The sequence below is a fragment of the Periplaneta americana genome, chromosome 11, assembly GCF_040183065.1.
Source record: "Periplaneta americana isolate PAMFEO1 chromosome 11, P.americana_PAMFEO1_priV1, whole genome shotgun sequence".
NCBI classification, from domain to species: Eukaryota; Metazoa; Arthropoda; class Insecta; order Blattodea; family Blattidae; genus Periplaneta; species Periplaneta americana.
In genome coordinates this window covers 78,581,535-78,720,290 of record NC_091127.1, presented here as the reverse complement: position 1 = coordinate 78,720,290, position 138,756 = coordinate 78,581,535, and the positions used below count along the sequence as shown (strand labels likewise).

Below are 138,756 nucleotides of genomic sequence, written 5' to 3'. Positions count from 1 at the left end.
GATAGATAGATAGATAGATAGATAGATAGATAGATAGATAGATAGATAGATAGATAGATAGATAGATAGATAGATAGATAGATTAAGGAATGGACAGACGGACGAAAGGACGGACAAGAAGTAATGAGTCAAATTTGAAAAAAGTAATAGATAACTGTAGTAAATAAACAGTAAATGAATGAACAAGGATTATAATAAATTTATCTAACGAGAGAACAGTAAACTAGAAAATAAGTTCTGACGCAAAAATGAAATGCCAGCAATTATAAATAAATCACTGATTAACTTTACAACTTCTTTACTGTGTTAACTTGTTTAGGACAATGGCTTTGGACAATGAAGGATAACACTTCGAAACTAGTCAGCCAAGTAATTCCTAAAAAGTTAACACAGTAAAGAAGTTGTAAAGTTAATGAGTGATTATAGAAGTATTCAAAGTGTGTAATATTGATTAGAGTTGTGATGATGGTACGTAAATCGCTCCGAGTGATCGGTCGATCACCCAGTTAATATGTCACTTAAACTGTTCAAGAATATTTTTGAAAGTGAATGAGTAAGGGAAACAGGGGAAAAAATAAAATAGAGAAAATGTGAATCTGTCAATACATTTCTATAAATCGATTAAATATCAGATACCTAAAGGCACCTAACACTTTCTGTGATGACAGAATCATGCCAAACTTAGTAAAACAAAATAAAATCACAAGATGATGTTGCTCCGGTTAGATTACTTCATCGACGTAGTCAGGATGGAACCCACGGCAGACGCTGCAGTGAGAAAGAACGTTGGCCCATGTCCTCGGCTATTGTCCACGTGGTGAACTGCGCAATACAGTACAGCATCGCATAAGAAATGAAATTGCAGCCGCTCTGTCTGGTAAGAATTACGAAGTTTTTGAAGAAGTGCATTGTCTTGCTACTGATGGGAGCGCGCGGAGAGCCGATATAACCGCCCCAAGGGAACCCAATGGAAAAGAGATCTTAGGACCGTCCAAAAAGAGGTGGACCGAGAATGACTCACGGAGACCGTAACAAGCCAAGGACTTTATACATGTTCGAATGATGATGACGATGCTAATATAATAATAATAATAATAATAATAATAATAATAATAATAATAATAATAATAATAATAATAATAATAATAATAACAGTAATAATAATAGTAATATAATGAAATGTAATAATAATAATAATAATAATAATAATAATGATAACAATAATAATAATAACAATGATAACAGTAATAATAATAGTAAAATAATGCAAATGTAATAATAATAATAATAATAATAATATTAATAAAAGTAAAAATAATAAAAATGACAATAATAATAATAATAATAATAATAATAATAATAATAATAATAATCTTCAGAGGGCTCGTGAGTCCCGATTCCATCTGAAAGTTAAGGCGAAGATAAAAATGAAATACTAATTTCTTCAGCCTGAGATCAAACCCGGAACCTAGATTGAGAAGGGCCAGAGATCGTTTCTGAATTGGCAAGCACATTGTTGCAAAACACGCGCAAGTTACGAACGTCCAACCTTCATTTCTGGTTTTGTTTGTGCTTGCATAACAATCGTACACTTTTGTCATACTTATTCTCCTCAGTTTGCAACATTTCCACGTGCTTTTGCTTTTTTTTTCGATGTGAACTTGTTTCTTAAGAAAACTATATTGCACGAGCTGTTTGTGCGAATATAGCAATTGTTCATTAAATTGTTCTATATAACCTTTATTTGTACATTGTTCAGTTGTAATTCCTGTAGTCCACACCTGTGGAGTAACGGTTAGCGTGTCTAACCGCGAAACCAGGTAGCCCGGGTTCGAATACTAGTTGGGGAAAGTTACCTGATTGAGTTTTTTCCGGGGTTTTCCCTCAACTCATGAACAAATGCTGAGTAACTTTCGGTGCTTGATCCCGGACTCATTTCACAGGCATTACCATCTTCATTTCATTCAGACGCTAAATAACCTGAGATGTTGATGCAACATCGTAAAATAACCCCAAAAAATTGTTGTAATATCCAAGCTGTTGTGGCGGGCAAGGTCGCAGTTAGGGGTTTTCTCGGTGTTCTCCTGTTTTTTTTTCCCATATTAGACATTTACACAGTGGCGGTGCGTCAATAAGAGCACAAGAGCACGTGAACACCTTGTTTCCATTAATGCACGACTAGTTTTATTATTTAATACGGTATTGACGCAGTGGGGATGTATAATATCAGAATCGAGTGTTTTAAACTTCCCGCATCTTACATAAACTTCTTATGTAAACTTGGCAACATCCGTTCACGTACAAGCCGTGCTCTTTTCAAGAAGATTACAGGAATTTTACGCATGCGCGGGAGAAAATTGTCTTTCGCTGGCTGCTTATGACTCGTCAAGAGCACAAAGCGTTAGGTGAAGAGTGAATCTATCCTACAGATGTCAGGTGCATCGATGCCTATCGTTCACGTGTTATATCTCGAGGAGGAAATTAATAGTTTATATTTTAGACTGTAGGTGTCAGCATCTCACCGTCGGAACGTTTACTTTGTGTGGGTGTGTGTACAGTGCTGCTACAAGAGTGTAGTTTGTGAATTACTATACTTCAGTGTCACGAGCTGCAGAGTTTGGCTTTCAAACACGTGCTGGCTGAATGTGGTGGTGGTAAGAATTTAAGTATCCGTATGGTAGTGTATAATATTTAACAATAATATTTACTAGCATGTATTTATAGTAATGAATCTATGCGAATGGGATTATAGTACTGGTATAGGCTATAGTGTATCAGTGTGTTGTGAATCAAAATATGTTACTGAACACACGCTTTTGTAAATAACGGAATTGTGGTATGTATTAATTTTTAACAAACGTAAACAATGAACTCTGTTCAAGTAATTTTGAACAGTAAAGAACTGGGTAAACTGGCTTACCAGGAAAAATTGGAAATAAAAAGACTGGGTATTATTATTATTATTATTATTATTATTATTATTATTATTATTATTATTGTTATTATTATACTATATGTTGTTTTGAATTTATATACGGTTTTTTCGATAGTGAAACATTGGAATCATGACATTTCATATTAGGCTAAACGTACGATTTCAAATTCTCTTCGATTCCGGAACAGAAAATTGTGAACACACATAATATTTTATCACGAGCCGCCACTGCATCTACATCATTCCGTCACCATTTCGTCGTCATTCAAAAGCATTCCTCGATCGCCGGCTGGCGACGCACAGAGGGGGCTGACCTAGGGACAAGGGGGGGGGGGTTGCCTGCTCGAAACCTGAGTAGGTACGCAACAAACCTTAGTGTAGTCAGTCGGTGTGGGTTTGAGAATGCGCCTGGCCTGAGTGTTAGCGCAATCATTCATAAGTCCGTGAAACATTTTAAAAATTCATAACTACTAAACTACACAACGGATAACACAAATTATTTTACACTAAAATAAAGAGAAACTCTCCAAGTTTTGTTACATACCTCACAGATGCTCAATGTGTCCACCTTTTCCTAATACGGCATACATCCATGCGGTAATCCATCTTACCCCATACACGCTCCAGCATATCATGGTTGACCAGAGCCATGGCAGTTGTAATCCGGTGGCGAAGTTCCTGGAGATCAGCGGTGAGCGGAGGCACTTAGACAATATCCTTCACAAACCCCCACAAGAAGAAGTCACACGGAGTTAAATCCGGTGATCGTGGTGGCAACTTCATTAACGTCATCTTCTCGTCCTGTGCTTCCGATCCATCTCTGTGGCAAATTTTGATTAAGATACTCTCGTACGTTGTTGTGATAGTGATGGGGAAATCCAGCTTCCTGAGAGATGTAATCATTACTGTCTTCATGCAGCTGAGGCATCAGCCAATTTTGTAACATGTCCAAGTAAATCATCCCAGTGACAGTGGGCTCTACAAAAAAATGGCTCATACACCTTCTCTTTCGAAATCACACAGACGACATTCGCCTTAGGTGAGTCTCGCACATGCTCTATGACTGCGCAGGAAATTTCTGTTCCGATTCACTTTTCCGGAGAGATGAAAAGTTGCTTCGTCGCGATGAGTAAGTAAGAGAAACCGTCTACTTCAAATCTTTGACGAGATCCTTGCATTTTCCAACATACAAAACGATTGCTCACGTTTAATAAACGTCATTTTGCCATTATTGATAACTACTGCCACCTAGCGATAAATCATAGCAACTAAGAGCGGGCTTTTCTTATTAAAAAGAACTTGGAAAGTTTCTCTCTCTATCGGCATGTCAACTACCATGATATGTTGCGTAGGCTACTTTATTTGCTATTAAACTTTAAAATGTTTCACGGACTTACGAATAACCCCGTATTTAAAACCCTAGCATGACGTAAAAATTCTTTTGTACACTATGCTACTAGGTTAAGATAAATATTATTTAATTGTATTAATTCCGTGTCCGTGCAGTCTTGTATTTGTTTGTCATTATTATTATTATTATTATTATTATTATTATTATTATTATTATTGCGTTTAGTTAGAGGGATATATAGCCCTCTTGTCTACCGGCTGTAATAGTCTCTGTACAGAGCGAGGACATGTCTCATAATTCTTAAAAATGCATCCCATATTCTGCTGCCATCAGAGATTAATTTACAACGGTAAACATTTCAAACTAGAAGCGATGACCTCTAGCCTGACACTTAGCTGTCTAACTACTGTACAAGGAAGCAAACTTGTTGGCTATGATCCCATACTTAATCCTTTTAGCATCTATAGGAGTGACGAGCGTTGATTACCTTTACTGATTCAAAGTAAGCCAGTATAATTAAATCGCACAAGTTCATCGTTGTGTAATTCATTTTCATACTACATTATCATTTCTTCATTGTCTATAACTTTCCCTAGTAAAGACCTAGTTTTTCGAGTAAAAAGAGTCCACACCTGTGGAGTAACGGTTAGCGCGTCTGGCCGCGAAACCAGGTGGCCCGGGTTCGATTCCTGGTTGAGATTTTTTCCAGGGCTTTCCCTCAACCCAATATTAGCAAATGCTGGGTAACTTTCAGTGCACGACCCCGGACTCATTTCACCGGCATTATCACCTTCATCTCATTCAGACGCTAAATAACCTAAGATGTTGATAGAGCGTCGTAAAATAACCTATATCTCTCTCTCGAGTGAAAAGAAAAAACGACTTTTTCTAAAAGTATTGTACTTGAAAATTACTCAGAAATATTCTTGCAGGATTCAAAATATTTCGTTTTCCAAATCGCGAAATACCAATTTTCAGAAAATAGACACTCTGTGGCAAAAAAATGGTATTTACTCATATAATTTATAACCTAAGATGGAAGGAGAGCTGGGAGAGCAATTTGTACGAGGTAGTCAATTGGATTGCTGCGAACAATCGGCGAAAGATACCTAGAGAAAAATAAATAAGTTTGTGTATTATTTGTGGACCTGAGAAAGGTTTATGACAGAGTGAATTTGAATAAACTGATGGAGATCCTGGAGAAAATTGGTGTGGATTGGAAAGAGAGGAGGCTATTAAAGTAATATTTATGTGAAAAAAAGAAACGAGTTAAAGTCAGAATAGGAGAAAAATGTCACAAGGAAGTGAAATAGGGAGATGAGTACGACAAGACTGTTGGAGAATTTAGTGAAGAATTGTTTTCAGAACATGGGAGGACTAATTATTATAGGAGGAAGAATAGTAAAGTGCGTAATATTTAGTAATGTTATGATGATGTTACTGTTAGTGACTGGTAAATCCGACCCTAGAACTTGGAGAAGTTAGGGGTGAAACTTGCTCCCCACCCACCACACTCTTCAGTAGCGAGAGTCTGTCAGTCAGTTTATGGTTGTCAGGTGGTCAGGTGGTCAGGTCTTGCCTGCCTTTGTGTTGTACGTATTGAAAACATTTGGTCTGGCGATCTTTCGCTTTCGCGTTCTGTAATATATTACTAGCTCTTTAGTTTAGTTTTTGTTATAACAATTTAGTTTAGTTAGTGTGTTCTTCTTTATAATTGTTTCAAGTTTTTAGTTATAATAAATGTCGTCTTGGACTTACTCATTCGGTGTTAACATCCGACTCCAATGCCAAGCCTGATTTGATAATTCGTGATGATGACGCATAATGAACTTCTTCGTTACTTTAGCCCTTTGTCCATTTCTTAATGATTCGAGGGAGTCTCGCTATCCTTCGGCAGGTCTTCATACACATCTTCTTTCTTTATCTTGTTTTATCTCCGCCTTAACCGACTCAACAAGCCAACGAGATGAAGGGGATGACATATCTCAGGACCAACAGTAGTATCTCTCACAATACAGGACCATCGTGGAGACGTTACAGGACAAGTGCAAGACCTACCGAGTCCTGTGGCATAGAGATAAATTTCACCCACGTCAGGAATGGAACCACGGACTGCCTAGCTGGGAAGCACACGCTGTCGTAACTACGGATCGTACACTTCTTTATTGTGAACATTTATTGCTAGCTATTTTCACAACGCGACTTCTTAAAAGTATTATTTTATTCTAATTTTACAGCAAAGTGCTGACTGGCACTTTCTCTTAATTTGCAGTTAGCTTATCGAAACAATTTTGAAATTACTGATGAGTGTGATTAACTCGCAATTTATTATAGAAGTATGTTAATTCATTTACAGCTGTTGAAAGGATTGCGACTGGATTGGCATATCGTTTTCCCGTTACTAATTAAACTACATCATAGCGAACTAGTATTTACTATTTAGCTGTAGTTATAGTCATTTTCAGAATACTCTCAGATCGCTTTAATGTGAATTTGCTATTTGATATATTACATTTAGGACACCGCAGTCCAAGTTTCCAATAATGTTTTAATTACCATCCGTCACGAATGTTTGATGAAATAGTTAATTTCGGCGAACTAATGTACGTAGTAATTTACCAAGGGTCTTAGAAATATTTCAAATTTATTTCCCTTCTGATCTTGTTGTCAGAAATATGCAATGTGAATTCGTCGGTTCTTGCAATATGTCATTTCGGTTAATGTTTGAATTTCGGCATTTCTCGTGTGATTTAACAAGTGTATCCAACCGTTCGTATAGGGCTGTATTTTTAAACAGCGCCTTTTTTTTTTTGTAACAGAAAATAACCAAGTAATATGTAATAGTAAATAAAATATTTGAACAGGTTAATGTGTTCAGTTAATGGAATGTCTGTTATCAAATACAGCTAAAACGGTTTCTGAGGCTAATATAATTGAAGCAACACCATTATGATTCACCGGTGAGAAAAATGTTTTCTTTATCAATAGTAGCGGTAGCAGGGCAGTCCCTTCTCTACCCCCTACCTCTATTTGTCACGTGTTTGTTGACAGCGTGCGGACTGTTAGAAATGGAGTGGGTGAAATTCGTTACAGGGCCGGATTTACCAGTCACCAACAATAGCAGAAGAGGAGACAATAGAAAGGGAAAGGGATACACCGCTGTGGAGTAATGATTAGCTCGTCTGGCTATAAAACGAGCGGGCCCGGGTTCAAATCCTGGTTGGGACAAATTACCTGGTTCAGGTTTTTCCCGAGGTTTTCCCTCAACCAATCGAAGCAGAATTGCCAGGTAATTTTCGGCGCTGGACTTCGGACTCTTTTCGCCATCATTAATTTACATATCATTACGGTGCGGCGTGCTGTACTTGTACAAGAGCGCGGCCGTTCGTCTAACCAAACATTCACAAGAATAGGAGTGGTAAGCACAATAACCCTCAGGCTGCAGTTTAAGCCTTCGGCTCCCTCCTCAGTACAAAAAAAGGATATGCTACTGGAGCTAAATGACAGCTGTGAGCAATGTGGGATGAAGGTAAAATAATGCAAACAATATGAAGACAATGGTTATCGAAAGGAAAATAAAGAAGATAAACGTGCGAATTCGAAATGAGGCAGTAGAACAAATAGTTTCAAGTACCGTCAACGCGGGTTACTTTGACCCTTAAGGTGTAACTTGAACCCAGAAGAAAAAAATGTTTTCGTCGATGTAAAATAACAGTTTGGTGTCGAAAGTTGTGGTCTTTTTTCTCTGCAAACTTTCATTTGTACAAATATTTTCACCTAAGTTACTCCAATGGTAAGTAAACATTTTTTCTTCTGGGTTCAAGTAACACCTTAAGGCAGAGATGAGACGATATTAGCTCCCAATCATGGTAGAAGAGCTCGACCTTGATCACGAGCGCATAGCGCATCCACTGCGTAGCGTCGTAACGTAGACAACAGGGATGTACAATGCACATGCAGTGAATAAAGGCAGCAATTATTACAATAACTTGCGTTACTAAATTTATGGCTGTGTAATAGGGCTAATTACTAAGATATTTAATATACACCTACGTATATAAATAAATCGCAAAGGGAAGTTTTTTAGGAACAAAAAGAGAAATAGGAAAAGTTATTTGTATGTAAACCATTTTATTGTTAAAATCAATTATTTATTATGTAAATACTTCACTTCATTGGTTAGGAGAAACTAATAGGGTCTACCTGCTCGACGTGTGTGATCTCTAAGCACTTTTGAGTATTTGTTGAAAAAATAATAATGGCAATATTGATTGAAATAGAGTATATTGATTGTGTGATTGTGAAAATGTAGTCCTTACTCTCCAGTCGTGATTATGTAATGAATTTTCTTAGAGTGATTTGTGAGATGCACGTAACACGTACAAACAAATTGATTAAATTAAGATATTGAGAGCCGTCGTAATTTTTGGGGTCAATCATTTAAGGGGATATGTATGACTTTTAAAACTTCCACAATTTCGGCCAAAATTTGTGAAATTTAAACTATATAAACAGATCTATAATAATATCATCTGTACAAAATTTGGTGCAATTAGGTCTAATAGTTTTGAAATTATATTTTAAAGTATATTTTATATTGACGTTACTAAAAAAGCTTCTTGCATCAAAGTTTTCAAAATGTTTAGTTCATATTTGCTCAAAATCCTGAAAATAGTTATTGGAATAAAAGTGAATTAGCATTTTGAGCTTAGTAATAGTATAAGTTAAAGTGCAATCAAAGATAAAATATTATTTCTAAATGAAAGAAACACGTAGTCTAATGAAAGTAAATATCCAGAAACAAGCAACAAATAAAACATCAACAATACATTTAAAATAAAGAAATAAAAGGAATCTAGATACAATATACTGACCCAAATGTAAATTAATTTACCTTCCATGTCAATTCCAAAATGAATTTATTTCTCTCTTCTCCTGAATAATGCCTATATATTTTTTTTCATGTTGCGTCTCATAATGCCGTTTTATGTTGCTTTTTTTGCAAATAATATTTTTTTACACAACAAACATAAATATTGCATAAATATTGTATCTTCCACTCTTCCTTGAAAGCTTTAAGCGCTTCCGTTCCGTCATGATGCGCTGTGTTCTAAGATATGTACATCCTTTAGCAATGTTTACAGGTAAAAGAGCTCCGCGCGAGCGCAGCGGGCATAAAACAGCTCTCGCTCGCAATTATTAATCACCATCGCAAGACTGCCTTAAGGGTCCAAGTAGCCCGCGTTGACGGTACTTGAAGTGTATTATAAGTAGTAACATGAGATACTGCCAAGACGTTAAAAGGAGGATAGCAATGGAAAAGGAAACATCAAATAGAAAAAAGGGGCATTTTGGTACCTTTGGAAATAGAAGTAAGGAAGAGATTATTCAAGTGCTTCATATGGAGTGGGATAGAAACATGGCCATTACAACGAAGTGAAGAGAAATGTCTGAGAGCATTTTAAATGTGGATATGGAGAAGAAAAGAGAGTTTGAAATAAAACTGTACTGAAAAGAATGACTGAAGAAAGAATAATTACTGAAAGTGATCAGGAAGAGAAAAATAAATTGACTAGGTCACCTGCTGGAAGAAATTGTTTACTGAAGGATGCACTGGAAGGCATGGTAAACGGTAAAAAATTCGGGGCAGAAGAAAATATCAGATGATAAACAACATTGAGATATGTTATTTCAAGGAGCAAGGCGGATTCGCAATAGGCATTTTATTTCTCCGTCGGCGTCGCCTACGTGACAAAGCAGCGAAAGAAGAAGGAGTGTGGGAAACAATCTAAAATTTCTAGATTTTTCTCCAAAAAAGATTATTAATTAAAAATACTCGTATGTCTAGAATAAATTTATGTATGATAAGTTACAGACAGTTTTCAAATAAAGGTTAGTGATGTTATTCATTAATTTATCGGAACCAACATATCAATAAAAACACCTCCGATGCCGTTGAAGTAACCCAGCAAGGGACCTTAGGAATTACTATCAGCAGGAACCAATACAAAAAACGAGATGTTATTTCTTCCCGCCTTCTTTTCCGTGCGGGCTTGGGGCAGGCAATGGCGAAAATGAAGTACCATAGTTATTAATTTAGAGCCCGGATGTTTAGGCATTTATTTTGGTTAAAATAGGCAGGCATATAGGCACTAAATATAGTAAAAATAGGCAGTGAAATAGGCATTTATTATTCATGGAAACAGACAAAAAAATAAATAAATACTTAATAAACTATCCTATACGGTACTCACTTTCCTTGGTTACATGTTACAACAAGATGCTTTTTTTAAGTTGTCAACTGTCATAGTGAGCCGCCTGTCAGAGAGAACGTTTTTCATGGTGGAAAAAGATTTTCTACTGAAGTGATTAGAGCAAACTTAAAACAACTTATTTCAGAAGGACTGTCTCTACTTTCTTTCAGAGATCGGGAAAACCGACTGTGTATTGTCTCAAAAAGAGGGGTGTGAGAAGGGATTAGAGACTTCAAAGTACGCGTGACTTGTGCGTGCAAGCCACAACAGTAACGAACGGGACCTGGAGACTTGCTTGTAATACTTCCCTCATCCTCTTTCTTTCGCTGGTAAACCCCGAAGTGACCTGAGCACTGAGGGTTATACTGTCCAAACATCTTTGTTAAGTGACATAAAAGATTGAATCGGTAGGGGAGAAAAGTTTACGACTTCTTGGAAACATATGTATTGCTGGAGAATAAGATCCTCAGCAAGGATTTGTGTGAGCTGAATATATATTTTTAATTTGTACAACCATTATTTTTGTTTTTTTTATATAATTTATGTGCGGTTTATTTTAAATGCATTTAAAAAATATAAAATGTACAATAACGACGTAAAAAGGCTAAAAAAAGGCATTCAACCTTAAAATAGGCAACGGGAGCTAAAATAGGCAAAAAAGACAAAATACAAATTGGGTCTATCGTCCCCAAATGTGTGGAAACGTGTTTATCTTTAATAGGTCTTTCATACATACTCTCAGTTTTAAAAAAGCATTTTGCCTAACACCCGGGCTCTAGTTATTATTCTTTTCTTACATATCCATCCGATAAAATTGAATTTTAGTAAAGAACAGTTGGTAAATGCCAGAACTAAAATTGTCACTACTCATGCTTTGCCTGGATCATATTAGGAATTCTATGCAATTTATAGGCATTTTAGACAAAGCTGATAAAACACAGTAATATATAGACCTATATATATATAATGTTTTATTTAACCATGCTCGAAACTGCCGAGGTTATATCAGCGTCGGTATGCCGGAATTTTGTCACGCAGGAATTCTTTTACATGCCAGTAAATCTATTGGCATGAGCCCGTCACATTTAAGCCGGGATCGAACCCGCAACCTCGGACACAGAAGGCCTGCTCCACCCAGGCCGACAGTAATATATATAATATTACATATATATTATATATACCACCTATGAAATATTATTTATTATATATTATTATTATTATTATTATTATTATTATTATTATTATTATTATTATTATTATTATTATATATATGTAACATTTCATAGTCACAGAAGGAGCGTTTCGATTCCTAGAAGTGTAAAGTAAAATTTTCCATTTTGAGTCCTAGCTAACTTTTTCTTTTTTTTTTTAACAGTATTGGAACTTTTTATTTCTTTCACGAAAATATTGTAAACAGATGAAATACCAGTCTCAGGAAATGAAAATACAATGCTGCTGGGTAAAAGTTAAAAATGTACAGTTACTAATTTTAACTGCAGCCGCGAAATGAAACATACTGAAATTTTATTTTATTCCTCTGGCGTTACATATTACTAGCTATATACACACCCTTGAAGAAATAAACTGAATGACAATGTTCAAGTCTCATTCGACATAAGTTAAAACTGTACTATTTTAATTATCTTTATTAAACACAATGTGTACAACTTTTTATCTTCCTAGCCATTTCTATTTATTTTGGAGAAATAGCTCGTGACAACACAATAGTGAAGAGTGATTGTGGAGAGTTAATAAAATGATGATAATGGAGAGGAGATAGAAAGTACGAGAAAACCCTTAGCACTTACTTCGTCCATTACAAATTCCACCTAGACTCTAACGGGGTTCAAACCAGGGTCGTAAAGACTGCTCATAAATATGTAAAACCCGATTGTATTACTATTCTAATTGCTAAACACACGATACCGCCATTCTGGTTGGATGATCGTCCACCTCTGCTTCGGCATGTGGACGGCTGGTCGGTCTTGGCCCTTCAAAGGGCTGTAGCGCCATGGATTTACTTACTTTACTTTACCTATATTCCATCCACGCAATGCATCTTTCTCGTCGCCGTGAAAGACAGAGTAGCTAACTACTCAGATAGACTACATGTGAATGTACTGTACTATTGTCAAGTAATAAATTTCGCATACTGCTTCATTGCGACATATGTATTATTATTATTATTATTATTATTATTATTATTATCGTCGTCATCATCATCATCATTATCATTATCCGTTTCTTGTGAAGCTAACATATAAACGCAATAATATAAGAAGTAATGAGAAATAAAAGAATGATATAAAAGTTCGAATTGTTCTCCAGCAATAGAGAAAATTGCATAAACATGTTTCTGTCCTGTGACTAAAATTGTGAAAATGTGAGAGAGAAAAATATTATGCAGGGTCCTGGCTCTTTGTCCCCATCTTTATCGGAGTCTTCATAATTGAAATAACTTATTTAAATGATTTTTTGTTTATAGTTTTCATCTTTATTGCTGTTATTGTTAAGAATTTATTTACTGTAGTTTTTTCAATGAATAATCATATTGAACGTTTCTTCCAGCAATTACAAATAAATGTATGTTGATACTATTATTTTTTGCAAAAAAGTAACTTCATCCTCGACATATTACACAATTGAGATCTTTCTCTCTCCATTTGTAAGCTCATAGTGTTTTTAACTTTCGTAATTTTCTGTATTTTTCAGAATGAGAGAAATACATATGTCTGCCGCTATGGCTTTATGGATACCGCGTGCGTTTTCCAAATCAAACGGTCCGTGCTGACCACATCATCAGAAAAGCCCGGAAAATAAAGGAGTCCAGTATTGGTCCATAGGTATAGACCTACTCTTCCTTACAGCTCATTGGCTTAAGTCTATATAAAAGGCGGAAATACTCGTTGACCCTGTTGACCCTCTATAGGGCTTTAATTTAATTTGTATTATTTTCATCAGTGTTTGTATTTTTTGTACTTATGTGTGCTATCTGGTAGGATGGAAGAGAAGGTCTTATGGCCTTAATCCTGTCAGATTAAATAAATAAAATAAATAAATACTCCGTAAGACAAAGAAAGAAATAAGGAAAGAGAAAAATACATAGAAAATTGAAGCATTAGTCTGTATTGAGAATGTACAGTCACGAATCCTGTTATACTTAATGTGAAGAAGACTAAATACAAGGGTTAAAAGTCGCTTTCTCCATACTTGTACACATATGCAGAATGGATTGGCCGTCGTGGCACAACAGAATGGCCACCCAGATCATGCGACCTGACACCATGTAATTCTTCGCTGAGGGGTATCCTGAAAAGTGATGTTATAGCTCAGAAACCGCAGGATTTGTAGGCTATCAGTAGCGACAGGTGATCGAGGAATCATTCTTGAAAATCGATGAAAGTCGTGAGTTACGTTCTGCCATCTGTAAATCAGTGCCTAAACGTTGTGAACTGTGTATCGAGAAACAGGGCCTCCATTTTTAATAAGGTAAGGAATGTGTAATCAAATGTAAATTGAATGTGCAGTAATTGAATATAAGGAAGTGTTTGGGGAAAGCGACTTTTCGCCCACTCTATATATACACAAAACTGTACAGAATTTTTGCACGTAGTTTTACTGTACTAGACGAACCATATTGTCGCGATACTAATTCTGCATATCAGGTTCGATATCGTGATAGTAGAGAAGATAAGATGAAAGATGATGCGACTGGTGCTTTAATGATTAGTAAAAGAGATTCGATAAAACCTGCGTTTTATGTTTCTCTCGGAATGGCAATACTAAGTTCTATAGCTATCAAGCTGAAATGGCATTTCAACAGCCCAAGGATACTTTCCTGACATAAATACAGGCATTTGGTTCTGACGAGTTTCAACATGCTGTTGTAAAGGTATATAGTACCTTTAAAAAAATTAAAAATTAAGAAATAACACAGTAAGTAGCGTGAATAATGCAATTTATTGGAATATCTTCATTTTTTGAAAATTACACATTTCAAGTGATCCCCTTGGTATCTTATAACCTGTTGTAATCTTACACGAAAATTGTTCATGACACTTTGCAGTAAACTTGGGGTTTCATTGATTTCTTGCATTTCAGCCTGTATTCTGTTCTTCAGATCCTGGATAGAGTGTGGTCTGGTTTCAAACACTATATACCGACTAAACATGGTCCCACATCACTTCATTCCTTGAAGAAGATGGCAGAGTTAGCCGTTGAAAGCTTGGAAGCAAATCTCCAACTTACCTGGCTGAGAACCCGAGAAGATTTATTTATTTATTTATTTATTTATTTATTTATTTATTTATTTATTTATTTATTTATTTATTTATTTATTTATTTATTTATTTATTTATTTGTTTGTTTGTTTGTTTGTTTGTTTGTTTGTTTGTTTGTTTGTTTGTTTATTTATTTATTTAGCTGGAGTGCGTTAAAATGTTGAATGACAGCATTGACATCCGGTCATATAGGCCTAGCTATCACTCACTTGTCAACGTACAATTTATTTATCGTCCTATTACTAGTAAAACCAGTTAAGACCAGTAATGCAAGTTTTATAAAAACAGGAATTAAAACTTTATTAATGCACGAAAAATCATAATAAATTCTTCGAATAAAGTAATTGGTTTGTTGCCTGCATGCAACATTTCGGACTCATTTCAATTTAGTAGAATACAGAGCACGGAAAGACAAGTCGGGGACTGTACTTTACTTATTTTACACAAAAAGTGGATTTAATCGGCTTTACTAGTAATAGGACGATGTATACATAGGTATAGCTTCTTACGTTATATGCACACATACATTTTAAAATTTATTTTACATGTCTTTTAACTTATTTATTTCCTTCATTCATTTTTCTCTTACTTTCTAAAGGTAGGCCTATGTTCCTAAGAATTTTATTAGCTGTTCATTTATAAATTCTTGATAGCGTATTGTATACCTGCTGCCGCGAGAATGAATGTTATTGCAACCGAGCGCAACTAGAACGTCATGACCGCACTGGTAGAAAAGGTGGATGGGGTAAGAAGGTGTAAAAGGCAGTCGCTCTTAGGAGCTATAGTTCTGCAGGTCTGCTGTATACAGTCCTTAACATGCTAATGGAAAGAAAATATTTGAAATATTTCATTTTATTGCTTTAACAATTGACCTATAACTTTAGATCACTGTTGCTTGTGAATTCAGAATTCATAAAAATGAATTTTATTCCTCACAAGACTGCGAGAGTTAGTATTAATTCTCAGCTAAGTTGGAACTTACAATCATGAAATAAGTTTCATAACTCGTGTTTTCTTTGTCCTAATTTTAAGTGTGATAAAAGTATCTTATAAAGTGAAACATACCTCGAAATACTGTGTAAATCACAATTTTTGTTAGCCTACGTTTGTGGTTAATTCACTTTGAAAGCACACATTTGAATTTTACTACATTAGTTAAAAGAGTTTACGAGTGTTCTTTTTATTTCAGAATAGATAAGGACAGGAACTGGGCCCCTGAAATCTGTTGTGCTCCATGTAATTCTATTAGCCTAACTGGTTGACTAAAAGAATCCCGTCATAAGTCTTTTCCAGTTCCAATGATATGCTGGGAACCTAAGGATCATTCAGCAGATTCTTAATTTCTAGGAACCACAGATCAGAAGATACAGATAACTTACCAGCGAGCTGATTCAGGACTATAACGTGATGGGGTGTCATGTATCTCTCAAAATAACTTCTTGGATTTTCATCTATTTTTTCTTTTCTCAAAACCTTCTAGTACTGAGAGACGAACATGGGGAGCGTTTTCATCAGGATTTTTCTGAAATGGAAAGGCGCTATCAGGAAAAATGCAGCCCAAATATTTTGTCAGACTACTGCTTGAAACTCAAAAGAAATGTTTCTCTAGCGAAGTATAGCCTAAAATCTATTTCACACACATTTTAGGTAAATAAATATGATTTTAGGTAAAATGTTACAAGGTGACAATAAGTACATTTCATATAATTACTCAAAAATCCTGGGTGAGAGAAAAATTCTGAAAACAGATCTGAAATCAGCACGAAAAATGCTGTAAGAATCATCCATTCTTTATCTTTTAACAAAAAATATGTTTAATTTTGTTGACCAGTGATTTGTATATTCTATAACCCTCTCAAAAATAGTTCCTCATCCAAAGAAAGTTCATAATATTAATACGCAGATGCTAGAGCAGTGCGCACACAATACGAAGACAGTCGAACATATACACGCTAGCAGATATCATCGCATCACAGTAATTATAAACACGGCGTATAACATAAAATCTTGTAAAATTTACTGCTATAATATACATACAGGCGTCAGAATTGAGTATATGGGGGTATTCACGATACTACCGTTCAATTTACATCGTCATCTTATCTTCTCACGAGAGCATTAATACGTGATTAAGTTGAAATGTCTACGGTTGGACTTGACATTTAGTAATACGATGGATTCTTAATGCTTTTACAAATATGACTTCAATAGTCACAGCTTATGGTACCGGTACATTTAAATAATCTTGCTCCCATCACAGCAGCATTTAATCATTTTTAACACATGTTAATAATTAATGCTCATTGACATTTCAATGCAATGTTACATTACACATAGGCAAGTCACTTTTAATATATAATTGAGGATATGATGGCAACAAGCCACTCTTAAGTTTATCTGCGAATTCGCGATTGTATAATACACATTTTCACAAGTACAATAATGTTAATATTTTATATTTAATACTGTTATGTAACTTATTGCCTGATGATGTTCTAGGAGGGCACCTATAAATAAATTTAGAGCAAATGTTATGAAATATAACTTGTTTTTTTATGTTTATTGCATGGTAAGTTATGAAGACTGATATTTAAAGTTTGATTTAGTATATACAGAGTGTAATGGGTATAAGTGCCGTCCTTTTCACAGTCGTCGGGGACGATCTACAAGATCAAAAAAATGTCCGTACAACATAAAGTCAAAACATGATAGTTCTCCCAGAAAAAATATTTTTCTTATTTTATTTGCGTTATACTGCTTATGTCGTTAGTAAAATTACGAGAACAATTACATCAGTAGGTATATCTAGCAAAGAGTTAATATTAGTTTAAATAAATATTTGTATGTTATATTACGTTTTCGTGAAATTAAATAAAAATGCATGCTTAAATTTGTTAATATTCTGGCGTGAGAGACGTGACAACGTGTTCAGCAGGCAGTACTCTGCACAGACATAAGTACGAGTCAGCTGAGTTCAAGCTGTCTGTCCATAGGTATACTGCCGAGCGGAGGACAGTTCAGTACAGGGTATTTAAAAAACAACTTACAATGTCATTTACTGTTAGGAATTTATGTCCTTAATTTATGGAGAAAGTTGTCGTAATTCAAGTGAGGCAAGTAGATGTACCATCAGATTTTTCCACAATGAAGGTTACCTAATCGGCGAACTTTTGTAGCCGTTTCTCAATGATTATTAGAAATAGGATTCTCTTACCTCGTTTCTAAAATCACACAAACAGACATTTCTTTAAAAATGATACTGCTTTATGGAAGCGGGAGATTGCAAGAAGCATCCCCCTGTCTGCTTATAGGTATATTTTCAATTCCAGTCATTGATAACAATAATTTATCTTCCACACTGCATTTTTCTAGAAATGAGTTTGTCAACATGTGTATATTCAGACATAATTACATATTATTTATTATTATTATTATTATTATTATTATTATTATTATTATTATTATTATTATTATTATTATTATTACTCCTTACTTCACAACTCATTTTTAGAATTTCAATTTTTCAGTCTTTACACATCTTTTTTGCGATATAGAGAGATGATTAGGCTCCGTATTCCTACTACCTATAAACTGGAATGAAGTTATCTGATTCGAGATATATGTGACGTCACAGCGCAGGTACAGGTACGTTCGTATACAAAATAGTTACGCATCCTCTGCCCTCTTCCTCTAGAAAGTTAAACCGGGACGCAGTCATAGTAATCTTATCGATCACTTCTCTTACTAGTCGTATTATTTAAATAAATGCATCTTTGTGGCTGATTGAAGTATCATTGCAGAGGTAAAATGCCTTAGGTAAGACGCTCAAGCGTGTAATATTGCAGGGCATAGTTGAAGATATTTGAAGTAATATTTTCATTGTCAATATAGGCGACATTACATATAAATTGTGTAAAATAAACGTAAAAGTGACAAAAACAATGCACTGAAAGACATTGCAATACCAAAAGGCACAGGAAGTGTATTGAACGTAATCCAAAAGAATCAGTACCATCACAATCTGAAAATTATGAAGATATTACACGTTTAGCATGGATTTGTGTAGCCTTCCATGATGTTCAGTGCCAACATCCCAATTAATAAATTAAATAATTTACATTTTAGGGAATTTCTAGAAAAGTACATAGAGAATTAGTCGGTTTTCAGTGATAAGCGACATACATTATCCTAATAAAACACGAAAAAGTATCGGATAATAGGAATATCTCGTACTACATCATGCACTAATAACGTCATGTGCTATTGAAATAATTTCTTGCAATGTAAAATAATTTCGCATATGTTCAAGTTCCGTAGCTTACGAATGCACGTTATTCACTGCAAAGATCACGACGAAAATGAACATCACGGCTCAAACATGTGTTCACTAATAGACTATAGCTTCAGAATGTCGCGAATTCTGTACTCCACGAACACACAGCGGCGACCTGTTTGTTTATATTATCCGTTGCATTACCTGTGTTCGGCGTACTATATACCCGATGTGTCTTTAACTTCAGTCTTTAGGTAGCTGGAATACGGAGCCTAGAGATGAGTATTACACATTGATAACAGAGAATCAATTTTGAATGATATTTTAAATTATAATTAATATACATATGTTTAAGAAAAATAAAGAAGGTAAACGTGCAAATTCAAAATGAGACAGGAGAAAGAAAAAGTGAACAGCCTCAAATATTTGAAGTACGTATACTATAAGCAGTATCTTAACATGAGCTGCTGCCAGGATGTCTAAAAGAGGATAGCAATGACAAAGGAAGCTTTTAATATGAAAAGGAGCATCTTCTGCGGACCTCTAAAAAAGAACTAACGAAGAGACTAGTGAAGTGCTTCGTATGGAGTGTGACATTGGGGCAGAAATGTGGACATTACTACGAAGTTAAGAGAAAAGACTAGAAACATTTGAAATTTTGATATGGCGAAGAATGGAACGTGTGAAATAGACAGAATATGAAATGTAGCTGTGCTAGGAAGAGTGGGTGAAGCAAGAATAATGCTGAAACTGATCAGGAAGAGAAAAACAAATTGGCTGGATCACTGGCTAAGAAAGTGCCTACTGAATGCACTGGAGGGAAGTTCGAGTCAGAAGAAGATATCAGATGATAGCATTATATATATCTTAATGCTGTATCTCTCGCTCTCTCTCTCTCTCTCTCTCTATATATATATATATATATATATATATATATGGATCATATGCAGAGATTGAGAAGAACGCGGAAAATACGGAAGATTGGAGAATGCTGAGTTTGAGTTAAAGACCTGTTTCTTGGGCAGAAAACTATGAATGAATACCTCTGTCTGCAAGCTATTTTTCAAATTCATATTTTATGTCTTACTTTGAGGAATAACTTATGAAGTCATCATCCTTCTTATTTTTTTTAATATTTAACTATCTTATGCACACATAGTTTTTCAACATTGGATAGAGAAAAAGAGAGATTAAGCTTTCACCCCCTCTCGAAGAAGAACAACAACTCGTACACTATACTGAATATTACAACATAGATAACTACGTCTTTGATTACAACAGTCATCGTCAACGAATAATACTCACAAAATAACGGCAGCCGTGGTAATGAAAAACAAATTTAAATTCAAACCAATTTATCTTGTATATAGAGAAGTTTCCATTCCGTTTTGTTTTCTGCTCGTCTATGAGCTTGTGCGGCACAAATCGGGAGAAGATCTTCCGCTTACCGAAATCATCGCGGACGATGGTGTCCTTGCTAATGTCCAATTCCTCCGCAATCAATCTTAGAGTCAGTCGCCGATATTGTGCCAGCATTTGTCGCACTTTCTCGATCATTTCTGGGGTTCTGCTTGTCGATGGCCGACCTGAACGTGGCTCATCCTCAATTGTTTTCTTCCCTTCACGGAAGCGTTTAAACCATTCGTAAACACATTTTCTGCTCACGGCTTCCCTCCCGTACACCTGCACCAACATTCCATGTGTCTCCGTTGCAGTCTTCCCCAATTTGTAGCAGAACTTGATGTTTACACATTGCTCCATTGCGCTGTGACACTTCCTCTCACACTGACTACGTTCAACTGGTCGCAGTCTGTTTACACTGCCAGTCACATGCATATGCATTGCATGCTGTGTATCGATTCTCCCGAAGTCTCTGAAGAACCATGTGCATGCGCAAGCACATGCGCCAAGTTGCCGTTCAGATATGACACCATTCACCGAACTTTTTAGACACGCCACGTACATACACACATACATACATGCATACATACATACATACATACATACATACATACATACATACATACATACATACATACATACTTACATACATACATACATATTCAATGCAATAAAGTCTAAAGTGCTAGTTATTACCAGGAAGAAAAGACATAACGAGGTCATAAACATCTACATTAACAACAAACCAATAGACCAAGTTAATGAATTAAAGTATCTTGGAGTGTATCTAGACAGATTGTTCAAATTCAACAAGCACACGACAAAGCAATCGCATTAATACATATGCTCTCAAAATCGGCAAAGCTTAGCTGGGGCCTAGGACATAAAGCTCTATATACAATATACAAAGGAGCTATAGAACCAATCCTGACATATGGAGCACCGGTGTGGGAGGAAGCCCTACGACAGTCCATAAACGTTAGCAAAGTCCAACGCATCCAAAGGTTATGTAATATTAAAATCATCAAAGCATATAGAACCATTTCATTTGATGCGTCCTGCATTGTAGCCGGCATCCAACCCATCAACATCACAATAGATGGTAATATTCAACTAGAAAAGCAACGCACGGAGCGAGAGATTATACACACCCCTAGAACCAGTAAATTGGAACCATCCTGCACAAGATAAGTCTATCATAGGAACTCAGGACAACACAACCTACGCAATAGAAATCTACACAGATGGGAGCAAGACAGAAGACAAAGTAGGAGCAGCTGCAGCAATATTCCAAAAAGAGGAACTCATCTGCCAGTTGAAGTACAGATTACATGCAAGATGCTCTAACAATCAGGCCGAGCAAGTTGCGATCTTGAAAGCACTACAGGAACTACAGAGAATGGAGAAGATACCGGATGAAGAGCGAGTGGCAGCTGTGTATACTGACAGCAACATCACAATATCCTTGCTGAAGAGAAACACAAAGCACAACACACTAATAGCTCACATTCATAATACTCTTTCTGCACTACAACAGAGAAACTGGACAATCCATTTTGGCTGGGTTAAGGCCCATGCTGGCTTGTATGGAAACGAACTCGCTGACAGACTGGCAAAAGCAGCATCCACGAGAGGTGAAGTAATATGCAAGAAAATCCCAAAATCGACAATCAAATCAGAAATATCACGATTAGGACTTCAGAAATGGCAAGAATGTTGGAATAATACCACAAAAGGAGCGCTGAGCAAAGCATTTTTCCCTTCCGTCATGGACAGATTAAAAACAAAACTCCCGGTAACGCCGGAATTCACTGCCATTGTGACAGGTCACGGGAAAAAATTCATATTTACACCGCTTCCATCTCAAAGATGATCCAGCCTGCACATGCCACAGAGGACAACAAACGGTGAACCACCAAATCTACGAATGTCCCAATATGACAAATGAAAGAACCATCCTCATGAAAGAGATATCACAAAATGGAGGAACCTGGCAAGTCACTAATCAGCAATTAACATCCAGACACCTACGAGCATTTCGGAAATACAGTATATTCAATCCATGAACATCTAGAACAAACCATCACACCATCACTAAATAACTCGGCACATAATAACTCTCCAAAAAACAGAACAATAAAATAATAAGTATTCCAAAACAATTGTATTCTATAAATAGCGTCACAAACGTATGTATTTATTATATGATCCCAATTGTAAATATCAAATTGTACATTTTGTAATGGTTGCATGGAATGTTGCTACTGTAACGGGGCATGCAGATGTATTCTCAATAAAATAAAAATAAAAAATACATACATACATACATACATACATACATACATACATACATACATACATACATACATACATACATACATACATACCTGGGGAGTAACGGTTAGCGCGTCTGGCCGCGAAACCAGGTGGCTCGGGTTTGTTTCCCTGTCGGGCAAGTTACCTGATTGAGGTTTATTCCGGGGCTTTCCCTCAACCCAATATGAGCAAATGCTGGGTAACTTTCGGTTCTGGGCCCCGGATTCATTTCACCTGCATTATTACCTTCATCTCATTCAGACGCTAAATAACCTAAGATGTTGATAAAGCGTCGTAAAATAACCTAATAAAATAAATAAATAAATAAATAAATATGTAGCCTAAATACATACAATATAGCCTATATGCCAATGAATCGTTTAGTTATTTTTGTTGTTTATCAGTTTAGTGAAAGGTTTGGGCCTACATTCCGTTACAATGAAGTAAATAGATAGTTAAAAATGTATTTCCGACAGCAACAAGAAATTAATTTGAATAATACAAAATGTACTCCCAGCAGAGCGTAGTTTTTCTGGATTTCGACAATAGGTTGAGAGGGAGATAAATGGTTATTATTACACTCCACCTGCCTCAAAACTATACCATTTGTCACCAGAATCTGAACTCGGTGTCTGCTATATGAAAGGCTGAGGCGTGAATGATGCAGAAAGCGCTCGAGGATGGAATTAACTTCCCTTTGTTTGAAAGGAACTATACATCAACGCTAATGCATATTTCCTATACAACCTTATCGAAGTCAGAATAATCGGTGTAAGGAACTGAAGACCTGTGCAATTTTATTAGCCAATTTAAGCAGACATTAAAAACATTGCAAGGTTATTGTAATCGTAAATGGAAACGAAACAAGACTTTGCATTTTGTAACCCTTCTTTGTCAGTTGTAGAACATATAATATCTTTGATCTTGGAACCTAATTAAACGGGGAGAAATAACTTGATTGTAAAGTTGTACTACTTGTTTCGAAGTCGTGTAGTACAGTATGTGTTCACGCATATTGCTATGGGCTATTTCATCTGCAGCTTCACATCAAGCCATAAAAATGTAAGTAACAACCGCGATCACTAGATTTTATTTAGATCTTTATCAAAGCAGTCACATCAGTTCCTTATTGATTTTTCAATGTCTGTCATATGAAGTCACATCTGGAATAATAAAATCTGACTTTCTCAGTATGCAAGACGATAGGTCTTTGTGCAAAGACTAAAGAGTCTGATCATTAGGCCTGAGAAATATATCGTCATTGTTCCTGCAATAACTCCTATGTGCAAAATATACAATTTTTCAGTAGGAGGAAAAAACACATTTATTCATCCTATGGCAGCCGTACATAGGGGATTGTGAATTCTTACATTTTCGAAAGAAAAATATATAAATACATATAGGAGATTTTATCATTTGCTGGATCACTATTTAAGGTATTTAATAGAGCAAAAAGCTGAAAACCGATAAATGTATCACATAGGAATTATTGCAGGAATAACAACGATATGCCGTTATACTACCAGTGCGCTTCGTGCGCCTCTAACTTTGGTACGTCTCAGAGTTGGGGTGAGTTAACGCAGTGTGTTTCGTTGGTTTGAACTCATGCTTATCATCACGGTAAGTTAGTCCTCAGCATTTGGGTGGTTGAAAGCCACTCCTTTGACTTCGAAACACAACTATCTGCTAAAGAAAAATTTAAGGACATTATTTTCTTTGTTAAAGAAAAATTGCACTATTGTAAATACATTTTATTTTCTGTCTATAGAAAATACACCTAATATAACATTGACAAGTATCAGCCTTATTATTTCACTATGTTAATATGATAGTATATTACGTTTTTGTTTTACATAATTTTTCATTTCATATATTGTTGCAGTGAATAACAGTGTGTGTGTTTTTTTAATATAATTACAGCATGCACCATTACTTAAGTAATACTACATGCTTTCACTTTCTATGTAGTACAAATATATATATATATATACACACACACACACACACACACAATATTTACAATTTGTTAATCTTAATTTACTTAAAATGTCTATGTATGTATGTATGTATGTATGTATGTATGTATGTATGTATGTATGTATGTATGTATGTATGTATGTATGTATGTATGTATGTATTTTTTTAATTAACTCAACCTGCATGCTCCATTACTATGGAGTAATATTACATGCAAAGATATTATCTTGGTATACATGCTATGTTCACTAAATATTACAGTTACTTTCTTACAAGATGATGGATATACAAATTATTCTTTTCATTGCAACTTGTTAAAATCTATACTATTTGCAAATTTAATGAAGTTTGTGGTATATTCTGAGATCAGTTTATTTTTGTTGACTGGCCAATTTTCTAACCGTAGAACTATTGCTTTCAAAGTTTCTCTTTCCTGCTCTATTAATTTACAGTCATATATAAGGTGATCCACTGATTGGTCTGCTGTATTACAAGTGCACATAAGATTGTCTATGATTTTATACTTGTGTAAATATGATTTTATATTACCGTGACCTGTTATCAAGGTTGTACAATTAGGAGAGATATTAATTTTGAGTTTTAGTCTCTGGACTACATTTGGAAGAAAAGATTTTGTAATTGTACCTTTCGTCGTTTGGTCCCATTCTCTTTGCCAAGTCACTACACTATTTTCACTCATTTCACTTAACACTACACATTTCTCCCTGCTGGTTGCTGCCTCCTTCGCCAGTCGATCTGCAATCTCGTTTCCGTGATGCCCTACGTGTGCCTTGATCCATCTAAATTCTATGTTCCATCCCTGCAGCTCCATCTCCTTCGTCTTTTTCCTTATTTCTTCAATCAAGTTAGTGTGAATTTTTCTGTTCTTCAGCGACTGTAAAGCTATCCGGCTATCAGTGTGTATTGTAACTGTTCTTTGTCCATTTGATTACTGTAAGTGTTGTAGTGCTTTCAATATCGCTAGCTGTTCTGCCTGATTGTTTGTGCATTTGCTGTTTAACTTGTACTTCATCTGGGCTATAAGATTACTGCTGGTGAATATTGCTATACCCGATCCTGTGCCTTCTGTACTCTTACTACCGTCTGTATATACCTGTAGTTGATGCTGGCTGTCTTTTTCATCATCTACAACTTTGACGAAGTCCGCTGGGTGAGACCAGAACTTCACTTCTGTTTCTCTATCTATCAAGTTACCTTTCTCTCTTATGTACTCGTAGTGTTTTGAGAATTCCTCTATTTTAATATTAATTGGTGTTAGACCTGTTACCAAGCATAGTGCTTCATTTGAAACTGTTCGATGTATGTATGTATGTATGTATGTATGTATGTATGTATGTATGTAGCCTATGTATGCATGTATGTATGTATGTGTGTGTGTGTATGGTCCTTATGTTGTATCACACATTTTTAACACTGTAGTAGTCACACATTTCTAAACTCACTTTTAGTTGCTGTTTTATCACACATTTTTGTTTTACACTATATTAGTTGCTGTTTTGTCACAAGTTTATAGATTTTATAAATTGATTAAACACTTTAGGTAACTGTTCACAAGCTGCTGGCAAGTCACTGGCCAATCTGCTCCGTTCATCCTGATGTCTCTTATGAGCGATGTCCTCTGCTGTGTGGTGTCTGCATATTCATAAATAAGATGATTCACTATTTGCTGTCCTCTGCCACATGTACAGTTGTCAAAAGAAAAAGTGGCCGCTCTCCTGAAACAAAGTTCCCTTCGGGTATCTTCGCTACAATTCGGAGACAGGCGATGTTACATGTTGTTTGACCACTTTGACTGATATCTACAGTTATAATTGAAGTATTCTGTGTGTTATCGATAGCATAATGGTAGCGTTCAGGCCTCTTATTCATGAGGTCCTGCGTTCGACTACAACCACGTGCTTTTTATATTCTTTTTTGTTCTGTTTTTGAGAGAGACAAACTATACATAATGGCTCCTTTCTCTTTTACGATTATTTTAGTAATTAACATCAGGTTAATTAATATATTATGCCATGACTTTATCATTATGATATTGTGGCTGCAAATGGAAAGAAAAAAGATTTTATTCTCAATAAAAATATCTTTCGTGGCATAAACAAAACAAATTTACTGGCGTCGGCCTTAAAACATTCAAACAATTAAGCGTTCAAAAAACAAAACAAAAAGCCACAATTCAATATCTAGTCTATCTTCCTCTTATCTCGATCATCTTGCAGTCGAGTGGGCATGGAATTGACTAGTCTTTGCAAGTAGCGACTGTTTTTAGACACGATATTTTAGGCATTCTGAACATACATACATAAGTGTTCTGTCCATGGGCAGGTCTTTCATTGCAAACCTAGCAATCTCCAATCTTTCCTATTTTCTGCCTTCCTCTTAGTCTCCGCATATGATCCACATATCCTAATGTCGTCTATTATTCTTTTCAACCAGAGACCCAACCAATTACTTTTTATTTTTCTAATCAGTTTCAGCATCATTCTTTCTTCACTCACTTTTTCAAACACAATTTTATTTCTTATTCTATCTGTCCACTTCACACGCACCATTCTTCTCCACATGCACATTTCAAATGCTTCAATTCGTTTCTCTTCATTTCGTCGTAATGTCCATGTTCCTTCCCCATACAATGCCACACTCCACACAAAGCACTTCACTAGTCTCTTCCTTAGTTTTTTTTCCAGAGGTTCGCAGAAGATCCTTCTTCTTCTATTAAAAGCTTCCTTTGTTCATGTTTGCAGTTTTTCTTGGGAAGGATAGGCCTAAGTGCGGTAACATCCCGTTGCTTTCCGCACACCACTATCTCTTTCGCATCTTATTAAATTCCAGGGGAGCCAAGCGTGGAGATGAGGAGAGTGGATTTGACTAATTGGGCCCTCCGGACTTCACCGAAAGTCACGGCAAGGGTTAAATATTAATTCTATCAGGATGTTTGACCCGATCAAAGACCGGGAAATCTCAATTAGCCTTTGCCCCCCGCATCCTGGACTAGCTTCTACGAATCATCAGAAAATCTTAGAGTGTGATTGGGCCAATTTTTCCGAAAATGTTTCCACACTTTTGCCCTCGTAGCTCAGCGGACGAACGTCGGAATTTAGATGTCAACGTCTCAGGTTCAATTCCTCGTTACACCTTTTCATTTTATTGTGGTTCAAGATAGTATAATGTAATAATACAAAAAGAAAAACTAATAGCAGTATTATGCAACTGGATTTTTCCAAACCCAATATTAAATTTATGTTATTTATATCGCCAAAGAACGATTACAATATAAATAACTTGAATATTATTTATACAGTATCACTAAAGAACGATAACAGAATATAAATGATAAATATCGGTTTGTTTAATTAATATAAGATATTATATAATACGTATTTAATTATCTAAATAAAATAACCTATTTTACAAAGAAAGATGGTTATTTGTGTTATTGCGAAAGAACAATAACAATATATATTTATATAAATAACTTGAATATTATTTTATAATGCTAATGAAGGATAACAGAATATAAATGGTAACTTGAATATTATTTATATCGCTAAAGAACGATAACAGAATATAAAAAAAACGTGAATATTATTCATATCGGAATTTCACAGATTTATTACAGATATATTTAAGAAATTGTAGAAGAATAGTAATTAGTAACAGTGTCCTATTTATTCTTCTTGGAGCCAAATTTGTAACTTTTAAAAGTATGGTTACTATGTTGAAGTGTATGTGTTGTAACGGATGCTTGATTTGTTATGTATGTGAGTCAGTTATGGGATGCTTGATGTCGTCGCAATGTCGTAATTATAGTTTGATGGTGTTTGTGTGACTACTGTGTATTAATTTATGATGTATGGTAGGGAAAGCTGCAAATTTGTGTTATAGAAGTGTTACGTATGTGTGTTGTTAATGTTTTTGTATGTTTCAAATTGATACCTGATATTTGTTTTGCAATCGCAATGCCTAATTTACGGATTGTTTGTGTTTTGTTTACATCGCGTAAGCTAATTTAATTTTCTTTTCCATTTCTCTTTATGCTTATCTTTTTTGTGTATAAAACTATAGCCCTAACATACATATGTAAAATGTAACCCCCATTGGAGATACAATAATAATAATTATTATTCATATCGTTATAAAACGATAACAGAATACAAATTATGACTTGAATATTATTCATATCTCTAAAGAACGATAACAAAATATAAATAACGTGATATCCATAAAGAACGATTAAAAAATAAAATGAAAACTTGAAGAAGGCCCGAACCCACAACCTTTGAACCATTAAACAAGCACTCTACCGCTGATCTACGAGGCGCAGATATGGAACACTTTCATAGTTCCGGAACTGCTTGTACAAGCACATGCATCGTGTAACATCGCCGCGACCCGAAGTGGACTTTGAAAATATTCGCTGTTCACGAGTGCGGCCACTTTTTTTTTTTTTGACAACTGTGCATGTTGGGTCGTCTATGATGTGGAATCTGTGAAGGTATGACTTGGTTCTGCCGTGTCCTGTGATAACTGCTGTGAATTCTGGAGTTGAAGGTATTGATAAGTTTAGTCTCTGCTTAATTGACGGGAAGAAGGACTTCGTTGTTGCACCTTTGGTTGTTTTATTCCATCTATCTTGCCATTTCTGTATTCCTATTTCCTTTATTTCTGTAGCTATTGTTGATTTTGGGTTTTTTTCTGTAAATGATTTCTATAGTGTCATCGTTAGCAGCTTGCTTCGCTAAATTATCTGCCATTTCATTGCCGGCTATGCCTATGTGGGCTTTAACCCAGCTGAAATGGATTAACCACATGTTTTGTTGAAGGGTACGAACTGTTTTTAGGATGTCAGCTATTAACGTGTTTTGTTTCTTATTGTCATTTATTAAACACAGAGTTATTTTACTGTCTGTGTAGACTGCTACTCTTTTTTCCGCATTTATACTGTCCTGTATTGCTTCAAGCTCCTGCAAAGCCTTAAGAATTGCTATTTGCTCCGCTTGATTGTTAGAGCATTTTTCATCCAATCGGTATTTAAGCTGGCGAATTGGAGTTTCTTCTTTGAATATAGCCGCTGCCGGTCCCACCTTATTTCCCATTTTACTTCCATCTGTGTATATTTTTATGGGATATTCGGTGGTTTCCTCTGTTTCTTTAATGTCAACATCTTCTGCTGAGTGAGTCCAGTTTTAAGGGTCCAAGAGTGCATCGTGTGTGTATGTATGTATGTATGTATGTATGTATGTATGTATGTATGTATGTATGTATGTATGTATGTACAGGGACATCATTTTATTTTTACTAACGTTTTTAATATTATCCTGTCTATACCTTTAGAGAACCGGAAACACCGCTTGCTCCCCCCTCCAAGACTGGAGTTCGATGATACTGGCGTAAAACACAAATCACTCTACTAGGTATAGGATGGAAGAAAAGTAGTTCATCCATTTACGTAAACTAGGAAATATCGCGATTTTGAGTTTGATAATTTTCATTAGGTTTTTCTTTAATCAAAGTACAGTACTGTATTAAGAATAAGTGTTTTTACTCACGAAGTGAGTTATCCATGCGAACGTATTCATTATGCAGTGTATACTGTCTACAGCACATTAGCGTACAATATAGAGAAAGAAGTTAAATTGAAAAATAATCATAATATGAATATTTAAACACAATTTTGAAAATGGTGGCCGTTCATTTCGATACAGGCTTCAGTTCTTTTGTGCATATTATCGCACTATAGACTATTGCATCTAATTCCAATTGCCAGTTTCGTCCTTCGTACTAGTAACTCATGTTGAAATAATTCTGTACCTACTCTACGTACTGTGAATTCAATCTTCACTTCTGCCCGACCCGAAAATATAAAATTACTCAGACATGCTATCTACTGTCCGTCCAAGTGGTTATGCCGCAGGATTGTAGAAAGGGAGGAAATCACGTGACAGTTAATTACTTAACGAGGCCCTTTTATTTAAGTTAAATTAAACAGCTGTATAATATTACGTAAACGTCCAATTCCTAAGAGAAATTAATGTTTTCAGAAAAGAGCTAAGACAGCCCAGCTTTTACAGAGGGGCGAGCAGAAGCAGGTGGGGTAAATCGGGATGCGACGTAGGCAAACGGACAGTACCTGTGCGAAAATATGATTCAATATTGAAAGCTCTTTCGTCACTGGAAAACGCGAACATATTTCTGGAACGTACTATACTCAGTAACTCAGTACTGCTTACTATCTGCGGTCTTGGTTTTGTGTGGAGTTGGAACTTCCTTAGAAGAAGGGGTGGGAGTGAAGTACATTCAAAAACTCAGGTACAATAAAAATTGAAGTAAAAATAAAATGATGTCCCTGTATGTATGTATGAATGTATTCACACTGCAAATGGGTATATACCCGGTGGCAATGGTAACTAATTACACTCGTTCCACTTATGCAGAAATATTTTACACAAGCATTATTTATCTGAAAATGTGTATCATTATTACAAATTTCCTCATTTGAAATTGTCACAAATTTCGTCCTCGGCATCTTGCTATTATTCTTCTTTACAAGACGTTGAATGTTGCTTGTTAATAAAGCAGTATTCGGTGGTAATGTAACCGATCAACTGAAGTTCACTGCTGAACGAAACACACTGAAATCCCCCACCCCAACGCAATTACGTACCGGTACCTAAAGTCAGAGGCGCATAAAGCGCAATGTAACGGCATACAATTCTTAGCCCTACTGATCACGGTTAATGGCAGTATAATAAGACTACAACAGAATAATACCTGGCTGATATAGTAATGGAAAGAAAGTTTTGAAGGAAACTTTCTTATAGCCGCCTTGTTCGTACAAATCTATGTGGGTTTAAGGAATGATACTCCTATCTATTTGGGGAGAAACTCTCTGGTGAATGAATAACGGCTAGACTTGTTAGAAACTCGTAAAAATAGTCTGAATATGTTGTTTTTTTATCCATTTCTCTATTTTGTTTCCTTCTTTCTCTCTCTTTTTGTTTATTTCTTTCATACATTTTCTTTTTTCATTCTTTCTTTTTTTCCTTCTTTCTTACTTTCTCTCTATTTTCTCTTTTTTTAGGTCAATTTAATGCGAAATACGTATCATACTGTAGTAATTTTTAACAATTGAAGACTTCGGGGTAAACAATGACAACCCACATTTACAAATTACATACATTTTAATTTTTACTACAAACACAAGAGGATCGTCATATTTTCCAAGCAGCATAATCCAATCTTTTTAACATATTTACATAATTATTTAACAAAATCAAAGGTAATGTCGCTTATAGGCTGTTAACAACCAGAAAAGAGTCAATCTCAATTTTGAAGGTTATCACTATTTACCCCCGAGATCTTCAATTCATTTTGCTAGTAGCGGGTACTTGACTGTTCGTCATTCACTCACCTGAAGCCAATTATGTGGACTAATTTACCGACAGAGTCGTTGCCCACGGTGTGCCATAGGAGGCTGGTACACGCTACAGGGTTGCAGAACTGGGAAAGAGGGGGGTGGAAACATAGGGAAAGAGTTCTTCCCCATCCACAAGGCCGGAGCCTTCAATGACGTTTGGCATACACACTGTTCTCTCTTCTCCTCTCCCCCTACCGTACAATGATGCGAGAGTTAAAGGGAAGGGATGAGTTACGTGTTCCGGGTTATGACGCGTACTTCAATTGGAGCACAGTTTTGCATCCTTGCGCTACACACGTAATAAGATGAGATGCTGTTGGAGAGTTGTTGGGATGCCGCAGAGAAACCGGAGCTTCCGTAGAAAATCCCTGTTATCTGGACGACTGGCTTGCCCAACACAATTTATAAATTGTGGGTACGCCGGCAATCGAACCCGTGTCCACAGGATTATAAGCAGTCTTAGGAAGCTCGTACCAAAACATTGTTTTCAGGTTGAGTGCAGCTAGGCATATATGTAGATCTATTGCACTAGCGATATTATACTCTGTTCACATAAAGTAAACAACTTACAGTAGCCTATATCCACAACTATGGGTAAATGACTTTAGGCAGTTACTACATTACAATAATATTATGCACAGCAGAGTAGTAGTTTCATTACATACTGGAGTTGTGCAGTTTAATGAGAGGTTTTCAACGTGACAGAAATTGAATCTTCAAATCACAAGAAGCTGAATGCAATATTTAAAGAATTTGCTGGTAACCATACTAACATATGGAGAAACATTTTACTGAAAGTTATGAAATGTAGAAATTTAATCTATGAAACGAATAGTAACCTAGTTTAGGGACACTGTCCTGTGGAAATCACGTGGAACGCCTCTCTTTACTTAGGAAATAAGGAATGAAGAGAAACCGTTGTCTTCAAAATCTAAGTCAAATATACATAATTATTTTTCGTATGCTGTATGTACAATGTTGGTATGTTGCAACATTCCTTCACACAATTAAATTGCCTATTTATGGCAGCCAAGAGCATTCGTGGCACTCAGGACCAAGAGGAGCATGACAGGTACCCCCCCCCCCCCACTCCTCGGTTACGGAGCGTTGAATGCAGTTTGTTTACTACTCCTGAACATCTGTAATGCAGTCTGTGGTGGACTGTACGGGTTCAAAATAGACGTTTCTGGCAAAAGAAGGCTTCGAATATTTCGAAAGGAATGGGAAAATGCTTATTTCATAATAATTAAAGATGATAAAATGCATTGTATGTACTGTAAAAAACCAGGTACTAAATATAAAAAGCAAGAAGGCACTACAAAACTCATGCAGAATTATTGATTTTGAAAAATATGTATAGTTCATAGACTTATTTCTTACGTAATCCCTGTTTACTGTGTTATGTTATACTTAAACCTAATTTGAATATATATCACAGACTTGTGTTATATTTAAAAAAGGCGACAGGAAAACAAAATACATATTTTAATATGGAATTGAATGAAAAATCAAATTTCAATCCTGCATTAGAAGCAAACTATGTCATTTCATATGAGATAACACATTCTTCCAAATGTTTTTCTGGTAGTGAATTCGTTAAAAAAAAAATTGCTTAATTAAGGCATCAGATATTGTGTGTCCTGAAAAAACTTAAATGTTAGAATAGCTCTTTTGTGCACGGGTGCACGGTTAACATGTCCCACCACTGCGAGTCCGAATCCATGAGAGCGTCTCTGTATGAGATACACCAGGGCTCGTGAGGAAGGTGTAGATATTTAATTTATTAATTAGGATGTTGGCACTGAACAACATGGTAGGCTATACAAATCCCTGCTAAACGTCGAGTTAATATCTTCATAAATTTCTGATTTTTATGGTACTAATTCTTTTTGATTACGTTCAAGACACTTTCTGTGCCTTTTGGTATTGCACTGCTTTTCAGTGCATTGTTCTTATCACTTTTACGTTTATTTTACATAATTTTTATGTAATGTTGTCTATATTGACAGTGAAAATATTAGTTCAAATATCTTCAACTGTGCCCTTCAATATTACACGCTTGGGCGTCTTACCTAAGGCATTTTACCTCTGCAATGAGCCACAAAGATGTAGTTATTCAAATAATACAACTAGTAAGAGCAGTGATCGATAAGACTATTCACTGTGACTGCGTCCCGATTTTAAATTTCTAGAGGAAGAGAGCAGAGGATGCGTAACTATTTTGTATACGAACGTACATGTATTCCTCAAATTACATGCGCCCTTGGGGATTCCTATGACTTCTTCCACCCCACCCCCATGTTGTGATGTTGTCCGTATTTGCAAACAGTGTGAATAAATTGTTGCATCACAGTGATATTCACTTTCCTTTACGTCAGAATGGTCATGGCGATAGAAGTCAACGTGTTGTGCGTCCCACGCTCGTGAGTCGGTGCAGTTGTCATGGAGACAATCTGTTTGCAAACACGGCGCCATGTCAGCTGTGCACCACTGCGAGGCAGGTGAGTTGGGACACAAATTGTTGTTCGTAAAATAATTCCAAATGAGGGAAATATTTGTTTTAATGTTGATATATATTGATGTTGATGACTGATGAGTAATGAAGCAATTTTGGAGTAATCAAGAAATCAGAAGGTAATTAGTAATTCATATTAGGAATAAGTTTTTAATTCGTTAGTGACAATGATGTACAAAACACTTGTTACTTTTCAGTCTTAACTAATGTGGTGATGAATTTTATGCCCATTTTTGTTCCGATAAGTTTTGTTAATTTAACAATATTTTCTTTAAGTCCGTCATAAACTTATCTTATATAATAAAATAATTATTATATATTTGATTATTATTATATAAGATAATATATAATAATTATTTTATTATATAAGATAAGTTTATGACGGACTTAAAGAAAATATTGTTATAATGTTTTAATGGTTAGTAGTACGTGAAAGTTATATTTCTCGTTTTGCTCATATATTTGTGAAAGTTTTCTTAAAAATATTAATTAATACTGTCATTTATATTGACTTTCTTAAAATTCAGAATGGTTACTTATTTATTTGTCTTAAACATCATAATCGATTTAAGAATTGTTTGAATAGAGGTCGTCAGGAAGAGCAGCACCTCATATTTACATCACACTGTCATGTTCGCGGAAGATGTAATGTCGAAAATTCATTTCAATTCCCGTTCAGACTTATTTTGTTTCTCTTTAATTTCTTTATTTCGTCATTTCTTCCCTTCTTTAATTTAACATTCATTCGTTCATTCATTTGTTCGTTCATTCGTTCACTTATTCGTTCGTTCATCCGTTCGTTCATTCGTTATTTCTTTTTCCTCATTTCGTTTCGTTCCTTCTTCCTTTCGCCCTACCTTGCTCCATTTGCTTGTTGCTTCCCCCCCCCTCCTTAATTCATTTACTATCTCATTGTACGAAATATTTACGAAAAATTACAGTGATACTGAATTCCTGATATGGAGAAAGTTCTTTCGAAAGTATGTTTGTCTATCCGAGTACAGCGATTTCTCCTGACGTATTTGGTCGGATTTTGTTCATATTCAGTGTCTACAAGTCAACTTATGCGGGTATGATGCCCGTCAAATATAATTTTTAGTAAAAAAAAAATAAAATATCTTTTTTAAATTAAACGCTCAACTGTAAGAATAGCCGACGATGATTTTTTGTAATTTTCTTATATGATTTATAAAATTATAGTAAACTGATACATGAGACAGGCGAGCTAGTTTTATCTGAGAAATAATTTTTCTAAAAAAAAAATTAATAATTAGTTATATAGTGAAACTTCCCAAAAACGGTCACTACTAGGGGAGAAATGTCCGTTATTAAGAAGTGACCGTTATTTAGAAAATAGTATCAAACTCGTTGCCATTCCATATATTCAACACTGTACGAGTACGCACCAGGGTTTAAGCTATAAAATAAATAATTGTCGCAAAAATATACAAATGAAAAATCATGTTTGTGCAAATTTTCGAAATGCTTGTGCGCTATTATAATTGTGCAGAAAAATAAAATTAATAATGTACGCAGAAACAAAAAGTTATGTAATTTGTTTCTTGGAGTTTTATTACTTTCAAACCATCTTACCACACTTTAGATAAACTTATGTAAGTAAATCATTAGACGTAGGTATGTTTAGAATCAATTACTGCTGAATTTACATCACATTAAAATACATTATTTTATGAGCACTCTAAACATTGAAATTCTTTACTAGTAGGCCCTTCAAGATTTGTTAGCAGAGTGCTAATTCTTTTTACTGAAAGGCGGTTTCTAATTTCAGTTTTTACAAGATTCATGCAACTAAATCCTCGTTCACAATTTACAGTATGCGATGGAATTATATAAATCAATTAGAAGAATTTGCACGAATTGCACCGGCTCTTTGAAATTAATTCCTGAACATCCATTGCTGAATAGCTTTTTTAACATGTCCATGACATTAGCATTTCATTTAAATTCAGATTAGTTCAAACATATCTCTGATTTCATTTTCTCCATTACCATCTTCGTTTCTGAAGTCCAATGTGGTTGTCGCATTTTTGCACATTTACATCCAAAGTTTGTTGCACTTTTAGAAGTCGAGTAGTAAAATGCGACAAATGCGACTGTGTCTTAAACCCTGGTACTTACTAATTCATATGAATTTACTGTATATCCTTACACAATGCAAGATATTACCGTACAAAGTTTTGAAAAAATGAAATACTTTTCTGAACATATAACATAAACTGTACTGTACATTACAATGAGCATTAAAGAAAATTTATTATTGAAGCTCTGAATTGACAAACATGCCAAATCCATTGAAGTAAATTTTTCAGGGGGGAAAAAACTGTAAGCTTATATGCTTGCAATGTGAGTATTGAAATACATATTTGTATGATTCCAAAACACAGGCTTAGAGTCGGACTTAGAATATTATTTTTTTACATGATGGTAGTCTATGCAAAATACAACATATGTCAAGTAAAAAAATCAAATTCGGTAAATTTTGGATTTGGAATGTTTGTCAATTCAGGCCTTCATTTTTTGTTTGCTTTATGCAATTCTTGTACATTTTAACATATAACATAAACTGTAGCCTACTATACATTGCTATAGTACATTTTATTTTCAAAATGTATTTCTTAAAAGGGTGAGTCACTTGATTTGCCTGTCCGCTAGTCAGAAGGTAATCGTACCAAGAATTGCTTTTTGAGACTGTCCGCGTTCGTTAAGAATGTCTGTCATTGGGAATATTTTGTTCCATAAGAATATGTGTATTTCTTCAGGGACTTTATAAGATGTCCGTTATAAAGAGATGCCCGCTCTTTAGAAATGTACGTTACGGGAAGTTTCACTGTGGTTATTTATAGTTATGCTTGCAATTTATCAAAATCCATACTACTAACATGAGCAGGTAGAACAAGGGAAGGCTCTTATCCCTGTATTACTGGGAGTTAAAAGTGCGAGTAACAGAAATATTTGTTAAGGTACTCGTCCACGGAGATAGTTTTGTGTCCTTTGCAATGAATTTCCAGCGCAAGGTCACTATTTCACCTGTGTAAACTGCACAGCGAACTGCTAGATTGCAGAGGCTATGAGGAAAAAGCGCACAAATGTCCTTTGACATTCAATACGATACGTTCACAGCGATGAGGAAAGTCTTCTGGCAAGATCAGGTTAAATATTATTGCAACCACAGCAAGTCTTCTGTACGCTACTAGATTTCCCATTGTGTTTATTGAAGGAAAACTACAGAAGAGATAGAAAATACTGTAAGTATTGATATAAATGATAATATAAACTGTATTATTTATATCATGTAGGACCCAAATCTTCATTATTTATTATAGTAGCCTTATATATACAGTATATATAATTATATTTATGATTTACATCAATACACTCACAGGTTCGGGCGTTTAGCCTCGCTCTGTGCGCTACTGAGCGTTTAACTCTCAATGGGAGAGGCAGTATTTTCTATGATGCACACAGTTGCATGCGTGATTGAGCCTTCAAGTATTATGCAACCAAGCTCGGAATAGGATCGGTGAGTTTGGGAACTATGACCCTCGTACACTTGCATTCTGGCCGTCAGCCCTCTCGCTCGCTATAGTAGCGCCTCCAATCCGTCCTATTTCGTGCTTGGTTGAATAATACGAGTAGGCCTATTAAGAATACAGATTTCTGTCTAGTGACGTTCCTTACAAACTACTAATATATTTTAGCATCTAAGTTTTAAATGTCAATTCTAGTGTATGATAAACAAATATTATAAATGATTACAGCTGTTTTACGTAAATTTGTGTAAAATTAATAAGATTACAAACAAACTTGGGATAAGTTAATTTATATGTGCATTCTTTTTATTACTAAAAATGTACTAACAAATATAAATGACATTCGGGAGGAAATTAAACGTAGAATAAATGTGGGAAATGCCTGTTATTATTCGGTTGAGAAGCTTTTGTCATCCAGTCTACTCTCAAAAAACCTGAAAGTTAGAATTTATAAAACAGTTATATTAGGCCTACTAGTTGTTCTATATGGTTATGAAACTTGGACTCTCACTTTTAGGGAGGAACAGAGGTTAAGGGTGTTCGAGAATAAGGTGCTTAGGAAAATATTTGGGGCTAAGAAGGATGAAGTTACATGAGAATGGAGAAAGTTACACAACGTAGAACTGCACGCATTGTATTCTTCACCTGACATAATTAGGAACTCGGCAGAACATGTAGCACGTATAAGTGAATCCAGAAATGCGTATCGTCGGCTTAGAGTGTAAACCTGCTAACCGCCAAAAAGAAAATTTTACAAGGGAAGCAAAAAACTAAGTAGTTTAAATTAACTCTGAAACTTTAGGCCCAAAACCAAAGAAAAGGTGGCATTTGTACCTGTACTTTGGATTTGGTCCTAAAGTTTCAGAATTAATTTAAACTCAGTTTTTTGCTTCCCTTTATTTTTGGTGGTTAGCAGGTTTACACTCTAAGCCGACGATATAGAGTGTTAGTTGAGCGGCCGTAGGAAAAAATACCTTTGGGGAGACCGACACGTAGATGGGAGGATAATGTAAAAATGGATTTGAGAGAGGTGGAATATGATGGTAGAGACTGGATTAATCTTGCTTAGGTTAGGGATCGATGGCTGGTTCATTTAAGTGCGATAATGAACCTCCGGGTTCTTTAAAAGCCATTTGCAAGTAAGTTCTTTTTCTTAAGTTTATTTATACACGCTTTAACAACTGTGGTCCTATCGCGAATTTAGGATTTGTAGATATATCAGTAGCTAGGCCATTGTCACAATTGTTGAATTCCTATTTCTATTGTGTGTTGTAGATGGATTATGTTCATGTAAGTGACTTTAGATTTTTGATTCTATGTTTATAATATTGGTGATTGAGGTGGTGATGAATCATACTATGTAAATTTCCTATTTGGAATTTACCTTTGTGACTGAGGCAAATCATGAAAATCCCCAGTCGGATTGGCCCGCCACTGGTTTTGAAACCTGGACCTCCCGAATGCGAGTCTCAGACATTACCGTCTGAGCTAACTCGCTCGGTAATTTATGTGGTTTTAAATAACAGTTGAAGAAAATAAAAACTATAAATATTAATATCATTAGCAGCATGATAAAGGCACTGAATTGTTACGAAATGCATAAAACGTATACTGAGAAAGTACAGTCGTAACACGCGTTTAGTGGGGAGATCCGGCCGCTCTCTCGTACGGGAGGAAAACGAATCGGCGTTGAAGGCGGTGATTTAGGCTTATAGACCCACACAAATAATGCACCGGTGAGAAATAATAAGAAAACTTTATGTTGATCTTACATTTAATCAAAACATGTGTTGAAAATGTCGTCTGTCTTTCTAACTGCAAGAATCACATCGGTGTAGAAAATTCTGAAACACCTTATGCAATTCTCTATTTGTAATTTCTCTGTTTTAAATTCCTCCACAGATAAAAATCACAAACATTTAAATCCAAGGAACAAGCTGGCGAACGTCCTCGAATAATTACGAGATCATCAGATACTTTTTGTAATGCTTCTAACGATATAGCGGCTGTACGTGTAGTGGAGTTATCCTGCTGGAAGTAAGCATAATGTTTTTCATCTTCAGTCAATATTGCAAAAGAAAAAAAGGTTGCAGTAAGTCTCACTGTTTTATAAATTCTAACTTTCAGGTTTTTGAGAGCAGAGTGGATGACAAAAGCTTCTCAACCGTATAATAACAGGCATTTCCCATATTTATTCTGCGTTTAATTTCCTCCCGAGTATCATTTATATTTTTTAGTACATTAATTGTTAATAACAAACGAAACGCACGTATAAATTATCCCAAGTTGTATGTAATCTTATTAATTTTACACGAATTTACGTAAAACAGCTACCCATATCTGTAATCATTTATAATATTATTTGTTTATCATACACTCAAATAACGTTGTGAGTCGACTGTATCGTAAAAGAAAATGGGGCCAATTACTCTGCGTGCAGTAAAGCCGCTCCACACACCGACTTTCTGATCGTGAAGAGCAATTTCATGCACTAAATGAGGATTTTCAGTGTCCCAGTGTCTTGTGTTCTGAGAGTAGTCATAACCGCTTAAATTGAACTAAACTTCGCCCGTCGTTATTAATTGAGATGAATCAACAGTACCGTCACAAAAATTCACGCCAGTGCATTGGCTGGATTCTCTTTCTGTAATCGATGAACCACTGTCAGTCTATAAGGACAGAAATGTATCATTTCCAGTCCTCTTTGTGACATTCGCATTCTTGTGCTAATCGACATGTGAAGATTTCCTAGAACTTACATATTCTTGCCTCAATATCTGTAAGTTTCTCCGATGTGATCTTGCGTTCAGAAAGGCGAGCATCATTTTTAACATTTGCTTTGACAAAAGTAAGATCAACATAACGTTTCCTTAGTACCTCTTTCCGGCGCATTGTTTATACGAGATTATAGGCTTAAATCACCACTAGAGATGAACAAAACTAACTGCCGCTTCTCTCGCTGTGTTCGTTGCATTTCTCTTTCGAGTCTCGTCTCGTCATTCTCGTGCGCTTCGAGTCTCGCTCATCATTCTCGAAATAGCATTTGGTCGGCGCGGAAAGATTTCGTAACTTTGAACAACATACATAGTTGAAATAAATAACATTGGAGATGTTCATTGATACAAAAAAGACAAAACAAAACGGTATCATAGTTATCAAAATGTTCTGGTTCTTTTTTTAAATTATGTTTATTTAACGACGCTCGCAACTGCAGAGGATATATCAGCGTCGCCGGTGTGTCGGAATTTTGTCCCGCAGGAGTTCTTTTACATGTCAGTAAATCTACAGGCAAGAGCCTGTCGCATTTAAGCACACTTAAATGTCATCGACCTGGGCCGGGATCGAACCCGCAACCTCGAGCAGAGAAGGCCAGCGCTATACCGACTACGCTACCGAGGCCGACATTCTGGGTCTATTATCAGATATTACCTATGGTTATATAAATAGAAAAAAATTCTCAAATAAATTTACATTTTTAAGAAACATAGAACAAAACGTTAAATAAAAATATTTTTTTACTTGAGATTGTGTGCTTAATCTCAAACATACGAAAAAAAAAATCCCAGCATTTTAATAAGAGCCTAGTAATTAAATAAAGATTGGGAAACGGATTATTATACACTGAAAGGTAGAGATGATGTATGAAATAGGTTACTTGATTATTTATACATATATAACAGTTGCCAAAACACATAAAAGTTCAGTCTGGTATAAACAACAGTGACGATTCAAGGCTGCTTTACGTTCGAGAGTTGATCACACCCGAAGTCCCGATGTCTTGAACATTGGTTTACAAGCAGTCACTGACATAGGCAATACTGTCGTGCGGGTTTTCGGCTTTGCGGGCGCTTTAGTCTTGCTTTCTCGATCGTCGTTCAACTCTAATCACCACCATTCACCGTTGATTTGTTTACTTCCGTGCGAGAGCAGTAGGATCTCCCCACTAAACACATGCGTTACGACCAGTTATGATGCCGATAAGTTGTATATGCCGAGCGCTGTATGCCTATGTTATGTGACTTTCGTAACACTGTATTTTCTTTCTTTATTTCTTTACACTTTTGTGTCTTCCCTTTCTTGAACTTTTGTATATTTATTTGTTTGATAGGTTCTTTGTTTGTTTCATCTCGTCTTTATCTTGTATCTAAATTTCTTCAATTCTTTCTCTTTTACCTGCACTTTCTCTAGCTTTATTTTTCATTTTTTCTATTCTTATTAGTTTTCTCTCTTTTTGTCATTTCCCTTTCTTTATTTTCCTCTCTTTACCTCTTCCATTCTTATTTTTTCTTCATTTCTTCTCTTGTCTTTTCTTTTCTTGCTTCTTTCTTTCTTACAACTTAGTTTTTTCTTTTGTTCATTTTTTTGTTTTGTATTTCGTTTGTTTTTCCTTCTTTCACTCTTCATTCTTTCTTTTCTTTTTGTTCTTTTTACATTTTTCTTGTCTCTTTTCCTTTCCGTAGTTTTCCTCAGTATATGTTGACTAGTTCTTAACAGTAATTTCAAATTGAATAAACAGTTTTCTTGAGAGCTCCTTCCTAGTAATGTGGTGTTGTTCACCACTTCTGTTCTTTTGCCTTTCCCCGACATCTTTTCCGCAGTTTTGTACTTCATATATATTCTTAATCATTTGCTGGTAGTTCTGTTATATGCTATCAGAGTGCGTGGTGTTTTCTTTATTTTGTTTTTTTTTATTATTTTTCTTTTTTCTTAATAGGGTGCGTTAGTTTACTTTATTCCACCTATCATATTTGTTATTTCTTTTTACTCTGAGAGCTGCCGTCTCATTGGCTGATTTGTATATAACGGCTCCTGACTTCCGGGTTGTTCGTCCCGGGGGTAGAGATCGGAGCGAGTACGCCAGGGGGGTTTCGAGGATACTTCGGTGGTGAGCGGACCTTGATGTGGCAGTGGCCGCAGTCCGGGGCGTATGGGGCGCCTCGTTACCTATGGAGGGTGATAGCACTCATCTCGGCGGTTGATGGCTGATTACATCGGGAGATCGACGCACGCGGTGTGTCTGTATTGCCAGACACCAAATTTCGTAAGGATATTCAGCCTTCAATATGGTATCGTCGATATATTCGCCGCGAGTTCTGCAAGCTAAGGAGTTCGTCCTTGGTGCCGGTGATTGGAGCCGGCTTGTTAACTCCAATATTACTATTGATCTACTAGAACTGGCGACTAACATCTTTATTACGGCTTATGCCGTAATATACGCAAGGCTATCACTCTGACTGTAAGTGCTGGATGGAGGTAACTAGTGTGTGTGACCCCAACGTAGGAACTTTAACTCTAGCGCACTACGCCTGGTTATATGTTTTATGGCTTATTGGTGGATTTCCAGTCGGGTTTTTTCAATTTTGGGACTCCGGCGCTGTTTTAGTTAATATTGGGTTGACTCTTTTATGTTAAAATTTTGGCTTTGCATTGTGTAATTTATCCTTATGGTTAGCTTGTCTTATTTATTCAGAGTTGTGGTCAGGGTAATTGTGTTAATTTGGTTAGATTATAAGTTTTTGTAGGTATGGATTTTATAGGATTTAGTTAGGGCAGTCGTACTTGTAAGGGTTATATGAAGTACTAATTTCATTGTTAATCTTTATAGTAATTTGTTATCTAGCGCGCTGGCGCTAAGTCTATTTATGTGGAATATTCGTAATCTGGCTTCAGTTTCTGGTTTTATATTGTATTGGAATAATGTTATCAAATGTGTAAGTGAAGTCAGAATAAAAGGCAGTCATTAATTACCCACTATGGATTCCTTGGCCTCTTATTTATTATTAAGTTATGCGACCACAAATCTAAACCCCACCCCACAGGGTCTCGTTATTTATTAGCGAGTGATGACTACTACTACACCATTATCCACCCCACAGTACCCATTAACCTCCATCACAATATTTCACACACACTCAACTCTCTAATGATACACCACGAATTCGACTGATGGTGCATGTTGATGGAATGTAGGGTTGAATAAATTACACTCCTAAAATTAGCTGACAAGGGAACTGTTAATGAGCTCATGTCGAAACCTCCCTTCAAATTACGTGTATAGTTAGATATTCACATAATATAATATAAAAGTAGCTTCCCTTACTAACTGTAAGAGTGTGAAGACTTAATTGGACAGTTGCGTTAAGACACAACGGCGCGTTCTTGGAGAGAGTTGCTATCCTCCGTGAATCGCAACCTTATAGCTTAATTTTGTCAGGTGTCCCATATTGTACGAGATGTCCTGAATGGAATCCTCAAAAAGAAGTCAAAAGACGGCAAAAGTTTTATTTTATTCTTTTCACGTAGTGTTTGTACGGATATCTTGTTTTAGAATTATGATAAGAATCAGTCACTCTTTTTTTTATCATTAAATGTCTTTAGGAACATGATATCAAAACAAATAGGCCTAAACCTAAACCTCTAGCTGCCTCTACATCAGTTAAAAGTAATTTTATTCCCAAGCAACAGCGTGCATGTTTTTTGGTATAGTAATTAATAAAGTGTTATTGGATTGTGTGTAGTATGTGTAAAGATTTGAAAAGTGTTTCAAGCCAAAATGAGTGATTTTCCTCCGGTTGAAACGAAGAGGGTTTGTTTATATTTAGAAACAGAAAAAATTTATTTAATAATTCATATGAACACAGGCTTTACAATTACACTTTCCCAATCTGAATCCCAGACATTAGTAATCTACCTTCTAGCTTTTAATAATAAAAACAAATTAATGGTTAGTATTTAATATAACTTTAATGGTGTAAATGGTGTAAGAGAAAGGCAATTTTTCCTTATACTGTGTTTTAACATTCTATTATATGCTCTGAAATGACGCTCATAGATTTCTCTCTCTCTCTCTCTCTCTCTCTCTCTCTCTCACTCACTCACTCACTCACTCACTCACTCACTCACTCACTCACAAATTCGTAATATTTTTGTCGAGTTAAATTTACAACCCTGATATAGCTGCCTCAGCTGAGTGAACATTATATACTCAAAGCGAGGGTTACTAATATTCAAGCCTCGATTTCGCAACCCTAAAGTTAAAATATAAGTTTGGAAATTTATCTTTTGAAGAGGTGGAGAAGTTCAAATATCTGGGAGCAACAGTAACAAATATAAATGATACTCGGGAGGAAATTAAACACATAATAAATATGGGAAATGCGTGTTATTATTCGGTTGAGAAACTTTTATCATCCAGTCTGCTGTCGAAAAATCTGAAAGTTAGAATTTATAAAACAGTTATATTACCGGTTGTTCTGTACGGTTGTGAAACTTGGATTCTCACTTTGAGAGAGGAACAGAGACTACGGGTGTTTGAGAATAAGATTCTTAGGAAAATATTTGGGGCTAAGAGGGATGAAGTTACAGGAGAATAGAGAAAGTTACACAACACAGAATTGCACGCATTGTATTCTTCACCTGACATAATTAGGAACATTAAATCCAGACGTTTGAGATGGGCAGGGCATATAGCACGTATGGGCGAATCCAGAAATGCATATAGAGTGTTAGTTGGGCGGCCGGAGGGAAAAAGACCTTTAGGGAGGCCGAGACATAGATGGGAAGATAATATTAAAATGGATTTGAGGGAGGTGGGATATGATGATAGAGAATGGATTAATTTTGCTCAGGATAGGGACCAATGGCGGGCTTATGTGAGGGAGGCAATGAACCTCCGGGTTCCTTAAAAGCCAGTAAGTAAGTAAGTAAGTAAGTAAGTAAGTAAAGTTAGTATGGGGAGTTTTTTGTATCTATTCATTTAGGGCCGTATTCATAGACATTCTTAGCGCGGGCTTCCGGTGGATGATCAGCGAACTAACGTTTTTCGTATTCATAAACCAGTGTTAGCGATATGATATGATATGAACCTGTACAAGTAACCAGTCGATAGCCGGGACTAGTTTAGCATGCTCGTAGCGCGGGCTAGCGAAATGTCTATAAATACGGCCCTTAGAGATCAAGAGGGAAGGTTTCGTAATGAGCTCATTGACAGTTATCTTGTAAGTTTAGGTATTTTCGTAATTATATTATGTTATTGTCACTCGTTAGCATACTGAAGCATGGCGATTTCTCCGCCGAAGCTGCGAACCGTGTGTTCGACTCGCTCCTCCATAACACTATCCTGGGATGAGACTGATGAATCTTGTAGAGACGACGCTAAAACGGAAGAAGAAGACGAAGATAAGAGACCGCAGTACACGCTCCAGATGAAGGACAGGATAGAGGGGTGGCGTCCTGTTTACTGGTAAGCTACAACAATATTTCTACAGGAAGCGTGAAGAACCGGGTAAGTCTCCAAAAGTAAATTTTAAAGGAGGAAGAAAACAAAGTTCACAAGAGTCTCCTAAATCGTGTAATTAATTTGGAGAATTGAAATCCTGCATAAATATATATATTCACATATTGGCAATCAAAAGGAAATGTTTACAGTTATCTACCACTAAAGGTTCTTGGCTTAAAGTGACTTGCCCAGTTTTCTCGTCTATTGTTAAATTCTTACAGGGACTTACATATTTATGTACAAATTTTAAAAAAAAATCATTATTTACGTATATACATAAACATACGTTTTAATTATTATTTCACTACTTTTCAAAATATTGAATAATATAGTATAAGGACTTTTGCATAATACAATAATGTCTTCTAAGGCATTTACAAAACCTTTTATTATTACACATGTCATTTGGTATTTTCTGCATCTGCATCCAGTTCCTCCAAGTCCGGGTCAATATTGGGAATGTTGTCAACTTTCAAGTTCTTGTAGAAGTCATGGAAGACATTGTCTTTCAGTGGTAGAGGTTCCAAGATGTTCTTGTCCTTTTCAGCACTGATATAAACAGGACCCTCATGAATCATAGGCAGTGATGTGGGTAATGTACTTCTGCCACGTCTGCGGATAGATAGTTCTCGGAAAGATTATTTCTTGGAGAGAGAACTCTTGAAAAATATTTTCACTGTCTCTCGAGTGTATTTCAGCCAGTGAGTGTTGGTCCACAGAAATTTATTAACTCCTGTATCAAATTTCTTCATTAGGTAGGGCCCACTTGTTTTCGTCAAGGAATTGAAGTCTAGAAAATGTTGTCCCTCCATCACAAATACTTTGAATGGCTTCTTACGTTTGCAAGACCTCACGAGCTGATTACAATCATTTGGATGTTTTATTTTCATCCCTGTCCTCTTCTTTTCTCTCTCGATAGCTGCATGGTCTGCATCGCACTCCATATGCGTATGCCCACTCACAAGAACTTGTGGTGATTTTGTACGGATGTTAGAGCTTGTCAATAACAAAAGAAAACATACTGTAGCTGCCACAATACTGTTTTTGTTCTGTCCCCGGCAAGAGTCGGAATAAAATGTGATCTCTTCTACATGACCCGGCAATTTCAAAATAAACTGATAGAGACGGGAACCTATTTGATTAGCCCCTCTTCCAGACGTGGTTTCATTCCACATAAAACATGTAGCTTCGTTGGTGACTAGATTGTGGACTGTCAGATTGTCTTTTATAAAAGGAAACTGATGTTGTAAGGTAAGGTGTCTGTAGGCACTGCTGCAAATCAAAGGCTAACACAGCTTTTCTGTCATCTTTCTGAGCCACTTCCTTATCATGTCTCTTGGCTTCATATGACTCCTCCGCAGCCTTGTGGTGGGTATCTCGTTCTTGTATTGCAGAGTCCTGCCAAAGTGTTGATCTTCATTTTTAGTACATCACATTTGTAACAAATGTCTTGTTTAGCTTTTTTCAATTCCAGATCAAGTTCATTGAACATCTAGAATAAATTTTCAGTGAAACAGGATTTTTAGTACAGTCCTTGTACAAATCATACATCTTTGATATATTAAGGTCAGAGGACAGAAACCGCTTAGAATTTCTATTTCGCCAATAATGACTCTCATAGCTAGGGAAGGAGAGAATATGACTTTCTGCACACTGTAAATCTTCCAATTTTGTTTTGTTTGCAGGAGCAAACTTTCCTCTGCCATCAGGTGCAATAATTCCAGAAAAAGATTCCTTCTTCTTACTAGCTACCCGTTCAATCAAACCGGTTGTTTCCCCAAATGTTCTACGAAAGCATTCCCTGCAGATGGGCTGATTATTGCCTTGAATTATAATTTCGTATTTACAAGCTATTTTCCTTAACTTCGCGTTATCTTCAACCACACGATGAGTCTCTGGTTTACTAATTGTTATTAATGAGGAAATATATCTGACCCTGTTATCATGATTACCAATAGTCCAATATTCCTCAAAACACTTATGGCGATCTTCTTCCATAAACTTTTCCAGACACTTCACTCGGTATGATTTAAGGGGAAGCATTTCCCTTGCTTTCACTTCCTTCCCTTTTTCTGATACGTAGGATTTTCCTTTATTCCTCAATTCTTTGTTAATTTGTCTCTCCTTCCTAGTTCTTTTCTTCTGAATGGCAGCATCTGGCTCAGAATTTCCGGACTGCTGTTCCTGATCGTTGTTGAGTACATTGGTGTCTTCAGAATTTTCTTCCTCCTCACTCTCATCCATTGCGGTGTAAAATTACTGATTTTTGCTATGTCTTCATCAGGGTGGTAGTCTGGACCTTTTACACTATCATCGGAATCGAAATCTACAGGCTCAGTACAATCATTTACATCTGGTCCAAATATATTGAGTAGATCTTCACTGCATGATGAGCCAGTGGAAATGTACCTAAAAATAAGAGTCCTAAAGTTGTAACACACAGTCCTCGATATGTTTACTTTCAGATAAGCTCATGATTTCAATGTTTTTCACAATAATGAAAGAATGAATGTCGAACTTACACCTGATAATTTGTAACTATTTTTTTGCTTTAATCGGATTTTAATTTATGTTTTGTCTTCTAAGTTTCTTTATGCTTACAAGTTGCACATGAGCCGCATATTGAATATCAGTCGATTAAAGCGGAGTTTCCAACTTTTTGAGTGTCACGGACTCCTTAACGTTCATACTCAAATTTGGTTCAGTTTAAAATGCTTAACTCATAGCCGGAAGCATTCTTGGTGAACTCTGTATCAGAGTAGGGCATAACAAATAAATATTCCAAGATGCTGAGAAAAGCAATAGAAAAAGTTAAAGTTAGGCTTAATAATTGAAATACTATTTGAAAATACATCTTGGCTTGGGAACCGCTTTTGAACCTATCACGGACTCCCTGGGGACCGTGAGACACAGGTATGCGGGCGTGAAGAAGAGAACAAATCAACTTACCGCACTGCTTCTTTCTTGAGACGGAAACTGTAATGTCTATAATAATTAAGTAATTCGACTTACCCGGTTTTTCACGCAACCAAAATGAAGACTTGACAAACGAATAGTGATGAAATTAGACATACATGCTTTTGCTCGTTCGTACTTATAGCAGGTGAATAACAAGCTTAGTCGACTTACCAACAATTATACATCAATTTCTGTTCTACCCGTTATTTCACCATGCTATAACATCTACAATAATTCGTATTAGACTTTCCCGGTTTTCACGTCATAAAACTCGGCACTGGAAATCGATACATGCTAATAACTCATATTTAACAAAAAGTGGACTTACCCGGTTTTTCACGCTTCCTGTTTTATGGGGATTTTTTTTGTCACTCTGAATGATGCCATAATGCGTTAGCTTAGCAGTCAGCCGCGGTATAAGAAACTGACATGGTCATGATCTGAAATCCCACAGAGTGCTGTCGCTGCTGTTTCGTATGTTGTCTTTGATGAAGACTCTGCGTCGTTCTGAAGCGGCATTTCCACTTTTGCAACTGCGCAGGAATTATGAGAGGTAAGCAACAGTTGCCAGTTGAGCCTCGTTCACACTTTTCGAGTAGCTTGAATCAAGTAACTTGATTTAACGAAATTTAAAAGTATGAACTGTTTTCAAGTTGAGTTCAAGTTCAGTAGCAGTTTGAATTCAAGTTCGAAGTGAAGTTGAATCCCTTTATACTTTTTACTTGGCTTGAAACAACTTTAAGAGTATGAACGTCACTTTGATAACTTCAATTCAAGGGCAAAACGTGCGAATTCAGATTGACACCTATTGCAAGCAAAGTAAATTAACAGCTGATTGTTTCTTCTGTTGTACTGGGAAAGTAAAAATAATAGGAAACAATGAGTAGTGGAATAATGACTAAGTATCTGAATTTCTGGAGTTGTATAAAACTCATGAAGGCCTGTGGATTATAGAGACGCCAAAGTATCGTGACAGAAATACAAACGAAGCTGCCAGGAAAGCGTCCATTGAGGAATTGAACAGCAGAGATTTTAACGTGGACATATACAGGGTGTTTAAAAAATACGGGGCATAATTTCAGGTATGTATTTCCCACATATAGACAATCAAAATAGTTCATTACAACATGTGTCCGGAAATGCTTCATTTCCGAGTTATGGCCTTCACAACATTGAAATTCACCGGAACGTTTTTCTTTCCGCAGGTCGTTGTCATTACAGAAGATGTTCAAAATGTCCACCTCCTGCTTGAATACAGACCTCACATCGATGTCCCATTGACCTGCGAACACGATCCCAAACTCCAGGAGTATTGCGTATGTCCTCAGAACTTGCCACAATTCGATTCCGAAGGGATTCCAAATCAGGCACCGGAGACGAATAAACCAATGATTTTAAATGGCCCCACAAGTAGAAATCGAGAGGGTTCAGATCAGGTGAGCGTGGAGGCCAAGCAATTGGGCCACCTCTACCTATCCATCGATCAGGAAACCTTCGATCCAAGTACCGGCGAGCCGTACGACTGAAGTGTGCAGGAGCGCCATCATGCAAGAAATGAATGTGTTGACGATTGATCAGTGGAATGTCTTCTAAAACATGAGGTATGGTTTTTTCCAGGAAGTTTGTGTACGCCTGCCCCGTAAGTCTGTTTACAAGTACATGGGGTCCAACTAATCGATCACCAATGATACCGGTCAACATGTTGAGGGAGAACCGCACCTGGTGATGAGATGGAACAGTTGCACTTGGGTTTTCATACGCCCATACATGCTGATTGTGGAAATTTGTTATGCCATCTCGTGTGAACTGTGCTTCATCTGTAAATAATACTAAGGCAGGAAACTTCGGATTTACACCACACTGCTGCAAGAACCACTGACAGAACCTAACTCGTGCACTGTAATCTGCTGGTGACAGGGCCTGTACACGTTGCAAATGATAAGGATACAATTGATATTCTTTCAACAGTCTCCAGACAGTCGTATGAGGAACATTGACTTGCAACGCTACCCTTCGTGTGCTGATAGAAGGAGTCATGTTCACAGCCTCCAGAATCTCCTCCTGTACTTCTGGAGTTGTAGATCTTGGTCGTCCCCTTCCCAAACCAGGAGAGTTAAATTTTCCATACTCGCACAGACGGTAATGGAGACGTACAAATGTCTTCCGATCTGGACATTGTCGCTGTGGGTCCCTCTCCTGGTACAAACGACGAGCCAGCGCAGCATTGCCGTCCGTCTTACCGTACATGAAGTGTATCTCTGCCAGCTCTTGATTTGAATACATGTCGCACAGTCTAACACCTACACAACACTGAATGTAACCTTCGCCTCGGAATGAACTGTCAGAGTGCCTCTTAATGTCTCCTTTGACGGCAACGACCTGCGGAAAGAAAAACGTTCCGGTGAATTTCAATGTTGTGAAGGCCATAACTCGGAAATAAAGCATTTCCGGACACATGTTGTAATGAACTATTTTGATTGTCTACATGTGGGAAATACATACCTGAAATTATGTCCCGTATTTTTGAAACACCCTGTATACGGCACGGAAGAAAATGTAAAACAATTCAACTGTATATAGAGAAGAGGTGATGAAGATAGGAAGGATTAAGAAGAGTGTTGCTTAAAGGGATGACATTTATGGACCGAAACTGACTTCGTTCAGTGTGGCTGATAGATTTTTTTGGGAACTGTAACAACTTCAAGAAAATCATTTTCAAATATGGTAAATTTGACCTGCTTATTTTATTACATGTACATTAAGAATTATTAAATCTGTGCATGAAGATTTCGCTTGTTCTAAGTCCTATTTTCAATGGTCAGTGGTTAATCTAATCTAATCTAATCTAATCTAATCTAATCTAATCTAATCTAATCTAATCTAATCTAATTCCTAACCCATTCTGAAAGACGCTTCTTTCATTTCTTCAATAGATCTTTTCTCTCCAGTACCTTTCTTAACTCCCATCAGCTAACCCTCCTCCTGTGAAAAAATAAAATAAATACAGTCATTTTCTTATCTTTTTCAGTTCCCTCGCAAGAGGGCTTACTACTACAGACATTCTTACTTGCACAACTTCTATTTATGCCATTTGATCCTACTTCAAAGCAAGAAACTGAAATATGTCTGAACCTCAACTTGAATTTAAGTTATGTGAAAAAGGAGATATGCGTAAGGCGAGACGCAGGAATAAAATCTGTACAGACCCCTGCGTAAACATGGGCGAGCCTCTTCACCGGTTGAGTTCATGTCTTCCATAGGAACTGGTGTTTCCATTGCAAATATTTGTATAGCTTTGGTGCAGTTCGGTCAGTTTTCGAATATTTTTATAGAATTTCTGTGTGTGGAAGTGTGATGGAGTAGTCTAGTGAGAAAAATATAGAGTCCATTGAGGACTACAGAAAGTATCGTTGTCTTTAGTGGGCTTCAGATCCGAATTATAAAGACTGTGAGAAAAGTAGGATGTCCATCAATTTTTGGCCAAAAAGTATAGATTGGGAACTAGACAATTTTGAAAAAGTGATTTTTCTGCCAGTTTCACTTCTTCATCTCTTCCTTTGAGATATTTGCTTATCCAAAATAAAGGCCATCTTCTTCGCTTCCGTTGTGGTTGATCAGCAACAATAATCAAAACAGCTGCACTGCAGCGATAACTACAGCTACGTCATCAAACGTTGACATTGCTCTTCGGACTGGATCAAAAACTCAATTGAGGCGCTCAGAATAATAACGGCAGATCCCAACCGACTTCGAATTTTGAGATAAATTTACGATTTTGTACTCCAGTCATTTACCTTTCATACGGTGAAGTATTATATTAATTGAGATATATCAAAGCTCCCATATTCCACATTGAAAATTAGTCCTTAGTGGGAAAGAAAGCTTTCTCAGTGAATAAATGGCACATTCCAACTGTGTTGGCTTTTGTTTGCGTCCACTGTAAGTTCATGGCATTGTAGTCAATGTAATGGCGTTCACTAACACATTTACTGGGCATTCGTGTTGTTTCTCTTTGGATTTACCTATTAAAATTTAAAGTTTCCAATTCAATCATATATCAGGAAAATGTGGACACATGGTAACGAGATGTGCACAGGAGAAGTTGCAGCCTTCTGCCACCATACACTGTGCATCTTGGCCTCTACTTTCCCTCTATTCTCGTGCAATTTCAAAAGTGGAAATGTCGCTAACTTCACTTGAAGAAAGTAATTTAATAACAGATAAATTGAATTATTGGGTGGAAACGCAGCTAAAATGATGTTTTATTTGCGTTGTGGTATCTGATGGACTGCATTTTGTCTTTGAAGGGGTTTCCGAAAGCAGCGAGAGGTGGATGGACTTGCGCCACAAGAGTGTTACCAATTCAGAATTATGGTCAGTACACCAGATGGCGCCAGTCTTTGGAGCCCACAGCACGCTGCTACGACGAAAGGTGATGTATTAGTTTCTGATTAAATGTACATAATGGTAGAGTTACCACATCTTTAAACGTAAAATTGAGGACATCATACCAATTAGGCCCTTCCAATTCCTAAATAACATGTTATTATTATTATTGTATCTCCAAGGGGGGTAGCCCTATTTTACAAATGTATGCTAGGGTTATAGTTGTACACAAAAGGGATACATTGACCTTAACCATAAAGACAAATGGAAATAAAAGTAAAGTAGCCTACAGAATGTAAACAAAACACAAGCATTCCGTAATTTTTGAAATTGCGATTGCAAAGCAAACATCAGGCATCAATTTGAGACATACAGAAAAGCAGTTACAACACACAGATATGCGGCTTTCCGTACCATACATAATAAATTAATACACAATAGCCACAGAACACAATAAAATCATAATTAAGACATTGCGATAACATCAAGCATCCCATAACTCTGCCAGGTTAAATAAAGCCATTATTATTAGTATTATTATTATTATTATTATTATTATTATTATTATTATTATTATTATTATTATTATAACTACGACTCACATACACAACAAATCAAGCATTCGCTACCACACACACACTTCAACATAGTAGCCACACTTTTAAAAGTTACAAAGTTGACTTCCAGAAGAATAAATAGGACACTGTTACTTACATTGAAGGTTGTTATTTTCTACAAGGTCTTAAACGCATCAGTGATAAATTTGTGAAACTCCTTTAAGCAACATTACTTCAGAAGAACTTTTGTTATAGGTGGTATGAAAGTTATATCACACATGTTAAGATGGGTTCCTAGCCGGTACCTCTTGCATTCTTGTAGCGGGCACTCAAATAATAGGCGGTCGACTGTTTGTGTGTGGTATTCACAGGGACATGAAGAGCCGTTTGGACTATCAATTTTGAAACGTTCAAAATAAGAATTGAATTTTCCGTGTCCAGTCATAAATTGTGTGGATATGTATGATGATTCACAATTCTTCACGTTTAGTCTATCTTTAACTGTAGGAAAATATAGTAATTTTGTGATATGGCCATTTGTACTATTTAACTACATCTCATTCCAGTCATTTAACATGTTAACCTTCATTTCCATTTTAACATAAGAGAGGGGGTGTTTAGTGTATGTGTACTCCGTTTCCGAATTCTCAGCCATCTTGGCTAGATGATCTGCTCTTTCTTTTCCTGCGTTCCCTTCATGACGACGTACCCAATCGAAACATACCTAAATAACATGTTATAGATACAAATTCACACAATGAGTCAAAGTTGTTCAATTTCAAACAATTAAAATGAAGTCAGATGTTTAATATGCTGCATGTTTTGATACTTAATTCCTAAATTATTATACTCTGAGCATGCATACAGAAATACATACTAACTACAATGAACTTCACTGTACAATTAAATTTCAGTCACTCATGTTCCAATAGATGGTAACTAAATTCAAATAGTCCATGAATATTTCTTTATTGATCTGATGTTCTTTAAAATGTGAGGAATTTTAGCAATTGTGAATGAATGCTGCACAACTGAAATGTGAAAGTTGTACTTCACTATAACTAGTCCTTTCACTGACTCCACAACAAGGAAATCCTCGCCTTAGATTATTGGATTTGAATGAAAGAAATGGAAAAAAACTCGCAATCATCACTCGAAAGCTCATATGATACCAATTGAGGTAGGCTAATTGAGGGAAGAGGGCAAATTTAATAGAACGTCATTTTAGCCAACTAATAAAGCGGTAAGACTAATGAAACTTAGGTTAAATGTACTCGATACTTTAAATCTTCAAAAAGTGTTGAGTGTCATTCTGAGATTCTGACTCGTGAGTAATAGTACATTATGCAACGAGCCTATAATGGTAGTAATTAAGACGCGAGTATGTTTGTTTATGAAACTCGCTTGCGCTCGTTTCATACTTTTCATACGAGCGTCTTAATTACCATTATAGACAAGTTTCATACGACTTTTTATGCTCGACCATATTTATAACTTGAAATTATTCAAAAGTATTCAAGTGAAGAGCAGAACTGACCTTCTAAATTGTGGGATTTGCGCAGACGCGAAAGTATTGATTTTTTCCGAGAGACGAATGTCATTGACCTTTATATAATCTAGAGAATAACATGAACATTAATATTGATATAACCTGGAAATTGATTTAGAATTGAAAAACGAGATGGCAAATTGAATTTATTTGAATATTATTTACAATTAACGCTAATTATTATAGTAACAGAACATAACCTTCTGCGACAGTATTGGATTTCCAACCTCCGTGACGTTTCGCTAATTGTCTTTCGATTGCATATCCGAGAATAATCGATACTTGCGGTTTTATAATGGTACAATGGTGATTTCTCATTGCCTGAACAGCTGAACTATAATGAATAGGTGTACTTTAATTAGGTGCATTAAAGGGCTACTACCAGGTGTATAATTACTACATTTCGGCATGGTCAAGCATAAAATAATTATGCAAGGTATGTCGAGAATCTTAGCTACGGTACCGTTGTTTAAAAGCGAAATTCGTTTGTAATATATATGTAATTTTTCCTGAATAAAACAGAAAGTTTCTAACGCGGAAATGGAAACTGTTTGCTTCTGTTCAAAACGGAATTAATATTTTGGACACACTATTTTAATGTAAACTATATTTCGAAACAGTGTGTAATTTCCAGTGGCGTATACTGGTTAAAGGGTTTGGGCTACCACTGACCCTATTATTACACAAAATACATTTTAAAATACCTATAATAAAATTCCTTACATATTTATGTGAATTCCAGACGTCTTGATTGGGACGAAAATACGTTGATGACTTCGTCCTTGAAATTACAGTTGGGCCACTTGCAAAGTTTCTGTAGAAATGACTTTTCAATGGATATTAGTGCCAAGCCGGATAAACGTTCTTGTGTATGAGTTGATCTACAGTAGGATTTTATTCTCTTCAACGCAGAAAATGTTCTTTCTACCGGTGCTGACGTAGCTGGTATTGTCACAATTAATGTTGCCAATTTAAGGACTTCAGGAATAACTTGGTTCAGCTGGTTTTCATATATGGCAGATAATATTTCATGGATAGGTTTGTTCGAAAAATCAAAGACTTCTGCTGAATATATTACACTTAATTCATTTTTCAAACGTACTTGATCAAAGTGACTGTTATAGGACTGAAATAAATTGTTTAGTCCCTCATTCGGGAAGTTTTCTCTATAAGCAAAAATTTTTTGAGAATCTAGAAGATGTGTGAACTGAAGCTTTCCATAATCAGAAAATCTGTCAGTAATTTCCATATGCATACGATCTAGTATGCTGTAGTACAGCTGCCTGTATTTCAATTCATCATCTCCTTTTCTTCGCTTTAATGGTAGTTCCATTGTATTGGCTGAAGAATTTTCATTTTCCATATTATTCCATATGGACGGAAACCCACTACGTCTGAACTCGGATATAGTATTTTTTTTTTTAACTTTGATACCTCTTGCAAGTAGTATGCTATGTCTAGACTTTTTGTCTGAAGAATATTGTAGAGCACAACTGTATGTGCGAACACTCTAGCATAGACTTCAAGAAGAAATATATTCTGAAACTGTGTGAAAAAATTCAAATATCCTTAAGCCTGCACATTTACAGCATCATCCCAGTTTTCTTCAGAGTCATTATAAATTATATTTTTAAAGAAAGCAGTCCGTTTTTCTCTGTATTCCTTTACTGTATTTACAATTTATTTTTTTTAATTTTAGTTGGTTATTTAACGACGCTGTATCAACTACTAGGTTATTTAGCGTCGATGAGATTGGTGATAGCGAGATGATATTTGGCGAGATGAGGCCGAGGATTCGCCATAGACTACCTTGCATTTACATTACGGTTGGGGAAAACCTCGGAAATAACCCAACCAGATAATCAGCCCAAGCGGGGATCGAACCCGCGCCCGAACGCAACTTCAGACCGGCAGGCAAGCGCCTTAACCGACTGAGCCACGCCGGTGGCTCTGTATTTACAAGCCGAGATGTAAAATTCAATCTAGTTGCTACTTTTGGGAGTTTCTTGTTCATAAATTTCTTGAGTTTTCTGAACTTTTAGGAGATGATGAGAAAAATGCAGCTAAACCCGACAGTGTTTTGAAAAAAATGCGGCATTCTGGAATGGATGAAGTAGTTTGTTGCGAAACTAAATTGAGAACATGGCTGTAACAATGAACAAATAGTGCTTGAGGATGCTTTTCTTGAACTTTTGTTTTTAAGCCATTAATATTTCCTGCCATAACTGAAGCACCATCGTATGTCTGTGCAATTAACTTATTGCGGACATTGTATTCTGCTATAACACCTTCCACATGCTGAAACAAGCAGCAGCAGTTTTGTCCGAACTGACATTTGTGAATCCTATAAACCGTTCTTGAACATTGGCAGTACTGTCGACGTATCTTAAAACAGTGGACAATTGACTCTGATTAGAGCAGTAACTTGTTTCATCAACAACAATGGCCACAAAAGGTTTTATGTTCTTTATCATAACCCCACTTATAGCAAATATTAAGTCATTCTGAATTGCGAGAGAAGTACCACGAAATACTGTTGAACTCTCAAGATGATTGGCCAGTAAATGGTCAAATTCACTTAAGGAACTTAAATATTCAATATAATTTCCTATATTGTCTGATTCCACACTCTCGTTATGACCCCGAAAAGCCAATTCTTGTTTTCCTAGAAAGCAGACTGCGTTAATAAGATGCAGTAAAATCTCCCGATTTTTTTTTTCACAAGAGCATTGTGTTGGTTGATGTGTAGAGCTTTTCGCTTATCTAGCTGTAAATCAATTCTTGTCTTCCCAAAGTTTGCAAAGTTCATGCTACTACAAATATGAGCTTTTGATTTGTCGTATTCTAGGACTGCCGTTCGAAGGGAGTTCATATTAGAAAACCCCTCTTTTGACCACACATTAGTTTCGCGGCTAAATAACAAACATGGCCAGCAAAATAGTTTAGACAGTTTAGAAGTACCACACAACCAATTCCACTTACCATATGATGTTGAAGTGAAATGGCGTGTGTACTCTCGCTGTTTTTCTTTTACGTCCATGGACAAATTTAACTCAGGAGTTGGTCTTTCCATTTTCACAATTTCAACTTTCTCGTTGTTATGTACGACGGTTAAAAGGCACTTTTAATAAACCTTCTATTACACAGTCATTTTCAACACAAACCTCTCCAGAAACTTGTTCTGCCATATTTTTCACAATATTACTTAATTGGGAAATTAAAAACTTAATAATTCACAATTAATATAACTCTTAGACACTCGAACAAATCACAGATTTAAAATAATGCACTGCAAGAACACAATCACATTCAATTGCTAGCGTACTAGGCGTATTGCTGCTTCGCGCCTGCGAAGAAACCGATCACAAGAGCGGCAACTCGCCCGGCCTCCAGTGCACGATGGAAACATAAGGGAGCGAGGGGGACGGGCAGTTGTGCGAAGGACAGCGTGAGCGAAACGGTCACAGGCTACCTCACGTAGCAAGCGGTTTCTCCAGCGATGCCGCCTTGACAACTTGTTTCTTTTCGAGAGCAGAGAGCGCATATAAATCTAACAATTACTTTAATTTTAATTACTATGGTAAAACTAATAATACAAAATTATTGCATTATGTTATATTATAAACTTTTTATTTTGTAATTTCCTTGGGCTACCGCCGGTAGCCCCGATAGTCCGCAAAATACGCCCCTGGTAATTTCAAGGAATGTACGAAATATGTAGGTCACTAAGATAAAAACAAATTTTCTTTGCATATTTTAGAGGGTGCGAGGGTGTGTTGGCCTGACGGTCATAAATTTTATTACCCTGTTGACTAGGCAGACGAGTCCCTTCAAAGATTTTCAATGCTTCACACCCATGTACTATTGTAGCTGGGCAGAGCGCAAGTGTAGTGATTTCGTGATATGAAAAAAAAATAAGGTGGGTAAAATTGTGGCAATATCATTAAGTGATGAAGTAAAAGTTGTCGAGTTAGAGGAAAATGAGAAATGAAGTGTATGAGAATTAAAGTTGGAGTTCAGTTATGAAAAACTCAGGTGTAACACTTTGAAAAATAAAGACCTTATCATGAGTGAGTGACTTGCGGTCAATAATGGTAACATAAAAAGGAAACAGAAAATAGCTGGTTATGTGGAAATAAATGAACTGTTGTGGGAGTGGGTTTTTCATGCCCTTTCAAAGACCATGCCTATTTCTGGACCTATTCCGCGATGGAAACCCTTGAACTGGCAAATACATTAGATAAGCGAGAATTCAAGACTTCTAATGGATGGCTTCTAGTCTAATTACATAATGTGCTTTGATATACAGTACAGTATTGTAGTGTAGTGATGGATGTTAAATTTAATGTGATTAATAAGCTTTAATAGTGAGTTACGATAACATTTATACAGAAAATGAGATTTTCATCAATATGATTCACCAATGGAATAAGCCACAGAAAGCTGTTTTAACGAATATTTTGTACTTCTTGCAGTTTGCGGCATGACATTTTGTTTTTCATTTATATAAGTGATAAAATATTCCAGTTTAACTTCACACCTGAATAATACGGAAACCTGTCCATAACGGAAAAAAAATTGGGACCATGTCACTTCAGTCTTGAACAGGTTTTACTAACACAATCATGTGGTCCAAAGGAGAAAGCCTGCGATGTGAACTCAGAAATTGAATTGCTAGGTTTATTTATTGATAAAAGTGTGATCAAAATAATTACTAATTATTGTACTATCGGTAATATTTACATTGGAACAATTCGCAATTATTTCGATAGGGAGAGAGCCGCCAGGCCAACCGACGCTATTGGAGTCAGAGAAGTATTAGGTTTGCAATATTTGAATGTTTCCTCACTATGAGTGAAAAAAGACTGAGATTTTTAATTCGATGTCTCCGTTTCGATGATGTTAGAAACACAAATGCATCCAAGGAACTGACAAATTTTCATATTGTTTTTTATATGTAATTAAATTTAATTTTGCATAATAATAAATTCTTACGTTGTTATATTATATAAAATGTTTGTTATCACACTCATCCAAAAGGATAGTACAGTTATCAGAACTCCATAAACAGTAAAATTAATTTAAAAAAGGCATACAAAGTACTGGGTGACGTCTATCCCCCATGCGCCTAAACGCGTTACGAAACTCCACGCACCTAACGGAGGATTAAGAAAAATATCGGGTGTAATGAGGCTAGATCACGTAAGAAATCAAATATAAGAAAGCAGTCCGTTGTATACAAAAATAGTATACTGAAGAATTGAGTGAAATGCGCATGTATCAAGAATGGACGAACATAGGGTTGTGAGAATTGCGAGGTAACTCCCGTATTATGGAGGGAGAAAGCCTAAGAAAATATGGAACGACTGTAGTCTGATTTCACGTTTTGTTTTTGTTTCTTTTTTCACTTTTCTGTTTTCCATAATTGTTCTATTTTAAAGAATTATATAATTTCTATGACCTACCAAGAATCGACTCGCGACCCACAGTTTGAGAGACGATGTGTTAGTAAGTTTATGAGACTTGTCATATTTATTGATGCAGAAAATGCTCAGTTGGGTTGTAAATTAGTTTCCTGACCTTATATTAGAGATAAAATCTCAGTTATTCATAATAATTTTCTCAAGGAAGCTACAGACCTTGTACAGTCTAAATAAAAAAATGAACTTCATAGAATCGTAGCCTTGCCACTCGTTCAGTCTTAATGATGTGCTAGGTAAGCCAGGCTACTTCATTTCCAAATCTCTACAGGTTTAAAAGTGATCGACCTTCTGCCAGGAAGTCGTAAACATGTTGGGAGAGAATTGGAGATAAATGTTCTGCGAAAAATGCCAAAACATTCCAGTTACTGAAAGATTATTGATTCAAATGTTTCTTAAGTGGTTTAATTCAATTAGAAATGTGTGTGACATTGACGTTGAGGACAATAAACCCATATTCATGTCGGGTTTCTTTACCTGTGAATGTGAAACAAGTCGTATAAATAGAATTTATGTGGCAGCTAGAAAGGAAAATATAAACACACTAGTAACATACTATAGCCTACAGTAACATTGGGCATGAATTTATTTATAAAATTTTTAGATCTTCTTCCATTACAAGAAAATGCATTTATTATATGAAATATGTAAAAAATAAAGTTACATTAATATATAGTTTTTTAGGCCTACAGGTATAAGTTATATACCTACCTAGGTACAGAATAGACTAGATGACAAAAGCTTCTCAACCGAATAATAATACGTATTTTCCATATTTACTCTTCGTTTAATTTCTTCCCGAGTGTCATTTATATTTGTTACTGTTGCTCCAAGATATTTGAATTTTTCCACCTCTTCGAAGGATAAATCCACAATTTTTATGTTTCCATTTCGTACAATATTCCGGTCACGAGACGTAATCATATACTTGTCTTTTCGGGGTTTACTTTCAAACCTATCGCTTTACTTGCTTCAAGTAAAATTTCTTTGTTTTCCCTAATCGTTTGTGGATTTTCTCCTAACATATTCAAGTCATCAGCATAGACAAGAAGCTGATGTAACCCGTTCAATTCCAAATCCTCTGTATTATCCTGAACTTCCCTAATGGCATATTCTGGATGCGAAGTTAAAACGTAAAGATGATAATGTATCTCCTTGCTGTAGCCCGCAGTGATTTGGAAAAGCATCAGATAGAAACTGCCCTTTACGGACTCTGCTGTATGTCTCACTGATACACATTTTAATTATTCGAACTAGTTTCTTGGGAATACTAAATTCAATAAGAATATTATATAAAATTTCTCTCTTAATCGAGTCATATGCCTTTTTGAAATCTATGAATAACTGATGCACTGTACCCTTATACTCCCATTTTTTTCTCCAATATCTGTCGAAAAAAAAAATCTGATCAATAGTCGATCTGTTACGCCTAAAACAACACTGATGATCCCCAATAATTTCATCTACATACGGAGTTAATTTTCTCAAAAGAATATCGGACAAAATTTTGTACGACGTCAGCAAAAGTCATATTCCTCGAAAGTTACTACAGTTAGTCTTGTCCCCATTCTTAAAAATAGGTACAATTATGGACTCCTGCCATTGTTCTGGTAAAATTTCCTTTTCCCAAATAGCAAGTACAAGTTTATAAATTTCGCTAGATAATGCGCTTCCACCCTCTTGTATTAATTATGCTGGAATTTGATCAATGCCTGGAGACTTGTACTTTTTCAGATTTTCTATCGCAATTTCGACTTCTGAATGTGTGGGTTCGGATATAAATGGGTCAGCAGTTTGTATTTTAATTGCATCCCTATCGTTTGTATTTGGCTTATGTACATTAGTAGTTGCCCAAAATAGTTTTCGTCTGTTCAGGATTGAATGAGAGTCGCGATTTTTTTTTAATTAGAGTTAATGACCTTAACAAATCAGTACATACACTCTTTAACAAATTTCCTCTTTTGTAATAAAGAAAATTTTCCAACTAATTCAGCCATACATAGTATAAATACCCGCAGAAAAAATTATTGTCATACGCCATCATCAAATTTATCATGCTATCAAAGGGAAGTACGTTACATGGTGATACAAATTTTCAATAGTCTTCCTGAAGACATTAAGAATCATAACCAAAACCCTGCATTATTTAAGATAAAACTAAAAAATTACTTAATATCTCACACTTTCTATTCTGTAGACGAATTCTTGACATTTCACAGTACTGTGTAAATATTTTAATACTATTAAATGGTAAACATATTGCATTGTATAAAATATTATTGTCATTAAGGTATTAATTCTGTACGTATGTCACATTTGTATTTTATATGTTAAACGCAAGAATTGGACATGTTCTTTATTCTATGCTAAAAAAGCAAATGAATGAATATTATGGAACTAATAAATCTTTTGTCTGTCTGTCTGTCTGTCTGCCTGCCTGTCTGTCTGTCTGTCTGTCTGTCGCCTCATTTTGAATTCGCTGCTTTACCTTCTCTATTTTTTTTTCGATAATCATGGCCTTAGTCTTGTTTGCATTTACTGCTCACAGATGTCATTCAGTTCAATTAGCATATCCCTTAGTATCTCCTTTTCTTCTAAGAACACCACATCATCATCATCATTCTTCTTCCTCATACTATCACTCCTTTCATATTCTGAAAACATTCGGCTTACAGCTGGGAAAAACTTAAGCAGACAATCAGTCCAAACGGGATTCGATAACCTGCCCGAGCGCTAGAAAATACAATGATTTTGTGTATAATATAAATAAAAAAATGCATTGATGCTTGTACATCGCTTGAAAACTGTTTAACAGTGATCAGCTGATCACGCATCGACCTAGTCGTATAAATCCTTAGAAATACTCTTACGGAGCAGATAAGCAATGAACAACTGACGGGTGTACGCCTGGAGGCAGGTTTCGTTTAGTATAACGCCGTTCAAAAAGTGACATTGGCAAGTGTCAGTCTGTTTAGCGGTGATTCAGCCCGTCAGCTTCGGCAAAAAAATCTTGCGACTTACAGTTTGCATTATATAGGGCTATGTAATTTATAAGTATTGGGGCAGTCTATTATCTTCTCTAATGCGTATTTGATGTCTTTTGAAAATATTCTAGACACACGCTGGATTTGGTCTCTACTAATACGAGTATAATCGAATCCTATGCACACAGTCAGTTCCATTAAATTTATGAACTGCTGTTACCTTATGAGGCTTTAGTGTTTAACAATTTCGTCGCTTTCCATCCTGTCATGGGTATACCTTACAGTTGAGTTAACGTTCTTAATGATTTCGCGGGAATCTGTTTTAGCCTATAGTCTGTGCCATCGTATGTTCTTCAGTTAGAACGCAATTTATGCATCTTCTTGTTTTATTTAAAACTGATTCGGGGTTTTTCATTTTTTTTTTACTAAATTCTGGATTGTTGAATTAGGTGGTCTTTGAACGCTAGGATATTTCCATAGAAATATAGCACGGCATTTCTTCATAATATACGTGTCATAAATGAAGATTCGCTGTTCTTATGTCTATTGTAGACATGAATAACTGATAGAGAGAGGGATGGAAGCATGGGGAAAGCATTCGTTTCCCTTCCACAGTCCACGGGCGTTGAATGACGTTTCGTTGATCGTCCACAACTATATGGCTGATTACAACAAGCTGATATTCACGAACAAAATGACGAAAGTATTTCTGACAACAATAATTAAAATACTAAACTTAACCAACAAATTCGGATTAAATGCATTATATATATCTAATGATATGTAAACGAATACAATACGTTTAAATGTAAGGAAAAAATTTGTAAATACTTAAATACTTAATCCTCATACTCATCCTCTTTCACAATAGCCCTGCCAAGATCCTGGAATTCGCTACCTGCTAGCATCAGGGACTATCGAAATAAAATTGAATTCAAACGCAAACTTACTAGGCACTAGATCAGTAATTGAGACTCGTTCAGAATGGCTTCTTGTAAGTAATTCTCTTATTCTAGCATAAAATATTTCAATATTCGGTAAGTTAATCACTATATAATTTTATTATTCCAGATTTAATTTTTACCTGAGTAAAGAAATCTTTCTTTGTTCTTAACTTCTACAATAAACTGTCTAGCTTTTATTAATCAGTTAATCTTTTAGTACTTTGATTTTTATTATATTTGTAAATTTAATATTAATTGTAATTATAATTGTAATTGTATACTCAATATTGTAGTTGTAATCCCTTGGTAGAGGGGAAGAGAAGGCCTGATGGCCTTATCTCTACCAGGTTCAATAAATATATACTAAATACACAATTTCTCATTTAAATTCAATTAGTTAAAGTGAACTGATGATACTAAATGTTTAAACAAACGATATTCTTGTTGTAATCTTAGCTGATTAGCGAAACTTTAGTCATGAATGAAAATACTTCCTTTCAAAACATATTGCTATAAACAATCAGATTAAAGACATTATCCTTTTATTGGTATTTAGGCCTGTGTAATACGATTGTAAAAAATTAAAGCATTCATAACATTTTTAAAAGTATAAAAATTCATAATTTGTAGTTACGTGAAATTGACTACAGTAATCTCATAATATAAACTAAAACAAATCTAATTTCTCATGTGAATATAAAGAAAATAATTCCTGTAATTAACTTAGGTTTAACTACAACGTGCCCCAGATCTCTGCATTGTTTCTTGTTCACCAGTTTCTTTATATTAGGCTATACTGTTTTGAGGAGGAAATCAGATGTGCATCTGTCAATTTAGAGCGATCATCGCTCTTAATGAAGTTCATTTTTGAGAATGTTTGCTCACATACACATGTAGAATCAAACACAGAACTCTTACACGCTTTGTGATTGTTTTCAATACAAAAGTATTCATTTTCCCATTGCTCTTTAATCTGGTACTTCCCGAACGACATTGCGATGAATCATCGGCCTCGTCTCGTCAAATGTTATCTCGCTATCACCAATTCCACCAACGCTAAATAACCTCATAGTTGATACAGCGTCGTTAAATAAGCGAGTAAAAAAAACCTCGAAAACTAACGTAGTTGAAGGATGACACAATAATTTACACAAATACGTAGACACACATCACGCATCGATCTGGAAAGTCATGTAATTCATTAAGAAGGGAACAATTGAATTATTATAACACAATTACTTGGCGCGGATCGGAATGTGCGACTATAATAATTAAATGTTCGTACCTGATAAATTTAAAACAAGTGGAACAAATTGTTCAGAATTACAACACTACAAGGAAGAGGGTAACACTACTTACCTTAAAGTCAGTGCTATCATGGAGGCCATACGGGGCCATTCGTTGTGTAGGAACCTAGAATCTTTTAATGAGCTGTATGGGGAAGAGAAAATTTTGCCTCTATGAAGCCATACAGTGTATGGGTGCCTAAGTTTTGTACATGAAGATTATATTTTTACATGGAGATCTGTACTGATCTTAGATCATCTCTTGCAGTTCCTAATGTATTTTCTTTGATGTTCATAAACATAAACTGTCCACCTCTACAGTGTGGAATCCAGAAATGTAGCCTATATAAAATGGTATTTTTCCAGAAAAGCTACACCAAAGGAGGCAGTTTTCGTTTGCTTCACTGGTTTCTGTGTAGTGCATATAGTGATAAACATATGATTTTAGTTTACAGCCACAAATACTTACAACACAAAAATCGTTTGATACTTACCTGTTTATTCTAATGCACTGTTTTAGGTTAACACTCCCCAACTACTTGTTACTGATTACCAACATAACATGTGAGAGGTTCAAGACAAATATTAGGGAAATGGTCTATGTCCATAGTATTGCGTCCTGAACCTCTCGAGTGTAATATTTGTAACAAGTTGAAGGGAGTACAATATTGCATTAGAATATACCGTACAGGTAAGTATCAAACGATTTTATGTTGAATGTGGCCGCATACTAAAACTACTTGTTGATCACTATATATGGTACATTTAACAGAAGCCAGTGAAGCAATGAGAAATTGTACTTTCTTAGGTGTAGCTATTTATTTACTACTTCCTTGACATAAAAACATCCATCAAATGACTGTTGGAGGGATAGACAGAGAGGGGGGAGTAAAATCTATATTTTAAGAGAGAAAATAAGAGGGGAGGGGCGTATGGCCAAGAAAAAAAATACCATGAGAGCACTGCTTAAAGCTATCGGTTATTCCGGTCGAGGTGGGTTCCGCCAAGTTGGTGACCGGGGGATGCAATGGTGGCTCTCGTGCTTTTCTTTTCGAACATTAATCGCCTTATCACCACCCAGTCCTTTTCATTCTCTCATCTTTTTCATCGCTGTATTTCTCCTCGCCGGCCACCATTGCATGCGGAACGCCCACCACATCATCACAGCCATTTTCACCTCTCCATCCCCGCTGTTGGTTTTGCCACGTCCGCCACAATGACAGGATTGATTTGTTAAGGATGCCTTGCTAGGTTACATTCCCCTTCCTCTTCTAGTTTTTATATACATTATTAGGTTAAGTATCTTAGGCTTATAACTCTCGTCTTACCAGCGGGGATCTTTCCTATCTCCGTGGTCCTGTCCCACGGTTTCGAGCGCGACTTCCAACTTGTGCGGCCCGACAGGGCGCCCAGCAAAGAAGCAATAGTGGACCCTTCATACTGCCCCTATATGCAAGTTTAGGTGCCGAAGCCGGACCAGACGTCAAGTACACTCACGTAGAGCCCCCGGGGCGACTTAGACGTCCTGGCGACCGCTCTGCTCGCCGGGGCGAATATACCGCCCCGACGTGTTACCGCTGACTTATGGCTGTCGCAGTGTAATCAACCACAAGTCCCCTGAAGCTGCGTGCGGTCTCGGATTGCTCCGGCTTTGGGAGGGTAGGTCGGAGTTAGCCGAGTGGTCCGGCACTTGTATTCAGTGTAGAGTGGGGAGCCACGGGCGGTTATTCCCGTGGTAGGGGCATAAAGCTGCGACACGCCTCTGGTGCAGAACTTGCCGTTAGGTATGTAATGTGCAGTTTGAAGGGTAACTTGCGTGAAGTGGGTTGCTTGGGATCGGGCTGTGGGGGGGTCCCCACGGCCGGCACAGACCACGAAGAATATCTTGGTGTCTTTTTCTTTCCCCCCCCCCCTGGTGGCAGGCTGACGCCGACGGTTCCGTAGGGGGGGCCAGTTCAAAATGTCCTCGCGCTCTCCTCCTCCCTCTTCATCGAAGAAACAAAAAGTACAATTAGATGACAACATGGATTTGGACCCGGACAAAATTAAAGTAAAAATGCTGCCTCCGAGATTTTTGAGTCTAAATATCGACGGGAATGAAAAGACAATGAAAGATATCCCAACTGGAGCTGGCGGAGCAGTCTGTTTCCAAGGCCTACCGTCTTTTAGGTAAGCAGGACGGACAGACTGTCCCACTTCGGACCATATTCTTGGCCTTCGAAGTCCCATCTCTACCGGAGTTCATTCTCATAGGCTACGAGCGTGTCCCTCTTCGTGCATATGTACCGAATCCTATGCAGTGCTTCCGGTGCCAGCGATTCGGTCATACACAACAGAGATGTACAAATAACATCGTGTGTGCAAAGTGCGGTGAGGGCGATCATGGGGATTCCCCGTGTCCTCACAGTGAGCACTGTATAAATTGCAGTGGGGACCACGCTTCTAGTTCTAAAGAATGTCCGAGATACATAGAAGAGAAGGATATCCAAGAACTTCGTGTCAGAGATAACATAACATTTTTCGAAGCACGTAAGCGGTACTATGACGACCAGAAGAAAAAGACGACCACAACATATGCGTCAGTAGTCCATAAAGGTCATAAGGGATGTGATGCCTCCACGCAAAAGCCACCTCTGGACGACACCCGTCAGAGATTAGAGACATCTACTCAAACTTATGTCGATGCTGCAACTCAAACAGCAGAGCCTGATGATGATAGCTGTGGGCTTACTATCAGACCATACAGTCCAAAGACCTGTGTGTCGATTACTAAATCTACCGGTTTCACGGCGGAGAGAAAACCACGTCGTCGAAGTCCCCGATCAGCCGAGACGCCCCGCTCTCGCTCCAGGTCGGGAGAACGAAGGTCAGAAAGTGAATCCCCACAGCAGCGAAATAAGCAATCAGGACAATGCAGCTGTGGTGATAAGAAAAGAGAAAATCTCCCGGGAAACCACCACCATGACCTAAAGATTTTTGATGCGTAACGACATAATTCAGTGGAATGTGAACGGAGTTCGCAGCCGATATGCAGAATTACAGCAGCTAATCTATGATGAAGAACCCGCTATTCTATGTCTCCAAGAGACACACCTTCGGCCTGAACATTCCCTATCCATTTGTGGTTACAGGGTTCACCGGCACGATCACCTGGCTGGTGTCAGGGCCAATGGAGGATGTGCTATCTTGGTGAAAAATAGTATCATGTCCTCTGCAATTAACATTCAAAGCATCATTCAGAATATAGTAATCCGAATACACCTGCTTACCATAGAATTTACAATAGCTTGCATATTCATACCACCCGACTTTGAATTAACGATACGCGAATTACAGTTTTTTTGTAGATCAGCTCCCCGCCCCATTTCTTTTGGTGGGAGATTTTAATGCCTCCCATCACCGCTGGGGTTCAATGAATGACAATGACAGAGGACATGTAATAGTGGAGATTTGTACTCGCTTGAATCTCATTACTCTTAATACAGGAGCAGCCACACATCTATCTCTCGCCCACGGCACCTACTCCATAATAGATCTCTCCATTTGTAGCCCAGTTCTGTCGGCGCACATGGAGTGGTCAGTCATCGATGATCTCCATGGAAGTGACCATTTTCCTATCCGACTTCGTCTCTCTGTATCATGTCCCACGGAGTCATAAAAAGGCGGATTGGATTGGATTTGCCGAGTCACTTTCGTTTAATAACATTGAAAATGACGATGTCGACTTAATCGTGGAACACTTCTGTACAAACTTTATACGGGCAGCAGAACTACATGTTCCTCGTTCCTCATCAACACCAAGACGTGTCCCTGTACCTTGGTGGACAGAGGCATGTAGAGACGCTATCCTGGCCCGTAAATGAGCTCTACGACTCTTCCAAAGGCATCCAACGGAAGAGAACTTTATCCAATTCAAACGCTTCCGTGCCAAAGCTCGCCGCACCATCTGCGAAGCTAAGAAGGTGTCCTGGACGAAATATGTCTCTTCACTGAAAAAGAATATCCCAGCCACAACCGTATGGGGAAACGTCCGTAGGATAATGGGGAGACGTAATTCTGCTATTCCGGGTCTAGTACATAATGGCAATATGATAACCAATCATTTGGATATGGCTGAGCTCCTTGTTACATCATTCGCACATATCAGTAGCTCAGTCCATTATGAACCTAGATTTTTAAGAATTAAAGAGGCTGCAGAACGAAATGCCATCTCTTTTACATCTGATAACACAGAAAACTATAACACTCCGTTCACGTTACAGGAATTACAGTTAGCACTAGAAAAATCCCTTGACACATCTCTTGGCCCAGATAATATTCATAATCAAATGCTCCGAAATTTACCACCAGCTGGGAAGATATATCTTCTCTCTTTATATAATAGAATCTGGACAGAAAAATCCTTTCCATCTCAATGGCGTAAAGCCATTGTAGTTCCTGTGCACAAACCAGGAAAGGACCCATCCTTACCTAATAGTTACAGGCCTATCTGTCTCACCAGCTGCATGTGTAAAGTTATGGAGAGAATGGTTAGTAATCGCCTAATGTGGTTCCTGGAATCAGAAAACCTTTTGTCTAAGATCCAGTGTGGTTTTCGTAAGCGCCGATCAACCGCAGATCACCTCGTTCGGCTGAAAGGAGCCATTAGAGACGCCTTCCTCAAGAAGGAGCACTTGATAGCAATCTTCTTTGACCAGGCGCGGATACAAGGGGGGGTCTGGGGGGCTATAGACCCCCCCCTATCAATTCAAAGACTTTTTTTATTTAAAATGTACAAAGCATTATTTTTTCATTCATATAACTTATATGATTTCTTCACTCTCTAAACTTCATAATAGTTTTCTGTTTTACTTTCGCATACAAACTCTCTTTACAGTTCGCAGTGAATACATCAGGTAAGTGGTCGCATTCCTTAGGGGTCGTTACCATGGGGTTTAACAATAGCTCGGACTTCGAAACGGAAATCTAACGGTAACCACCCCTACCACACTGTAGCTAGGCCGCTACCAATACCTTTGTTATCGTACTTTACAATAGCCACTACATTCGACTTCTGAATTGAGACGAGAAGTGATCAGTCCGTACAGGTAAAATATTTAGTGTAACAGTTATAAGAAATTATAAAATGTCGAAACGTAAATTTCAAACAAATATCTTACAGTTCGTCAAGAAGCCGTGTGGTGAAGTGAAAGAAAAGTGCAGTACGGATGACAATGATACAACTGATGAAGAAAAGTGTATCCCTGTTATACCGTAACAGTGGAATCGGTTATGTGCGGTGAAAGTGATGACGCTAATTCGACGACTCATAATGTGTTAGATATTGGTTGCTTAGTGGAAAAAGGAATATGCAGTGACGAGATAAAATACAAAGCTCTAACAAATCCGTGGGTTCCAGACGAAAAATATCCATTTCCGAAGACACTAGAATCGGGACAGTCTAGACAATTTCAGCGTGCGTGGCTTAAAAGATTTCCATGGCTCTCTTACAGTAAGAAGAATGAAGGTGTGTTCTGTCACGTGTGCGTTTTATTCGAACCTAAAGAGGGAGGGCGAAGCAAAGTCACGTTACAGAATTTGGTTACGAAACCTCTAAGAAAATTCGAAAAGGCCTCTGAAATATTCAGGAAACATTCAGAGAACAGTTATCACAAAACTGCTCTCTTAAAATGTGACAACTTTAAAAGAGTGTTTGAAGGTAAGGTAGAGAACGTTCTGGTTCAATTGAATAATGAAGTGTTACAAACAGTGCGCGAAAACAGGATGAAACTTGTCCCAATAGTAAAAACAATTATTTTGTGCGACCGAAAAAATATTCCATTAAGAGGACACAGGGATGATGGTGCGATTGACTTGGAAAGCGAAAATCAAAACGAAGGTAATTTCAGGGAGCTTTTAAAATATCGCGTTGATGCCGGTGATCAGATTCTGCATAGTCATCTTAAAAATGCCCCTCAAAAACTCATCTCTAACAAGTAAAACAACGCAAAACGATCTCATAAACTGTTGTGGCACCATTATTGAAAAGAAAATTGTTGAAGAGGTTAACCAAAGTAAATATTTTTCTATCTTAGTAGATGAAACAACCGACATCAGTTCCAATGAGCAACTATCATTATGTGTGCGATTCGTAGACCGAGAAAGTGTTACTTGCATGAGGAATTTTTGAGATTCGTAGTGGTGCAAGATCTAAGTGGAGAGGCATTGTCAAAAGTTGTTTTAAGTGAACTATGGGACTTAGGTCTAGACATTTCGAATCTTCGCGGACAGGGTTATGACGGCGGTGCTAATATGTCGGGGAAGTTTCGTGGTGTCCAAGCGCGAATTTTAAAAGAGCTGCCTCTCGCATACTATATGCACTGTGCCTCACATTGCCTAAATTTGTCACTTTCAAAATCGTGCTCTGTTTCCAGTGTTAGACAAACTGTAGACACAGTAGCTGAAATAACAAAATATGTTAGGGAGTCTAGCAAGCGGTCAATCATTATGAAAGAAAAAGTTAGTCAAATATGCCCTGAACACAAGAAAACGAAACTAAAGACCTTGTGTGAAACAAGATGGATTGAACGGCATGACGCAGTGTTACAATTTTTAGACATTTTCTCCGCAGTTAAGTATCATTCCTGGAAGATTTTGGATCCTATGGTACAAAGGCACATTTGATACTTAACTCAATTCTAAAATTCGAATTCATAATTTCATTGCATATTTTAGCAGAAATATTTGGAATAACACTGTGTGTTTCGCGGAAGCTACAGAGCCCAAATCTCGAACTAAGTCAGTGCTACCAGATGGTTGAATGTGTCATGAATACTCTTCAGGCCTGCCGAGATAATAACACTTATAATTTTCTTTTTGAGAAGGCTGTTACATTGGCTCAATCTGTAGACGTAGAAGTAAATGTGCCTCGAGTTGCATCCAGACAAATACATCGCAATAATGTTGCGTCTAAGTCTCCTAAAGATTATTACCGCCTCAATGTATTTCTTCCTTTTCTTGATCACCTTCTAAGCGACTTGTCAGTACGATTTTCGCCTGCTAGGCACAGTCATGTAATTAAACTCCAATCTTTGATTCCTACCTTTTTACACGATCCTGATAAAAATATCGATGTCATCCTACAAGCAGCAACGATTTATGAACAGGATCTGCCAGGAACTATTCCAGAGCTTAGAGGAGAGCTACATTTGTGGTTTCAATTTTGGAAGGAGCAAAAAAAAAAAAAAAAAAAAAAAACCAGACACGGCTATAGAAGCTTTGCTGCATACTAGGAATAATTTCTACCCCAATATAACAGAGCTGCTCGCCATATTATGTGTCATGCCAGTGACAACTTGCACCGCGGAACGGTCATTCTCAACACTGAGACGTGTGAAAACCTACCTCAAATCGACGATGAACGAGGACAGACTGAATGGTTTGGTATTGCTCAACATTCATCGTAACATTGACGTAAGTCCGGACGAAGTCATAGAACTTTTCGCAAGAAAACATCCCAGACGACTTCAGCTTCGTTAAACTGTAAGTAACATTTAATCGACTTTCCATTCCAGTCACCATTTCCTTTAGAATTAGAACTAACTGAAGACTTAGAACCTAAGAGTGAAAATATTGTCGTGGTTTATTTATTTGTTTTTAATTCCATTGTTCTGTGTTATGATTATACTACTGTATTCATATGTTAATTGAGGGGTTGGGTGCAAGAAAGGCATTTCTCTCAAATGCAAGTTTTGAGAAAATTGATGTTGAAAATTCAAACCGTAATAATGTTATCTATGCACGCCTTTACATTTTGGGTACCGGTACTCCTGACCTCTATGATCACAGTATTGAACTACAACTTTGTGATCATATGCATAACAGATCAGAGAACAAAATAAAGCGTTTTACTCAAAAAGGGTACATCCTCTAAAATGCCCTTCTTGCACCCAGCCCCTCAATTATTATTAGCCCCCCCCCCATTATTAAATTCTAGATCCGCGCCTGTCTTTGACCTTGAGAAAACTTACGACACAACATGGCGTTATGGGATTCTACGCACCATCCACAACTGGAGTCTAAGGGGAAGTCTTCCGACTTTTCTTGCTAATTTCTTGGCAGAGAGGTATTTCAGAGTACGAATAGGTACCACACTTTCCAGTGAACATTTACAGGAAAATGGCGTTCCGCAGGGGTCTGTACTGAGTGTTCTCTTGTTCGCCATTGCGATTAATGGTATAGCTGCTAACATAAGTCCTCACGTAACACCTCTTCTTTATGTTGACGACTTTAGTTTGTATTACAGCTCACGCTATCTCCCATCCATTGGGAGACAACTGCAGCTAGCCATCAACAATTTGTCTGAATGGACCATATGCAATGGTTCAAATTCTCTACTACAAAGACGCAATGCATCCACTTTGTTCACTCCCGTGGACTTCAGCCACACCCGGAGTTACGTCTCAACGGAGTAGAGTTACACTATACAGACACTGCAAAATTTCTGGGCTTAATATTTGATTCTAAATTAAGTTGGGAGGCACACATACGGGATCTAAGGCGGCGCTGTGAAAAATCTTTGAATATCTTACGCATTCTGTCAGGGGTACATTGGGTGCAGACCGCAAAACTCTTTTACGTATCTATCGTGCTGTTGTACGCTCAAAATTGGATTATGGTTGTTTTATCTATGGCTCGGCAAATAAGTCGAAATTGAAAATGTTAGATCCCATCCATCACCAGGGTCTAAGGCTTGCAACAGGGGCTTTCCGAAAGAGTCGGATAGAGAGCCTCTACTGCGAGTCTGGGGAACCATCACTGTATCGAAGACGTAATGTTATGTTGTGTTCCTATGGGGTAAAGCTCCGAGCCCAACCTGAGCACAACACATACAAACATTTTCATTCCTTCACTCTAGATTTCCGATAGACAGGATCCACGGCGACCTCGTCCAGCTGGCGTCCGTTTCCGGGAGGGACTGTCAGAGCTGGACATTAGGCTGCCGAATATAAAGGTAATAGAATACCCGCCTACACCACCATGGGTTATGAATCGTCCAAAATTCGACTTAAGTTTGAGCCAGTCTCTTAAGAATTCTACACCCAATTTTATTTATAGACAACGCTTTTACGAAATTTTATCTCAATTTCCTTATGATAGTATAATTTATACTGACGGATCCCGGGTACATGATTGTGTGGGTTGCTCCTTCGTCGTAGACGGACAGGTTTATAAATATAAACTAAGCTTGTATACCAGTGTTTTTACTGCCGAACTCTATGCTATTTACAGAGCTTTGTTATTTTTAATTCGACAACCTCGGGGTAGATTTCTTATCTGCTTCGATTCTTTGAGTGCTGTCCAGTCTCTGCAATCATATTATTGCGATGATGCTCTCATTGTTCAAACCCAGGTTCTCTTTCACTCTCTCCTATCGTCGGACTCCGATGTTGGAGTGGTGTGGGTCCCAGGCCATGTTAGAATTCCTGGTAATGAGACAGCAGATGCTGGAGCCAGAGACGCTGCTCTTAATGGCACACTGGTATACTGGCGAGAGAGGTGGCAAGATGTAGTGACTTACATAAGGAATAGTATTCGGAGAGATTGGGAAGAAAAATGGTCTCCACAAGCGGGTAACAAACTACGACCAATTAAAAATACAGTTCGAGAATGGGATTCGTCATCCAGAGCGTCACGACGAGATGAAGTTATACTTACTCGCTTGAGGATTGGTCACTGTCGTTTGACACATGGTTACTTATTGTCTGGCGAACCTCCACCGGAATGTGACACTTGCCATGCCCCTCTTACGGTAGAACATTTTTCACTCCACTGTCGCAAATATGATTTGCCTCGACGTCATTATGCAATACGCCCAACGTTACGCGACGCTCTTGGCAATGATTTTAATTGTGTCAACGCAGTGTTAAGATATTGTGACAGCGACGTGAGAATCGAACTCACGACCAGCGTCCCGCAAGAAAGCAGATCGCACAGGCTCCACGGAACATTGAGTGACGTCGCGCGGTGGAGAGAAGAGAGAGGGTGTATTACGTCAACGCGACGAGTCTGCGCGCGCAGCTGCTATTTAACGCAGTGGATGTGGAACGACCTTCTCGACTATTCCAGACGTCTGTCGATGTAGAGATATTGAGATAATTCTCTACACACCTGTAAAAGGTTCTCGCAACTATGATTTTGCTATAAAAGAGCAGGCGCCAGCGAACTAGAAAGAGTTTTCAGTTATTCAGTCAGTGAGAAAGCCAGAGCAAGCAAGCCAGCCGGAGTTCGACTCGAGTGTGCGTCCGCATCTGCGTCAGCATCCGAAGGCCTGAGTTCGAGTGCAGTGGACCGCAGTTGGAGGGACCTGAGTTCGAGTGCAGTGGACCGCAGTTGGAGGGACCCGAGTTCGAGTACAGTGAACTGTCTCTGAAGGTCTGCGGTTCGAGATACCGTGAACTCGAGTGACTGAGATAGAAGAACTGTGAACTGAGAACTGGTAGTTCTGATTTGTAAATAGTGCTTTGTAAATATTAGTTAAGATTAACAGTTCATTGTTGTGCGTAATAGTCCAAGTCAATTGTCATTGTCGTCGGTGGAGTGCTATAACGAATACTGTGTGAGTGAAGATCCAATTGTTGACGAGAGCGTTTAAGGTGAATTGTAGAAAGGAATTATTGTTGTGACGAATAAATTACATTGTTGTAACGAATAAAATTCACAATATTTACGTAGCACAGAACTCGACAAGGTAATCTAAGTTTTAATGTGCTTCTAGCCCATTGTTATTTCCTCTCCAGACCCTTTACATCTGGAGATTATTTTAGTTACCTATCTTTTAATTACACTTTATTAATCGGACCTTATACATCCGATTTTTGCTGATTGTTGTTATATAACACTGTCACATATTTCTTGTAGCAATGTTTGTTTTATATTTTATGATTGTCTCACATTATCTTGGGACTACTACGTGTTCGTTCTAATGTTATTTTATATCAGGAGTCACCTTGTTCGTCCGATATTAGTGTGTTTTAATATGTCAACGTTTTTAATCAGTGTGAATTTTAGTTATACAATAAATTAATTTCACCACACAACAAGAAAAAACTTTAGGCATGGGTGCAAATAGCCATAGATGCTGACGCGCCCTTCAAATTTCACTATCATCGTCAGCTATCGGTTGTTATAGTTTTAAGTTATATGAAGTTGAAGAAGAAGAAGAAGAAGAAGAAGAAGAAGAAGAAATCGAGTAGCTAATTGGTTATGTGAAGGAAACGTGAAATTTTTAGATTAACATGATGTATTGAACATTCATGCAGTCGACGTAAATATGTGGACATAAAATGTGTGCTTTTGGGCTAAAATAAAGTGGGTATATAATTAATGAAGTTTATACATATTATTTCTAACAGTCCTTCAGCCCATGAAGTTTCTTATCATAGAGATAATAAAGGTTATAATATAAAAGACTACCAAACTAAAAATATGAAAAATATACATAATATTAATACATAAATAGACAAATTACAGTATTATTACAGTAAAATCTTAAAGAAATTAATATCTAATTATATATTATAATTATAATTAATTGGATATGTATTCATGGTCATAATTTAGTGGACTTTTGTGTAATAACCGCAGAAAAAATTATTTTCATACGCCATCATCAAATTTATCATGCTATCAAAGGGGAGTACGTTACCTGGTGATAAAAATTTTCAATAGTATTCCTGAAGACATTAAGGATCATAGCCAAAACCCTGCATTATTTAAGGTAAAACTAAAAAATTACTTAATATCTCACACTTTCTATTCTGTAGATGAATTCTTGACATTTCACAGTACTGTGTAAATATTTTAATACTATTAAATGGTAAGCATATTGAATTGTATAAAATATTATTGTCATTAAGGTATTAATTCTGTACATATGTCATATTTGCATTTTATATGTTAAACGTAAGAATTGGACATGTTCTTTATTCTATGCTAAAAAGCAAATGAAAGAATATTATGGAACGAATAAATCTGTTTATCTGTCTGTCTGTCGCCTCATTTTGAATTCGCTGCTTTACCTTCTCTATTTTTTTTTTCGATAATCATGGCCATAGTCTTGTTTGCATTTACTGCTCACAGATGTCATTCAGTTCAATTAGCATATTCCTTAGTATTGTAAATTTTATTCGTTACAACAATGTAATTTATTCCTCACAACAATAATTCCTTTCTACAATTCGCCTTAAACGCTCTCGGCAACAATTGGATCTTCACTCAACACAGTATTCGTTATAGCACTCCACCGACGACAATGACAGTTTACTTGGATTATTACGCACAACAATGAACTGTTAATCTTAACTAATATTTACAAAGCACTATTTACAAATCAGAACTACCAGTTCTCAGTTCACAGTTCTTCTATCTCAGTCACTCGAGTTCACAGTATCTCGAACCACAGACCTTCAGAGACAGTTCACTGTACTCGAACTCGGGTCCCTCCTTATGCGGTCCACTGCACTCGAACTCAGGTCCCTCCAACTGCGGTCCACTGTACTCGAACTCAGGCCTTCGGATGCTGACGCAGATGCGGACGCACACTCGAGTCGAACTCTGGCTTGCTTGCTCTGGCTTACTCACTGACGGAATGACTGAAAACTCTGACTCTAGTTCGCTGGCGACTGCTCTTTTATAGCAAAATCATAGTTGCGAGAACCTTCTACAGGTGTGTAGAGAATTATCTCATATCTCTATATCGACATTTCTGGAAGGGCCGGGAAGGTCCGTTCCCCCTTCCCTCCGTAAGCAGCTGCGCGCGCGGACTCGTCGCGTGACGTAATACACCCTCTCTCTTCTCTCCACCGCGCGACGTCACTCAATGTTCCGTGGAGCCTGTGCGATCTGCTTTCATTCCGGACGCTGGTCGTGAGTTCGATTCTCACGTCGCTGTCACATTGCCCCCTCCTTAGGGCTGCTCGTCCCGGGCAGTCCCTTGGTAGGCTGCTAATCGGTCCAGATGCACCACCATCATCTTCCCTCGAGGTTGTCGCTGGATCCGGTACACCACGTCGTTGATCCGGGTCACCACGCGGTATGGTCCATCCCAGGCACGCTGCAGCTTTGGTGATTTCCCTTTGGTCCTGGTAGGTCGATACAGCCACACCAGGTCGCCCTCCTGGAATCCTGCAGAGTTGGCCAATCTGTCGTAGCGCACCTTCATCCTGTCGCTGGCCATTTTGAGGTGCTCTCTGGCCAGTTGGTGAACTCCATTCAACTTCTCGGTGAGTTCTGCCACATAGTCAGTTGCTGGCTGGTCGGCGCTGGGTGGCGTGCCAAACAGCAGATCACAGGGCAGGCGCAGCTCTCTCCCGAAGACCATGTTTGCCGGTGTCATCCCTGTTGTATCGTGGACCGAAGCTCTGTAGGCCAAGAGGAACAGTGGGACTCTGGCATCCCAGTCCCGTTGATGGTTGGACACCACCTTCCGCAGATGCTCTTCCAAGGTTTTGATGTAGCGTTCCACCATACCATCGGACTGTGGGTGGAGGGGAGTGGTCCTGGTTTTATGCACCCCCAGACGCTCGAACAATTCTCCCATCAGGTTGGATTCGAAGTTGCGCCCCTGATCGCTATGCAATTCCCGGGGCACCCCGAATCGGCAGATGAAGTTGTCAAGCAGCGCGTCGGCCACCATCGAAGCCTCTTGGTTAGGAATCGCGTACACCTCTGGCCATTTTGTGAAGTAATCCATGGCTACTAACAGGTAGCGGTTCCCGCGATCCGTGACCGGGAACGGTCCAGCAACGTCGATGGCGATCCTCTCAAAAGGAGCTCCCACGTTGTACTGCTGCATGGCTCCCCTGCTGCGGGTCCTTGGTCCGCGACTGGCTGCACAGGTGTCGCATCTTCGGCACCATTGTTCCGTGTCGGTTCTCTGATGCAACCAATAGAACCTCTGCCTTAACTTGTCCAGCGTCCTGTTGGCTCCCAGGTGGCCTCCAGTCACTCCAGCATGAGTCTCCTCCAGCACTTCCTTCACCTTGCTCCTGGGCAGGACAAGTTGTTCTATGTGGGTCCTTCCATCGGCCGACTCCCAAATCCTCTTCAGGATACCGTCCTTGACAGTGAAGGATTCCCACTGGGCCCAGTAGCTCTTGTAAGTGGTGCTACGGTTGGCGATATCGGCCCATACTGGTCTCTGGCCGGACTCCACATCACGTAGTAGCTGTCCAATGTTTGGGTCCTCCAGCTGCTCCCTCCTTATGGCGGCGTTATCCCATCCTGGGCTCGGCTGGGCGGCAATTGCTCGGACTGCGTGGGCGCCATCCCGCTCTTCTACTTTCAGGCAGTGTTTGCAGCCATCCGGGCACGGACGTCGTGACAGGGCATCAGCGTTGGAATGTTTCTTCCCTTGTCGGTGTTCAGAGGTGAAGTTGTACTCCTGCAGACGTTGAACCCAACGGGCGGTCTGCCCCTCCAGATTCTTGAAGCCCAATAGCCAGGTGAGTGCAGAATGGTCTGTCCTCAGATGGAATTCCTGGCCATACAAATATTTGTGGAAGTGCTTCAGGGCTTCCACAATGGCAAGAAGTTCTCTACGCGTCACACAGTAGTTTCTCTCAGCCTTGGATAGTGTTCGGCTGAAGTAGGCAATCACCCTCTCTTGCCCGTCCTGTTCCTGAGAGAGTACTCCGCCGATGCCTACGTTGCTAGCGTCCGTGTCGAGCGTGAACTTCCTTCCAGGGATGGGATATCCCAGTACAGGAGCAGTGCAGAGCGCCTCTTTCAGCGACTGGAAGGATGACTCCGCCTCGTCTGTCCACTGGAATTGTCGTTTCTCCTCGGTCAGCTGGGTTAGAGGCTTAGCGATGTTGGCGTACCCAGCTACGAACCTTCTGTAATAAGTGCAGAGGCCGAGAAAGCGGCGCAGCTCCTGCTTGTCCCTCGGTCTCGGCCATCCTCTGACGGCTTGTAGCTTCTCCGGGTCCGTGGCCACTCCGTTGGTCCCTACTACGTGTCCCAAGTAGTTGACCTTCTTCTGGAATAGATGACATTTCTTCGGGTTCAACTTCAGTCTGGCTTGTCGCAGTCTCTCGAACACTTTCCTCAGATTCAACAGCTGTTCGCCGAAAGTCTTGCCCACCACGATGACGTCATCAAGGTACAGCAAACAGGTGTCGTATGTCAGGCCTCTCATTACGGACTCCATTAGTCTCTGGAATGTAGCCGGGGCGTTGCAGAGGCCGAACGGCATAACGGTGAACTGCCATAGTCCCTGGCCTGTAGAGAATGCCGTTTTCTCCTTGTCCTCAGGATGTAGCGCCACCTGCCAGTATCCTGACTTGAGATCCAACGTCGAGAACCACTCTGCTCCGGCCAAAGTGTCCAAGGTGTCGTCAATTCGTGGAAGGGGAAAGCAATCTTTCCTGGTGACGTCATTCAGTCTTCTATAGTCCACGCAGAAACGCAGGTCCCCATTCTTCTTCTTCACCAGCACCACAGGTGATGACCAAGGGCTGTCGGATTCCTCGATGACCCCTCTTGCTTTCATGCCCTCCAGTTGGCTGTCAATCTCCCTCTGTTTAGCTAGAGGGACGCGGCGAGGAGGTTGTCTGATTGGGCGAGCATTTCCGGTGTCGATGCGGTGCTGAACTTTCTCCGTTCTCCCGTAGTCATTTTCAGACAGACTGAACACGTCCTGAAATTCTGTCAGTAGATCGTGGACTTGTCTTCTTTCTCTTTTGCTTAAATTCGCCGGCAATTCTTGAGCCAGCTCTTTCAGTGATGGGTCTAGATCTGGATGTGGTCGGTGACACTCCTCGTTTTCTACCAGCGACGTCACAGACACCACCGGCTCGACGCTACCTATTACAGTTCCACTAGGCACCTCCTTGTCCCGATTGGTGACATTCAGGACCCTCACCGGTACCAACTTCTGATTCGGGAGTAGGGATCTGGCCACATAAACCCCATCTATCGGAGTTGTTTGCGAATCGAGGAGCAGGTTTCTCTTCGGCTGTCCGTCCAGTCTTGCCGTCACCACCATCTCGCAGCCTGCCGGGATTGTCACATGATTCTCCAAGGTGAGTCTGCTTGCAATGGGTTGGTCTTCGACGTCCCTCAGGAACACTTCATCCTGACCAAACCGCAGGATACGGCGCCTGACATCCACCGTTGCATCGAAGATCCGCATGGCGTCGAGTCCCAGGATGACGTCTTCAGTGATGTTGGCGACGAACACCCACATCTCCAGTCTCCTCTTTCCCAATGTCAGATCCAGGAAAACCTCCTTTTGGATGGGCAGGTTCTCGCCTGAGGCAGTACGTAGCTCATACCGGCGCAGCGGCGTCCTCCCAGGTAGTCCACGCACGACTTCCGGTCTGGCGATAGTGAGCGACGCCCCGGTGTCTACCAGTACTCTGCATGGGCGGCCTCTTATCCATCCGTCAGCAATCAGCCCATCGTCGCATCTTCTGTTAACCGTCTTCAAGATCAGCCGAGGGGATGGTGATGACGGCGCCGACGTGCCCCTCATCGCATCGGCCCCTTTTAGTTTTCCTGTTTGTGACCAGATCGGTCACAGTCCCTCCTCAGGTGTCCAGGCTCGCCGCAGGACCAGCAGGTGGGCACTCCTCGTCTTCGTCGCTCGGGTGATTTCGGTTGACGTTCCTCGACGTCGGCCGCCGCGACGCTCCTAATCCGGTGCGATGCCGAGACGTTCGCCGTCAACTTGGCTGCCTCCATCCTGAGGGCCGCCGCCAGAGCTGCATTGATGGTGCGATGCTCTGCCAAGAGTAGCTGTTGCTTTATTTCCGGGTCTCGAACTCCGCTGCCGAAGGTGTAGGCCGCCTCTCCAGCGATGAAGTCATTAGGTAGGCCCCTGAGCGCCTTATGGGCCAGTTGTTCCACCGCCATCGCGAATTCTTGCAGGGACTCGCCTGACTGTTGGACCCTCGTTTTTAGTTGGGTCCTAAATGCTGCAGCAAGTTGATGGTCACCATAACGTCCCTCCAGGGCCGCCATTATCTCAGCGGCTGTCCCATCTTCTGGAACGCTGTGAAGAATCTCCGACGCCTGTCCCTGAAGCGCGGCCAGCAGCTGAGTAGTTTTCTCTGCCGGCGTCCACCCATTGTGCTCTGCGATGGCCTCGAACTGGCGACGGAATATCGCCCAAGACGTCGTACCGTCGAACTTCGGCGTCTTGACGTTGTGATGTCTGGCTGAAGCCGATGGTTCCGCAGGGGCACTATGTGAGGTCCTCAATGCTGACGTCGATCTTTCCACGGCCCGTTGAACTTCCTCGGCAATTATCTGTTTCTGTTCTCTAGCCTGGCGATCCACCAACGCGAGGATGTGTTTGTTTTCTACAGCGTGTTGGTCCATTAACGCGAGTATGTGCTTGTTTTCCTCAGCGTGTTTGTCCATCACCTCACTCGTCTGCTCTTGACGACGCTCGAGATCGCGGATTTTGCCGTCGAAATGGTCTACATCCTGTCTCAACTCGGCTACTGTCTCGTTTATAGTTGTAAAATTTTGGTTTAGTTTATCCAAATCGGCCTTAAGTTCGTCTTTTACGATGGCGACAATTCCATCTACGTGGGCCGAAACGCTTTCAATTTGCGTAGTGACGTCATCTTTCACTCCGCTTATGTCACTTTTCATCTCTGTTTTCACTTCACTTATGTCACTTTTCATCTCCGTTTTCACATCATTTATGTCGTTCTTAACCTCACTGATATCGTTCTTCATTTCTGCTTTTACTGCACTTAAGTCGTTTTTCAGTTCCGCGATGGCTTGCAGGATCAGCTGTAGGTTCTCCATTGTCGATAATGTCCCGATTCTGACACCAGTGTGATTTTATTCGTTACAACAATGTAATTTATTCCTCACAACAATAATTCCTTTCTACAATTCGCCTTAAACGCTCTCGGCAACAATTGGATCTTCACTCAACACAGTATTCGTTATAGCACTCCACCGACGACAATGACAGTTTACTTGGATTATTACGCACAACAATGAACTGTTAATCTTAACTAATATTTACAAAGCACTATTTACAAATCAGAACTACCAGTTCTCAGTTCACAGTTCTTCTATCTCAGTCACTCGAGTTCACAGTATCTCGAACCACAGACCTTCAGAGACAGTTCACTGTACTCGAACTCGGGTCCCTCCTTATGCGGTCCACTGCACTCGAACTCAGGTCCCTCCAACTGCGGTCCACTGCACTCGAACTCAGGCCTTCGGATGCTGACGCAGATGCGGACGCACACTCGAGTCGAACTCTGGCTTGCTTGCTCTGGCTTACTCACTGACGGAATGACTGAAAACTCTGACTCTAGTTCGCTGGCGACTGCTCTTTTATAGCAAAATCATAGTTGCGAGAACCTTCTACAGGTGTGTAGAGAATTATCTCATATCTCTATATCGACATTTCTGGAAGGGCCGGGAAGGTCCGTTCCCCCTTCCCTCCGTAAGCAGCTGCGCGCGCGGACTCGTCGCGTGACGTAATACACCCTCTCTCTTCTCTCCACCGCGCGACGTCACTCAATGTTCCGTGGAGCCTGTGCGATCTGCTTTCATTCGGGACGCTGGTCGTGAGTTCGATTCTCACGTCGCTGTCACAGTATTTCCTTTTCTTCTAAGAACACCATATCATCATCATCATCATTATTCTTCTTCCTCTTACTATCACTCCTTTCATATTCTGAAAACATTCGGCTTACAGCTGGGAAAAACTTAAGCAGGCAATCAGTCCAAACGGGATTCGATAACCTGCCCGAGCGCTAGAAAATACAATGATTTTGTGTATAATATAAATAAAAAAAAATGCATTGATGCTTGTACATCGCTTGAAAACTGTTTAACAGTGATCAGCTGATCACGCATCGACCTAGTCGTATAAATCTGTGGACATTAAAATTTGGACCTTCTGTCTGTGTTTGATTCTTCAGCCACTAGCAGACATTGCTGAAACTGGTCATGAGAATTTTATGTACGCCTTTGAAATGTTGATGACAATAATGTTGTTTGCAGTGTATTACTTCATAGTCAACTACACGGGGAAGGAAATGTCGACTCCACCACTGGCACTGGTTTAATTGAACAGCGAAGTACGCTTCGTAAAAGCGGCGCGTGACGGAAAGCAGTCCCGTGGAAGTAGGTCCTCGCGGCGAAGTGGCACATGCTCTTCTTGGGCGACTGGGTATCTGGAACCTCACGCTCAAGGCAACAAGCAAGTCGCCGAATACCGATTGCATTCCTGTCGCTGCAGTCGCGCGTAGTGTTATGTGTAAGCCTACTTCTGATGGACTTGTTTGTTGCTCGAGATATTTTCATTATTGCGATTCCTGCCTCATTCCTATACCGTACTCGTTTAAAAGTAACATTACCGGTATTTCACAAGCTACCGTACAGATCTTCATTCGTTCACTTTCACCGGGATAATGTACACGGCCATGGCGAGCACAGATCCCACATATAGGGTCTGGCGAATGGGCGGCCGGCAGGGGCGTACGGTTTATTTAGTATTCATTTATTTAACTCAATGGTTCCCAAGTGTGAGTTGCGACCCCTGGGGAGTCGCGTTAAGAGCTGAGAGGGATCGCGAGATGATTTACAAAATAAAAGAAAAATATCTTATTCACATACCTTTATTTTGTATTTGGAAACGTAAACATAAACAGCATAAAATAAAAAGTATCAGTGCATAGTTATAAAGTAAAAAATAATTAATGTAATAAATGTGCCTGTTTTTCAGAAAGTAGATTCACAAATCTGGAGTCTATCTTCGATAAACACACAGTGATATCATTTTAAAGTTCAAAGAGATTTCTCACTTTTATTTTGAAGGCAATCACAGATAAACACATTTTGCATAAATACGAGTTTGCAAATTTTCTAAAAAAATTCAAGAGCTTCTCAAGGTATTCTTGCATCGTAGTGGTTTATTAGAAGTAACGATAAAACCATATTTGAGATAGTTATCGCTGCAATCTATTTTTATTTTTGTCACTGTTAGAAGGTAGAAGGTTCTAACGATTTTTAAAAATATATCCAGCCGGAACAAAATGCAAATAGCTCGTCTTTGCTGTTTAATATTAGGTATTTCACTTGTCACTCAAGAGTAAGACTCACAGACTGGAATTGTCATTGCTTTTCGTTGCTTATAAAGGGACATAATTTCATTTTTACTTCAATTTTTATTGTACCTGAGTTTTTTAATGTACTTAACTCTCACAACCTCTAATAGTAAAATTCCAATCATCCTCCACACAGAACCAAAGTCGTGTATGCAGTCAAGGTCTTCTTACGGTCATAGTAAACAGTACTGAGTTAGTGAGTATAGTACGTTCCAGAAATATGCTCGCATTTTCCAGTGACGAAAGAGCTTTCAATATTGAAACATATTTTCGCACAGGTACTGTCGTCCGTTTGCCTACGTCGCATCCCGGTTTCCCCCACCCGCTTCTGCTCGCCCCTCTGTAACGGCTAGTGGCTGGGTGTCTTAGCTCTTTTCTGAAAACATAATTTATGTTAGGAATCGGACGTCTACGTAATATTATACAACTGTTTAAAATAACTTTAATAAAAGGGCCTCGTTACGTAATTAACTGTCACGTGATTTTCCCCCTTTCTACGACCCTGCGACATGACCACTGACGGACAGTAGATAGCATGTCTAAGTAAATTTATCTTCTCGGATCAGGCAGAAATGAAGATTGAGTTTACAGTACGTAAGGTACTCTTTTATAGAGTAGGTACAGAATTATTTCAACATGAGTTACTAGTACGAAGGACGAAACTGATCATTGGAATTAGGTACAATAGTCTATAGTGCGATAATATGCACAAAAGAACTGAAGCCTGTATCGAAATGAAAGGCCAACATTTTCAAAAATGTGTTTAAATATCCATATTATGATTATTTTTCAATTTAACTTCATTCTCTACATTGTACGCTAATGTGCTGTAGACAGTATAATATACACTGCATAATGAATACGTCCGAATAGATAGCTCAGTTCGTGAGTAAAAACACTTATTGTTAATACAGTACTGTATTCTGATTAAACAAAAACCTGATGAAAATTATCAAACTCAAAATCGCGATATTTCCTAGTTTACGTAAATGGATGAACTACTTTTCTTCCCTGCTGTACCTAATAGTGATTAGTTTGTATTTTACGCCAGTATCATCGAACACCAGTAGTAGAAGGGGGTAGCAAACGTTGTTTCCGGTTTTCAACCGTTAATCCAAAGGTATAGCCAGGTTAATATTAAACATGTTAGTAAAAATAAAATTATGTCCCTGTATACAAGTTATTAGGGGTACACGTGCAAATATTTTGATATCTGTTTAAGAAAAACAACGCTCTATTTACTTTTTCTCTCACTATAATAGTTTTTGTATATATGTCATGTATTTTACGGCCATACCAGCTTATAAGGAATTGTATGGATACTGCGTGTCGGTACCTTTGATGTAGCCGTGACTGATTTCATTGGCCTTCAAACCAGCTGTACCTGCATCAGCGTGAATTCCCTTGAGTTGGCGCTGATTTCGCCCAGCAATTTACAGCAGAAATACTTTTAGCAGATTTGCCAGCGAACAAGGATTGCGTTTCACTGTTCGCGGGTATTCGATTACACTGACCTCTAGCGGTTGAAAGTGGAATTACACGCTAACGGAGCGCATGCGTACAGGAAAATAGAATAGGAAAATTCGCCGAGTGTCCTATTTGCTGGTCGTACTATGAAATGCCTGTCAGTTTAGATTATACGCACATCTTTGGATCACATGTAGGCTACTCCAGAACATTCTATCTCAGTCAGTTAAGAAGCATTAAACTTTCAGGGAGTTGACTCACCAACATTTGAGACAATGGAAGGATTCACTGACGTTGTTTGCTGAGTTTAGAGTACCTACATTAGTTGTCTGTCTTTACATCGTTTCTGAAGTTGTACACGTTCAACTTATAAAAACATTGGTTTACGAAGAAATGCTTTAGAGAGTTTCGAAAGGAATTTTCTGTTTTCTGATTGCAAATGTTGGCCGGAAGCGAATGAAAGATTTTGTAACATAGGTGAATGGGAGACTATTAAAGAGCTTTAGTCGTAGGTATGCTTAGAGAGGATTTTGGGTGTTCTTGTTTCAAGTATCATGAGAATGATAATCAGAATTTCTCTTGAATAAATTTTTGTGTTATACTTGTACAGTACATTCTCCTTTGGTATAGCCTACTATCTTACATTTCGTAATGTACAGCTATTCTGTGCGTTTCCCACAATTCTGTTGTTCAGTGTTCTGGGATGGGATGTAGTGTACTACGAGTTTGCATACGATAACTGAAGTGTTGGGCCGAATAACGGTTTATGTCTTAATCTGCTAACTGTGCAGGAGGAACAAAAATGTTACATCGTAATTCCGCTCATAAATTTACTATATGACGGGCAACATAGACCGTTATTCCATCAATATGTTTTGTGCACTAAGCGAAGTTTACGATTGTCTGTTATTGAAAGTCATATTACACATCATAGAAGTTTGTAACATTTTCAACTCCACAGAAATGCTACTGGGGAATACAGACAATAAACAGTTTATGCAATGAGAATATTATGAAATATACAAAATCAATAAAAAAAGGTTAAATATGAACAAAATGATTATGACGTTTATTTCTAAATGCTATATATTAATATTAATTAACACCATGTAATTTATTAAAGTTACACTCAATATCATATTATGAATAAACATACTCGTACAATATTTATCAAATAATAACTATATTATTGGAAAACAACTGCAATATTGACATTAAATATTAATGAAAGTTGTAATAATAACAAATGAATAAAAATAAATAAATATTACAGTTGATAAATTGTTGGGGGATGGAATTTGAACCCCTGATCCGAATATTCAGCATCCATCCCAACGGATGGCTTATCAGATAAGTATACATTTTATTAATAACAATCACAGTTTTTAAATGCTGACTGTAAGAGAGCAATACATTGTAAACAGTTCCTTCCTGACATCAAGATCAAGCTGTGAGTATATCTCCTTACAAGAATTTCCACAAATCTGTTCCTGAACCGAAATACCTTAATAAAATTCTAAAATGAACTATAGTGGCAAAACACAACACAGACCAACTAACACTAACTAAATTAAAATACAATTAATAAAATACTGCAAAAATAACAGACAGGAACTTAAATTACGTTACTTGGGGGATCTTTCGCACTAACTTGCGACTTCGTCTTCCTTGTTGTGTACTCAAGACCACTGTCTCTCAGCGACTTTCGTGACGCATCTTTCCATTTATTAATTTGTCTGGATCCTTTTTTTTTCGATTTATTTAGCCGGTCAATATCTACCGTATAAATCGTCACTGTCTTTCAGTCGTCCATTTTACGTAATAGATCAACCGAAACCTGATACACACAGTTCAAGTACTCAATATTCGTAAAGAGAACAAACACCCGTGCAGCAACTCCCGATACGATGTAAACAACTGGAAGCCACCGGCGTGGCTCAGTCAGTTCAGGCGAGTTAAGGCGCTTGCCTGCTGGTCTGAAGTTGCGCTCGGGCGTGGGTTCGATCCCCGTTTGGGCTGATTACCTGGTTGGGTTTTTTCCGAGATTTCCCCCAACCGTGAGGTGAATGCCAGGTAATCTATGGCGAATCCTCAACCTCATCTCGCCAAATACCATCTCGCTATCACCAATCTTATCAACGCTAAATAACCTAGTAGTTGACACAGCGTTGTTAAATAACCACATTAAAAAAAATAAACAACTGGATACGCTAGAAGTGATTAGTGACATAGACCGTTGTTCTAACCAACAAATTCATGGTTGTAACTTGTGTAGAAGCGTCTCTGATACAAATATTGAAAAACAATTTTTGTGACAGCTGTGTAAGACTGCAGGCTACTGTTTTGTTGTTTAGTCAACTGTCCGAAGACAGGTCTGAACTTCAAAATGATGCCAAGAAGGCACCACTTATGAGGCAACTAGGCCAGGAGATAATAGGGTAGATTGGCCAGATCCTTTCCCCCTCCATTGCATAGATCGTCGACTAGCTACATATTACATTAGTCAGATTTCAGATGCATACAAACAATTGTTCTTCCTCTGACATATATCGTCAAGTCAGATGTACTGCCTGGTAATAAATTTACATATCAGCCAGAACCTCAATCAGAGATAATTATTCTATTAAAACTTCGATTTTGAAAAATTGTAACATTGACCATTATTCGGTCCAACGCTTCAACTGTTATTATAGGCACTGAGTTCTATGAAATATTAAGGGGGAGGCAGGACTCTGCACAAAAGTCTAAGAAAACTTTGAATTGCTTTTTCCCAAAAATATTCTTACGCATTTTTCAGAAAGTAACATCGTCTGATTTTTCATACAGTAACCGTGGAAATTGCTCAACCCAAGATGGTTGAAAACTACGGCTCTTATAGATTACCTTTCTCTTACACTGCATTGTTCACCCTTCATTGATCCTTGTAGCGATGATGAACATGAGCTATTAGTTCAACTGCACTGTAATTTATCATTCTGTTTCCGTTCATTGCAGTTTTATTTTGTATACTTTTCTTTAGGCTATTAAAATGTATTCGCTATCAATAGTTATATCGCAATTGCTAATCACTTAACAAGTATAAACTCGCTGAGACACGATCATCACAAAAACGATAATTGAAACTCAATGTTAATAACGGCCAATTTTAAATTCCGAAACAAATTTAGGTTCAATTGTTTATGAAAAGATGCTGAACATGGATAATAATTTAATTGTTATTAGTCGAATACATTGTTAATGTTAACTGTTAATTCCGTATTATTTCTGTTTGGTAATATTTATGACCAAGCAGCATAACTTGTTGCCCGATGGAACAGGTTTGCTGTTACTTTACCATAGGTACGGGTTTGTTTACTTGCGCGAGTAGTCATGGTCAGCGGTGGAAAGGCATAGAGATCACAGATTTTCGTATAATGACATGAAGCGTAGAATGAATATAGTAATTTCTGGTAATGTAGGAGATTCGGTAGGCAAATTACTTAACCATTTCAGTTTGGACTTAAAGACTGAAATATAAGAATTATTTAAGCATGTCAGTAAAGTAGTGATTCAGAAACTAAAAAATACGAGTTACATTATTCGTATTCAGTGTTTGTAAATTTAAATGTACAGATAAATGTTGATAATGTTAATGCACTGACAGAAAGGGTTAAACAGTGAGTTACTTGAAGGATATAAAAAGTGCTAATAGTTTTTAAACAATCATCCAACACTTCCAATGTTAAAATCGCCGTGAAAGAGGCATTACGACCTTTCATGTTGAATTACCCTGAATTTACATCTGCTGTGGTGAAGTGTGTCTAGATTCCTTGTGCATCTGTTGACGCAGAAAGGTTTTCCTGAATGTATAATTTAAATGTTAGTGACCGTAGACGCAGAATGAAAGAAAATAATATTGTCACTTCTGCTATGCTTTCATTCCACAAATAGAAACAGCAGATGTTACATAATAAAAATAATGTTTTTTTTTTTCAGTGTTATAAAGTTGTGTTTAATTTTAATATGTAGAATAAATTGTTGTATGAAACCTTTTTTTATGCTTATTTTGACGCCCAATACGTAATATAGGTTTTTTTTTAAGTAAAATCGCTTTCCAATTAATACGAAATTATTGCGATTATCTTACAACTAATTAGCGATAAAACCGAAATATAATATTTTTATAACAATTTTTTTTAATTAATACGGAATTCTGTGATCTTTAGCCCATGATGTAAGTTACTCGTCGCAGTTGATAAAGCGTCGTAAAATAACCAATTAAAAAAATTTACTCGTCCACTGCATTATGAAGCAAGTAAACAGTGAACAACTAAGGCACAGTAGTTCAACGGGTCACGACCCACGCCGCCTTCTGTTGCACACAATAGAGGAACTATAGAACACAGTTAACCTAAAAACCACTTGTCTCTCTCCTATCGGGCACCAAGTTTCGCTCCCTGCTTATGACCATTACTTCTCGATCGCAATAATCGGAAAATTTGAACTGAACTGAAAAACACTTGGATCATAGACAAAAAAAGTGGAGCCACCGCACCTATCTCAAATGCAGGAGGAAAAAAAAGGAGAGGGGAAATTGTGAGTTGCGTTATTAACATATCATTGCGGCAGCTGGCCCTCTCTATGGATGTGAAATAACCATCTTTGACTTAATGTCCTAGTTCATCTTTCAAACAAATTAATTATATCTTTAACTTGAGAAATCTCTCTTCGAATTACTTGGAGGGGCAATTAATTTGATTGGGGGGGGGGCGATGCCCCTTGTTCTAAAGAAAGTGTCTTGCCCCCTTCCCCTGACGTCGGCGTCTAGGATGATGGTATTCCATGCAAAAACAAACTAATGAAATGAAATGTAAACAGAGTTGTAGAAAAGGAGCTCTAACAAGGAAATAGAGTTTCCGGATCTATGTCCACACAACACATTTTAATCCTCTAGTTGTGAAGAATGTTTCCTGTATAGCCCTCTTGGGCTCGGATAGGCTAGGAACAGAGGTTATAAGAAAAGCAGACCCGAGAGCATTCCTGGCCTTCAATGAGAATTCAGGACTTGGGTAAATTTTCCAGTTATCTGGGGCACAAAGGGCCCACTTAAGTGGCCTTTGTACACGGGACAATTCATTCGTTTCCCCTTCTCTCTTCCTCATCATCATCATCATCATCATCATCATCATCATCACACTCACTGGCGTAGCTCTATCGGCTAAGGCACTTGCCTGCCGGAGTTGCGCTCGGGCGCAGGTTCCATTCTGGTTGGGTTTTTTCAAAGGTTTTCTCCAATCGTAAGGCAAATGTCAGGTAATATTGGCGAATCCTCGGCCTCATCTCGCTAAATAAAATCTCACTATCACCAATTCCATTGACGCTAAATAACCTCGTAGTTTTGATACAGCGTCGTTAAATAACAAAGTTAAAAAATCATCCTCACCCATTCCCTATACTACATTTATACGAACATTTATACATACACTCACGACATAGGCCGAACTCCTTACAGATACACATCATGTACAGCGTAGCCCGCCGAAGTGGTGTACAAATTGAAAATGGGTCACAATGCTGCCATCTATCAGCAATATGCAGAACCAGAATCACGCAAGTGAAGTGGGTAGGCATTAGATACACATACACACACTCTCACATTCATACACTCGTACATGAGATGATTGTGAAGTCCGACAGGTAGCTTATGTGGCATTCGTGAATCCGAAGCTGACAGATAGGCCATCCTGTCTCAACAAGTCCCAATATCTGGAGTCCCAAGTCCTTCCTGTATTAGCATCGGAAACTCGTACTAGTACCAAGACTTCACCCAGCCTATTTTTAACTAATGTAGACGATATTAGGTAGATGAAAGAAAGGGGATGTGGAGAGTGTTGAAGGAATGGAAAAGGGAAACGGAAGTACCCCGAAAAAATCCTCTGCGACGTCTGCTTTGTCCACCACAAATTCATAACTACTTGGCCAGGGATCAAATTCGGGCCACCTGGTTGGAGAACTAGCTTGCTAGCGCTTGAACCACGGCTCGGCGAAAGTTGGTATCAATGGAGGAGGTAAAACAAGGTAAATAGAGAAGGAACGAAAAAATGACAAATGGTAGACTATGAAGTGACAATGACCTTAGAACATAGGAACTTCCCTTACAAAAATAACGGTAACAAGCGAATTGGAGTCTTACTCTTGAAAACAGTGAACAACTTTCCGTCTTGATTGGCATTGGCCAGAAGACGGATGTTAATACCTGAGTCTATAAAGAGGGCACGAGTTTCGTTTAATAAGGCCATCCAATTAGTTGGCACCACAAGGACGAAACGACAAATTTCGTATGTGTTGATGCAAGACAACGGGCCGCCGGCTTTTAATGTAGCCTACACCGGAACTTATCGTTATGATTTCGACACTTCGTGCCTTCAACTGGGTGTTTGCACGCTTAATTAATATTTCGGCGTGCGTTTCCTTCAGAGCAAGGATATATTGGACAGGTTTATTTTGTACCTATCATCTGGAACAAGAGATTCAATTCATTAAATCAGTGGTTCTAAACTTTTTGTAGGCTCGACCCACTTTTGGCCGAGATATTTGTTTGCGATTCCCCACTACGTATCGGTGAGTTATTTAACCCTATTCGAAAAATTCAAAGTCCAGTTAAATCGAAAACAACAATGTATTTTACTCAAAACAAATAAATACCATCCAACTTCCAATGTACCGGTACCTGCAAGACAAGATATCGGAATATGCAAACCTATTTTCCAATTCTCTTCGGCTTCTTAGACTAGCCTTTCTTGCTGTTATATTTTTCGAAAACTTAACATCTTAGCCTTGCAAGCTACTGTTAAAAGTGTTTAACATAATAACAGCCAGAGATAATATCGACAAATTTATAAGGAAGCTTGATTTCTGGTCGACATCACTTGACAAAAAGAAATTTGATTCATTCCCGTGTATTAAAGAAACCATGAAAAATTTAGCCATGCGGGGTAGCCTACAATATGACAAATACTGAGTTTTTTTGTGTAGGCTACGTACATTTAAATTTGCACAGTTTAAAAAACAACTTTTTGGATATTTTATGGAAGAAACTCACAACAACTGCTGCTGCTACAGATGTCATTTTCACCTTGTATTGGAGGAGGAACCCGAAGGCTTACACTGCAGCCTGAGGCTTATCGTGCTTACCACTCCTATTCGGTGAATAATTTGGTAGCCGAACAGTCGCGCTCTTGTACAAATACATCACGCCGCACCGTGAACTTAACCTGGGCTGTTGTATGTATGATGATGGTGTGTGAATTAATTATGGCGAAATGAGTTCGAGATCCAACGCCAGAAGTTATCCAGCAATTCTGCTTCAATTGGTTGAGGGAAAACCTCGGAAAAACCTCAACCAGGTAACTTGTCCCACTCAGGATTTGAACCTGGGCCCGCTCGTTTCATGGCTAGACGCGCTAACCGTTAATCCACAGTGGTGGACTTACAGATGATTATTGAATCCATTTTAAACACTTGCCATCAATACAAAAGCGAGGAATCTCCTTCAAATTGAAATGCATGTCAGTTTGTAGGTATCGCATATAGAGTTCAGATCTGAAAAGCTACTTTCTAAAAGAAGAAGCACATTCGCATTAATTATTTTTTTAGTTTGAAGCTACTTAAACATTTCTTATTTTTATGTTCAACGTTGTTTATGTTCATGTTACTAAATACAACATAAATGTGTGTTAGTAAGGCGTTTTTGTTTTGTTTTGTAAGTTATCTCACGCATCTCTCAGCTCTTTACGCGACCCCCAAAAGAAGTCGCGACCCAGTCTTTGGGAATCACTGCATTAAATTGACTTAATTTGTTTATGTATACAAACCATGTTTGACCAAAATTGCTACGGACTTAATCTTCACACAGGCCATTTCAGCGATGTGAGTTGAATTTTTTTCTTCTCTCTTTTCATTCATTGCATGACCTGGTAGAGAGATATATTAGATTCATGATCTTTCGCCTATGTAGAATTTCATTGTAATTGGTGTTACAAAGGCTTCTTAAGGATTTCCTTACTTCCGTAAGACCAGAAGAAAGATGACACTTAAATACATAAGTACTCGTAGTTATAGATAAACTTAAGGCACTGCTACAAGCACTGCGACCTTTCAAGATCTATTGTGCTAACTCTCAAGCTAGGCGCAATTCCAAACTCATACTGGCTGACTACAATAAGGTTCGCTGCATACCCAGTGTCGTGTCCGTAGCTCTCGGGTTGACAGACAGACTGCTTTATTACCTTTACTTCACCAAGTAATCATGTTTGCACTGTGCTGGTTGTTTAAGTAGATTTCCAGCAGGCCATTATAATAGGGAGGGGCTAAACCTCTTGATCGTATTCACATCTTAGACTTGGTCGTTACATTTAATGAGTTCTTGAAATGGAACTTAGACTTAATCGTTACATTTAATAAGTTCTTCAAATGTAGCTTAGACTTAATCGTTACATTTAATAAGTTCTTCAAATGGAGCTTAGACTTAATCGTTACATTTAATGAGTTCTTCAAATAGAGCTTAGACTTAATCGTTATATTTAATTAGTTCTTCAAATGGGGCTTAGACTTAATCGTTACATTTAATTAGTTCTTCAAATGGGGCTTAGACTTAATCGTTACATTTAATGAGTTCTTCAAATGGGGCTTAGACGTAATCGTTATATTTAATGAGTTCTTCAAATGGAGCTTAGACTTAATCGTTACATTTAATGAGTTCTTCAAATAGAGCTTAGACTTAATCGTTATATTTAATTAGTTCTTTAAATGGGGTTTAAACTTAATCGTTACATTTAATTAGTTCTTCAAATGGGACTTAGACTTAATCGTTACATTTAATGAGTTCTTCAAATGGGGCTTAGACTTAATCGTTACATTTAATGAGTTCTTCAAATGGGGCTTAGACTTAATCGTTACATTTAATTAGTTCTTCAAATGGGGCTTAGACTTAATCGTTACATTTAATGAGTTCTTCAAATGGTGCTTAGACTTAATCGTTATATTTAATGAGTTCTTCAAATGGAGCTTAGATTTAATCGTTACATTTAATGAGTTCTTCAAATGGAGCTTAGACTTAGTTATATTTAATGAATTCTTCAAATGGGGCTTAGACTTAATCGTTACATTTAATGAGTTCTTTAAATTGAGCTTAGACTTAATCGCTACATTTAATGGGTTCTTTAAATGGAGCTTAGATTTAATCGTTATATTTAATGTGTTCCTCAAATGGGTGATTCCGTTAATTAAAGTAAAGCATTTTACTTCAAAAGAGACAACTTAAATGAAGCAAGACTTGACGTTAAGAGAGCAAATAATTGGAATATAGTTTTGGAAGTTCATTTGCCGGTCCGATGGAAATCTTTACATTATACACTCAATTGGAACGGTGAGTTCAATATTACTAGTACAATTTCAGTAATGCAAGTATACAAGTAAAACTATTAATTATCATTACACCAGGCTTCAAACAGGCTACCCAACTAAACCCTTGGCCAACGTCCTGTATGCGTTGTCACCATCCGGCTCTGTAGCCTATTCCGGGAATGCTTTGGAATGATGACGGAATAAAGAAATGTTGATGGAATAATGCAGACGCCTAATATGAAAATCCTAGTGCTGATCAGGACTCAAACCGGACCGCTTGTGTTTCTGACTGAAGGTCTGGCCGCTCAAAGTAGGGACTACATACATACATACATACATACATACATACATACATACATACATACATACATACATACATACATACACGCGTACATGTATGTATGTATGTATGTATGTATGTATGTATGTATGTATGTATGTATGTATATGCATACATACATGAGTAGCAAGCGGCACTTCAGAAATCAAACTTTTTGACTGAAGGACATGGACACTATAAATTTTGTCGTAGCTTCTTGGCGTAAATCTTGGGAGTTGGTTACAAAGGCAATGAATCGCAAGGCGTTGCGTGTTACGTTTGCTGAGGTCGTCCAACGAACTGACGTTACAATGCCGAGGTCGATCCCGGGTGAAAGGACGGAGACGGCACGTGCTTGCTATGTCATTGAGATGGCTAGCACGATTCCCACATCACTAACTGCTGCACGGAGAACTTATGCTGGTCAACTCCACCATCGACTGTTTTGAAAAAAGCCGGGCTCAGTATAGTGTTATTCTTACGTTTACTTTTTTGAGGTGGGTTCAAATTCTTGTTGACTCGGTCTTTTTAAATATAAAATTTCATGTTATATTCACGGTAGTTAATTGTGGTGGAGGTTTGTGCTATCAGAACTACTCGTACCATATAATGACTGAAGGACTACCATTACAAAGTAATAAGCTTATACTAAGTCACGATTCAGTTATCTGTATCACTCCCGTTCATCATTCCTTCCAGTGCATCCTTCAGCAGACAGTTTCTTCTGAGCCAGTGAGTGACCCAATCAATTCCTTTTTCTCTTCCTGATCAGTTTCAGGATAATTTTTTCTTCAACCACTCTTTCCAATGCAGATTTATTCCTTCGACGAGTTAGAGAATCACAATATAAGAAATGAAGAGTCCACTGCAAGAATGATGGATGTCATTTGGAATACATTTTTCAGGAGAAGCAATTGAAAGTTTGAAATGCTTAGCGCTCAAAGCTTAACTGTGATTTTCCGATCATTACTGGACAATGACTATCAGTGTTAATGCCATATAACTCTGTATGTACATTCTATATGTCTTAAGCTATGCATTGACAGTCTCGGTTCATTTTCGACAAGAAAGTGACATCCATCATTCTTGCAGTGGACTCTTCAAATGCATTCAATATCTTCTGCGTTAAAAACTAAAGAACAGTTTTTTGCATATAATTTAATAGAATAAATGTAATTGCGTGCAAACCGTAGACGGAAGTCAGAACAGAACCTTCCTATAGCTCAAAGATAGGGAAGTGGAGTGGAGTCGTGCTCCGAGGCTGCCCTAGGGCCTGGATTCGGACTCTGCTTGGAGGTGATTATCTGGTTGGGTTTTCGAGATTATTTCCGACCACAAGGAAAGTTCAGGATAACAGACAAAGCTTGGAATTGAACGGGTTACAGCAGCTTCTTGTCTATGCGGACGACGTGAATATGTTAGAAGAAAATCCAAAAACGATTAGGGAAAACACGGGAATTTTACTTGAGGCAAGTAAAGCGATAGGATTGGAAGTAAATCCCGAAAATACAAAGTATATGATTATGTCTCGTGACCAGAATATCGTACGAAATAGAAACATAAAAATATTGGAGATTTATCCTTCGAAGAGGTGGAAAAATTCAAATATTTTGGAGCAACAGTAACAAATATAAATGACACTCAGGAGGAAATTAAACGCAGAATAAATGTGGGAAATGCGTGTTATTATTCGGTTGAGAAGCTTTTGTCATCTAGTCTGCTGTCAAAAAATCTGAAAGTTAGAATTTATAAAACAGTTATATTACCGGCTGTTCTATATGGCTGTGAAACTTGGACTCTCACTTTGAGAGAGGAACAGAGATTAAGGGTTTTTGAGAATAAGGTTCCTAGGAAAATATTTGGGGCTAGAAGGGATGAAGTTACAGGAGAATGGAGAAAGTTACACAACGCAGAACCGCATGCATTGTATTCTTCACCTGACATAATTAGGAATTATTAAATCCAGACGTTTGAGATTGGCAGGGCATGTAGCACGTATGGGCGAATCCAGAAATGCATATAGAGTGTTAGTTGGGAGACCGGAGGGAAAAAAACCTTCGGGAAGGCCGAGACGTAGATGGGAGGATAATATTAAAATGGATTTGAGGGAGGTGGGATATGATGATAGAGACTGGATTAATCTTGCATAGAATAGGGATCGATGGCGAGCTTATGTGAGGGCGGCAATGAACCTCCGGGTTCCTTAAAATCCATTTGTAAGTAAGTAAGTAAGTAAGTAATGTAAGGATAAAAATCTAATAGTCAAAGATCAGAAACCACAATATTGGGAATGAGTTGACATAAATACTGCTATATCCAAGGGTCACTATGTCTAAAAGCACCGGTAATTTTAATAGAAGACTTATTTCAGTAAAAATTGTTTTCGGAACGAAGATTCACTGTTAATTTGTTTCTTCTGTTTAGAATAATCCTAACCGTTATAATTTCATCTCTACACCAATGCTGATAACTGTTGTATTTGAGGTTCGGATTGTATAATATTAATATAATTGCCTTCTTTGCTTTTACAGAAGCCCCAGTAACGGTTGTGAATTTATACAGAGCAATTCAATATGGACAACCAAAAACAGCGAAGAAGATTCTTGCAAGCAGGTAATGTACTGAGTGAAACATACTGGCAATTTCTCTATAATCTGAAGCAAAATTAATAATGTGAAGATTGAATATAATTATAAAACATAATTTACCTTCAAGGATGACGTTCTTTGACCCATTCGTTTCGTATTCTAATAAGGATTAGGCACACAAATAATGGGGTTTTCTGGCCATCTGGTCATTATGTCACAAAATCACCGCTTAAGACAATACTGGGTAGTACAAGCAAGGAACAATCTTCCAGTCTCTAGCGGTCGAATTCGACCCATTCCGCTGTTTTCTTTTTTCTTCCTATACATACTGTTACTTGAATCATAACATAAGACATTATGGGCCGTATTCTTAGCGCGAGCTTTCGGTGGATGATCAGCGAACTAACGTTTTTCGTATTCATACACCAGTGTCAGCGATATATCATATGAATCCTGTTTAGCACGCTCGTAGCCCGGGTTAGCGAAATGTCTATGAATAGCACCCTATAGGTCTTAATGTAAATATACAGAGTGGCCCGAAAAAAAGGTAACCGAAATGATATAATAGCGTATAATGATATGTAGTTTGTAACATACCTTTTTATTGTTTCTGTTAAAGATTATTTCAATCAAAGTATGTTTTATAAACCACCACAATCTAAAAAAAAAAACAAATCTGCAATGAGTGGAAATGTTTCGAATGACAGGTTCTGTTACCAATCACAACTTCCTATATCCATAATGTGTGATGGTCTGACGAATGTGATGTTTTGTTAAGTGGCCACGTTAATAAACAAGACTGTTGTTTCCTTGGTTTGGAAAAACCACAGGAGTATGAACAGAGACCATTACATTCTGAAAAAGTAACCGTGTGGGCTGCTGTGTCTAGCCACGGCATCATATAAATGACCTTCCAGAATTCATTAAAGCAATAACAATTATGTATGCAGATGACACTACTTTCCTATGTTCTTCCTCTGCTCTAAATCAATTACATGCTCTCAACAACGACACTCTATCACAGATGGCTTTATGGTTTGAATCTAATAGTTTCTTGCTTAATCAAGAAAAAACTATCAACATAACTTTCAGCCTAAATTATCTAATAAATAAAGACAACAGACTCAACTACACAACATTTCTAGGACTTTTTATAGACTCCAGTTTAACATGGGATAAGCACATCGAATACATATGCACAAAGCTATCAAGAGTTTTATATTTGTTAAAGAAATTAACGACTTGCGTTTCGCAAAATTATTTAAGATGTGCCTACTTTTCTTTCTTTCAGTCGATAATCGGATATGCCCTAATTTTCTGGGGAAATGGAACCAAAATTGGAAGCATCTTGATTTTACAAAAGAAAGCCATTAGAATTTTATGTAAAGCAAACTATCTGGAACATTGTCGGCCACTTTTCAGACAATCACGGATTTTAACAATCAATATATATATATATATATATATATATATATATATATATATAATTACTCATTAGTGGCCAATATACAAGATCATGAAATTAGAAATAGTGAACAAATTAATATTCCATATTGTAGATTACACAAGAGCAACACAAACTTTTTAATTATGGGGATGAAATTATATAATAAACTCCCAAGTCAATGTTATAAATTACCAATCAATAGCTTCAAAACTAGATTTTACAATTGGTTATTAAATAATACTTGTTATTCTGTTGCTGAGTTTTTCAACACAAATTTGTATGAAATTGTATTTTAATAAATAAGTTTAATTGCAATTTAGTTAGTTTTCCTTAATTTAAAAGTTTCAAATTATTTCATGTTTTCATTGTATTATTTAAATTTTACTGTTTCTTTTATTAGTGTTTTTTAAAATGTATTTATATGTTTTTCAATGTATTCTGATGAAGCCTAAAACTGTATGTCTAATGGCCAAATAAATTGAATTGAATTGAATTGAATTGGTCCATACTTCATTCACGATGAACATGGAAACAGGATAAATGTCAATGCAAACGTGTACAGACAAGTTATTCAACGTTTTCAAGGGGATTGGATAACATTTTGTGAGTTAAATAATCTTGATTTGGGACAGCAAGTGTTTCAACAAGATGGGGCAACCACCCATAGCCTACTGGTCATGAAATATAACCCTGCTGCAAGAACTGTTTACTGGTCGACTGATTAGTAGGGGATCAGACTTTCCGTGTCCTGCACGAAGTCCTTATCTGTCTTTATGTGATGCGTTTTTGTGGAGAATATTGAAAGAACAGTGCTTCATACCCGTCCCACGTACTCTAGACACTCTACGTGAAAACATCGAAAGAGTTATGCACAACCTAACAAGAGAACAGTGTGATGCTATGCTTTTCATAGTCATAGTCAATGACGGAAGACATGTAGAACACTTAGTTGTACGATAATTGTGATATTGTATGATACAAGCACTTCGGTTACCTTATTTTTGGGGCACTCCGTATAAACGGATAAATCTACTATTGCATTTGAAGCTGGGAAAGACGACGTTTTGTGGATTAATATAAGTCCACAAAACAACTTCCTTCGAAAGAGAATTGAACGTAAGCGTTTCAGAAGATGTTTTTGTTCATGAGCTGTATGTTTTCAGTCTGCAGCATACTTATCCATTGCGTCAAAACTGACTTTGATATTCAGCTGAGCTCCGATCTGTCCTCAGTGAAGACAGCTTTATAGAGATAAAACATACCATTTTAATTATTTGGACGAATTGTTAGCCGAATAGGTAGAGTGGCGACCAATCTTAAATCCACTTGTCTTACTAAAATTCGTTATAGACAAAGACGATACAGGTGCGGATTTTCTCGAATAGGACTTCATTCCATCAGCACCATAGTATCACAGTCTGCTATATACAGTCACGAAGCTTGAGTTTTGAGGGTGTTAGAAACAATAGACTGTGACGGTACTATTTTGCATTGCCTGTAATGAGGCGATATTAGCGATCCTAGTGGTGAGCAACTATCTAATGTTTGCATATTTACTACGTATTGAGCTTCGCGACTGTATATACTAGACTGTGATAGTATTTCAGCTTGGTCCCTAAGTACAGACAGGAACTCGTTCTCCGAGACTGAGCTTGTGACTGTCTTCGAATTCCTTTAAGGCTGATTACCTAGTGAGGATTCTTTCCTAGGATTTTATCAACTCTAAGGCAAATACCAGGTAATCTCGATGCGAACTCTCTGACATCTCGTCAAAATCCTACCTAGCTATTATCGTCGACGCTAGAAATCTCTCGGCTTATATAGCTTCGTTAAATAACCGATTATTATAGATTCAACGGTGAACTTCCTGCGATAAGTGACCCGAAAATCCCAGGAGTTGAAGCCAGCTTCTGGATACTGGGGCATGACACTGCTGGTATCTAGAAACTACTCCATATTCAACGTTCATTTTCGACCGGAACCTATTCAGAGACGATGAGATGATAATATGGAAAATAACAATAATAGATTGAGAATGTCAGGGAAAATCTGTGTCACAGTCGATTTGTCTTCCATAAAGAGACTCGGCCTGAATTGTAATTCCGGACCTTTTGATGAAAGCCACCAGCTAATTGAGTTACAGATGTGTCATCATATCTTGAGATAACATGGTAGTACAGATATGTAGGTAAAAAAAATATTTGTATGATACATTAAATAAGGTTCCTATAGGTCAGGCATGCCAGAAATCAGACTCTAAAAATGTGCAGTTTTGTGCGCGGATCGCCGGTCTGTGCAGACTGCATCATTCGAGCGTTGCTCTTACCCGTTCTTAGCTGGAGGGGTGTACAATAATCTATTCTGCTCTTCTAGGGTTGGATTAAATAGGCATTTGGACATTATAAACACACTTAGCAGAAGGAAAAAACACGGTTATTATCAGTGTATATACTTGACACTTGTAATACAAGAAACTTTAGGCTTACTCAGTTATACTTCACAAAGTAGTGGTTTGTAAAGCATAATTTATTAATATGATTTTATATAGTATTTGAAGAAAAAAATATTGTAGTAATTTTGAAACAACAAAAAACGAACAAGTATTTCATTTTACGTAGTAGGTACTAATTATTTTAAAGTAATAGACCCTACTCTTTCACTGTTCGTCGAGCATTATTATTTATTGGGACCATTGGTACAAATGTTGAAGAAAATATTATACTCCCAATTAATTACATGCAGTAGGACATTGTGAAGTTTTTACACTGAAAAAGTGTCCTTGCTGTATGTCAATATAAATTAACATTAATATTAATAAATTATATAAATTAAGCTTAGAATTTAAATTCGCATATAGTTTATTTGGAAAACGTTGAGAGCAAGTATCGACAAGTTGGAAGCGTTACTGAAAGGAATTAAAAGTGTAGTTTACAAACAGTGAAGCGCCGATATTCTATTTATGTCAGGTTTAAAAGTTTAGTAATGTATTAGCATAATTTAGTGACGTGAGATGGAAAATTTGCTATTATATATTTTTCCAGAAAATTTTTCCGCCTTGCAAATAGTTGCTTTCTTCGCTCCTTACAACCTCAAGAGCCTCACATGTATTCCTCACTATATTCTCATCACTTACCAGCTTGTGAAATGAAAGTCGTAAGTCGTCTAATCTTTGATGGCTGTGTTAGTACTGACTCCAAAACAACGCCATTGTCAAGTTCGTTTTGCCGTGAGAGTACTGATTAAGAAATAAGCGCTGTCGAGTATTATATTTTTAGAAATTTACTAATCTGATCTAAGTAGACTATTACCTCGACATGGGCTAATGAAAGCCTTTCATTTTAAAATAATTATTGATTGGCTGAGGAAAACATCATAACAATTATGTTATATGAATCGTAATTTCTCTTCTTCGTTATCTGTCAACTCCTCACTTTATTTATCATAACTCATTCACAGACACAGCCAAATCAACACCCGTACTGAAACTGCGTTACTGAAAGAAAAGCTGATATGCTGTTGCAGGTCTGTATAGCCCTGTCGCGTTCCCCTCCAAGGCGATTCACTCCCTCCAGGTAGGGGAATAGAAAGTGCACATCGCACAGAGACTACTGCACAATGTGCAGGGTTTTGGCATGTCTGCTATAGGTCTATAGAAAGGTGTGAAAAGAAATAATATTGGAATTATAAAAAGTAATGGAAATTCCGACATTGAAAGTGGACATCTTGAACAATATTTGAAGGTTGGTTTGGTAAGAGCTGTACATGCTACTCATTGATAAGAATGAAGGAATGTGTTAAGCAACAAAAATGTATGTGACAATAAAATTATATCAAATTGGAAAGTTCACACATGAAAATTTGAAGTTGGAAAAGATGATAGGATTAACTCTTGGAGATAAAGACAATGATAATGGTGATGATAATTTTCATAAAAACGAACTGATGAATTATCCTCATGGAGGATCATTCCTTCAAAGCAGTTTTTATTGCTTTTGCAAAAAATCATTAGGATTTGGAAGGACTGTAGCCTACATACGGAAAGAATCACACAACAAGGAATAGTAATAACAGAAACATAACTTCGAATGTTCATTGTATGAGTTGTTGTGTATATCAATTCTCGATGCCCGTGCGTCCTACTTTAAACGGTTCAAACCTACCCGCGCAAACTAGAGTCGCTGCTTTCTCTCTCTCAGAAAGCAGGTTGGCTAGCTTTTTTTTCCCTCTTGTGAGGGAGAAAGCAAAGATCGCGCGGCGACGAGTCACGTTGGCAATAGAAATACCCCCAGGCACTGTGACGTCAATGGCGTCCTCAACCACCATTGTTCCGAGGGGTATAAATATAACGCATCTCCGCGACTTCAGTCAGACTTCTTTCTTGGACGTGAAAGGAGCAAGACGTGTCCTGAGAACTTCTGATTGGCGCACCGGCGAAAGCAGCTACAGCGGACAACCAACCAGATTCCTCAGTTCTACAGCAGCAAGCGAGCGCAGCAGCCAAGCAGCTCTCGGCCAGGGAGGCTCGAGGCGCCGAGCATCGTACTTCTGTCGGCCAGGCGGCGGACACCTACGTAATCGGCACTTCTTAAAGAGCAGCCTATTGGTTCCATTGCCGCACCGGCGCTCAGCGCGAAGAAAGCCGCGCAGCCTACGGAGGGCTATGCGCACTAACTTCCCTAGGCCAGGCGGATCCCGGTCGGGGATTGGGTCCTCTATCGAGGAGACCCCTAGCCGTCCTCGGCCCCTAGGCAGGCTTCCTGCTAGGGAGAGACTCTGTGCCTTCGTGCCGGAGTGACTGCCCAAAGGCAGGGCCTTCGGGCTAATTTGCTTTCCGCCCTCCACTCTTCTACTATTGCCCGGCCCTTCTGAGGGCTACGCAAATTTTCGTCCGGCCCTTATCAGGGCCAACGAATTTAGCGAACCAAACCGACGGTCCCCGGCGGGCTCCGCAACGCTTGTTGCGATCGGCTAACCGGGCTAGGCTTCGGCGACCGGTCGGGCGTAACTGCTGGGCTTCCACCCTTAGTGGGAAAGGGGCCTAGCAGGTTCTTGCACTGCGGACAGAGTGCCGCTTAGGTCTCCCCCCCTGACAGGATCGAATCTGTAATTCGAATGGCTCCAGTTAAGAGCAACAAGGCCACGAGCCATCCTACTGCAGGTGGCGTACAGCGGTTGCTAGTTTGCACTAGCCAGACAGGGCCCACCACCTCCTACTTGCGCGTGTCGCGTCCCGCGCAGATTACTCCTCCGCCCAGGCGTCGGAACCTGAGATCGGCTGGTCCTGTACGGACGCCGCCTGTCCCAGTCCCCGTTGCGGAGATCCTTGAGCTTCGTCCCCCTACCACCATCCCAGTCCCTTCAGGACTCCCGAGAAAGCCCACCCCTCCCAAGATAGCTCCCAAGGTCACTGAGGTGACACGTATTGACTTGCCCGGTCCTAGCGGACTGAATAGCCGTGGTGTTACGGTCTTGGCTGATGAAGTGCCGCCGATTCCATCTGGGTCCGGCGCACATCAGGTCATTAAGGCCAAAAAGAAGAAGAAGGGCTCAGCTAAGACTCAGCAGGGCGGCATTCCTTCCGCTAGTGAGCTCACCAAGGAAGAGAGATCGGCTCTCTCTACCTTGGAGCAATTGGAGGCGGCGACTCTTCAAGTCGTGACCGTGGAGGCAGCACCCCCCGCCGAACCTGAGGCCCCACAGGAGACGGCTGCTGCCCCTGAGGTAGATGAGGCATTTCCCCGCCCCCCTTCCCCAGCTCGTACTCACGTGTCGGAGAGTGAGGACGAGGAAGATGATGTTGAGACTGCCCTCACTAGGCGACGTGGTGATATCCCACCCGTTATTATTACGCCAGCCTTCACTGGCTCGCTGGGCCGACTGAACTTAGAGTTCAAGGCCGAATACGAACCGTTGGGCTTATGCTCGTACAGGGCGCGCGGCGGGACGGCCGTGAAAACTGTTTGCGAAAGGGACTACGCAAATCTTTGCAGGTTCCTGACCGAACGGGGAGTAGCGTACAACTTGCTGCGCCCCAAGAACGACAAGCCTCTGCGATTCGTTCTAAGAGGAATAGATATTCACACAGATGAGGAGGACATCCAGGGCGACCTGGAATTCCAAAGCATAATCGTCCGGCGAGTGACGAGGATGCACTCATCAAGGACAAAGGCCAAACTCCCAATGGTCATTGTCGATGTGGAGAATTCCCCCGAAACCCGGGATAGAATGAGAGCCTTGCGTCAGTGCTGCCTGATGAGGGTAACAGTTGAGGACTACGTCCCCAGCAAGCGCCCGCCTCAGTGCAGCAACTGCCAGTGGTACTACCACACGCAGGCTAGCTGCAAAGCGCAGCCTATGTGTCGAGCTTGTGCACGCCCCCATAAGACTAAAGATTGTCGCAAGCCGCACGATGTCCCCGCTACATGCGCACTCTGTACTGGCGCTCACACCGCCAATTACGGAGGGTGTCCCGTGGCACTACAGGTTAGAGATGCCACGGAAGGAACGAGCAGGGCTGCCCGACGGAGGAGGGCAGAGCTCGAGGAACAGCGGACGCTCCAATACGAGTGGCTCCGGCAGCAGCGTGTGGAGCGAGCTGCGAGGCAGCAGCAGCTGTTCCGAGAACAGCAGCCGCAGCCACAGGCTCGCGCCCCTGTGCAGGGGCCCCGTGCGAAGCGACGCACGGAACTCGGGCCGGTCCGCCAACAGCAGCAGCTAACGCAGCAGCAGCAGGCGACCATCCCTTCGCTTTTGGAAGTGCCCGTTGCCGCGCCTCTGTGGTCCACCGTGGCAGCGACAGCCCCCCAAACTGCTGCCAATAATGTAGGACCCCTTTCTCAGCGCCCTAAGCGCAACAGGGGCAGCAGAAAAGCCACCAAGGCTACCACGGTAGAGTCCATCTCCGCCCCTGTCCGACCGGCCCAGCAGGAAGCTATTGCAAGCACCTCGAAAGGCCCGACCGGTCAAGGCGCGACCTTGGACCAAGTTCAGCACTTTGCCGAGGCGTTGCAATTAGCAAACCCTAACCTCCCGCTCGCCCCAATCCTAGAAGGATTAACCAAAGTGATAGTTCTCCTTATGGAGAATCCTATGTCTGCCCTCCCGGAGATATTTAAGCTCCTAACCTCCCTCGTTTCTCTCAATGGCCAGACGAAGTGACGGAGTTGCTAGGATGTGTATATGGAACGCCAGGGGCCTTAGACATGATAGACATGAGTTCAGGGCTTTCCTAGACGCTAATAATATAGACGTTGCATTTATAACAGAAACGTTCCTGACACCCCAAGTAAATTTAAGATGCGCGGGGTTTAAAGTCTATAGACAAGATAGAGCGGGTAGAAGAGGCGGAGGTGTAGCGGTGTTCGTTCGTTCTACGATCGCGCACTGTGAGTATCTCCTTCCCCAGCTAGCGGCATTGGAGGCAGTGGCTATTAGAGCCTACATAGGCAGACTCCCCTTTCTGGTTATGGCTGCCTACAGTCCTCCGGGCATACTAGATGAACGCGATTTAGATATAGTGACAAGTCTATCCGATAGATTCGTAGTCGCCGGCGACCTCAATGCGAAGCACGCTAGCTGGAACTGTCAACGCCCCAATCGGCAGGGCGATAGGCTTTTTCTTAATTCTACAGGAAACGGATACGTCGTGATGGCCCCTAGGGAACCCACACACGTACCGGATGCTGCAAATCAACTGCCTGACATATTAGACATCGCTCTGGTGAAAGGTCTCACAACTAGAGCGAGACTAACAACCCTGGATGATCTTCCGTCCGACCACCTACCGGTGATAATGGAGATCATGCACCCAGTCGAACTCTCCCCAACCGCTGAGAAATTCAACTACAAGGCGGCAGACTGGGTGTTCTTTCAAGACCAGGTAGCCGCTACGCTTCCACCACTCCCCCCTGAAGTCACTCCGGCAGGGATAGATAGGTCAGTTAGCGACCTGACGGAGTGCATAAAGAAGGCAATGGTTGCTGCTATACCGAAACGGTCTTCACAACCGGGACGGATGCAGCTCCCAGCCTATATTAGAGACCTAAAGATCGCCCGCAATAGAGCAAGAACATTGTGGAAGCGTACTAGGTTAGATCAACATAGAATAGAAATGAACCGCTTGCGCAGGCGGATCAGTGAGGCGGTCCACGAGACGGTCATGGATGCTTGGAAATCCAAGGTTGAGACGATGGACAGCAGAAACATGTCAGATGTCTGGCGTGTATCTCGAGCTCTGTCCAATCCGTCTCAATCTATTCACCCATTAGTAGTCGGTCCAGATGTCACGGCCTTTACTCCTGAGGAGAAGGCTACCGCACTGGCAGACGTTCTAGAGACCACTTTTCAACCCGTGGAACAAAATTTAAACTTGCCCCATATCAGAGCTGTTGAGGAATCGGTTCGAGACCTCCTTAGCAGGGAGCCGGAAAATGGGATACGACCTACGAACACCCACGAGGTCGCCCATTTAATTCGTCGCCTCGGCCCTCATAAGGCCGCAGGAGCCGACGGTATCCAAGGAATTATATTGCAGCATCTCCCAAGGTCAGCTATGAAGCGCATAGCAGAGATAATTAATAACATCTTGGCTTCCGGTCACTATCCCATTCCCTGGAAAGAAGCTCACGTAGTTCTCTTTCCAAAGCCCGGAAAGGATAAGACGAATCCAAGCAACTATAGGCCTATTAGTCTCCTCAGTTGTCTCAGCAAACTGGCGGAGCGGGTCATACATAGACGCCTCACTGAAGTAGTATTGCCCCAAATCAGGAACGAGCAATTCGGTTTTCACCCTGGTCGTTCCACTACACTCCAGGCACTCCGCATGACGGAGGACATTACCTGGGCTATGAGCACGAAGCGTGTAGTAGCTGCAGCTTACCTGGACATCGAGCGAGCATTCGATAAGGTTTGGCATGAGGGACTCCTCGTTAAGTTACTGGGCATGGGAGTCCCAGATGGAATGATACGCCTCATTTCTAACTACCTCCGAGGCCGTACATTCAAAACCCGTGTAGGCACTAGTTTCTCCACCCCCCGTGAAATTCACGCAGGAGTCCCACAGGGTTCCATTATCGGGCCCATACTTTTCAATATATTCATTAATGACCTCCCGTTTCGCTATATCCACGGCAGAAGTAGTCATCTGTATATGTATGCAGACGACACTGCCCTCTTGGCGATGGGCAAAACCTATAGATTAGCGTCCCGTAGATTACAGTCGATCTTAGATCACCTCCAGCCGTGGTTCCACGACTGGAGAATCAAGGTCAATGTAGAGAAATGTCAGGCCATACTCTTTTCACTAAGAGCGAGGCTCGAAGACATACCACCACCACCCACACTTTTCGGACGAGAAATGCCGTGGATGAACCAAATTAAATATTTAGGGATCATTATGGACTCTCATCTCAACTTCCGAGATCACATCCAATCCCTTCTTCGTAAGGCCAACGGGCTGATAGTTAGACACTATCCCATTCTGGCGGCCTTAACTCCTGACAACCTGAGGGTAGGACTTACCATGTATAAGGCCCTCATTCGCTCTGTCATTACCTATGCCGCACCCGCATGGGGGTTTGCGGCAATGTCCCATCTCCGTAAACTCCAAGTTGTCCAAAACCAGGTGATTCGACTCATTACCCATTTCCCCCGAGTCGCCTCGAGAAGAAAGTTCCATGATGAACTAGAGTTGCCAACCATAGACGAATTCATTGCTCGACTGGCAAGGAACCTGTATGCGGAAGCTCGTGCTAACCCCAACCCGCTCATATCTGGCCTCGGCCAGTATGATCCTAGGTTACGGCGTAGACACCAGACAGGTCCATTAGCTATAATATTGAGACAGGAGGACAGGGAGGCTGGCGTTACTCCCAGGTTTTGGTAGCCACGACTCAACTCCATGAGACTCCTTGGATAGTGCAACCGCTGTGAAATGACCTTGTCTTAACTGGGCTAAACAAAATCCCTCCATAACATTATCTACTTTTGCTGATCGATGGAAATCTAATAGAGCCAATTGGCTAGTATATATCCATCGATTCATAGAGTCATTCAACCTAAGAGCCAACTGGCTAGTCTCTGATATTGAGACAACTCATCCTGCCTAAGGTTTTTCCGTGGTTTTCCTAAGGCGCTAAGACAAATGTCGGGATAAGCCCTAAAAGAAATGGGCCACGGACCTGCACTCATATCCCCATGATCTCCCTATTTAACAATTACATCTCTCCCCACTCTTCGCAATTGAGCCATCATATAGCCAAATGGCTGGTCTCGAAATTGAGACAAATCAACAAGGCTCATGACCTCCTACATAATAGCCAAATTGGCTAGTCTCTTATATGAGACAACTCATCCTGCCTAAGGTATTCCGTGGTTTTCCTCAGGCGTAAGACAAATGTCGGGATGAGCCCTATAAGAAATGGGCCACGGACCTATATGCCCTTCCCCATATATATTCCACCTTTATTATGAATTATGTATGCCCTAGTTCAGATAATATTAATAGTCTATTAAACATACGAGGTCACTCAATAAGTCGCAAATTGAAAGGACAGGGACCTCTCAAATTGCAGCTTAGATTTCACGGCGCTTCTTCCGACGGCCTTCAAGTGCTTTGTCATCGAACAACGGATGACGGCGTCTTGCCATCCTAACGGCAAACACCAGCCAACTCCTCCTCGCCCCGTTCCGTGATCAAGTGATCAATCTCAGCCCCCCTCGCGTATGTGGTACCTAAGAGGTTACGTCCAATTTCGGCTTCCCCTTCAAAATTTTCTAGAGCTCCTTCAGGGGAGCAGCGTAACCCGGAGTGAGACTAGTGGCCAACAGGCTTGGAGCTCACATATTTAGTTTTGTACAGCCCCCAACCCCTTGCAAGGACGCGTTTTGCGTACCTTTTAAATTTTCCTCCCAATTCTCCTTCGATTTTTCGATTTTTCGATTCGACTTCAGTCACTCGTTCGCCAGATGGCAAAGAGGTAGCTCTAACGCGTCCTCCGTCACTGGCAGCAGTCTTCCAACCAGGCTTACGCTATGGTTGTCTTTTGTTCGGACGTGTCTACACACGGCCACCACTCCGGGAACAGGGAGCCAAGCTGCGCCCCTGTCTCCTGGATACTTTCCTACACCAGCCGAATCTTCCTCATTTCTTACGTATTCTAAACTTATTTTATTCTCGTCTCGCTACTAGTCTCATCACTACCTCCAACCCATCCACTTCTCTTCCTGACTTCGACTCCCGGCTTGTTCATAAACCACAGTCCTCTCCTGAATTCCCCCCCCCCTCTAGTGTCGGTAAGTCGCATAGTACGCTGTGTTGATCCTCCGAACGCTAGAGACCACCAACCCCCCCCCCCTAGTGTCGGTAAGTCGCATAGTACGCTGTGTTGATCCTCCGAACGCTAGGGGCCACCATTCCTCCCCCTCTTGGAGTCGGCAAGTCGCATAGTACGCTGTGTTGATCCTCCGAATCCAAAGGGGTGTGTTCTCGAACGTCGATAAGTCGCACAGTACGCTGTGTTTGATCCTTCGACCTAGAGAATCAACCATCATCCCGATTCCATCTGTCTCGTTATCCTGCCCACCCCACAACACACATGAAAGCAAGCCGATTTGCCCCAGGCACTCCCGTTACCCCTACCTCCCTTTCATTCAAGTCGTACTGTACTATCACCCCTCATAACTCTCCTCGCATCGAAGCCTCAAGGACGAATTTCTAAACTTTCAATTTATATCACGACTCTCCCGTTACCCCTACCACAGGACTAGGAGGAACCACAGTTATACTTTCTTTGTTAGCTATTTCTGTAATAAACAAATGTTACTTTAAAACCGTCTTTCCTTTAAACTTCACCACAGTTCCATATTATTACCCCCACCCACAAGCGACAGCCATCTTGTCACGTCACTCCCGTTTCCCCTCCCCACCTCGACAACACGTCGGAGAGGAACGACCACGGAGACCGGCGTACGACAATTGGCGCCCAACGTGGGGCCCTTTTCTCAGTTGGTACTGAGGCGAATCCACATACAGCCCATAGCTCTTCACTCTTCCGAGAGGAGTAATTTTCTCGGTGGCGCCCAACCATGTTTACACGCACCAGAGACCAGTGCTGCCAACGGGGTTGCCCCGGACGTGGGCAATACTACGTGGACTGCGGCTCCTGCTCCATCTTCTACCACGCAGTGTGTCTCGGGCTCGAGGACGAGCCCCAGCTCCGAGAAAGCGACCCGTACATTTGCGACGGGTGTCGCAAGAAGAAGGACGAAGACAAGATGGAACTCGAGATGCTGCGTAGACTCATGCGCAGTTTTCGCCCCGCCGAGATTCCACAACCACTTGTTCTCCCCGAGTTCCATGGATTGGAGCACGAGGATCCGGCCGGCTTCATCTCCAGATGCCGCGACCTACTTACCGAGGCGCACATAGACTCTTCCCAGTGGTCACGTCTCGTTCAAAAGCAGCTGAAGGGACCAGCCAGGGACTGGCTACTGCTCTTCAGTGGCATTCCTTTCTCCTGGGAGGAACTGCAACAAAGACTGACTCACCGCTTCGACAGCCCGGCTGTAAGGGCTACTCTCCAAGCTTCTCTCTACGGGAAGCTCCAACGAGAAAACGAGGCTGCCGATCAGTTCATCACGGGAAAAATTTTTCTTCATCTGCGACTTTTTCCTAATGCCGATCCCAACACGATCATTCCAGTGATCATCGAACTTCTGCGGCCACAACTTCGGCCGTTTCTCAGACATCCGGTTCCGACAACTACAATGGAACTGATACATCGTGCTGTTCCTCTGGAGGGCGACATCAAGCACACCGCTGCCAAGCATCATTCCACTTCATCATCAAACGCTCCACGGTGCCACTACTGCCCGGGGTACCACTACAATCGGGACTATCCGGTCCGACAGCAGAGACGCACCGATCCTGCTCGCCACATCCCGATCTCCAGCCCCGTCGCGCAGATGGCCCTAGCTCCCGATGAAGAGGAAACGGTCCCGAGGATTGACATCCGAATGGGACCCCTCGCAGCCACAGCGGTCGTCGACAGTGCCGCCTCCAGAAACATCATCAATGCTGCGAAAGTTCCAATTGGCAGCACGATACGAGCCCGACAGGATGTCATTCTTCTTGCCCAACGCGAGCAGACAATGGCAACCCAGGGCGAAGCCGAGATCCCCGTCACGCTTGCGGGAACAACGAAGCCCATCAACTTCCTCGTCGCACCAGAGCTGCGTGCTGATGCGATTTTAGGGAATACATGGTTGCGAGACATGTCAGCGCAACTAGACTATCGACAAGGACAGCTGAGATTGGGAAACGGTGCAGTAGTACCGTTGATCATCAATCCCAGAACCGGAGAGGGTACCAAGCCAGAACCACAAAGGGACGCCGCTCCTGGCGGAAGGCAACAGCCACCGCCACCTGTCAAGCCTGTAGCCGGAGATCCAGCTAAGGAGGAACGGTACCAGCATCTCTCCGGCCATGTCAGTGGCCCTCCCTCACAGAGCGGATGCAAGGAGATTCCTTTAGCGTCTAGGCCACTAGAGTTCCACATGTTGGAGATAGGAGTCACGAGCGACAGCCACGCCCCCACTGCAGCTGAGGGGATCTGTTGCTCTGAGGAGGTACCACAGGTGGAGGACCCACTTGAAAAGGGAGACCCTGGCGGGTCCCAGACAGTTGCCCAAGACGTCGCTGACACCAGGCACAAAGTTACTCCTCCTACTGCTACGGAAGGGATGCCGGATCAACTCCGAGGCGGCAACCCGACATCAGATGGCCCATTTTCCGAGGTCACAAGCAACACCGACATCCCTCGGTACATCCGGTCTCCCGAGACCACAGGGACGACCAACGAGCTCAGCGGTCCAGGATGTTGGCGCGCTGTGACCACCTGCAAGGAGGCGGAATCTTCCCCGCCTAGTCCAGACCGACCTGCGGGCACACCAACACCATCCCAGACGACGCCGGAGGCTGCTAGGAGCGACGCTGCAGCACCATTGCCGGTGTTGCCTCCACAAAGGAGAAAACGCAGTGGCCAACCTGATCAGATCGACGTGTGCGCGCTCGCGATGTGTGATCAAACCGAACGAGCTATTGATGCGAGTGTAGTGGTGCCGCAAGGCAAACGAAACAAGATCGTTGACACACGATCAGTGTACACAAACCATGATCCAAATATACAGACCAAATATGATAAGCACAAATGGGGGCCGAGACCTCCATAGATTAAGAAACATGAACACTCGGACTAGGCAGCATTAGCCTTTCAAGTTATTGTATTCATTCATTGTGTATTTTCTCATGTTCAGTGTATTCTTTTGTTTTGTGATGCTCCACTTCTGTTCATTGTATTTAATTGTCTTGTTGTAAGGGTTATATTAGATAACTTACTAGTAGTACCGCACGGGCAAAAACAGGAGGGGCGATTGTTGTATATATCAATTCTCGATGCCCGTGCGTCCTACTTTAAACGGTTCAAACCTACCCGCGCAAACTAGAGTCGCTGCTTTCTCTCTCTCAGAAAGCAGGTTGGCTAGCTTTTTTTTCCCTCTTGTGAGGGAGAAAGCAAAGATCGCGCGGCGACGAGTCACGTTGGCAATAGAAATACCCCCAGGCACTGTGACGTCAATGGCGTCCTCAACCACCATTGTTCCGAGGGGTATAAATATAACGCATCTCCGCGACTTCAGTCACTCGTTCGCCAGATGGCAAAGAGGTAGCTCTAACGCGTCCTCCGTCACTGGCAGCAGTCTTCCAACCAGGCTTACGCTATGGTTGTCTTTTGTTCGGACGTGTCTACACACGGCCACCACTCCGGGAACAGGGAGCCAAGCTGCGCCCCTGTCTCCTGGATACTTTCCTACACCAGCCGAATCTTCCTCATTTCTTACGTATTCTAAACTTATTTTATTCTCGTCTCGCTACTAGTCTCATCACTACCTCCAACCCATCCACTTCTCTTCCTGACTTCGACTCCCGGCTTGTTCATAAACCACAGTCCTCTCCTGAATTCCCCCCCCTCTAGTGTCGGTAAGTCGCATAGTACGCTGTGTTGATCCTCCGAACGCTAGAGACCACCAACCCCCCCCCTAGTGTCGGTAAGTCGCATAGTACGCTGTGTTGATCCTCCGAACGCTAGGGGCCACCATTCCTCCCCCTCTTGGAGTCGGTAAGTCGCATAGTACGCTGTGTTGATCCTCCGAATCCAAAGGGGTGTGTTCTCGAACGTCGATAAGTCGCACAGTACGCTGTGTTTGATCCTTCGACCTAGAGAATCAACCATCATCCCGATTCCATCTGTCTCGTTATCCTGCCCACCCCACAACACACATGAAAGCAAGCCGATTTGCCCCAGGCACTCCCGTTACCCCTACCTCCCTTTCATTCAAGTCGTACTGTACTATCACCCCTCATAACTCTCCTCGCATCGAAGCCTCAAGGACGAATTTCTAAACTTTCAATTTATATCACGACTCTCCCGTTACCCCTACCACAGGACTAGGAGGAACCACAGTTATACTTTCTTTGTTAGCTATTTCTGTAATAAACAAATGTTACTTTAAAACCGTCTTTCCTTTAAACTTCACCACAGTTCCATATTATTACCCCCACCCACAAGCGACAGCCATCTTGTCACGTCACTCCCGTTTCCCCTCCCCACCTCGACAACACGTCGGAGAGGAACGACCACGGAGACCGGCGTACGACAGAGTCATCAGCACTAACAAGCCGCAGTGAAATTTATTTTCCTTTTACCCACTACTTGCTATTTTATTTTATGGTAAATAATATTATAATGTATTTTTATATTACTATTTACCAGATTTAATATATGACTTTCAGGACAGTAATAATTAGTCGTTTCATTTCTATTTAGAATACGAAAGGGATTGTCAGAAAGGCTAGAGTTTTTTTTTTTTAGTGTAGAGATTACATTGATTTGCAGGTATGGCGCAGTAGAGATCCTGAACCCAATGGGGATGTCCCCACTGATGCAGGCCGCAGCTCGTGGTGACCCTCAAATGGTGAACCTGATGTTGAGCGCTGGGGCCGATGTGAACGTGACGAGCGTGGGGTCCGGAAGAACGGCCCTCATGATTGCGTGCTTCAGAGGAGACACAGATATTGCACGCCAATTACGTGAGCGAGGAGCTCGATGGGACATAAGAGACAGGTTTGTTAATTAGGTTGGTCTGTGGAAAGGGAATAATCGTCCGTAAGAATGTCCCTCAAATAAATTCTGTGTGCGTGAGCTAACTTTTGCCAAATTTGTTGTGCATGCTATACGTCAAGGACACCTGAATGACGCAAGCCCCAGTCCTTAAATCTGGAAACTCAGGATATAAAATTTACAACATTTTTTTCGATAAACATCAAAATGATTATGGTTAAGACCTTATGGACTTTTCTGGGCGTGTGTTAGAATGTGCTGCAACGAATAAATATTAAGTAAAATATTGTAAAGGAACTGGACAGTATGTAATGCATTGCAAAGTTTGTCGCAAGTATAGGCCTATAGCCCCAATGTAATACGTATACTAATATTATAGTATATAAGAAATATATTGCATTAATGGAAAATAAGGATGCAGCAGACATGCATTGCACATTACAAACAAAACCGAACGGCTTTGACTTTTCCAGAGAGTTGTGCAAAATTCAAGAAAATTGAGAAAAGAAAATCCTATTATAAGGCATTTTCAAATGTTCAACGTTTGAAGTTCTGTAAGTATACAAACATGATCTTTTCATGGTACTATCATTTATAGAATATAGGGATAGGGATAAATCGTAATTCAATTCGAAAATGTGTTGTACATCAGCTTTTCACAAAGTCGATTACATAAGTTACATACATAATTTATTTAAATTATTCATATGTTGTTATCTAAATATGTAAATAAGTTATATAGAGATTTAATGTTATTACAAGTTATGTATCCTTACAGGAATTAGCAACTTTGCCTTGACTACCTATTTTAGGAACAACTTGTAGTCTGCGTAAGTAGTAGGTATGTAGTTGTAGCCTCCTAGAACTGTTCGTGCACACAGTCCACTGGTGTATACACACCTTTGTTTAAATGACCGTCTGCTCTTGCCAGCAACCCCATAGTATGCTATAGTTTATGTACATTAACCTTACGTCCACGGGGCCGAAACCACCAACAAACAAGTTTGTCGGGTCGAGTATCGATCTCGCCTTCTCGTTGTCAGTAAGGTTTATGAAGAAATTTCGTTCGGAATTTTGCGGTAATTATCATACATGAAGACAGTGTTCCGCATAGGAAATCCAAGTCTAGTCAGTTCCTGCATCACAGTGTTGGGGTTCGTCCTAGGATGAAGCCTCTTCACTACTGCCTTTATTACCTTTTCGTTTCGGGATTCGACGAAATGAAAAGCTACATTGTACTGCTCTAAGTGTTTTATTAGTGAGCTGTGTAGCCTTTGTTTGTGTATATGTCTTGATACCGAAGCCTGACATTAATCTCTTGCAGTTAATTTCTAGTGGATTACGCGCGTCTCGGTATGTCGTTAGTATTATTACAGGGTCACCTGAGTAGTCATTTTCGATGATCACTGGATGAATATCATCCCCTCCTAGTTGTCATGTAGTCTCCCGGAGCGAATTCAGGATTTGCTGTTGGCGACTGAGTAGGTGAGCGTATTGCAGCTGCACCCCTTTCGTTACCTGGTGTAGTGGGAGGCCGAGATGCTGGTTTCTTATCAACAGATGGCGAGGACAGTATGGCGTAGTTGCGCCCCGCGGTCAATTGGAAGGCCTAGGCATGGCATAGTTGCGCCACGAAGAAATCAGGTAGCAGAATGGACATGGCATAGTTGCGCCCCGAAGAAATCAGGTAGCAGAATGGACATGGCATAGTTGTATCTTAGAAATAAATAAGTAATTGTATTATTTTCAAAATTTACACTATAATAATTACTTTTTAGTTGGCGTTTCTCTTTAGTAGTAACTCTATTTCGAACTTTGATATATTCAGATTTTCAGTATTCATTACTGGGATATCATTTCATATGTGAATGAAGAATATCGCGCCTTTTCAGTAGTGTTAGGAATGTATTAGTAAACTATAGAGCATGTTTTTTATTTAAACATTTACAATTTTTATTTTCTTATTTTAATGGCAGATTTACTTATTCCGGTGTTAATATAACTTAAAAGATCTTTATAACAATTATTAATATTCCCTTCGGGTAAAAATAAATTATGATTATAATAGTAATTCAACTTATCATAATCAATAATATTCAATGAAATATTTGGCTAAACTTCAAACTGATGCCGTTTACAATTTACAAAAGCATCTACAATTTTCAATATTAATATATTATGATCACTTATATCCAAATCTATGTTACAAATTTGATAAGTAAATCCTCTTCTGTTTACAAAGACATGATCACTCTTGTTGGATATTTATTATTACAATTAATCAATCCATAAGAATAAGTCATAAATCTGTAATTATGTAACTGTTCACATGGTTTATCAAGAATATCAATATTAAAATCACCGCCAACAATCATTGAGTGATTAGATAATGGTTCCAAAATTCCTTCTAAATCATTAAGAAAAACTGATGCATTCCTCTTGTTAGGATTATAAATACCAACAACATAAAACGTAATATCCTGGTGCATAATCTGGACAGAAAGGATACTATGGAAGTCCTCAAATTTTGAATAAGATTAACCTCCCAGATTTCATTTATGTAAACAGAAACTCCGTCACCAATTTGATTACCTCTAATAACATGAAATGCTTTAAAATGAGTCAAGTCGTAAAACTTATTTTCTGTAGATCTCAACCATGTTTCAGTTAAAATTAAGACATCAACATGACGAATTCTATTAACAATAATCTCTATATCTTCCAGTTTATTTTTGAAACTCCTTACATTCAGGCATAAACAAGTCAATTGAAATGTCATTGTCATATATAAATTGATCTAAATATGTATATTTAATTTCAGATATATTAAACGAACTGCAATAAGCATTCAAATTGTCAAACTTATCCATTAACAATTTATACATTTTTTAAATATCATCTTCACTCATTATACATATTTTACGGGAATTCTCATCTTTGCGAACAAAAGTCTTAGAGTCTTTTGTCCAAACAAACTTAAAACGTGGTCTTAGGTCACGAGCTTTCCTATGCAATACTCTGTTTCGTGCGGTAAGATTTTCATTAATATATATTTGTCGACTTGGAAGATTCATATCAATATTCTGCATATCTAATTTACCGAAAAATTCTTTCTTTTTTCTTCTTGATTACAATCTTTTAAGAACTATTAAGTTATTTAAAATAAATAAAAAACTGTGTTGATATTTAAATTGTAGTGTTATTTTACCTGATTGACTAGCTTCGATATAGTTTTTTATCGTCCTGTGACTAAATAATACCACAATTGAAATATTAACACAATAAAGTTATTAATTAATTAATATATGTATTTAATCCGTTCGTTCGTTCGTTCATTCATTTATTTGCTTATTTACTTATTTACTTTATTTAGTTATTTATTTCTTTACTTACTTTCCTTTATTTATTTGTTTATTTATTTATTTATTTACTTATTTATTTATTGATTTGATTGATTGATTGATTGCTTGATTGATTGATTGATTGATTGATTTGATTGGTTGGTTGGTTGATTTGATTGATTGACTGATTAATTGAGTGGTTCATTCATTCATTCATGTTTGCCTGCCTGTTTGTCTATGTGTATACTGTATGCATCTATTTATCTATTTATTTTAAATACCATATGAAGAGTCCACTGCAAGAATGGTGGATGTCACTGTATTGTCGAAAATGAACCAAGACTGTCAATGCATAGCTTAAGACATATCGAATGTACATAGAGAGTTATATGGCATTAACACTGATAGTCATTGTCCAGTAATAATCGGAAAATCACAGTTAAGCTTTGAGCGCTAATCATTTCAAAGTTTCAATTGCTTCTCCTGAAAAATGTATTCCAAATGACATCCATCATTCTTGCAGTGGACTCTTCATATATTATAGTAGTTTTTCAACGTATACGATCTTTTTTTTTTCATATCTTATTGAACTTTAGATGTGCATTTTTAAAGACTCAAATAACCAAGTACATTTCACTGTTTCATTTATTAACTATAGTCCGTCACCTCCAAAGGAAAGGGAACTTGTGAAATACGTATTATCACTACGCCTCTATTGGCTTGGAACAACTTGAAAGCAAACTGTGACACGAAAAGGTTGGCTAAAATTGATTTATCTTCAAGCTAGGTTAACAAGCATTTATGAATTGGGTATATGGGTACAACAACTGATTAGTGAATGACGTGTATAGACTGGCTCTACATGTATTTGGAAAAGCATTGATGTATGGCATCTAATAATTTATTTTACTTTAGATTAAGAGTGCGTCACTCTTTCTGCCTTTCTGTGTCCAATTTCCGGCACACACTCATATTTGTGTTTATTGCTGAATTTTCCTTGAGACACTAATGAAGCCGGGCCGTTCCTATTTCATGGAACCTGACCACAGTGGCCAGAATTTGGACCGAACAACTCGCACTGAAAATGACTCACGTCACAACTGTAATATAATTATGCGTCATAGCTCTGATTTGTTATAGCACAGCGTGTTAACATCAGATCGATTCCCAAGCTGGTTTAGTCAAGAGATTTACATATAGTGAAGGTCAACTAGGCACTCTGAGCGTCTCGTTGCTGGATGCAGATGCTTGTTCCTTCTACGAAGGAAATCACTTCATGTAAACTTTTTGTACAGGAATCTGATATGAAAGAATGATTGACAAGTCATGAGAATATTTTCCGTGTACGTGGACCTTAATATTATAATTATCGGCAATTTTAGATTTCTCCATCAGAAGCTGCTATTGGATCAAGTAGCGGTACTTCTCTTATTAAGTAAATAAGTTTTTGCTATTACGACTGCAATATTTCATACCTTCCACCTATAATAGTTGAAGATAAACTACGTACAGTACAAAGGCTTCAGTGTACGTTACGAACGATGAAGAGAGGGCTGTCAAATAAAATCAAGATTATACACAATTAGGTACAAAGTTTTTATTGATCCCAATCCTTTAAATAATTATACACCAGTCAGATACTTATTGTAGATGTTAACAAGGTAATAAAAATATTTGTGAACCAATCGACAAGAGATTTGTAAGATAAATGCTTTTTATTATCAATAAATTAAGAGATCATAAATTTATTCAGGATACTCGAAATGACCTTCGTTTGGAAAGTTTATTTTCTGTAATAGCAAAATAAAGAGTTGGTTGGAAAGAACACGTTTTAAGGATGAAGTCTCAATGATATATATAAGTAAAATGGGGCGTTCAACAAAACATTGAAATGAATAATATTCTTAATCCCTTCGAAACTAGAAGTACCTGGTCATTGTTCTAAACTGTATGGTTTATTATGGTAAATTCTTTATTATCCGTTATAGCTAGTTACTACATCGTAAAAGATACAAATAGATAGCATTAGGCTGTAAAAATTTATTAAAACCACTATGTAGACTAAGTCAAATATTTTTTATACCCAAGATTCAGTTACTGAATTATACCTATATGCACACATACACACAGTATACTCTCGATTATCCGTGCGCGGTTTATTCGGTTTGCTGATTACCCGTGCATGGCTTACTTATATAAAGTGATAAGAAATCATGAAAAAATTATACTGGACTTCAAATTAAAATGGTAGGTTGTGAACTAAGCTTTGCTGCTTCAAAGTTAACGGTTTCCTGTTGAGGGGGTGGGAAAACAAATTAACTTTTTTCTACAATCTTAAATTGTAAGTGAATGTTAGTCTTATGTAAAATTATAATTATACACATGCACAACATGTGCAACATACCCGCAGTAAAATATAGTACGCCTGTTGTTGTATTACCTTAAAAAGTGATTCCGAACTTCATCGTCTCTATACAGGGTGGAAGGTAACCTTTAACAATCCTTCTGGGATATGATATTTCGAATTATGACAAACAAGAAAGTCTAATAATATTTTGTTCCCAGAAGGGCGGGTTTAGAAAAAAAAGTGGTTCTTATGTAACTTGAAATTATGATTAAGTTTTTTATGAAACTGCTCAAAATTGGATTTTTATCTCATATAGAATGATAGAGTAAGCTATGTATGACCATGTTACAGTAGTATTTGCATGGAAAAAACACAGATTTCGAATAAATCGCGTTAATATTCGTGTACACATTGTATGGGAATAGGGCTGTGACACGCTGGCAACACTGTTTCTTACGTACGCAAACCATGTGGCCGAGCTAGGTGTACGGAGCGGACAATACGCTTACATTCACTTCGTCATTAGTTGCAGACTACGTGCAGTTCGAAGCAGTTGAAACACAACGAGATGCCACAGTTTTCTAATCGTGAGTATTGTTATTAATTTATGGCGAAACTGGTCACAATGCCGCTGCAGCTGCTCGCTTATATCGTGACAGATAACTGGATCAGGAGTGTGAAAGTTGTAGACACGCAACTGATGGACACTTTGAACAATACCTTTAAAAGACACTGTAGAGAATAGTGTACAAAATTAAACAATGTATCTCACATTAATGTGTATCATTTTCATTTAGTTTCGAAGTTGTTTATTTCTTCCAAACATTGTATTGTAATTGAGTTGGAGTGACATCAACTGTGTGATCCTCAATGTAAAATAATACTGTATTTAAAGGATTAATTTTGTTTTATGCATAATTTTTCATTCTACTGTATTATTGATAAAATTGCCTTAAAATGTAACGGAAACTACGTGTTTGTTCGTACTAAATTTAGTGCTGAATCGATACAATAACGAACGTTTCATCATAGATAAAGAATAACATAGTTCATGTAATTAACATGCTACGATTACATAAATTTTGATTTGACTGCATTCTCAACAGATGTTTTTGTTTACAAAATGGTATGTGTGTACACTGTACATCCTCTCAAAACCGCTGCCAAGTAGATGATTGGAGCGGCATTCAGTATGCTGGGATGCAATGATCTCGCGAAGTAAACACTGCTACTGTCTACAACGTTGCAACATTCGTTTTCTCGAAATATTACAAAAACTATTGATCGTATGACAAAACGTTCCCAAATGACATGACCTGTTATGTGTGTGAATTATTGTAAAAGGTTACCTTCCACCCTGTATAGCCGCAGTAGTTTAAAAGGGATATCATCATCATCATCATCATCACCATCATCATCATCATCATCATCAATGGCATTGGCATTAACAAACATTGGAGTGTGGAATGTGTGTTACAGTAAATATGAAGATATATATATATATAATTTAAAAAAACAATTCTTAATCCAGGATTCATTTATGTAAAAAGTAATAAAATGGCGGGTAGTAAGAAATTTCATAGCCACCGGCATAACTCAGTCGGCTGAGGAACTTGCCTGCCGCTACGGTGTTTCGCACGGGCGTGGGTTCGATTCTCACTTGGACTGATTACTAGGTGAGGTTTTTTCCGAGGTTTTCCCAAGCCAAGGCGAATGCCAGGTAATCTATGGGGAATTCTCGGTCGGCCTCAACTCTCCAAATACCATCTCGCTATCACCAGTCTGACGCTAAATAACCGAGTAGTTGATACAGCGTCGTGAAATAACAAAAAAAATTCATACTGAAGCTACGTTTAAAAAAATAGATTGCATTCCATTCTGTGAGTATGAAATTAGGCTATATGGGTTGTCAGATCATAAAAACATAAGTAAAATTTCGTAATGAAAAGACGGTGGATACTTACATAAATTTTGTGTTTACACAAAGAAATATATGTCGTGATACAATAATATTTGTCATCTGAAATCTTTCAAGAATGACTGTTCAGTAAAAACAGTTGAACTTTTGTTAAAGTTATTTTATTTATTTCTTGTCTCGTAATTACTGTAAAGTAACAAAATGGTTGTATGCCTATTAAAAAAACAACATCGCAACCCAGTTTTTATATTTTCATGTTTGGTGTTACTCCTTTGCTTCCACGTAAAATGTTTGTCGTAAAATTATATTTATTGTGGCCTGTAGTATGGCGACAAGAGGAATGTAGATTATTTTTTTGTCGGTTATTAGCATGTTTAGAAGCGTATAGCCTGGATTAGGATAAGTTATATAATTTTGAGCTAAAAAACGCTCAGAGAAATAAAATAGTTAATGCGAGTGATATTTAAAAATATTGAAGTTATTTCTGTTGCACGAACACAGGAGTGGCTGCACTGCCTTGCACTATGCTGTGGATGGTTCGCAAACTGAGACACTAGACCTTGCTCTAGAAGAAGGTGCAGATATAGAGGCAAGGGATGTTGAAGAATGGACACCACTTATGAGAGGAGGTTAGTAGAAATCGGATGAAAAGCGACTGCATTATCATCGTCATCATCATGATAGTTTTCTAAATTCCTTACTCTTCTTCTCATCTTCAACTCCCTCGTCTTAGTTTTACATTCTTCCTTCTTCAAATTATTATTTTCTTCTTCCATTTCTTCCTCCGACTACTTCTTTCACTCTTAACCCTTAAATTCACAAGGTATCCTATAGGATACAACAGGTTATTAGGCCATATGCTATAATTTTAATAGAGCAATAGAAAAAAATTGGTAGGAAAATTAAAATTTCACAATACTATAATATTGTAAAACATATAAAATATGGACATTGCGATAGGGGAAGTGAAAGGATTTCTTTTTGGAGCTAGGGGAACTTGATTTAAGTTAACCAAAACCATTCTCCTTTCTATTAAATTTTCTAATGAGGACATTAACAAAATTTGTCTAATGGTATTGAGAGATTCATTATCCATTTTACACTATCACTTGTATAACACTACGTAATATTAATTTTTACTTCATTTCATTACTCTTAATTGCACTTTCATCTCATGTTTCTCCGAAATCAAATTATAATTTATTTTTAAATTTATCATTGTTCTGTATTCTTTCCGCAAATCACATTGTATCTTATTTTTAGTTTAACCTCTGCTTTGTATTCTGGATCCTAGTTGTCAGCCGTAGATATCCCAAATTGTCGAATTAGTAGTAGTGGTAGTGGTAGTAGTAGTAGTAGTAGTAGTAGTAGTAGTAGTAGTAGTAGTAGTAGTAGTAGTAGTAGTAGTAGTAGTAGTTACAGTCCGACAAGGTTTAATAAACTAGTGTGAGAAATGAAGTTTTGCCAATTTAAGGGTTAATCCTCAGTATTACCACAGTCTAGTATATACAGTTACGAAGCTCAATATGTAGGAAATATGCATCCAAAGATAGTTGCTAACCACTAGGATCGTTACTATCGCCCCATTATGGACAATGCGAAATAATACCGGCATAGTCTATTGGTCATAGCACCCTCAAAAACTCAAGCTTCGTGACTGTATATACTAGACTGTGGTACTACCTTATTATTTTTCTTCTTCTTCTTCTTCCGTCCTTCCTCATTTTATCTGCTTCTTCCTTCAGAACATATTTTTATAGTCCTTAAAATCCTCTCTGGTTATCATAGTCATGTGGTCATTACAGCGTAAGACAGCATTAACAAGGGATATGTCTAGTTCATATGAAACGTACTGAGCTTAATGAAGAACGGAACCGAAGTGTTGCACGGTAGCTTCAAATACTCCAGCTTCGCTGTCATTTTATTTAAAAACAAATGGCTACTATTATTGCCAAATTATGATATCTCTAATCGGAATAACGTCTATAGCAGTGATATTCAGTCTATGGTACCCGTAACCCCAGGGATACGTGAGGTAGTTTCAAGGGGCACGCTTTCAACTGACATATTTATTTTATTATAGTTGTTGATAATTATTTTAGTTTTCTTTTACAATATAAACGCTTGTTTTTTCTTGTTTTAATAACATTTTACATGATTTATTATTATTATTATTATTATTATTATTATTATTATTATTATTATTATTATTATTATTAAATCAATAACTAGTAAATAACTGATAATAGTCATCCGAAGATTAAAAAAAGAAATTAAAATGGAGATATAGCGTAGTAATTATTTTATCATTCAAGGGAAGATGTAGGCCTATATATTGAGGCACGTATATAAGAATTATGGTAACACTTGCTGATTAATAATAATAATAATAATAATAATAATAATAATAATAACACCTGTTATGCCTGTGTATTCAGCGTAATGCTCTGTAATGTCGCTTCTATATACTACTACTAATTGAACCGTTGAGCAAAGCAACATATTACATTTTCTCCGACAGAACAGCGAATAAATTCCTCTCCCCATTCTGTACGAAACCTTCTGTTCCTGCTCGTAGAGACAGAGGTTTGTAGAGCGACATGGTACCGACACTGCTTACCTTCAGTACGTGAACGAGACAGGGAGCAATGTACAGGAAATTCCCCTTACTACAGTATAAATGTCTTTGATTACACGATGTAATCATGATACCCAGTTTGATCACCGCTGCCCTATGGCCTTCTTCCTGTCAGATTAAATAAATAAATACAGAATTTCTAGTGTTAGTTATATATTTTGAAGACATATTCATAGGTGCAAATCTGCCTAAGGCATGAATATTTGTAAATGTAGTGTCCTGATTTGTGTTGAATGAGTCCAACATCATGCCAACCCCTAATGACAGAGGAAGGCCTTCTGTGTTCATATAGACTGAAAAAAATGAGTAAATCCCAACTGAGAATAAAAATAGGAACAAGAAAGGGGAAGAAAGGAAGGGAGTGACAGAGAGAGAGAGAAATTAGCAGTTGGCAGAGGAGAGAGGAAGTGAAAAGGCAAAGCGTGAGTGAGAGAGAGTGTGAAGGGAAAAGTGAGAGACTTAGAAATAGAATGAGACAACTAATTGACACAATGTTTCTAATTTTAGTGGTGTTAGAAAGTGCAGTTCCAATTCTGAAGAAGTTGTTGGAAAGCGGTGCAAAATTTGACTGTGTGGATCGTCATGGTCAGACATGTCTCATGCAAGCCGTTCTGTCAGGTCGACAAGACGTTGTGAAGCTTCTGGTGGATTCGGGAGCAGACTTAACCCCGAGCAATGTCTACCATAACACTGCACTTGATATGGCACGAGCAAGAGATCTGAAGGTAAAGGAATACTTAATTTGGTTTTATGTGAACTCTGATCAATTTTTACCCTATATGAAGATTTCAGATGTCAATATTAATTCGAAGGGCTTTGCACAACGTTATCCCGTGGAACTGGTCTCACGGGAAGACGATACGATGCAGTAGTATTTCACCATTACGGTAATATTAATTATTGTTAGGGGTCCTACTTTACGGTGAATAAAAATATTACATTTTTATATAAACATTTTCTTAATGTTAGTGTTATTGCGCACAAAACTACATAAATTCTGTGTTACGTCACGTTAAAAAAAATACGACTCTTTTACTCTAGTCGTGAAAAATACATTACTAAATATTCTTACAAAGACTGGATGTCTGTATCATCAAGGGAATCTTAAGATTCTTTTTAAATTTTAACACTACTTCAGAGTTTTCTATCGGCACTTACCTTTTGTGTACATAAATTTGTGTAACAGACTTCCATCCTTTGTGTAAATAATATAAACTAATACACGCCACAAAATATCCAGGTTATTTTTATTTTATGTTTAAAAATGAAGTCAGTCGAAATCGCCTTGAATATTAGATTCAAAATTATGTATTGAAATAGGGTTTGAATATTAAATTAACAATTTTGTACACAGACTAAACATCAATCTTCAGGCATTTTCAATTAAAGTTTCGTTAAAAAATGAAAGTGTCTCTTAAAAACACTAATTTCGAATGAATTCGTGCTAAAACGGCAATTTCGTGTTATTTAGCGAGTTTAAACTTACGATATTTTGACCTGAAGTGTCTTTAAAACATAAAATTTTACAGGTTTACTTGCCTACTGATTTTAATCCATGGAGGAAACGAACATTCTTCTTCATCATCGATATTTATTTCTTATCTGTTAGTGTTCTCTCTTATTTCCATTACAGCTGACTCAAAATGTTGTAATGCGTCAATATGCTCAATCTATTTGCAATTTGCATCTGTATTATGTTGTATAATATATCAACATGTTTCATCAAGTCATAAAAGAAATTCATTATTATTTAACAAGTTTTTTTATGCCAAAACCTTTTCTCACTGCTATATCATTCCATTCATTTGAGTCATCTCCCTCTTCAATCCTTTCGAAGCATTTCAATAGCTTCGTTTTATTTTCCTTAATGGAAGATACAACTCAGGACTGAAAGTTTCATCGTGTTGCTGAAACGGTTGATACGCGTTTATTACACACAGATCGCAATAAGTCACTGAGTTTAAGTGAAGTGGAGAAGAATGTTGTGAACCTAGTAATATTTGTAAAAAAATAATTTCACTGATTTAATGCGCTTTGAACATGCACTTTTTATAACTAAATTAAGTTGGTGGGCGTAGCAGTGAACAAATTTCGCATAAGGAAATCTTTTCTGCATCAAAGTCTGGACCCCATCCTGGTTTACACTCATTACTGCAGCACCATCATTATGCTTGAGCTATGAGCTTATTTTCTAAATTGAAAGGTTGTAGACTTTGTTTTAGAACCTTGCCCAAACCGTTAGCCTTGCGATTGTTTACCTCTTTGAAAGAAAGAAATCTTTCCACAAGTTTACAAACTTTTATGCACCTGAAAATAATAACAAATTGCTTTTGCAGGTTATGTCTGTTGTTTCGTCAGCCTGCACGGCAACAAAATCTGTAGAATTGATGTTCTGCTTCAGATCTTCGATGTATACCTCATACATACTGTCTAATAATTCATTTTGTATAGTGTGTGAAGTATATTTAAAAACAGAAGAACTGTTCAAGTGTTCATCCAATACATTATCAAGACTTTCAAGTAAAGATAACAAGTCTAACAAATTTCCCCGATTTCCCGATCTCTGATTTTTGTTATGACCCCTCAGTTATAATTCGTGAGTTCCACGAAATACTAAAGAATCAGTTACTTTTCCTAGTATATGCCAGTTTTTTATGACATGTTCGTCGTGTTTCTGGATTGAAAATTTGACCGCGGAAGCAGTTTGTGCAGCGATATTTACTGTCCCAAATATTTTAAACTTACAAGCATTTTCTAAATATATTGCACTTGCTTCATGTTTTTTGATGCGTTCACTTAAATGTTTTAGATCTTTGCAATCTGTCGACGTTCACAGCGCTCGCCACCTAACAATAGACAATAGAAACAGGCCAGGCGGGCCAGGCCCCAAGCGAAGCATATACTCGTAACGGTAACTTCGTGAATTTCCATCGGTAGCGAACGCGACATGGCGGTCGAGTGGCCAAAATTTGTATAAGCACTTCTTTTGAAATTATTAACATGGTGAAAGAAAAAAAAAATGTTATCTGTCTCCATTAGAATGTTTACTTGTAAGCCAAGGAAACACATTCTTTTCCCCTCTTGGTAAGAATACACACCTTCCTCAAATTTTGCCCTCATAGACGATCGGGTCACGTTTTATTATTATTAAGAGTAGAATCATTTCACAGCCAATTGACTACTCTCCTAAATTGAGACAACTCATTCTGCCTGTGGTTTTCCGTCGTTTTTCTAAGGATCTAAGACAAAAGCCCTAAAAGAAATGGGGCATTACATAAATTTCGGCATTTTCTACTTATTGCGTGTCGCTTTCGGCACTTCAGAGCGAACTTACTCGTGTGTCACTCGTATAAGAGCTTGAATCTCTTCCCTTGCGACAACTTTCCTCCACCTTCACCTAACTCCCTGGCCGGGCTTTTAATATCTTCGGTGATCCTAGCTTGCTGATGTTCTGTCGTGCTTCCACTCTTCCTTATGTGGTAACTTAGGTTACGTCCATTTTCAGTTTTACTCTTCAAAATTCTCTAAGCTTCTTCAAATGGAACGGCAAAAAGTGTGACAAGTGGCCAACAGGCTTGGAGCTCAAATAAACACTTCTTCTCAGCCCCAGTTTCCTTTACAAGGACGCGTTTTCGCGTACTTTTTAAATGATTCTCCTCCCATTTACCCACTCATTCATTTATTCATTCATTTGTTCGTTCATCCATTCATTCGTTCGTTCATTCATTCCTTCATTCATCATTCACTCTCACATTTACTCACTCCCGGCCCCCCCCCCTCCCTCCTTCATTCATTAATTGAAAATTAGTTTAAATCTAATGACTTCCCGTATTGTAAACTACAGGATTGTTTCCGATCTCTAATAACGAATTTGAATGGCGTCATGTGCGTCAGACATCACACCGACAGCTGAATTGCGGCGAGAGGTGACAGGCCAGTAGTGAGTGATTTCATAATCAGAGTGCACGGTGTATCACAGTAGCAATGTCCAAGAAAATCGAGCCTTTTTGGAAGGGGTGCATAACAACTCTTTCTGATGCCAAGTACAGTTATGTGAAAATCATAGGAGCCTACAAAAAATGTTGTCTCGTTATTTCCAAGAAAGGCATCTTGTGTGTACCTAATAAGACTGGCAAAGCTCTGATGAGATTAATTCCAGAGTGGAAAAAGCAAGCAAATCCACCCCCCGTCACAAGTCACTGTATCCCACGAGATGATACAAATTAATTCCATTCGAGCTTTACCAATCTTACTAAGTACACAGAAGATGCCTTTCTTGGAAATAACGAAACCTCGTTTATTGGAGGATTCTTTTATTTTCGCTTAACTGTACTTGACATTGGAAAGGGTTGTTATGTACCCCTCCCAAAAAGGCTCGATTTTCTTGGGGGAATTTCTGCTGTGAGTCGCCGTGTACTCTGAGATCACTCACTACTGGTCTGTCACCTCGCGCCACAATTCAACTGTCGTGTGACTCCTGATGCACATGATGTCATTCAAATTCGTTATCAGAGATCGGAAACAACCCTGTATAATTAAATTGTATTATTGTTTCTGAAATATTTGAAGAATTCTTGAACTACTCTTGAGTTTCATATTATGGGGTGCTATTCATAGACATTTCGCAGCACGCGCTACGAGCGTACTAAGCTAGCCCCGGCTATCGACTGGTTACTTGTACAGAATTCAAATCATATCCTATCGCTAACACTGATTTATGAATACGAAAAACGCTGATCATCCACCGGAAACCCGCGCTAAAAAGTCTATGAATACGGCCCATGATATGTATATGCATTTAATGTAATTTGTTTCGCGACATAGGAATCTCAAATGTATATTCTTTAAATCACATATTCCCCTAAAAGCTTAATAATAAAAATAATAACTTTTTCCATATTCATTTTACAGGAAATAATTCCTCTCCTAACACCAAAAACGCGAGAGGTGAAAGAAATCAAGAAATGGAAGAAATTCATTAAAGAGAAGCTATAAATGCTTTTATGTAACATTACTCTGGAATAATTATTCGCATATGTATCCTACTGATTACCTACAGTCTCAGCTATTAAGAAATATTTGCTGAAGAAACAATGGAGATTTATTACTTATGTGGTATGTTTTGTCAGCAGTTCGAAGACTGGTTGGGATCTCATAAGTGACGCCAATAACGTATCACTCAGGAGACAACTAAGCCAGGAGATAATGGGGTAGGGTGGCCAGTTCCTTCCCCTTCCATTACATAATCTTACATCGCTGACTAATAACATAGTTCACTAATCAGACTTGAGATGCATGCAACAATTAATTATTGTTCTTCCTCTAACACATCGTCAGGTGAGATGTAAGTTTACAGATTTATCAGCCAGAACCTCAATAAGAGGATAGTATAATTTATTAATTGAAAGGAATATGAATTGGAATGTTTACATAGTTCAAAATGTATATAACACGAGCGATGAATGATAAATAAAAAAATAATAAGTAGTAACTGGCCGGTTTGTGTAAACAGAAAGGCACCAGAAAATTCCATTCAGAACGTACAGTATAAACAATAAGGGTGCTATGCATAGACATTTCGCTAGCCCGCGCTACGAGCATGCTAAGCTAGCCCCGGCTATCGACTGATTACTTGTACGGGATTCATATAATATCATATCGCTAACACTGGTTTATAAATATGAAAAACGTTAGTTCGCTGATCATCCACCGGAAGCCCGCGCTAAGAATGTCTATGAATATGGCCCTAAGTTTCGACAGATTGTTGAGGTCGTGAAAAGTCGCTTCAGTAGAAAAAGGTAAAAGGTAAAATAAATTGAATTTGTAGGAGGAAGAGGGTGGAAAACACGACGGCGGGAGAGGGACTTAATTGCAACGGTGTATCGTTTCCTTCTCACCTGGTGTCCAGGGTGGATATAATTTTGGAATCGTTCTTATAACAGATCTAGTATTGCAAACGCAAAAAATAATAAATGCTAATTTTCATAGCTATAGTTATTGATTTCAAAATTTGAATTTCAGTCACAAACCGGAGATTTATATGGAGTGGAGATGGAACAGTCTATAAGAAAATTCTTAATCGATTCAGGGGCAGAGATTCTACAGAGAAAGGCAGCGAAAAGTTACCGCACTATGCGGGGGACGTCGGGGAACAGATTGCCCGCAAACCATTGCTCAATTCACCGGTAAAGGCCGATCTACAATAAACCGGGAACGGAAACGATAACGATAATGTAAATATTGTTAAAATAAATGTATTTAAATGTGATCATTCACAATTAACTATTGTCGTTGTCGCTCCCAGTTTATTGTGAACCAGCCTTAAGCTGTAGCAGTGCGAGCGGGCGTTCAGTTTCATTACAATAGGCCTAAAATTCCCGAGTGGTGGGGATGGAGTGCGCGGACAGCGGGAAACGTACGGAGTTATTACGTAGTGTTGCATTACTACACTTGTGCGCAGGATTGTGGTATTTCACAAAGATCGGCATTACGGGGACTGAAAATGCTACACTTTCATTCTTAAAAAGTGTCAGTGATTCATCAGTTAACACAACGGGATTCAGCTGCCCCTCTTAAATTTATGTCGGTAGTTGCTGCAATCTGCCCATGATGGTATTGTCGACAGTTCTCTTTTAATTATGACGGACGAAGCTTATTTCTGTTTAAGTAGTTATGTGAATTCTCTGAATTCAAGATATTGGGATACTTACAATCTTCATTTAGTGCATGACACTCCTCTTCACGATCAGAAAGTCGGTGTTTGGTGTGGCATTACTGCAGGCAGAATCACTGGCCCTATTTTCTTTTGTGATATAGTTAACTCGGAACGACATGTGCCCTGGAGAATGAAATCAGACGAGTGATATCTGAAATTTCAGAGATGGAGATGTAACGAGTGTTTCGGATTTTTTTTTAACACGATGCAACGTTTGTATCGAGAACGCTGCTTTGATGAAAGTAAGATCTACATCAGCTCACCTTCATTCATTAGGTAACTCTTATCTCATAATTTAGGCCTACCATAATGAAACTGAACGCTCGTCCGCTCTGCTACAGCTTACCAGTGAGTCGAGCAATGTATTGAGGACAATCCGTTCCTCGACGTCCGCGTCCCCTGCATAGTGCGGAAACTTTTTACTGCCTCTCTCTGTAAATTATAGCTAAGTAAAGAATGTATGTCTTTGCAAAATCTGCAGAATCAGAGTTTATAAAACTTGTGTATCCCGGTGGAAATGAAATTACTGTTAATATTACTATTACTACTACTGCTATTACAACTATTTATAATGTTATTGTTGCTACTTTGTTGTTTTTATTGTTGCTACAATAAAATAAAATTGACTAATTTAATTTTTGTTCTTTAATCAACTGTCCAAAGACAAGTCTGAACCTCATAAGTGACACCAATAAAGCATCACTCATGAGGCAACTAAGCCAGGAGATAATGGACTAGGCCAGTTTCTTTCCCTCCATTGCATACATCGCTGACTAGTTACATATTTCACTAATCAGACTTGAGATGTATACAAACAATTACACTAACCAACAAAACAAAAACAAAAAATTTGTTAATTTTCACTTTTTTTACTTTTCAACACGAAAACGCACCCCTACAACAGGCAGCGATGTCTAGATGACGCCGGGATCTAGTAGGCTCTGATGATGGTGTGAAGGATACACCGAAACAGCTGTAAGCCACACGTGCTTAGGCTATACAATTTAACACTAGTAAGTTTGCCATTTAATCAATAATTTATATTTAAGTGTTAAAAGTAGTGTACGCAAGATTCAAGATGAATATTAGTTTACAATCCCATTAGAAGTGCCAGACCAGTCTCTACCTGGGTTAATCTCTTTGCGATGTCTACTTCTAGAAAAAGAGAGAGAGAGAGAGAGAGAGAGAGAGAGACAGATTTATTAGCGGTATCCTCATAACTGACAAAGGCCTGGTTAGATGGTATAACAAATAAGACATTTTCATCTTTACTTACATACTTACAACATGTAATCACCTAGGACAGGGGTAGCCAACATATGATACCCATGTTACCAAATGGCACGCAAACTCGTTTCGATGTAGGATATGTAAAATATCTAAAAAGTGTGACGTGATGTGATATTTTAAGTATTGTTTTCAGAATCTACGCGTGAAAATGGACTAAAAACGTGTATGATCTTCACGGAGGTAAATTTCATGTTTGGTAGTGTTATTGTTCTTTTTCTGACATATCAAGTGAGATATTTACTGCTGAAGGAGTAGGATGACGAGAAATCTATCGTCGTATATCTGCTGTTTACGGCGAACACAGCATGCCATGTTCGCGTATACTAGAATGGCACAAGAGATTCCGAGAGGGACGCGTGTCACTGAAAGACGATGCTCGCCCAGGACAGGCTTATCGTGCCCTCATTCCTGCTGTTATTGCTGAGGTTGATGGTCGTATACGGGGGAATCGACGGATTACTGTTCGTTTGGTGATAATAAGTCACAGTTTCGTACACGTCATTGCGACGAAGCACCTGCATTACCGAAAAATCTGTGCGCAATAGGTTCCACATCAGTTGACGGAGGAACAAAAACAAACTATGGCTGCTTCACTGGGCCACTTGCAACGATACTACAAGGAAGATTATGTATTTCTGTCCCATATTGTCACTGAGGACGAATCGTGGTGTCACCATTTTGAACCGGGAGCAAACGGCAGAGCCAACAATGGAAACACAATATGGATTCTCCCCTACCGAAAAAGTCAAAACAATACACATAAGTTAACGGTAAAGTCATGTTGACATTCTTCTTCGATTCTAGGGGTCCTCTGCTTGTTGAATTTCTCGAGCGGGCCACAATCAATGCACAGCGTTATAAAGAAACTTTACAGAAACTGAGACGCGCCATTAAGTCAAAACGCCCTGTAATGCTATCGAACGGCGTTATCCTTCTTAATGATAATGCCCACCCACATACTGCCAACTCCATGAGGAATACGATTCAGAGATTTGGTTGGAAAACGCTTCAACACCCCCCTCCCCCACAGCACAGATCTCTCCCCTTGCGATTTTCACATTTTTAGAGAGTTGAAGAAAGATATTCGTAGACTTCACTTTGCATCGGACGAAGACGTGTGTGACTGGGTAAAGAACTGGTTCGGTAGACAGCACACAAGCTTTTTCAAGAATGGGACTGATCATTTTGTCTCGCAGTGAGATAAATATATAAGCAGTTTTGGAGATTACTTTTGAGGTAATAAATATTCTATTATACTTTTTGGCATCTGACCCGTTTTCACTTGACTGCCCCTCATACAGTTATACGGATTTGATAAAATGTCAAATGGTCTATACACTGGTACGCATAGTTGATTTTTTGGTACAATTTGACATAATTTGGTAACATCTGTACTTTTTATTGATGTTCAGTGAGCTTCAAATCAAATCTAATATGCCTAATTGGGGATATAAATGAATTGCTTTTACTATTAAAGTTCCCCTTTTCTTCAATGCTCTTCTTTATTTGTTAACCCGAAAATAGGTTTCTATTTTTGACGCGATGATTTAGTTAGTCGAAGTGACCATAGAAAAACAGTGAGTACAGTAAAACCTCTTTAATCCGAACCCGATAATCCAGACAGCCAACAAAATAGCTTGCCTAAAAATGGGGAATGCGATGTTTTAAAATTAGCTGGAAGTCAACACTCGAATTGGTCACATAGCTCCGTTTTTTAAAACAATTTCTACGGTAAGCGTTTCGAGTGAAGCAGAGCCAGTTTCGTCGGGCACATCATAATAATTATCACGTATATATTGGATTGTTTTAAATTTTATGTATTAATATAGGCCTACATAAAATTTAAAGTGTATGTCCTTCAAATACATATAGACGTATTTTGTTGATATAAAAAAGTATTTTAATTCACTTTCTACTGTTCTTTTAAGACATTTCAATGAATCCGTACTTTCGTTGATTCGGACAACGTATCACCCAATTAGTCCGGATTAACGAGATCCTACTGTATTTGTTAAAAGTAGAACTTTTATTACTGTAATTGTAGTAAAGAAACAACAACAAATTTAATGTTTTCTGAATGCATTTTCCTACAATTTGTAATTTGTTGGGCGGGTACAAGAGAATGGTTGATTTGATACATTAAGTAAATAATCAAATACAGTTTGGTGCAATTTTCTGTGAGTACTTTTTATTTTTGCGGTACTTTTTATTTTTGACCAGTAGTAACACTGTTACCCAATGATCAAAACAATTTATTATTAGTTTGAAACAAATTGTTTAAGATAACAGCT

General features: G+C 38.7%; 1 protein-coding gene across 4 annotated transcripts; it reads left to right on the top strand.

Moving 5' to 3' along the window:
* Positions 1–34,598: 34,598 nt before the first annotated feature.
* LOC138709116 (fibronectin type 3 and ankyrin repeat domains protein 1-like) lies at positions 34,599–135,810 on the top strand. 4 transcript variants are annotated; one of them, XM_069839648.1, is made up of 9 exons: positions 37,874–38,003; positions 40,191–40,325; positions 46,335–46,530; positions 53,832–53,956; positions 100,538–100,619; positions 117,992–118,219; positions 126,324–126,451; positions 128,968–129,185; positions 133,372–135,810. In XM_069839648.1, the coding sequence occupies exons 3-9, from the start codon at positions 46,346–46,348 to the stop codon at positions 133,453–133,455; spliced, it is 1,050 nt and encodes a 349-aa protein (XP_069695749.1). In that variant the 5' UTR covers positions 37,874–38,003; positions 40,191–40,325; positions 46,335–46,345; the 3' UTR covers positions 133,456–135,810. The 4 variants fall into 4 exon arrangements, with proteins under 4 accessions (XP_069695750.1, XP_069695748.1, XP_069695749.1 ...); XM_069839649.1 differs by lacking the exons at positions 37,874–38,003; positions 40,191–40,325 and adding an exon at positions 34,599–34,723; XM_069839647.1 differs by lacking the exon at positions 40,191–40,325 and having other exon boundaries at positions 37,855–38,003.
* The last annotated feature ends 2,946 nt before the right edge of the window (positions 135,811–138,756 follow it).

What these genes read in the sequence shown, in the direction of transcription:
- LOC138709116 (XM_069839649.1), top strand. Translation starts at nt 46,346, where the DNA reads ATGGCGATTTCTCCGCCGAAGCTGCGAACCGTGTGTTCGACTCGCTCC. An exon ending in AAGAAGATTCTTGCAAGCAG is followed by an intron (nt 100,620 to 117,991) that starts GTAATGTACTGA and finishes ATTGATTTGCAG; the next exon opens with GTATGGCGCAGTAGAGATCC. An exon ending in CACGAGCAAGAGATCTGAAG is followed by an intron (nt 129,186 to 133,371) that starts GTAAAGGAATAC and finishes TTCATTTTACAG; the next exon opens with GAAATAATTCCTCTCCTAAC.